Raw genomic sequence first — 119,589 nt, 5'->3', positions numbered from 1 at the left:
CATATTAGATTCAACAAATTGACTCATTTATTTATGCATGCAGTGTTCTTTTATTTTTACGTTTTTTGTAATTTACAACATAAATGTCCACTTCATTCAAAGGAAATAATAGCTTACACCATGCACAAACTTATGGAGCCCAGCAACAGGTTTTCTACAGTGTATTCAGTACTTTGTCCAAAACAATGGTTGTTGAGCACCAAGACACCACATTCAGTCACTTGAAGACACAACAATCAGTTTTTTTTACTTTACTTATTCATAGTGTGTTTGGGATTTCGCCATTTTCAGTTGACCTGACTGAAATCTTTCTCTTGAAGCATTTTGAGTGATATGGCTTTAATACTGCAGTCAATATTTATTCCGTGATGAATGTTTCTTCATGCTTGTAAGCACACTGCAAGAAATTGTACACTGGTGCAGTGTTGCATTTGCCACGCTTAAGGCCCGTCGATACACAATAATATGTCTGCACAAATATCTATGTAAATGTCTGTGTATGCAATTAATTGCTGCTAATTTGATGTGTGAACTCACCAAATTCAATCCAGTCTACTGTTTATCCACCATCTGTCAGTGTAGAAAAGAAATTTCAACAGCAAGCTATTAAGCATTCGTAACTTCAATGTTTATTTCATTTTTTCAGAAATTCGCATCGGAGGAAATTTTTTTGTAGTTTGTGTTGGCAATAAACACACATCAAAAAATTTTTACATCACCTGGTTCCCAGAACGCCTGAAGATAGACGTTGACTGTGGATATTTTATCGCAGACACAGTCCCTTTGACTGTTCAGAGATGTCACTAAACCCACTCAAACATGTAAACAACCTTGCATGAGCAGTGCCGATTAGATGGAGAGGGTCTGACAGCCAATCAGTTCCAGTCATGCCACCAGGAAGAAGGTACACAGCTCGTGTTGGCTGTAGTTCAATCATGCCTAGACAGTCAATAAATCGGGTCCATCATGTCAACTTTGTTACTTTGTGCCAGGAAGGGCTCTCAACAAGGGAAGTGTCCAGGCATCTCGGAGTGAACCAAAGTGATGTTGTTCGGACATGGAGGAGATACAGAGAGACAGGAACGTTCGATGACATGCCACTTTCAGGCCACCGAAGGGCTACTACTGCAGTGGGTGACTGCTACATACGGATTATGGCTCGGAGGAACCCTGTCAGCAACGCCACCATGTTGAATAATGCTTTTCGTGCAGCCACAGCACGTCGTGTTATGACTCAAACTGTGCGCAATAGGCTGCATGATGTGCAACTTCACTCCCAACGTCCATGGCGAGGTCCATCTTTGCAACCACGACACCAAGCAGCGCGTTACAGATGGGCCCAACAACATGCCGGAGACGTGTTTAGAGGCAACCCAATCAGGCTCAACGCCTTAGACACACTGTCCAGCGAGTGCAGCAAAGTGGAGGTTCTCTGCTCTTTTGGGGTGTCATTATGTGGGGCCGACATAAGCCGCTGGTAGTCATGGAAGGTGCTGTAACGTCTGTACAATATGTGAATGCCATCCTCCGGCCGATAGTGCAACCATATCGGCAGCATATTGGCGAGACATTCATCTTCATGGACGACAATTCGCGCCCCCATCGTGCACATCTTGTGAATGACTTACTCCAGGATAACGACTTAGCTCAACCAGAATGGCCAGCATGTTCTCCAGACATGAACCCTATCAAGTATTAGAGGGTACTAATGTGTACAGCAATCTGGACCACCACCTCTGAAGGTCTCGCTGTGTGGTGGTGCAAAATGCAGTGTGTTTTTATGAATAATAAACAGGACGGAAACGGTGTTTATGTAGATCCCTATTCCAATTTTCTGTACAGGTTCCGGAACTCTTGGAACCGAGGTGATCCAAAACTTTTTTTGATGTGTGTATATTTTAAAAATGCAAACAAAGTGCAAGAAAGAGGAAGCCTGATCAAAATGTCGAGACAGTGGTAGCATAAGTGAAGGCAGTTTTCGCATGTAAAATTTACTCGCTAGCTGCAGAGCATACCCAACGACTAGCGTAATTATTTGCGGATGGACTTGGAAACACACAGTTATCTTTTGATGCTCATGACCCGTCGTATAACGCGAAAAAGTACTTATGTGAGGAGATTAATTTCTCCACTTGAGCGGCTGATGCTGACGTTAAGGTTCCTGGCAACAGAAAAAAGCTATAAAGAGAGAGATTTCGCTACTACACCCCCGAAACAAGCATTGAATGAAATCATATCCAATGCATGTGATGCTATGTATGCTGTCCTGAAAGAGAATTTCACAGAGAAAATAAAGTACCAGTATCTGAACTCTGTAATATATCAATCCTGAGAAGTTACAGATAGCTGTCCTGAAAGAGAATTTCACAGAGAAAATAAAGTACCAGTATCTGAACTCTGTAATATATCAATCCTGAGAAGTTACAGATAATATTTTTACAAGTTTAGACGCGCTTGAAACTTAGTACAGTCTTAGAAATCTTAGGTGTGGCCAATGAGGTGTAGTTTAGTCTGTTCCTGAGTCAGGATTTTCATTTCTGTGCCTGAAGTCTTCCAACAACCTGTGTGGACTATTGTACCAAAACATAAAACTCCAGTCTGACCGCTGGACAGGGATTCATAGCATATCTCGAAAGTTTTATTTCTATTATTGTAGTAGTGAATTCTACAGGTTGTCTCTGATTCACTCTGGTTGTGAACCACATATTATTTTTTGCAAGAAAAACAAGTTTAAGAATTCTTGTGCCCCTGAAGGCACTGCTGTAACATCTTCAATTACGAACTTCATACGGCATTATTAGTGTACTTTCCTTTAGAATAAAGAGGACATTTTTGGTACACTGTTACGTAAGATTATAGTAGAGGACAGTAGTGAGTGAAAGTATGCTAACAATTAGTTTTGCAGATCGACGTAATGATAGAGATTCTCAGTGCAAAGCACGCAGAACTGCGCATTTAGGTTTCCTCATCCACAAGCTAGAGCCATCTCAGTTTGACGAAAAGATTTCCATCAGTAGTATCTAAAAGAGGAATCGGGTAAAACTCTGTGCTAAAATCGGCAGTCACGCCCTTGGTTTCTTACTTGTGTGATTTTTGTGGAGTAGATTAGTGAATAGGGTTGAAAAAGACAATTTGTAATTAGTTCTACCTACAAGACAAATCTTAAAATGTGTTTCATATGGGCCACCTTCATAGGAATCAAACAGAAAGCGGAGGATATCAAAATACCACAAACATGGCTTTCTTATCGTCGCCCCCAGCTTCAGATCAAATACATTTCTTTACTTTGCTTAGCTATTTGCGGTGCATAGTCCGCAGCGAATGTATTATTTCTATTGCTTCTTCACTGTTTGGTGTAGGGCCAGTCGCACCTAATTTCTCTAATAAACAGTTAAAAGCTGCAGTCTTCTTGTCTCTATCGCTGATTCCTTGCTCTTAATTTTCCACAGTAGTGTGATTTCTATACATTTCAGTAAGTTCAGCGATGAACTCTCTAGATAACTCACGCATTTCTGCTACTTTAAAATTCACTTCGGGCACACAGACGAGAAATACTCGACTGATTAAACACCTGACTCAAACATGTTTCGCTCGCCAGATTTGCCGCGATCTTCCGTTCACACGCTAGGATTTGTGAGCGCAGATATGGTTGGTGCCCCATAGATTTGAGCAATTTTGCTCAAACTACCAACTTCAGCTTCCCAGTTTGCGCAAACATCCGACAGGTAGGCGTAGATGTGATGTGTACAGAAATTTGTGCAGACAGATCGTTGCATGTGCCTTCAAATGAAGTGGCGTATCTCCGACGTTATCTAGTTGAAGTGACATATCTTCCGGAGCCTCATTGAAGTAGTTTGTATTCGACGCGGAACGTGAGCTTGGTTGGGAAGAGTGAAATTAAAGCAGTGTTAAGTGTAAATCCTCAGTGAAGCGAAAATATTCGCGGAGAGGTAATTCCAAGTCTCTCATTCCGAACCACCAAAGCTGCAGAAATGGTAAAGCATGATTATTATAGTATCGTAATGAAAGAAGCACGTGTTTCTTTCCCCCTTTAAAAGACGCATTACAGTGTTTATTTACTTGAATACTTTTTTTTAGGTCGAGGAGGTTAATCCAAAGGCGTACCCTTTGGCAGATGCCACACTCACAACGAAGATCCTTAATTTAGTGCAACAAGCCATGAATTATAAACAGTTAAGAAAAGGCGCTAATGAAGGTAAGCAAATCCCAACTCTGATTGATGTTATCAAGTCGTAAGTCACTGGCAAATTTTAGTGCTCCACAAGTGTAAACACATTTGGTTCAAATAGCAACAGACTATATTAGAGTTGCACGTGTATCCTCACGCGTTACACATAGGGGGAACATGCGCTGATCACGAGAAAAGTATCTATATTCGAAGGAAACGTGTATTTATGAAGATATAAGCACAATCACAAATTACGTGGAGTCAGTCTGGCAAAAAACTAAAGGTAAAACAAAAAAAGACAAAAGGCGTTTCGGAATTCAGCGTGCTATGCTGAATAACACCTGGCGGAAATTTTTCTGGCGTAAACTTGTTGGGGAAGATCCATTCCACAATTTTATTGAGATGTTCGAAAAGTCTATCGTAATGCTGCAAATTAACTTGAGGTAACTGTTTTTATCTAATCTGTGATTCGAGCTCTTATGTATGTCTGTGCAAAATAAACAAATTTTTTGAGAAAATTTTGTTATTCCATCTTTTTTGCAAAACAAAAAGTTTTTGAAATTCCGTGCATACATATGCAATACAGTATTTTTTATAAAAAAATTTTTTGACAGTTAATTGATCTTTTTTGTCATCCATATGAAAATAAGTACTTTTTTGGTGACAAACGCATCAGATATGACTGTAACACTCAATTTTTGAAATAATTTTTTTTTTTTTTTTTTTTTTTTATTCCGTGCATATAAATGCTTATACCTTCAGAAATAAGCGTTTCCTTCAAAAATCTGTACTTTTCTAGTGATCAGCACGTAGACCCCCTAAACTGCAATAAGTGCCGTCCGTAAAGAGTCTCTAATTTGAAATTAAACATAGACACAAAGAATGTGTCTACCTAATGCAAATCAGCATTTGCAGAATGTCATTGTGCTTTTTTTTTAATATCGAATTTTCTGGTGTTAGGTTTTGGTTGATGTACTTTTATAATAAAATTTAAGGTCAAAAGCTACAATTATGTAGTGTCCATACGCCCCAGAAAGAACAATGTTCTTTCACACTATAATACATGTCTAGCACAAAACCATGCTCATTTTAACTGTTACACAATTATTTTTGTCGTTTGTGTCTTCTTAAGATACGTGCATAAGTTGTTTCATGGTTGTGACTGCTAATAAACTGGTACGTAAAATATATGAAGGAAAAGATCCTACATCTATCATCTTTATACCTATAGAAAACTGGAGGAGATATAGGACTGGGGTGTAAAAATAATACATGAAAAAAGCCTCCACATTATTCTCATTTGTTCGTGAAGTTTCTGCGAACATTGGTTTCTGAATATTATTGTGTGATGCTCATATATTCAGGAACAGTGCTGTAAATATTCATGCAGGTTGATATTTTATTTGCGGAAATAATGAAACTGTTATTCGTTGTTTCATCTTGCACAATTAAGAATAATCTGTAAATGTGAAATTGCTGAGTCCCTTGGTTAAGAGAAGAGCCTCACTGCAGAAGTAACACACTTAAAAATGGAGTTCTGGAGGAATGGGTGCTGAGAACATCTGGGAAAGAGGTAAAAAAAGAAACCAAGAATTGCTTATCTATCCACTACTTTCCAATATGTGGATGGATCGGCAGACTTCCATGAAAACATGCATCCAGTGCACTTGGGGTCCAGCACAAAATTTATTGAGATTTTGCTGGCCATCTCATTCAAGAGAGATAGGTGGTACTGAGAGAATGTGTGTTTCAGGTATGGGTGCAGGACCTGAGAAACAAAAGCATCAAGACATAGTGGGCATCAGGAGTTGAACTCTCATTTAGATATAAACAGCAGTGTGGGACCAACAATAGTTTAGTCCAATTGAAGTCCAGGCATTAAGTACATATAACAGGAAAACTCTAGCATGTGTGGAAGACTGGGTTGATCAAAATATTGTGCAAAAAATGGAAGTAACTCGACTGCATACCCAGGAGCACACCAGTAATGAGAGGTGTGGCTGGAGTGTAAGAAAGAAACGAAAGACTGAATAATAAACTCGGGGCTTATATATGCTTGTGAAGCTATGCCCAGACAGCTGGTTTGGTATTCACAACATCCATTTTGAAGCCCTGCAGTGCTTTGCTCTGTGATTCAGATCTCTCTTCCTCTAGAGACAAAAGAGAGAATAGATTTCCACTATTTGTTTCACAAATTTCAATATGGTGAGTGCAACCAGACAGCAGTCACATTCCATGTGGTTAAGGAAACATGGTGATTAGCTATGTCACAAGGCAGCACGGGTTCTACAGGTGAAGATGGAGCCTACACATATTACTACCTGCAGTCTATGTATATTCACTTGGCTCTTGCAAGCCACGCAGGCAGCTGTGTCACTAGGCAAGGTAGTCTCAGGACTCTTCGGCAACTTATGCCAAGAATATTTCCCCTCTCTCTTCGCACACTGCAACCAAATGGTCAAAAAGGGCATGTGCTCACTGTGCATTACTCAGCACCGATTGGCTCAGTGTCATTTGGATACAGTGTAAGGGTAATGGGGTCAGTGTACCACACATCCAGCCATTGTCCATTTCCCAGACCTTGGAACCACTAATTGCCATTCAAGTAACTCCTCAGTTGGCATCATGAAGCTGAGTGGCCCTGAGGTGGACATCTAGTCCAAGAGCTCTACCAAAGTCAGTTCTATCAAGAAAAATGTTGCGACTTTTAACTCTAGGAATACCACCAGAGGGAGGAGCAGGGAGTGTACTTTGTGTCCATCTCCTTTTACCTTTTGTAAATACTGTAGCTGTCAATTACTTTATATTTTAAAATTTTGAAAAGTTTTTAATTAATTCCGTAGGGTTAAGTTTTTCAGTTAAACCTAATCCAAAAATTTCAGCTTAATTGACCCCATTTGGTAGTAGGTACAAAATATATTTTCAGGTTCTGGACCCTACTCACACATCTGTATCTCCTTAAAAAGTATTTTGTTAACAAAAGTCAACAAGAAATTAGAGTATTTTTTATGGTCATAAAGTACCTCCCCATTGGTAATACACAGTATTGAAAATTTGTTGTGTTGCTAGGGTTACTAATGACGAAAGTGATCTTAGCACTGAAGCAGATTTCTTAATTATTCTTGTACCTCAAACCATATTGAATATTCCCCATGCAAACCCAGTCTTGTTTATGGAGTGATTCCAAGAACAACACAAAGAACCTAATTTAAGGTCTGTCGACTTAAGTTCACGAGCATCATGCAGGTGATAGGTATTAGTGTGGCTTTCACCTTGATGCAGACACAATGTTGAGCCATTTTATAAAAAAAAATTTTCTTTGTGGAGCTAGAACATTAGCTCTTCTTGTAAATCAAGTGGCAAGTATTTCATAAGAGAAGAGCTCGTGGTGTAAATATTGAAAAATATGTTTCATAGGAAGAAGTAAGGTTGATGGTGGGAGAATTTCCATACACTGACTGAGCATTCTAATGGGAAGAGCGTTAACCCATCACAGTACTACCACAGTTTCTGGGGCTGGATAGACCTTTGAGGCTAAAGTCCAGTTATAGTGTACAGGTGCTTGTTTCATGTTGCTGTTGACAATTTATTGTTGTGCATAGCCAGTCAGGTGATAATATACCGTAACCAATGAGAAACGCTTAATCTTATAATCCTGGTTGTCACAAGTAATTTACTGAATATCAATATTTCCTAGATTGTGATTAGATTGGGACTTAATAGTTTAGCAAATTAAATTAAATACCACTACCTTCATTTATGTAGCATAAGAAATGAATGAGCAGTGTGACTGGCAGCATACATCAGGCTCAGGATGTCGCGTTTGCTTCACATCATTCATCACGCAAACTATTTAAAACAGCAGTGTGCAACAGAAAAGCCAGTGTACATCATAATTACTTTTACTAGCCTTTCAAGTAGCTAATAATTGTAAAACCAAATCTTCTCCTCAATAGTGGTCTGAGCTTGTCAAAGCTGATATGGCTTCAGAGTGTAACCTCAATAGGCAAAGAAGCATTGCTGCATATGTGGTGATAAAGCAAAGCACTCGGTGGACAAGTAAACCAAATTGCTTGCAAGTCCTTAACGTCAAATTGCAGTGTGTGCGAAGCAGAAATATTCCATGAGAGATCCCAAAAAGAACTAAAATTGAAATGTTTCTATTTAGAAAGTGTAAAAATAACACACAACCGCACATGCACTCAAATGCAAACATTCATGGTAAGACTGCCTATTGATGATAGTTTGTTGAGTAGTTGTTTGGACAGGTAGAGGGAGGACAGTGAGTCTCACAAGACAAGGAGAGGGTGTAGCAGGGTACTGTGAGGCTACTTTTTTGGCAGATGACTCAATGGCTGCACAACAATATGAAAGGAATTCGGAGGATAGGGAGAGGGGAGGAAAGGAGGGGAAGCTGGTGATGAAGATTGGGGGGGGGGGGGGGGGGCAAGAAGGAAAGGGAGTAACAGGGGTAAATGGAAAGGGGGGAGGGGCAGAGAGGGAGAATGTAAATGTAGGGAGGTGGAAGAAGCCAGTACACAAGCTGGGTGGGGAAGGTGTGTTGTGTATAAAAGAGGGAAAGGAGAAGTAAGGTGAGGCAGTGGAAAACTGGTTAGCAGAGGATTAGGCCAGGGTGTTTCTGAGAGCAGGGGATATGCTGGAGAGAGAACTCCCACCTGCAAAGTCTAGAAAAACTAATGCTGGAATGGAGTATCCAAATTAGTCACACAATGTAGCTGTTCAGTCATTTGTGGTGTTGTGCACGGGATGTTCACTAATTGGATGGTAAAGTCTGCAGTTTGGCAGTGGTCATTCATGTGAGTAGATAGTTGGTTACACACACCTTCATAGAGAAGGCTGCACAGTAATTGCAGCATAGCTGGTATATAGGGTGTTCCAGAAGGAATGGTAAATATGCGGGGATATTACAGAAATGTTCACCAAAGCAAAATTGTCTCGTAAACAGGGACTCTAAAATGCATATCTTAAAAGCTATGAACATTTCGTCAGTAGAAGAGGTCTTTTTCACAGTAGCAAAGATATACAATTGCACATAGCTTTTAAGGTTTGCATTTTAGAGCCAATTTTTATTAGACTTTTTGCTTCACTGTAACTTCGTATGATATACCTTAATACAAATTGACCATTCTTCCAGGGATACACTGTGTAACATCTTGCTTTCACACATGGCCCTGCCTTCCATTGGGTAGGAAATACCTGTGACTGGATTGCAGTAGGAGGTGATGTGTAGATGTAATGGACAGGCCCATGGTGCAGAGATGGAATAGGGATGGGCAAGGATATTATGTATGTTGGGAGGGCAGCGGAACATTCCTTAGGGTGACATATGTAATATTGGGTGGGATATCCCTGATATCTGGGAATGTCGAGAGTTAGATCCATAGTATAGGATGGGGTTGAGCTTTCCAAGGCCAGGCTGAAATTGGGTGATCAGTGTGTTGTTAGATGGCTGGTTAATAGGTTTACTGGTATCGAAGGATGGGGCAAGGTAAATCTGTTTATGGATGACCTGGATAGGATATTGTCAGTCGGTAAAGGCTCTGGTAAAGTTATTGGTATATATCGACAACTCCTGCTTTCTATAGCAGGTACAGTGTCCACATGTGGTGAGGCAGTAAAGACTGCTTTATGACTGGGAACTGGTGACAGCTGTCAAAGTGGAGGTAATGTTGTTGCACTTGATGTGAACAGATGTATTTATGTAGCCATCTAATAGGTGGAGATAGACATCTAAGAAAACGGACCATGAAGCAGATACGGGAGTAGATGTAGAGGTTATGAAGGAAAGAGCAAAGATTGTCGCTGCTTTGAGTCCAGATCATGAAAATATCATAAATGAATTTGAACAAGGTGAGGCATTTTAGGAAAATATTCTCCAGGTGGCCCATATATAGGTTGGCATGGTATGCTGTTATGTGAGTCCCATAGCAGTATCACGGATTTGTTTAAAGATTTGGCATTTGAAAGTGAAATCATTGTGGACCAGGATGTGGTTGGCTAGGAACATTAGGAAAGAGGTGGTAGTTTTAGTGTCAGGTGACATTAGGGAAGGTAGTTTTCATGGCCACAAGGCCATGTACCAGGATGTCACTTCCACAGCGAACAGGGAGTGTGGTGGTAGTGGACAGGAACAATGAGGTTATGGAAAATAGTTTGGAAGTTTAGGTCAACAAAGCCATAGGTTACCCCCTGCGGGTCCGGGGTAAGAATAGACCCGAGGTATTCCTGCCTGTCGTAAGAGGCGACTAAAAGGAGTTTCAACCGTTTCGGCCTTCCATGTGATGGTCCCCTTTGGGGTTTGACCTCCATTTTTCAAAATTCTACAGGAGTATGAGCCTTTTGGGGAAGGACACCTTACGTGGTGTACCACTGGTCGTAAGTGCACTAAGACCTTGAAACTCAGCATTGCACCGGCGTTGTAACCATACCCACTATTCCTCAAATTGGGCCTAAACGCCTGATGGGTTGTCAAAGTTACGCACATAGTGTGTCTCCATCTGCACCAGCGATCATGATGGACTTTCCACGGCACCAGAAATCCAGCACGGTAGCCAGCCCGTTGTGGTGGGGTCGTCATGTACCCTCTAGGTTGTAGCCCCCTGACAACACAGGGATCGTACTGCCGATACCTGAGCTGCACCCTCCCCACGTCGGCCAAGGAGTAGATGCCCGTCTCCTTGGGGCATCGGGACTCCCGGCAATGGTCATCCTGCCAGGTGGCCCTTGCTGCGGCTGGGTGGCGCCCGTGGGGAGAGCCCCTGGTCGGAGTGGGTGGTATCGGGGCGGACGTTTCGCAGATGAAACGTCAACACGTATCAGGTCGCTCTGCGGCAGAGTCTTTCAAAAGAAAAGGTACCGTTTCTAGTTGTGGTTCTCCTGCCCTTTCCCCCTTGGCCACTCCCTGGGAGGAGGGACAGGCCCGCCGGCTTGGGGCGAAGTACTTCCCCCGCTATTTGGTCTGTTCTCGAACCGATGGGGGGGACGTTCGCCACCTCCAAGCCCATGTTCTTTGTTCAGCACATTGAGGACATCTTCGGGGAAATCGAGGCTCTCAGCAAGATGCGTTCAGGGTCCGTTCTTATCAAGACCACCTCCGCCACACAGTCGGCGGCGGTCCAGGCGTGCGACCGCCTAGGGGACATCCCAGTATCCATTGTCCCATATCTGGCACTAAATAGGGCGCAGGGGGTTATTTTTCATCGTGACCTCCTGCTACAATCTGATGAGGAGCTCAGGGCCAACCTGGAGCGCCGAGGCGTGCATTTCGTCCAGCGAGTCCAGCGCGGCCCCAAAGACCGTCGCATCGACACCGGGGCCTTTATCCTCGCCTTCGAGGGGGACGTTCTCCCAGAGAAGGTAAAGGTGATCTGCTACCGGTGCGACGTGCGACCTTACGTCCCGCCTCCTATGCGCTGTTTTCGGTGTTTGCGCTTTGGGCACATGTCGTCACGGTGTGAGGCTGAGCCGCTTTGTGGCGATTGTGGACGTCCTCTTCGTGAGGAACATACATGCACCCCACCACCTCCGTGCATTAATTGTCCTGGTGTCCACTCGCCTAGATCCTCAGACTGCCTCGCATATCAGAAGGAGAAGAAGATACAAGAACTCAAAACTTTGGATCGGCTCTCTTATTCTGAGGCCCGGAAGAAGTATGACCGCCTCCATCCCGTGCCATTGACCACTTCGTTTGCCTCAGTTGTGTCCACTCCTTCCGCAGTATCCTCACCCCTATCCTGTCCCCCCTCCGCCTCCTCCGCCCATCAGGGGGCTCTGCCTCCGCCTCCCAATTCCCTCCCTTCCAAATCCTCCTCCCCCGTGGCCCCCACCCCCTCTGCCCCAGGGGCCACCCTTCCTCCTCCTCTCCCCCCCCCCCCCCCCCCCCACCACCTGAGAAGCGATCCTCTCCTCAGGCGTCCATCGGGGAAACGTTCCGGACCCCAGCTTCCGAGGTCCGGCGTTCCAAAACGGACCCCGTGCGTGATGACCTTCTTCGGGTCCAGCCCACCATCCCTGTGCCTCCTCGGCCTTCCAAGAAGGCCTCCAAGAAGAAGTCTCTATCCCCCTCTCCACCCCGGCGCGTTTCGTCTGACGCTCCATCCGTGAGTCGCTGCTCCCGGCCGTCCTCAGTTTCGCCGGGACGCTCTGCTGCCAGGCACTCAGCTGGCCTCTCGTCGGCAAATGATGCTGCCCCTCCTACACAACCAGGGACAGCAGCCGCAGCTGGCGACGACTCGATGGAATCGGATCCGCCTCCCGCCGGTTGTAGCGTTGTTCCCTCGCAACCTGGCCCTCCGCGGCCGTCGGGGTGACCAGCTCTTCCCCCGTCTCGTTCCCCCAACTTTTCGACTAGCAATGGCCTTGTTACATTGGAACATAAGAGGTATTCAATCTAATCGGGAGGAATTACAACTGCTCCTCCGCCTGCACTGTCCGCTCGTCCTTGGTCTCCAGGAAACCAAGTTGCGCCCGACTGACCGTATTGCCTTTACCCACTATACCTCGGAGCGGTATGACCTCACCCCTGTGGACGGTATCCCAGCTCATGGTGGGATCATGTTGCTCGTTCGGGACGATGTCTATTAGCATCCCATCCCATTGACCACCCCACTCCAAGCAATAGCTGTCCGTATTACTCTTTCTGCTTTTACTTTTTCAGTTTGTACCATCTACACTCCACCGTCATCTGCTGTTAGTCGGGCTGACATGATGCACCTGATCGTTCAGCTTCCCCCACCGTTTTTATTGTTTGGCGACTTCAACGCCCATCATCCCCTTCGGGGCTCTCCTGCATCCTGTCAAAGAGGCTCACTCTTGGCGGATGTCTTCAACCATCTCAATATTGTCTGCCTCAATACCGGCGCCCCGACTTTCCTCTCGGACTCTACTCATACCTACTCCCACTTGGACCTCTCGATCTGTTCTACCACTCTTGCCCGTCGGTTCGAGTGGTATGTCCTTTCTGACACCTATCCGAGCGACCATTTCCCCTGTGTCGTTCGTCTCCTGCACCACACCCCACCCCCACGTCCTTCGCGCTGGAACATACTGAAAGCTGACTGGGGACTTTACTCCTCCCTGGCGACCTTTCTGGACCACGATTTCCTCAGTTGTGACAGTCAGGTCGAATACCTCACAGCTGTTATCATCAATGCTGCTGAACGTTCCATTCCTCGTACTACCTCTTCTTCACGTCGCGTTTCCGTCCCCTGGTGGAACGAGGCTTGTAGGAATGCTATCCGTGCTCGACGACGTGCTTTACGCACCTTTCGCAGCCATCCTACGTTGGCGAATTGTATTGAATACAAACGACTCCGAGCGCAATGTCGTAGAGTCATCAAAGACAGCAAAAAAGCTTGTTGGGCCTCTTTCACCAGCTCCTTTAACAGTTTTACTCCCTCTTCCGTCATTTGGGGTGGCCTGTGCCGGCTGTCGGGCATTAAGGCCCACTCCTCGGTACCTGGCCTGACCTCAGGTAATGAGGTCCTTGTTGATCCTGTGGCTGTCTCCAACGCCTTTGGCTGCTTTTTCGCGGAGGTTCCAAGCTCCCCCCATTACCACCCTGCCTTCCTTCCCAGGAAAGAGGCAGAAGAGGCTCGGCGACCTTCCTTCCACTCGCTGAATCTGGAAACTTATAATGCCCCCTTTACTATGCGGGAACTCGAAGGTGCGCTTGCACTGTCCCGATCCTCTGCTCCGGGGCCAGATGCCATTCACGTTCAGATGTTGGCACACCTTTCTCCGGCGGGCAAAAGCTTCCTTCTTCGTACCTACAATCACGTCTGGACCGAAGGTCAGGTCCCCATGTGTTGGCGTGACGCCGTCGTTGTTCCTGTACCCAAACCCGGGAAGGATAGACACCTTCCTTCTAGTTACCGCCCCATTTCTCTTACAAGCTGTCTCTGTAAGGTGATGGAGCGCATGGTTAATGCTTGGTTAGTCTGGATTCTTGAATCTCGACGACTACTTACTAATGTCCAATGCGGCTTTCGTCGCCGCCGCTCCACTGTTGACCACCTTGTGACCTTGTCGACATTCATCATGAATAACTTTTTGCGAAGGTGCCAAACGGTAGCCGTGTTCTTCGACTTGGAGAAGGCTTATGATACCTGTTGGAGAGGAGGTATCCTCCGCACTATGCACAGGTGGGGCCTACGCGGTCGCCTGCCCCTTTTTATTGATTCCTTTTTAACGGATCGAAAGTTTAGGGTACGTGTGGGTTCCGTATTGTCCGACGTCTTCCTCCAGGAGAACGGAGTGCCTCAGGGCTCCGTCTTGACCGTAGCCCTTTTTGCCATCGCGATCAATCCAATTATGGATTGTATTTCACCTAATGTCTCAGGCTCTCTCTTTGTCGATGACTTCGCGATCTACTGCAGTGCCCAGAGAACATGCCTCCTGGAGCGCTGCCTTCAGCGTTGTCTAGACAGCCTCTACTCATGGAGCGTGGCAAATGGCTTCCGGTTCTCTGAAGAGAAGACGGTTTGTATCAACTTTTGGCTATATAAAGCGTTCCTTCCGCCATCCTTACATCTCGGTCCCGTTGTTCTCCCATTCGTGGAAACAACTAAGTTTCTAGGGCTCACGTTGGACAGGAAACTGTGTTGGTCTCCACATGTCTCTTATTTGGCGGCCCGTTGTACACGTTCCCTTAATGTCCTCAGAGTTCTTAGCAGTTCATCTTGGGGAGCGGATCGCACTGTCCTGCTTCGATTATATCGGTCCATTGTCCGATCGAAGCTGGATTATGGGAGCTTCGTCTATTCGTCCGCTCGGCCATCCCTCTTACGCCGGCTCAACTCCATCCACCATCGGGGGATACGTCTTGCGACCGGAGCCTTCTACACTAGTCCTGTGGAGAGTCTTTATGCTGAAGCTGCCGAATTACCATTGACCTACCGGCGCGACGTACTGCTGTGTCGGTATGCCTGCCGGCTGTTGTCTATGCCCGACCACCCCTCTTACCAGTCCTTCTTCGCCGATTCTCTCGACCGTCAGTACGGGTTGTATGTGCCTGCCCTGTAAGGGGATCATTGTCATTTTTGTATGCAGAGGTGTCCAGATAGTTGTCAGACCTCCAGCCACATGTTACTAAGGTTAATGATCACTGTAGTGGAGCCTTTGTCTGTGGAAAGTATAAGGTTTGGACTTGTTTCCAGGTCACCCATAGCAATGTGTTTCATAGGGATGATGTTGGATTCACTGAGGAGGTACAAAAGGAAGCTGAGGCCAGGTTAGAGGTGAGGAATTCCTGAAAGAGTACTGAGATGACTTACGTGGAGGGGAAGGAGATGGGAACTTTCCTAAACCAGGTTCTGTGTGGGGTTTTGGTTGGCTGTTATCATTGGGGTGTGTGGCGAAGAAATGTATTTACTGTAGACTGCAGGTAAAGGACAGACCACCTTCACAATCCAGCAAGGTTGAACTTTGGTTTTCCTCTAAAGGTCAGACCTTTAGAAAGTACTGTGACTTGTGCATGGGTTAAAGTGGAGCACATCGGCTGCAGGTAATCTCAGCCAGACAACGAACAGGAGTAACTGGGACACCTATTTCAGATGGTGCTGGGAAATCTGGTGCAATTGTTGAAAGGCAAGAGTCTCTTTCACAGTAATAGAATGAAGGACTCTGTGGTCAGAGTAACAGGATTTTGTGAAAGGAGTAGAGGCCATAAAGTGTGGTTTGATCTTAGACTGTATGATTATGAAGCAACAGATAGGTAAGTGTGAGGGACTGAAGGAATTGGAAGAAGTGAAGGTCCTTGTGGTAGGATGGGTGACAGCCAGGGATGCCAATTTTAATGTTGGGATATCATGTGCCAGACAGTATTTCAGAAAGAGGATGTGTGATTGGAGTTTCACCCAGGCAGAGTGGAGTTTTTGAAATTAGCAGGGATTTGTGGTTGGATGTCTGGGAGACCAAAAGGTTGACTGAAAAATTAGCTAAACACATAATAAAAATAAGTCTGCTTGATAGTCACTGACATTTTTATGATCTGGACTCATGAGAGGGGCAACATTTGTTCTTTTCTCCATAACCTCAACCTCTGCTCTCAAATATGTTTCACCTAGTCTTTCTTGTTCCAACAGACAACCTTACTACATTTCAATCTCCACGTCTCAGATGGCTTGATAGATATGTATGTTCATAATAGTGTACCAAGCACCAGCAGTATCTCCATTTTGACAGATGTCACCCATTTCATGTGAAAGTCTCTTCTTCACAGTCTCGCCACTTCTAGAAAGCAGTAGTAGACGGAGTACACCAATAACCTTACTAGAGTCTTTGACAGATAATACCCTGTCCAGGTCATCCATTAACATATTTCCCTTACCACCACCTCTGACAACAGTAAACCAGTTAACAAGCCATTGTTCAGTACTCCTCTGATCACTCAGCCTCACCCTGGCTTTCCCCCAGGGGCTCAAGGTTCTTTCTTGAGTGCACATGGGGCCCCGAGCTGTTGTAGCCCATTTGTCCATCCCTGGCTGTATTTCCTTCACCGTGCTCCTCCCTCCCCATCCTTGCTGCTTCCCTGCTGCCACCTTCTTCCCTTCTCTCAGTGTTCTGATTTATGTCAACCTGGCTGTCCACCTGACTCTCTGTATTCCTTGCAAGTTTGTTTCTCTTGCCTGTTCTTTCATCCTTTTTGGCGTTTTGGCCCCCCCTTGGGATTTGACCTCTACTTATAAATTTTCTGTCTTTAGTATGAACTATTTGAGAAAGAACTCCCTCCCTAGCATCTACAGTGTGGACTCCTCCTGCCTTCCCCCTTCCTTCCGCACCATAGGCACCCCCTCCACCCCATTGGGTCACCAGTACGTGCAGCCAGTCCATCTGGTGGACTGTTAAGTAACCATCTGGCTGATCCCCCTGACAACAGTGATTACACTACTGACACCTGCGCAGTTGCCTCGCCTTGTATGCCAAGGAGTGGCTGCTTGTCATCCTTGAGCATCAGAACTCCCGGCAATGACCGCCGTGATAGGCAGCCCTTACTGTGGCTGGTATGCCCATGGGGAGAGAGCATGATCAGAATGGGTGGTATCAGGGTGGATGCTTGGCGCATGAAGCATATCAAGCTGCAGAAAAATCTGTCTGTTTGCAAACAGCCATCTGTGAGTGGTAAACATTCATTGACTGCTGCTTTGTATGACCCTGCAGGCTTCCCTTGCCTGGCTACACCGTGGGAGGAGGACCAGTCTTGCCATCTCAGAATGAAACACTTCCCCTGTACTCGGTCTGCACTAGGGCTGACAGGAACACATTCACTGCCAAAAAGCCATTTTCTGTGGAGAATATTCAAGATAAGTTTGGCGAAGTGGAGTCCCAGTAAGCTGCTGTTGGACTCGCTGCTGATCAAAGCTTCTTATGCTGTCCAGTCTGCAGCTCTTCATCCTTGTGATTGCCTCAGTGACGTCCTGGTGTCTCTTACCTCTCACCAGCCATTGAATGTAGTCTAGGGAGTGATTTTTCATTGGGACCTCGTGCTGCAAACTGATGAGGAACTCTAATATAATCTGGGACAACGTGGTGTTCACTTTGTTCGACATGTGCAGAAGAGTCATATAAAGACAATCACACCAGTAATGGTGCCCTTTTGCGTCTTCAGAGGGATATACTCTCCCATAGAAGGTCAAGGTTGTGTGTTATCGATATGGCATAAAGCTGTATGTCTCGTCATCCATGAGGTGTTTTCGGTGCTCGCATTTTGGGTGTTTGTCTTCCCGCTGAATGGTGGACCCTGTGGATACCCACTCCATGAGGAAAGCCCCTGTGTTCCACCACCCATGTCTGAATAGTCATGACCGCCACTCTCCACACTCGCCAGATTGCCCAGCTTAAAAGAGAGAGAAGAAGATGCAAGAGTAAAAGTCCCTGCGTCACCTTTCTTACGCTAAGGCTCATCAAAAATGGCAGACTCCACCCAGTGTCAATTTCTTCAACTTTTGCTGCTGCCTTCCTACTTAGGCACCCACCGGTGCTGGAAGCCTGCCACCACAACTCGGCCATGAGACACACCATCTATGCGCTTCAAGGTCGCTTGCTCTCTTTTGGTCCCGGTTCTTGCAGAAGCCTGCTGCCCCTCTGCACCCTGCCCCCCTCATCCTCCAAAAGAGATGATGATGAAAGATATGTCCCAGAAGAAGACCATCTCCCCCTCATGACCTTAGTCCGACATCTTATTATGGAAGTGACCCCATCTTCCTCAGTGACACACACTGCCAGAGTGACATGACCGTCCCTCGGCTTCTTTGTGTCTAACATGGATTCTCACCACATGAAAATCCAGTCATGTACTGAAATCACGAAATCTTATTTCCTTTTATTTTGCATTTTGTCTTGCTCCTAAAGAAAAGTACTTCTGTGGTGATCACCCTCAAACATCTTGTGGTTATCAAGTGTTCTGTTGGAACTGTGCCGGCCCTGGGATAGCATCTGGAGGGGTCTACACTTTAATGGGTCACACCAATGTCATTAGTAACTGCATCCCCCGTGTACCAACCTGGTAGCGATAGTGGTATGAGTGCGAACAACTCAAGCAATCACAGTTTTAAATATCTACCTCCCTTCGGGTAGGCCACTTCCGTACATTGCACCGCATGCCTTAGTACAGTAATTAAAACACACCGAACAGACCGTGAAGGCCCAACGGTGCTGACTGGTTGTTGTCATCCTCAGCCCATAGGCGTCACTGGATGCGGATATGGAGGGACATGTGGTCACCACACTGCTCTCCCAGCCATATGTCAATTTCAGAGACCAGAGCAGCTATTTCTCAGTTGAGTAGCTCTTCAGAGTGCACCCCACTTGCCAACAGCGTTCGGCAGACTGGATGGTCACCCATCCAAGTGCTAGCTCAACCTGGCAGCGCTTAACTTCGATGATGTGACGAGAACTGATGTTCCCACTGCAGCAAGGCTGTTGGCGTAATACAGTAACTCATGCCCCTATATCTCCTCCTCAGGGTTTTCAGTGCACACCACCTCGTAGGCGAGGAGGGCTTCTAGTTGACCAACTTATTACGGACTTTAATTTATGTCTCCTCAGTGACTGCTCCCTACCCACTTCAGTGCCACACATGGCACCTTTTCTGTTATCAGTCTCAAGATCTTTTCCGCTGCTCTCATGGTTTCTCTGCATTGGTCATCCCATGATGGTCTTTGTGACGGTGACCACTTTCCGGTGATTCTACCATTACCCTGCCACTGCCAGGCAGACAGGCCCCCACTTTGGGCATTCTGCAGAGCCAGTTGGTCTCTATTCATCTTCCGTGCACTTTGACACCTCTCTTTTGGATTGCATTGATGTGATAGTGCAAGGCATATCTGACGTTATCTTTCATGCTGCTGGCACTGTTATCCCCCTATCCACAGGTTGCCCTCATTGTCGACCAGTACCTTGGGGTCCAAGGAGGTAGCAGTCACTATCCAGAGCCGCCGACAGGTGCTGCGGTGATTTAAATGACACCCTTCACAGACCCTCTTCAACACCTCTGTGTTAAGGCTCATTACTTTATTAAGCAGAGTAAAAAGGAATGCTGGGATTGCTGTTTCGTCACTGGGGATGCCTCTTCATCACAGGTTTGGTCCGAGCTCTGTAGCCTTCTGGGCTGCCAGTGACAATTAGCTTTCCAGGGTGCTCTGTGTACTGATCCATCGGTCCTTGCAGAACATCTCGTGACACACTTTGCTTCAGCATCAGCATCTTCTTCATATCCTATTACCTTTCCCAATAAAAAACAAGAAGTTGAAGAAACTTTTCTCTGTTTCAACGTCCATTTTTGTCCTTGTATCAGTGTGGCTTCCAGGAAGGATGATCTACAGCTGACCACTTACTCAGATTGGCAATCCAACTGGCTTTTACTAACTGCCGGCAGCTTGTCACAATCTTCTTTGACTTACATAAGGCTTACGACATGGCTTGACACCATCACATTTTAGTTACCCTCGATGGCCATGGCTTTTGTGGCACCCTTCAGATTTTTATGCAAAAGTTTTTATCCTATCAGCTCTTCTGGGTTCACGTTAGCACCTCACTCAGCACCTCTAAGATCCTGGAGAACGGTATCCCAAACAGTTCTGTGTTAAGTGTTACGCTCATCACCACCATCAATGAGCTTGTGCCTTCTGTTGGGCCTCTGGTTACCTCGGTGTTGTCTGTTGACAATTCTTGCATCTGGTGCAGCTTCCACTCTGTAGCATCCGCTAGATGCCACATCCCAGGCACCATCTGATGGGCCCTTTCCCATGGATGGGCCCTTTTCCATTGCTTCCAGTTTTCTCCCTCCAAAACATGGGTTATGCATTTTTGCCTTAGACCTACAGTACACACCGATCCCGAACTTTATTTAGGTGACCAGTGCCTAGATGTTGTTGCACAGTCCCATTTCTTGGGCCTTCTTTTTGATAAAAAGTTGACATGGCTGCCCCATATTTGCCACTGGAAGACTACATGCTTGTGGAATCTTAATGCTCTCTGTGTCTAGGCCCACAAGTGTTGGGGTGCAGACTGTGCAGCTCTTCTCCATCTTACTGTGCTCTGGTTTTGTCCAGACTAGATCATGGCTGTCAGGATTATGGCTCAGTGGCTCTTTCCACTCTGAAACTACCTGACCTTGTTCATTATTATGCAGTGCATCTGGCTATCGGTGCCTTTCACACTAGTCCTGCAACAGCCTCCTCGCAGAAGTAGGGATTCCCCTTAACAAATACGAAAGAGTCAACAGGTTTCTTGCGCAATCACCAATCAATAATTACCTGACCACACCGTGTTTGCAAATGAGGGAGGTCTCCCTCCTGATACCCACCCTCGAGTGGATTTGCTGGTTGGAATATCTCTCACTTTCATCTGTCAGTATCTCCACTCTCTGGGAAGTGTCCTATGGTACCTCGACCATAGATTAGGACTTATCTATTCCAGGGTCATAAGGTCTGTTGTCACTAAGTTATTCCAATGTCCTGTACATTCCATCCTTGAACAGTTAAAAGGTGCTACCATCTTCTGCACTGATGGTTTTTTTGACAGATAGGTGGGGTATGCTTCTGTATCTTCTATTGGCATGCAACACCATTTACTGCTGGGATTGTGGAGTGTCCACAGCAGAACTGGTAGCCATTCACAGGGCCCTCCATAGTGTTTTAATATTTACCAACTCAATGAGCAGCTTGCAGGCTATTGACTGATGCTAATCTCGTCACACTTTGGTCACTGCTATCCATGACCTTCTCCCCTCCCCCTTGGCTGTGCCGCCTACCTACAGAGTTGTCTTTCTCTGGGTCCCAAGTCATGTGAGCATCCCAGGGAATTAACTGGCTGGCTGTTTGGCTAGGTGGGCAGATACTTAGCCCTATTGTCTTTCATGATTCCAGGTCCAGGTATGCGGATTCACATAAGGCCTCTTTTTGTTCAAAAGTGGAATAATATCTGGTGTGCTGCTGCTCTCAATAATAAATTCAACACAATCAAGGAGACTACTGAAGTTTGGCACTCTTCCTTCCGCTCCTCTCAGGAGGAGTCCACTGTCTCATGCCATCTACGCAATGGTGATATTAGGCTCTCCACTGTTTTCTCTTGCATAACAAGCCACCCCCTCAATTTGGTTCTGGAGCCAGATTGACAGTATGGCATATATTGGTAGACTGTCCCTCTCCTTTTGGGCCTTCGTACTAAATATAGCCTTCCAAATTCCTTGTCTTTAATATGAGCTGACGATTCAGATTGTCGAACTGATACTCAGATTCCTTAGTGAAAGTGGTTTTTATTTTCAGTTATAAGGTTTTGCTTTCCTTCTGGAGCAAGGGCTGGGTTGTTGTGGTTGGAGCCTCTTTGTGTTTTTTGAGTCTGGGATCCATGGCCGCTCCCCCGTGCACAGACAGCTCCTTCTTCCCCCATGTTTTTCCAGCTTTTAGATTTGACCTATCCTTTTATGCCTTCTGCTGTGTGTGTGTGTGTGTGTGTGTGTGTGTGTGTGTGTGTGTGTGTGTGTGTGTGTGTGTTAGCTTTGTAGTTTGACTCCTCAATCAATCACTCTGGTCTTGAAAAGCTTAAACACATCATTCACTAAGGCTTAGACTTCTTGTCATGACGTGAGATTAGGGATAGCCTACCCGACATCCTATCAGTATCGGCCAAAATAGTGTTCTGCTGCCCACCCAAATTTCAAAGTAGTCTTCATCCATCATGCACCCTGTGGATCCATTTCCTTGTTTTGCCCCCCCCCCCTTCCCCCTAGCTGCCCTCTCTCCATTTCCCTGTTCTTTCTGCTCACTCAAGTGGTTATGTTAATATACACAACTGTAGAATTTGGGGCAGTGAAAATCCACGAAAATCCCTGGAACATGAATGTGACAGCAGAAAATTGAATGTGTTTTGTGCATTGAGCAACAGCAAAGTTAATGGAACTTTCTTTTTCCAAGAAAAACAATCAGTGGAATAGTAGTGTGCATAGATATGTTGAAAACTTCTGAATCCCTCAGATGGAGGTTGATAACAAAGAATGCAGAACAATGTCCAGGACTTTCTAAATATCCACTATGTCTAACTCTTGATAACTGGCTTAGTTTGATGAAGAAGGTATGCTGGAGCCAGTTGAAGCCACTTCTTGATTACATCCCACAGAACTACTAAATTTTTGGGACATTGACTGCTAAGTTTCACCCATTCCAAATAGTACCAGGCATTTTTTGTGGGATTAAGGTTCGGCGATGTAGCCAGCTAGTTGGCGTGCCATAGGTTGTTAAGATGTTAATCAAACCAAGCGTTGCAGCCCTTTGAACACGGCTGTTACCTCATAAGACAGAAGTGTCCACAGCATACTCACCACGAAGATATAGAAGAAGACACAACACGATAAGTGTTGAAGTAAACACCCTGTTTCCTGTTCTTGGTACCTTGAATGAGTTGAATGACTTGGTCCAGGTTTTAATATGAAAACACCCCTCAAAGCATCACAGAACTACCTCTGACCTGAACTACATCAACACTCTGCGAGTTAAGTAGACCAACAGAGCACTCTATGCCTTGCATCATTTACAAAATTAATCAGGTCCTACTTCTTGGAACAGAATTCAAGCACTTTTCTTCATAATTAAATCTCACAATTTTTATGATGATGTTACTTTGTACTTTTTAAACTCAGTGGGCAATGATAATTGTATTCATTTGTCTAAACATAGGTTTAACCATGATATAGAGTTGTTCGCTCAAAGTTTCATGGAAGCATATAATAATATCAATTGAAGTATAAAAAGTGACACACTACAAAGCAATTATACCTGCGGTTTCTTTTCACATTTCTCACGCTTACCAAACAGTCTCTGTAAAAAATGGCGAGTGGCCAGCCACATAAGACTGGTCTAGTGCAGATGCCCCTCTTATGTTTGACAATGCCGTAGTATGCCTAACAGACAGTGTGTTGCAGCTGCTACCCATTGTCTTTGACTAAGCCTTAAATAAGTATGGTGCAACATTCCACCAAAAGGTTTAGCTGATTTGAAGTATTTAGTGCCCAGGGAATGTTAAATGTCAGCTTATTGTGTAACATTTAAGTTTCATTAAAATTAAACACAATAATTCAGAAAAATAGTTTGTGATGTAATTCTGACTCAAGGTAATTATTCCTTAAAAGTAAATTGCAAAGAGGAAGAAAATAGCATTTATACAGTTTGGAAGTGATGGCAGAACAAATGGATATATTCCACTTAGCTATGTTTCAAAATCTAAGTTGGCTTGAAGGTCTGTTAGACTTGGGTGATTCAAGGAAATGTACGCCAAAACTGCAGCAGAGTTTAACTTGCATTCATGCTTATTTTTAACATAAGACACCCTTATCACAATACATACATTCAATCTTTGTAGGTGTAACATCTGTTTTTATTCCTATATGTTGTCTTAATTTAATTTTAATGTTCCAGCTACAAAAACTCTGAATCGTGGACTGTCAGAATTTATAGTAATGGCTGCAGATGCAGAACCATTAGAAATTCTGCTTCATCTACCTCTTTTATGTGAAGACAAAAATGTTCCTTACGTGTTTGTGCGCTCGAAGCAAGGTAAAGTTAATTTCTTACTCGTATCAACTAAATTTGCAATAAATTCATATACCTTTAAAATATATTGACTTCACTTTGTGTGAGGAATTCTATTTACTTAGGGTGTTTCACAATCCAAATTACAGGCTTCTAGAGGTTGTAGAGTGGACTTTGTGCTAATCACTTTCCAATCTGGTGTGTGTGTATGTGTGTGTGTAATTCAGAGACATCCAGTAAAACCCAGGATTTTTTTAGGATTCTGGGAATTTTTCATTGTTTTCGTTTTCAGTTAGATTTTTGTAATTCAGACTGGTAAGAACTGATACTCTAACAAAGAATTTTACTGTGTCCCACTACTGCAGAATAATACTGCAGCAATAAAACAACAGAAAGAAAAAATAAATAAAACTTAAGTTGCAAAGGAAATGTGCCATTTACAACAACAAAACATAGTGCACACACAAGTGTCTGCCAACAGCAAAATGTGTCGAAGGCTTTAGGATGAAGACTACACAATACTTCACAAGAACGAACTGCTCCTTATGAGCATGAAATCACAACTGCTTACATTAAGTTTGTTTGATCGGATGCCAGCGGGCTCATGCACATGCACAGTTGAGTTGCACATGAGCAGTGCCACTTCCCACTTCTGGCTACTTAAAAAAAATTTGAAGTGCCGAATCTGTGCAGAACAGTCTGAGTTGGAGTAGGGAGGGCCTGTTTCCCATGTTTATGTTTAGTTATTTTGCTGTTTCTTCTTTGTTCACAGCTCTCACATCAAATGAAAACAAAACTAATTTGTGGCTGGAAGCTATGTAGTGAATTACAATACATTCACATAATCATGCCCACCCCTCCCCCCTCGAGGCTCACCTCTCTTTGGTGGGTTCATGCCTGGCTACCACAAGGCCCCATCCTTTGCAGCATCTTTTTCTTTCCGTGCTGCATGTCTATCCGCTTGCTGTTCTTTTTCCACTCCTTTGGGGAATATATCTGAGCTGTTTCTGGAAATGTGTTCTGCATTCTCAGTAGTCAGTATCGGAATACTCTCCACCATTTTCCGTTCCTTTACTCGTTCTTCATTCCATCTTCTCCTATTGTTCCTCCACTTCGGCGTTTGTGGTTCCTCTTTTTCTTCTTCCCCTCTGTGCACTCCTGAAGGCCGGCCCAAGCATCTGACTTATTAACACGTGACTGGGTAACGCGTAATTCCCAGCCCCAGGTTGACAGGTAGGGTTCGTGATACTTGTGGTACAGGCCAGGCCCAGGGAGGGTTGTTTGCCTGAGCTGCTACCTTCCCAAACTGTCGATTGTTTCAGGTGTTCGGCAGGTGTGACCTGAGGTGTGAACAATCACCTAAGGTGGGTGCACTCCTTGTGAAGGAGGCCCCCAGTTGGAAGGAGCGTGATATCAGAGATGCTGGCAATTGCGGGAGTTTTCTCACAGTGAGCCAATCATCTTTACAATCAGCGGCACCTACGAAATGTAAACAGAATGAGGCTAACGATTCAAAGAGCCTCCTAGCAGCACCATAGTTCCTCATTGTTGCATGTACTGAAGAGTCAGTCCTTCACGACAGTAAATCCGTTTATTATTCAGAAAAAATGCTGATGCAGTTGCTGGCCCTGTGAACTGCTCTCGTTCACGCAATGGCACTTTGCTTTCGGAGACTACTTTTGATTCTGAAGCGCAACTACTGCTTGGAACTACACTTCCCTTGGCTATCATGTTCGTGTTGAGGCCCATTGAAAACTGCATTCCTCGTGTGGTATTATGTACACCAGATTGCTCGATGGGCTGACCAAGGCAGAGATCTAAATATATCTCTCTTATCAGGATGTCATTGCTATCCATATGTGATGCCTCCTTAGTGGCCACAAGCACCCTTTCTCACTTTTGATAGTGGTTCTTCCAAAAAGATCAAAGCAGGTTATAAAGTCATCACAGTCATACTGTATATTCCAAACCTGATGCCGCTGCTACCAGTGTCATTGTTACAACCACATTCGTGAGTCCTGTCTGCATACAGTTAAATGTGTAACCTATAGTAGGGATGCTCAATGCTCCACCTCCATCTCCCCGCTGCATAAACTGCAATGGTGACCATGCCGCCTCCTCCCATGATTGTCCTATACATCTTGATGAGCAGGCTGTCCAGGAGATCTGGGTGAAGGAAAAAGTACCTTACCCGGTCACTCGCAAGTTGTTGGCTAGTCGGAAACCCTGTGTTCTACCATCTGGCACGTACAGTACTGTTCTTGCTACATCTCACTCCACGCAGACATGTGACCTAAAATTCTGGAATTGTTTGCTAAATTTCAAATGCACGTTTTATCTTCTGGCGTGTTTGGCATTATACAATAATAAAGAGCCAAACGTGAGGTAATACGATGTTAGTGCACCAAGAAAATCTGTGTCTCGAAAACTGCACTGAAGAGCTTAATATTCGGTGTATTGTTAACTGGGAAATCGGAGACTCCCCCCCCCCCCCCCTTGTCCTCATATGGAAATGAAATACTATGCTTCTTGACAGAGCATAGGGAACGGTGTGGGAAACTTGCACCGCCGTACTAGGCAAGGTCCTAATGGATTTGGTTTGCCATTGCCTTTCTCCATCCATAATGGGAATGAAGATGACACACCACCACCCAGTCATCTCAGGGCTGGCGAAAATCCCTGAAACCCCCCCCCCCCCACCCCCCCCTGGGGAATCGAACCCGGGACCCCATGCTCAGGAAGTGAGAATGCTACGGCAATATCACGAGCAGCGGACTTGTTCCATACGTGTGTGTGTGTGTGTGTGTGTGTGTGTGTGTGTGTGTGTGTGTGTGTGTGTGTGTGTGTGTGTGTGTGTGTACACTATGAAATAATCCTTTGTTACATCCAAACAGTAAATTGCCAGACATGCGTTCATTATCAAAACTTCATACAACCTCTAGCAGCCTGCATTTTTCATGAACACCCTTTACCCAACTGCCAGTAAGTTTGTTTGTTCTGAATCAGACTGTCAGTGAAATGCAGTTAATATTCATAATTACTCAATAACTTCAAGTGTGTTACCCGTTTGTGCAGTTTGGTGCATTTCTAGCATATTCTGTCAGTGTAATCTTCTCAAAAACACCTAAAAAGTGTTCTTTGTGTTGCAGCTCTGGGGAGAGCGTGTGGTGTGTCACGTCCTGTCGTTGCATGCTCTGTAACTGTTAATGAAGGCTCACAGCTGAAACCACAAATCCAGGCTATCCAACAGGAGATAGAAAGGCTCCTTGTGTGAACAGATGTTTATGTAATTTTGTTACAAAACATTCATTTTATATCTAGTTTCATAAATAAAGTTTAAAAAAATATGAAAGTTATTTATTTAATTTGTAAAAATGGGCATAACATTAAACTTCCAATTTTCGTGCCAACGCAGTTGCTGAAATTTCCTCAATTCATAGCGAAAGGATTCAGCAATTCTTTGTTGTGTCTCATTCTCTGGAAAACGATAAAACCAAGTCTGCAATTGTTCAGAGAGCTCAGAACTGTTTGTAAATTCATAGCCATTAATTTTGTGCTTTACCAGTTCATGTAAGCTGAAAGGAATAAAAAATTTAATTAGTATCACATTACTTCCATGAAATGAAAATTAATCGTCTGCAGTTGGTTCCAGTTAGACTTAATATGGCATATTATCTTAATCAAATTGTTTTTACTTCCACAGATTTAGAATTGAGTACAATATAATACATTTTTAATAAATATAAAAAGGCTTACCAGCCATAACTGTAGGCACAAACAGGAAGCCCGCAACCAAACATATCAACTACTTTCATTGGCAAATCCAAGCCACTGGATGATGTGTGAAGACATACACCAAGGTCAGCACTTGCTGAAAGAGAAAATGTATTATGGCAATCTAACCAGAATTGTAAATTCAGTAACATACGAGAGGGGGGGGGACCCAAAAGAAACCAGACTTCGAGGACGCTGCCACTCGTAGATGTAGTGCAGGGTTCTCATGCTAGATGGTGTTAGTAGAGACCTTCCTGAAACAGCTGCGCAGAGCTGAACGTGCAAGTGTGGTATTGTGTTTCTCTGACTGTTGGCGGGTTACCTTTGCGAAGTCGTTATGGCAACTTTAAAAGAACAGAGAGAGCGTGTGAAATTTTGTTTCCTGCTTAAAAAAACTGCAATGGAGACACCAAACGCTTCAGGATGCTTTCCAGGACGACGCTATGAGCTGCACACAGGTTTTCGAGTGGTTTGGGCGCTTTAAATGTGGTGAGATGTGTGCTAAAGAGCAAGCTCGTTCTGGACACCCTTCAACATCGCAAAATGAGAACACTGAAAAGGTCCGCCAAAATATCAACGAGGATAGTCACCAAACGATCGACCAAATTTCAGCAGAGACAGGAATCAGTTGGAGCTCGTGCCAGCGGATTTTGAGTGGGGATTTGCAGGAGACGTGTTGCTGCTAAATTTGTGCCTTCTCACACAGGAGCAAAGAACCATCCGCATAAATGTGTGTCGGGACTTTAAACAGAGATTGCACGTGATCCAAACTTCTTGGACAGAGTCATTACAGGGGATGAGAGTTGGTGTTACGGGTATGACCCAGAAACTAAGCAAGTGTCAAGCCAGTGGAGGACTCCCAACTCTCCCAGACCAAAAAATGCAAGGCAAGTGAGGTCAAATGTGAAGACGATGATCATTGTCTTTTTTGATGTTCGTGGAATTGTGCATCGGGAATTCGTACCCCCTGGCCAGACTGTTAACCAGTACTTTTACTTGGATGTTTTAAGGCGTCTGCAAGAAGAGAGAACGCCCAGAACTTCGGCGATCAGGTGACTGGTTTCTGCATCACGGCAACGCTCCAGCACACACAGCCTGACGAGTGACCCACTATTTGGCATCTCAGATGGTCTGTCATTCCCCACACTCCATATTCGCTGGACCTAGCCCTTTGCGACCTTTTCCTATTTCCACAAATGAAAAAAACGCTAAAAGGGGAGTGTTATGACGATGTGGAGGCGGTAAAAACAGTTTCGCAAAGGGCACTGGACAATATCAAACTTGAAGAGTTCCAAACATGCTTCCAACAGTGGGAAAAGATACTTGACAAGTGCACTGCATGTAATGGAGAGTATTTTGAAGGTAACTTAAGTAATTTTGTAAAAAGGGTCATCAATGAATTTTTTATGACAAGAAGCCGGTTTCTTTTGAGTCCCCCCCTCGTACAGATCATCTCAGGCATTTAAGATCCATAATGATTTTGATATTTCTGTAATACATACGAACACAAGATAAATTATTGTATTTACCGGATAAGAAATTTTTTCCCAAATTTGTCAAAAAAAACAGGGTTGTCATACTCCCAGATTAAACCACTGCTGCCAAGGTCAACATTTTTATGTCGTTTAGTTGTGTGTATGGTATTTGTAGGGGTCATCTTATATTTAGAGAAGAAGCTTTGGGTACTGAGTTCAGGTGCACATTTATTTTGAATAATTTGGAAGGGTAGAGCTCAACAAATGATGATCACATTCCAACAGGATCAACACATGCCAGAAACTACACTGTTGTCCAAAATTAAAGCAACAAACTGCAATTTCCCCGTCTTGTGTCTAATTCATGGTATAATCATATAACATGTCAACTGATGTCTGTACAATCGTGTTTCTACATGGAATATGGCATTCCAGTCAGTGGATAACCACGTTAACGATAATGTCAGGGCACCTATCAAACGCTATAGTGTGTGCCACATCCACAATAGCTGTGTATACAGTCACAGGCTGGTCAGTATGGCACAAAGAAGGTCCCTACCAGACACTCTGCAGTGGAGAGCCATAAGAAGAATTGTAGCAGGACAGTCACAAACTGATGAGGCCCGAAGATTAATGTGAATCATTCTGTTGTTTCTCAGATGGGGCGAAAATGTAGAGAGACTGAAACAGTACCCCAAAGACCAGGGCAGGACCATCTACATGTGATATCAAAAAGAGAGGACAATTAATTGGCCATAAAGGCACAACGGTACTGCCCTAGTAGTGCACTGCAACTTGCTCTAAACTCTCAGCATTCACTGGACATGTCGTATTGTGATAACGATGTACAGAAGGCTTTGTTGGAGATCTTCTGTACATGTACCTCTGATGCATCTTCACAGAAGGGAACGTCTAGAGTGAAGTCATCAATGTGCCATCTGGACGGTCGAACGGTGAACCAATGTTCTCTTTGCAGATGAGTCCCGATTTGGTCTGGAGAGCGATTCTCAAAGCATTTGCATCTGGAGGAACATGATTTTGGGACCCAAACATTGTGGAAAAGAGACAGATATCGAGGAAAATCCTTAATGGTGTGAGCAAGGATTATGTTGACCATCAAACCCCTATTCGTGAAATTGTACAGGTGAATCGGCAAGGCTTATCTGTTGCTGGGTATCGTGACAAGATCTTGGGACCTTATGTGCGGTTGTTCCAAGGTGGTGTGGGCTCAGACTTTGTATTCATGGACAATAACACTCGACCCCTTAGAGAATGGGTGGTTGTTGTTTTCCTGGAAACAGAAGATGGCGTGACCTGCTCGTTCTCCCGATTTGAACGCCATAGATCATATGCGGGTCCACTAGGGAAACAGCATCACGTCGGCATCCACCAAACCCTCTCGAAGATCTGCGAGCCAGCTCTGCAGGGAGAATGGGTGTTATTGTCTCAACATAAAACTGATGACATCACTTACAGCATGCCCTGTCGTCGTCAGGCCTGTATTGGTGCTGGAAGTGGTCACATCAACCAGTTTCAGGAGTGTTTGTGCAAATCCATTACATTGGAAAAATTGACATTTTTGTCTACCATTATGCAAGTTGCAGTTGTTCATATTGTTTTTCTACTTTACTATCAAATGTTTACACTGTTTTGTGACAAAATAAATGTAGCCTTGCAAAATTTTCGTTTATTGCTTTAATTTTGGACACCAGTGTATGAACTAGCCACTACAACAGTCTGCTGCTGTGATTAAAATTTGACAGTTTTGTAAAACACACGAGGAAATTGCGTTAATTATCATCGTCTTAACTTCTGTTGTATTTGAACAGGTTTGCAATAAACCTTCTCATACCTCTATGGATACCATATTCTATGTTTGTTGCTCTTTAAGAAAAGGTAACATTCAAGAACGGAGATGTCCTTCAAAAAACGTTAGTTGATTCAGAACCCAGACCAGTATTTTATTTAGTTATAAGATACTCTTCTAATTTACTAAGTAGTGGATTGCAAATGAGAAATTTGGTCACTATTCACATATCGGAATACCACCAGGTAAAAATATTACCAGCTTTAGAACATAGTGACATTCAGTTGAAACAAGATGGAAAATTAATAGAAAATGAAATGTCTGATGAAGGAAACAAATCATATTAAACAGGCTGCAATTATTATCACGAGACTGTGCAAAAAGATGTCACTAAATTGTGGGACAAGCGAAAGTTCGAGAATGGTACTGCATTCTAATTGTGATCTTCATTTATCTATTAGTTGTTGCTGTTGTTACACATGATTTGCACATTTACTGCAGTCTGTTTTTTCACAGTTCCTCAAGCTCAGCACTACAGAATGATTGAAAGAACAGTGACATCAGTTTGGCCAAGAGCCAGGGTGATTTCAGAGTGGGGAGCAAGTGGCAAATTTTGTCATGTTGCCAACCAACTTTGGCTTTTTTCTTTTCTCCTGGGACATGTACCATACTCAACAATAGTACTAATTTCTGCAGGAGACAGTAAAAGTCTAGATAGTGGCCAGTGGCATACTTACGTATTTCTTGGTGCAATGTCGTCAACACTAACCATAACGTATGAAGACAATGAAATGGGGTGCATCAGGTGGTTCTACGAAACCAATAAGAGAGCAACGGGCATGTTTGGAAGCAAGAGACAATGTAACATTCTCGCATCATTATAGAAGCAAAATTCGATACATATTCGGGGAAAAAACAGTTGTGGTCTTAGGTCACACCCTAATGAGAGCCTCAGAAATAGAAACACATTCTGAAAAGAAATTTTAAAAAAAGCGAAATACTTTGGACAACAAAAACATAAATTTAACAGCTGTTCCATTAGGAGGAGGAGGGGGGGGGGGGTGATAGTGGCAGCACCAGTGGCAGCAATGATTAAAAATGATACTACATGCTGCAGTGTTAGAAAGCAAAAAAGGTACAAAAGAAAATATTCCAAAAATTAATGTAAACCATTTCTTTTTATTCGTTTTATTTCTTGTAGTATCATCAAAATGTAGACAATAAAATTGCGCAAGTCTAAAACAGGTATAATGTTAACTTTATGGCAGATACTTTGCCAATAAAACAGTTCGTAATCTGACTAATCAGAACATGTCAAAAATAAATTTTTTTCTCAATAAGTGCCTTGAATGGGGGGGTCGGGTCGTCTTATATTCAGAGTCATCCTACACTCGGGTAAACGTGGGATGTATTTTTAAAAGTTGCACCCAGCTAATAATCACATTAATATTATGATATTTATATTCACATCAACCACATCGTTTTTACCTCCTAAAATAAAACATACAGTATTTCAGTCCAGAGAGAGTTACAAAACATTTGCACAGCTAAACCACCCTCCCATACAAAGGCTAAACACACATGCCTCTATCAGCACAAATGAAAACACTTATGGAATGTATATAGATGTATACAGGGTGGTCCATTGATAGTAACCAGGCCAAATATCTCACAAAATAAGCATCAAATGAAAAAACTACAAAGAACGAAACTCGTTTAGCGTGAAGAGTGAAATCAGATGGCGCTATGGTTGGCCCGCTCAATGACACTGCCATATGTCAAATGGATATCAAGAGCGTTTTTTGTTTTTAAATAGAAACCCCCATTTTTATTACATATTCGTGTAGTACGTAAAGAAATATGAATGTTTTAGTTGGACCACTTTTTTCGCTTTGTGATAGATGGCGCTGTAATAGTCAAAAAACGTATAAGTACGTGGTATCACGTAACATTCTGCCAGTGCGGACGGTATTTGCTTCGTGATACATTACCTGTGCTAAAATGGACCATTTACCAATTGCGAAAAAGGTCGATATCGTGTTGATGTATGGCTACTGTGATCAAAATGCCCTATGGGCATGTGCTATGTATGCTGCTCGGTATCCTGGATGACATCATCCAAGTGTCCGGACGAATTGCCGGATAGTTAAGTTATTTAAGGAAACGGGAAGTATTCAGCCACATGAGAAACATCAACCACAACCTGCAACAAATGATGATGATGCCCAAGTAGGTGTTTTAGCTGCTGTCGAGGCAAATGCGCACATCAGTAGCAGACAAATTGCGCGAAAATCAGGAATCTCAAAAACATCGGTGTTAAGAATGCTACATCAACATCGATTACACCTGTACCATATTTCTATGCACCAGGAACCGCATGGCGATGACTTTAAACATCGTGTACAGTTCTGCCACTGGGCACAGGAGAAATTACGCGATGATGACAGATTTTTTGCACGCGTTCTATTTAGCGACGAAGCGTCATTCACCAACAGCGGTAACATAAACTGGCATAATATGCACTATTGGGCAATGGAAAATCCACAATGGCTGCGACAAGTGGAACATCAACCTTGGCGGGTTAATGTATGGTGCGGTGTTATGGGAGGAAGGATAATTGGCCCCCATTTTATCGATGGCAATCTGAATGGTGCAATGTATGCTGATTTCCTACCTAATGTTCTACCGATGTTACTACAAGATGTTTCACTGCATGACAGAATGGCGATGTACTTCCAACATGATGGATATCCAGCACATAGCTCGCATGCGGTTGAAGCGGATTGAATAGCATATTTCATGACAGGTGGATTGGTCGACGAAGCACCATACCATGGCGCGCACGTTCACCGGATCTGATGTCCCCAGATTTCTTTCTGTGGGGAAAGTTGAAGGATATTTGCTGTCGTGATCCTCCGACAACGCCTGACACCATGCGTCAGCGCATGTGCGAACATTACGAAAGGTGGACTACTCGCTGTTGAGAGGAATGTCGTTACACGTATTTCCAAATGCATTGAGGTTGACGGACATCATTTTGAGCATTTATTGCATCATTAATGTGATATTTACAGGTAATCACGCTGTAACAGCATGCGTTCCCAGAAATGATAAGTTCACAAAGGTACATGTATCACATTGGAACAACCGAAATAAAATGTTCAAACGTACCTCCGTACCCATATAACATTACAAGCAATTTTTTTTTTTTTTTCAGGAACTGGTTGTTGCAGCTCCACTAAAGACTTTTCCAGTAAATCAGGGTTACAGTGACAAGTTATTTTATCAGCAGCTGGAAAGACAAGAATTTACTTCAGCAGCTTGGCTCTGGATCCAAGTCCCCAACATCACTACCTTTCAGTTTTGGCTCTTGAGGAGTAATGTACTGCTATTCCTGCACACCTCACTGAATGCAGAATGATTTAAGTGTCAGGAAGTCGTTTCTGAAAGTATTTGTATGGAGTGTAGCCATGTATGGAAGTGAAACGTGGACGATAAATAGTTTAGACAAGAAGAGAATAGAAGCTTTCAAAATGTGGTGCTACAGAAGAATGCTGAAGATTAGCTGGGTAGATCACATAACTAATGAGGAGGTACTGAATAGAATTGGGGAGAAGAGGAGCTTGTGGCACAACTTGACTAGAAGAAGGGATCGGTTGGTAGGGCATATTCTGAGGCATCAAGGGATCACCAGTTTAGTATTGGAGGGCAGCGTGGAGGGTAAAAATCATAGAGGGAGACCAAGAGATGAATACACTAAGCAGATTCAGAAGGATGTAGGCTGCAGTAGGTACTGGGAGATGAAGAAGCTTGCACAGGATAGAGTAACATGGAGAGCTGCATCAAACCAGTCTCAGGACTGAGGACCACAACAACAACAGTTAATTTGTTGTTTATAGTGCATAGGTACATCATCAGATGATAGGTGAAAGCCATACACACATGCCAAGGCGCCTAAGTTTAAAAAATGTCAATCAACCTTTAACAAGCTGACCGCCGCACACTCAGCCCTTCCGTGACGGGTGTTTCACTGTGATGCCAGGCACATGGCGTCTGGCATGAGGCTCTGATGTGGCCAAACGGCATTGGACTTGTGGTTGTGTTGCGTCATTAAAGATGGCAATAGCAACACAGTGTAGCTTAGGAATGAACGAGCTTGTCTCGTGTAACTTCAACTTCTCAGTGCTTATCTTGTAAAGTGTGTCTCATGAGAATCTCAGTAATGTAAGCATGCTTTTAGTGTCACTATTCTCCTGAACTGAGTCACAGGACAGTAGGCTCAGATGACTTGTGGAATGGACAAATAGGCAGTCATAAATGGGTGCGGCCTCCTACTGACAGTGAAATCATACATGCAATCTAGTAGAACAACACAGAAGAAAAATTCATTAATTTCATGTGAGCTCTGTCTGTTCAGCACAAGTAGGCAAAATCTGCATGCATCAAACTCAGTGCAATATATAGTGATGGCAACAAAGAAAGCACGAGTCTGGGAATATTGTCCATATGTCTAAAAATAATGTGTGATTTTGTATTTGTTCCTTGTATATTATTTTCATAAAATTAATGCAGTGGGTACAATTCAAGGCAGTAAGAAAACAACTGGTAGAGCTTCCTCTTTGCATCTTATAATTTAGTGCAGTTATGACTAATAATGTCTATTGGTAACTCGTTTTCTGGCAGAAAGAGATTTTAGTGTGTGTAAGGAGGTGAGGGGTTAAAGCACATCATTGTGTTGTCATAAATATTTCAATAAATATGTATTAAATTGGCTTTCTTTGTAGTAAACACATGTAACAGCTTTCTCTGCTCTATTTTTATGTATGCTACATGTAAATTGCATTCAGACAGTTAGTTCTGCTTTAGAAGTTGTTTAGGACATGAAGCACTATTAAGATGAGTCATATGTTGAAGATGTACATTTTAGACATACATCTTAAATAATTAAAATTAACACACTGTGCTTAATAAATAAAACTTTTGAAGTAGTCATCCATTTTGTAAGGGTAACAAATATTAGCAATTACTGAAGTTTTCAAATTCTTCAAGCTAACATAGATTGAATGTATCTGGAAACTTAAAGCTGTTGCAGCACAAAGGCAATTTGAAGTTGAAGGTTGTACTGGTACGACTTATTGCCATCATATAAAAACTGAAAATTTGAAGTTGTATAAAACAAAAAATAGGCATAGGAAACTTGTGCATATAGTGTCATACTGAACACCATCATTAACAGATGTTTCTTCTACATAAATACTCTTTAGAAAAAATGTGATTATGTTACCATTGCCAATATTTTCTCAGGTTTCTGCAAGTGGTTTCATTACAGGTGCCCCAAAACAATGAATACATTCTTTGAAATTGTGTATCTCCTGAATTAATAAAATTGAAAATTTCTTGTTATTGTTTATATAAGGTGGTAAATGCTCAAAATCACTACCTTCCACCGCTATGCATCATCAACGATGGCTTGGAACTAAGCAGCATCACAAACCTGTTGAATTTGCTTTTGTAAATCATCCATTCTTTGTGGTTTTGCTCTGTACACTGTGGTCTTCACAACATTCCAAAGATAGAAGTCTAGAGAGCTTAAAGTTGAAAGTGGGGTGGCACTCCATCCTATTAGAGCAATAGTCTTCATTGACAAAAATGTCATTAAGACATGGAGTTCTCATGTGCAACTTTCCTACGTAATAGTCACTTGTGAAAGTCATTTCAAAGAAATACAGCCAGATTAACCCTCTCGATGGCACACTCCTAGTAGATTAGCATTCCTTTCTTTGACTATGAATGGGTTTTTGGTAGGGTATAATGCGCAATTGTGGCAATTGATTATTCCATTAAGTTTAAAGGTTCCTTCATTTGACCAAACAAATCATATACATTCATTCTCTTCATACGTGTTTCAACAAAATTCAATTCGGCTATCAGGATCATTCTCATTCGGAGCAAGGAGAAATGTCAGAATGTAAAGCTTCCACCTCAAGAGTCCACAAAATTCTGGGAACAGTTGTTATACTGACTGTTGAACATCTTTCTTCCACTACATTCCTTCGCAACATACACCATTCCAGCAACTTCAAACTTGTCTCAGATTCTATCAGCTGTGGACTATGAAAGTAGTTATGTTCCAGATTCAATTCTCCAACGTTGCTGATCCTCACAGTCTCCGTTTTCCAGTAATACTTTAGCACCCACTTCCATTCTTCAAACAATAATGCTGTTTATTTCCAGTCCTGCTACAAATGAAAGCATCTCTCTGTTTCTCACTGTCTTAGTTTCAAAGAGTGTATGTGTCATTTTTGAACACACTGTAATGCGATTGCTTTTACTGCAGGAGTTTATGATGTTCCACAAAATTCAACAAATATTAATCAAGAGACTGGAGTGTACAGTACGTTTAGTACACTGTCCTGATGGATGATTAACAGTGCGAGACATGTGGTAGAAGGTTCTTAATGTCAGTTTCCAAAGTAAACCCAATTTTTTCATACATGCGTGTGTCTGCTTCAGTTTATCAGTAGTTCATTTTGTCAATTATTCCTTCAGTGAAACATAAGTTTCTCGATTTCACCCCAACTTATTATGCACACCCAAACAAGGACTGACTTGTCTTTGTAATTTTGACTGGAATTACTGTACATCTATGGACTGCAGATGTATGTTTGATGTAAAGTTACTGAACTTCATTTTCAAATTGTGTTCCAAAAACAACTATTTTTTAATGAAAAACATCCTATAATGAATAGTATTACATACAGACATATTATTTTTAGCCTTAAAAGCTGTCTTTATAAGTTAGAAAATTTTGAAAAGCACCAACAATAAAATCCCAAGTATACTCCTGCATTGGACTGACTAAAATATCCTGAAACCTGAAGTCAATTTTTAGCTTCTGTGTATCTCTGAAGTCTAACCATGTATTTCACAACAGTTCGTGGAGGAGCTAGCTAGAACACAGTGGATTTATTTATCTTGTAGCAATGGCGAGCAGTTGTCGCTCAGCTCACAAACTATCGTCACCTTTAGTGTCTAATGAAGTAACATTACATTCTTCTTCACTATCTGAGCTGCTAAATTCAATGTCAGACTCAAGATGACTATAGTAATCCATTTTCAAAGCACTGCCTGGACATCAATATACACTATATGATCAAAAGTATCTGGACACCCGGCGGAAAGTGACTTACTAGTTCGTGGCGCCCTCCATTGGTAAATGCTGGAATTCAATATGGTGTTGGCCTCCTCTTAACATTGATGACTGCTTCCACTCTCAAAGGCATATGTTCAGTCAGGTGCTGGAAAGTTTCTTGAGGAATGGCAGCCCATTCTTCGCGGAGTGCTGCACTGAGGAGAGGTATTGATGTCAGTCAGTGAGGCCTGGCACGAAGTCGGTATTCTAAACATCCCAAAGGTGTTCTATAGGATGCAGGTCAGGACTCAGTGCACGCCAGTCCATTACAGGGATGTGATTGTCCTGTAACCACTCCGGCACAGGCTGTGCATTATGAACAGGTGCTAGATCGTGTTGAAGGATGCAGTCGCCATCCCTGAATTGCTCTTCAACAGTGGGAAGCAAGAGGGTGCTTATAACATCAATGTAGGGCTGTGCTGTGATAGTGCCATGCAAAACAACAAGGGGTGCTGGCCCCCTCCATGAAAAACACAACCACACCATAACACCACCACCTCCGAATTTTACTGTTGGTGCTACACACACTGGCAGATGACGTTCACCGGGCATTCGCCATAACCACATCCTGCCATCAGATCGCCACATTGTGTATCGTGATTCATCACTCCACACAGTGTTTTTCCATTGTTCAATCGTCCAATGTCTACGCTCCTTGCACCAACCAAGGTGTCGTTTGGCATTTACCAGCGTGATGTGTGGCTTATGAGCAGCCACTTGACCATGAAATCCAAGTTTTCTAACCTCCTGCGCAACTTACATAGTGCTTGCAGTGGATCCTGATGCAGTTTTGGAATTCCTGTGTGATGGTCTGGATAGATGTCTGCCTATTACACATTACAACCCTCTTCAAGTGCTGACAGTCTCTGCTAGTCAACAGACAAGGTCGGCCAGTACGCTTTTGTGCTGTACGTGTCCCTTCAAGTTTCCACTTGACTATCACATCAGAAACAGTGGTCCAAGGGATGTTAGGAGTGTGGAAATCTCACGTGCAGACATATGACACAAATGACACCCAATCACCTGACCACATTTGAAGTCTGTGAGTTCCGCGGAGCACCCCATTCTGCTCTCTCACGATGTCTACCTGGCAATAGGTGGCAGCACAGTGCACCTAATATGGAAAATGTATGTTTTTGGGAGTGTCCAGATACTTTTGATCACACAGTGTAGTAGAGAGACTGAAAGTGCACATTTTGTTGTCCAGTATCTCAAGCTGCACACAGTAAATATAATATCTAGTGGCAAACACGATAGCCACGCTACAAATGTAGTACCAGTGCTATCCAGCAGCCGAACATTTAACAATCAGTGCTGAAATGAATATAAGTGGGGTCCCCCCCCCCCCCCCCCCCCCACCTCTCCGTGAAGGTCCCTTCTCGAGGCACTTGGATATACTCACAATTTTAAGTTTCTGTCAAAATAATAAAAACAAGATAACTAGGGAGTTCTATGTAAGGGGTTAAAAACACACTATTTGATCAAAAATAACTGGACCCCTACTAGTGGACATTAATATGCGGCGTGTCCACACTGTCTCTTTATAACAGCTTGAACTCTGCATTCAGTGAGGTGTGCAGGAATAGCAGTACATTACTCCTCAAGAGCCAAAACTGAAAGGTAGTGATGTTGGGGACTTGGATCCAGAGCCAAGCTGATGTTCTAACTCCACTCAAAGGTCCACTGGGTTCAAGTGGGGAATCTGGGCAGGCCAGACCATTTCCGGAATGTTACCGTACACAAACTATTGTCTTACAGATGTCGCATTATGACAGGGCGCATTGTCATGCTGCTACAATAATCTCCAAACTGTTCCTCTATTGTACACACTATTGTAAAATATGTTCATATCCTTCTACATGTTGTGATCTCAAAATGGCTCTGAGCACTATGGGACTTAACTTTTGAGGTCATCACTCCTGTTATGTTCTCTTAACTGGAATAAAGGGACAACACCCACACCATCTCCCTCATATTTCACAGATGGCAGGTAACATTTCCAGGAATTTGCTAAGCCCAAACCCTTCCATTAGACTGCCACAATGCACACTGTGCTTCATCACTCTAAATCACTAATGTCCAGCCATCCACAATGTCCACAGTGGCATCACTCTTGACAGCACCTCAAGCTTTGCTTAGCATTGTCTACGGAAATGAGTGGCTTATGACAAACTGCTTAACCATTGTACCCCATTCTTTTTAACTCCTTGTGCACAGCATTGTGCTAGCTGGACTCGGGTAGCATTTTGGAAGTTGAGAAATTCCTTCCACTAACTCCATCCAATTTTTTACAACCACTCTCCTCAGTGCTCAAGGGTCCTGCCCATCAGTATGTCAGGGCTAGCTCTGATTGTTCCTTCATGTTTCCACTTCACAACTACATTTTAACATGTCATTTTGGTGGCTTTGGAAGGATTTAAATGTCCACAATGGATTTCTTACTCAGATGACTTCCAGTGACTAGTCCATGTTCAAATTCACCATGCTCTCCCATTCTGCTGTTACCATTATCCTACTGCCACGACACTAGTCCCTGCCTCCTCTTGTACTGATGGGTCTGCCTCTTATTACATCGAGTGATCAATTCCACATTACACAGGGGTATCTGGATACTTTTGATAAGATACTGTAAGAGACATCTAATAAAAAAAATTATTAAACTTCGTTAACAGCTGCATAAATTATTTGTGTGTTATTTATTTGATTTGGTCTTACTGAGCAAAACCTGTTCCGTTCATCTTTGTAATCAAAACAAAAACAAATCAGTGTAAAAGGAAAATAAAATGTATTTGTTTTCTTTATTTTCTGGAACATAGGACATGGCATGAATATGCAGGCTAGGGCATCATTACAGAATTATTTTTGGCCAAAAATTCACCAACACACAACACAATGTGGTAAGTGTTTTATCGTGGTACAAAAACTGTCAATTGTTATGCCACAAATTCACACGTAACTGCTTCACACAAACAGCATTGAAATTTTAGCTAGTACTCTTTATTGATTGTGTCAGCTTGTGGCAAGAGAACACGGTGCACTATACTGTTAAAATCAAAGAACACAGTGCACATAACCTTCACATTTGACCGCACTTGTCAATCGTTTTTAGGTCTTGATAATCCAGAATGCTTCCACTGGGATGATTGAGTCTTTTAGTTTCAACATCATATGGTTGTTTTAAGAAGTTTGGCATTGTTTCTGGGTTTATGTAGCGACTTCTGACCGGTTTGCATTTGCTGATACTTTTGTTCGAAATCAAACCTGTGAAACAAATTTACCCAGAACGTCTGCCCGTGGCATGATCCAACTGTTATCCCAGCATCAAAAGCAGCTTCGATTGTGATTCAGCGCTCGCTCACACCTGTATTCATTTCTTTCACCTTTTCTGCAATTTCATCAATTGATGTGCTGGGGCATCCAGGTTGCTCATCACCTTCAGAATACTTATATCACTCGTACACCCTTTTTTTTACTAATAGCAGACTCACCAAAAGCAATATTTAAGATTTCTCTGCTCTTACACAGGGTTTATATGCAGACAAGGAAAAAATATTCCCGGTTAAAAATACACTTTCGCCCGGGTGAAAACACACTTTTTCCGTGTTAAGTGACAGTATATTTTCCCTCAGAACTGCAAACTTATCAATCCTTGGAATGGTTATGGTTTTATACACAGGCGTAGAATTTCCCAGCACTTTAGAAAACAAAACTCAGGGAAAAAGATACATTTTGGAAATATCTTTGATGTACAGCAACATGTACGCTGCTTATTTTCGTATTACGAAAGTATACATTGGAATTCCACCACACACTGCATGTTGCTCTCTGAATCATTGAAATGGAGAGTGCGATGTGCTTTTGTAAGCCAGTCATAGCTCATGTCACGTGATCTCGCCAGCCGATGACAGCGGATAGTCAGAGCATAGGACACGTGATGTAGTCAGGCAACAGCAACATCACTGTTAAGTAGCACGAACACACAAACAGGGAAAGTTAAGAGTTTGAATTAATATACATAGTATTGCTACAAGAAAAGAAAAGCTTTCACATATAATATTGGTCTCTAAGGTTAATAAGCTGCAAGGGAAGCTAAGCTTTCGCATATAATGTTGATCTTTTTTGCACGTGTTACACTTTAAGATATGTCACACAAATGTGCCAGTAAAATTTTTAATAATGATAGAAATGTGTGATCTTCAGGGTTCGAAATTCTTCTAAATGGCTCGTCATCAAAGAGTCCATTTTTACATCAGAGTCAAACGCTCTGTGATTAAGAAATTCATGGTACATTCTCGCAAATAGTTCAACTTATAGTAAAAGGATATTTACTTTGAAAGTAACGCTTTTCAAACCACCATTCGCAATATTTTCCCGCAACCTGTTAGAAATAGGTTTGTTTCAGCAGTTGCCAGAGAGCACAGATAACAGGTGACACCGCTCTTGCGCAGCTACCATGACATAGGAAGTCCATAAGTACGTACGTGTAAAACATTGAAAGATCATACTTTATGTCATACAAGAAACAAGACATCAGAGGATACTCCAAGAGCATCGGAATTTTGTGAACCATACTAAGATGTGCACATTTAAATTCCATACTGCATTTCCAGTGCACATTCGTATGTCCAGATTCCCAATGAAGTAGACCTCCCCCTGATATTCAGCTTTTCAGTGTGGTTTTCGGGATGTAAATTTTCTTGGAGCACCGGTACTGTATTATATCATGTTTGGTTCTTTATTATGGCATAATGCCATACGTGCTAGAAGACGAAAATGTGCACTGGAAATGCAGCGAACAGTTGAAACTAGCCAGTACTGTGGAATTAAACATTTCATTTCAAATACATTGACAGGCTCTGCGGAAAAGGTTAATAAAAGTTAAATTTGTTTAGCAAACAGACAAAAATAACTTCATTGTTCTGCAAGGCGATTAATGCTTAACTGTCAGAAAGGTGGAAATAAAATAAAATCTGAAACTAATAACATATTTTAGCCTTCCATAGTTATGTGAATGTATTTTAATTCACTTGATAGCTCCCAGCCACAGATATCCGTTTTGTTTTCATTTTACGTGAGAGTAAACGAAAGGGAGACAGCAAAATTACTAAATGTAAAAACGGGTCACGTGGAGACTATCCACTATAACTCAGACTGCTCTGCAAATCAGCCCTGGATCTGCGATATTTGGTAACCAGGTCAATACTAAAAAAATCGAATTTTCAAAAATATGTTCATCTTGTAGCGTACATCTTTCTGAAAAGTCTGAAACATAAAACATATGGGTTTGAGGAAATATAACATGTTATTTGGTCTTAATTGTGCCAAAGTGCAGTGCCACGCCTCTTCATACAGCATTCTTCTATCGCACGTCACTGTATTTCATTCTGTGGAATTGAAACGTGTATATTTTGTACTGGATGCCATCAAACTATATTCAGGACAGTGGAAATTAAAATATCCTGTGGTGCCTCTCGTGCTCCCAGTCACCAGGTTTGACATCCTGCCCCTTGCTGTTTTGTGCAACAAAATTAAATATAGGATACATAAAACCAATAAAGACAAAAGACAAGCAAGAAAGTACACATTTCTTCAGTCCTTAGATCCTAGCATTTTTTCTCTCTAATCTTGCTACAGCTTTACATGGCATGCTTTCCTTTCTGCGAAAGAATCTATTACGGTACCTCATCAAAGTTCATCAAATGTTTTGCTACATGAAAAATCGAAATGTCGTTATCTAATACTGAAAAAGCTGTTAATATAAATATTACCCATGACTGGTGTGGTTTCTCGATCTCATTACGTCTATTTTGTCACTGTCTGCTAGATAAAACAAAATAGGCCTTTCTAATATTGCAGAAATTTTGTAACACACACCAAATAAACGAGACCGTTTTGGCGCAAATGGTCATTTTTATAACACAAAAGAATATAATTCACTAAGTACCAATATCCAATGACTATTATGCCTACTACAAGCAAAAAGCTTTATGTTAGGAAATAGTTTCACATTTCATTCATGCGCACCAGTTTCTCAAGCATAAGATCAAAAAGCAATCGTCACCAATTCTGTAGCTATTCCTGCCATTGTCAAAATTTGTTCACCGATTAACTTCACTAACCTTGCCGGAATCACAGGTTTAGCTATCCTGCTATTATTCTCCGGTTAGGCGTTATTACGTGTTCGTACAAGACGTTTTCCGTGGTACTTCCAGAATAGAACTTAAGCAGCTGCTAGCTGGAGTCTGTACAACTGGTCCTTACTAGTGTAGCGATCTGGCCAAATATTTTCTGTCAAAATTTCATTTTCTTGGGTACACTGAAAAGATAAAACGTAATCTTTCTCACCTGTTATTCCTATGTTAGTCGTTTATTTCCATTCTAGTAGTCTGAATCTATGGATTTCGCTAGTAACTATAACAAGGTTGATCATTCACAAACCCAATCAACCACATAATCAGATTGGCATTCATCCGTTCGGCTTTATTCCGCTCAGCTCGTATAGCCTCGTCCCCTTCTGTCTGCAGAAAGTTTATTTCTAGATGCGACGAGTATTCTCCTGACAGACACATCATGTACACTATGCGCGCATTCAAAAATAACTTATGATCCATTCAGAAATCAACTTAAAATGTGTTCAAAAACCAACAGGGATGCGTTTCAAAATCATATGAATAATCGAGAGACCAACGTGCGCCGGATGCTAGGCGCTTTGTGAAACAAGTTTTTTTTTCCTCAAGAATAAGAATTTGTCACCCCCTTTTCCCAGTAGCAACTAGCTGCTTGCTGCAACTGCTTGCACAGCCAACAGACACATGCCTATAGCCAGAAGCAGGAGAATCTACTATTCAAACACGACTCAACTGTACATGTGCATGAGCCCGCTCATAACTGCTAAAACGAATTTAACCCTTAACTACTAGGAACACAATTACTATGGAGAGGTCTCACAGACTCCATTTTTCTATTTTGTATATCAAACCAGAATTTTGCAGAAGATATATAGTTTCTTGAGTTCCTGTCATTCATTACACTTCTTAGAGGTGGCCTTTGTAGAAATTTGATTTTTTTTTTTAAACAATGCAGTATTTTAAACATTTCGACAATTAAAACAAAGCAAAATCTGGAGTATATTTTTATTTTAGGAGTTACGAAAATAACAGCAAATAGTTAGCTCTCTACTCACACACAGATTTTCATCAGAGGGATTATATTACAAATTGGCAATATAACTAGGTGGAAAAATCCAACATAACTTACGATAAATTGTGTGTGAAGTCAGCTTTCAGTTTATGACTCATCTTTGCAATGTAGAGCGAATACTTCAGTCCATAAGTCTACGAATGGAGAAACTTTGCCACATTTTACTTCTAATATTACAAGTAAAAACTAAATACTTGTTCTCATGAGTCACTGAATCATACTTTAGTCAATTTCCACCTGTGAACACTTCACGCAGACCTTCCTGGAACACTCCAAACAAATAGGAACACCACACTGTTGACATCGATGAGGAGGGCAAAAAGCACACGTTTTTCTATTTTCGAATCCTTCTTTCAGTGTCTGAGGCTCATCTTGTAAGTGAAGTATACTTCTGATGGTGTCACTTAACTCTTGTGGCAAGCGCCCAATAGAAATTCTACGCTTCATATGAGGTTCAACTAGGTCTCTTGCTAGAGTCTTCATGAAGCTCAATTTTGTCATTACCTCTGCCTTTGGATAAGCTTGATGTACCACATAACAATTTACATGGCAAGCAACAACTACTAATTTTGTCTGGCGGCTTGACGAATAAACTGCACACCACTGGTCGAGACAGTCCACACCACCTTTTGTTGTGTTATAAAACAGGATGATCTCAGGTTTTCCTGATTCAGGATCATTTTTTACTGAATGATGCATAGAAGAAATCAGTATTGCAGCTTTGGACTTCTTGGGCATGAAGGAAACCAGAGTCGTGTCTTCTGTAAAACCGTAAACAGATGTCTTCACACCACGTTTCTTATTAGGTGAGAAGTTCTGTGGGCTCTCCTTTTTGTTCTTTCTCAGCGTACCAATGTATGTGAGACCTTTTTTTGAAAGTTCATTGACTAGTTCTACTGATGAGTACAGGTTGTCGCCTGTAACATTTCTCCTTGTGTTTTCAATGGGTTTCACCAATCGAAGAACAGCCTGTGTGGGAACACTGTGACCTTTCTCATGGCTATGAAGGGTGTGACCGTCGCTGCCTTTTCCAGAATATATGTATGCATTGTACAAGTAATTTGACAAGCGTCAGTCAAACACTGAACTTTCAGGCCATACTTTGCCGGTTTGTTTGGCATGTACATTCTAAACCCACACCTTCCACGAAAAGGAACAAGCATTTCATCGACAAACTGTTGCACCTACAGAGTAGCAAAGTTGACTGTTTTCGATGAAACGCAAAAAGATTTGTGAAATTGCTGCTGCTTTGTCTATTTTCTTTCTTTCCACCTGATCATCAGGATTGTCAAATCGTAATGCAGACAATAAAAACAGAAATCTTTCTTTGCTAACAGTGCATCTGTAAACATATCTGCCTGTTCTATCGGCTGCAAACAAGCTGTAAACAGACAGGTTCCCCGACTTGAAAATGGCTGAAAACACTAATAGACAAATTAGATCCCTCAATTCAATGACATCAACATCTTGTAAATAGGATAAGCAATCGTTAGAATACTGTGCTCTAAGCTTAGATATTTTCAGATTTGTCCATCGAATGATTTCGTCTAGAATGTCAGGTGTAAAGAACAGTTTCCATACCTCCAAAACAGCAGGGTTTTCTCCAAGACTTTTCGCCATCTGTCACAGTCCAGGAAGCTGCAAGACGATGTTGTGTTGCTTGGTTCTTACGTTAGCAGGTGGCTGCTTTTTTCTCCATCTATTCTTACCGAATAAGTAAGCTCCATCGTCATCAGCTGTCACATCTTCATCACTTTCAGTTTCCTGCTCTGAATTAGCGTCATGATCACGAAATATCTCAAAATCAGGGTCATTATCACTGTCATCAAAGTCTTAATCTGAAGATTCAATGGGGTGATCCTGAACATCCACATCTGTCTCACATAACACACATTGCATAGAAGGCCCAGCTTTCCCCGCCATGGAGAAACAGTAGCATGCAACAAAAACGCGGCACGCAAACACTATGGTACATCTGCGAGACCTCTCAAGGCTAGTAATTACGAAACAACGAGCAGCAACAATGCAAGAATGCTGGCACGTGTAGCTTGACAGCCAATAGGAAGGTACACGGCAGAGTCCATTTGGCTTTACAGGAATGTGAGAAATATCTAGACACAAAAATTAGTAGCGGTCTGAGAGACGGTCGATAGTAGTTCAGGGTTAATGTAAACGGTTGTGACTTCACGCTCATCAGAGGCAATTTGTTGTTATGAAGCACTCCATAGTCTTCCTAAAACCTCTGACACATTTTGCTGTTGGCAGACGCTTGCATGAGCACTGTGTGTCGTTGCTGTATATGGCACATTTCCTTTGCAATTTAAGTTATTTTCGTTTTTTCTCCCGTTTATATTTTATTATTGAAGTATTATTCTGCAGTAGCAGGATACAGTAAATATCCTTTATTGGAGTATCGGTTCTTACCAGTCAAAATTACAAAAATTTATAAGAAAACTAAAACAATGAAAAATTCCCGGGTTTTTCCCAGTTTTCTCCCGGATGAAAAAAATCCCGGATCTCCCGGTGTCCCAAGTCGTATACACCCTGTTACAGCAAAATTTAATACAAATTTTCTGATCCATTTCTATGACAAATAATCAACGGTGCTACCAAAACACATGTAACCTTTTTGACAGCTGACAACAGACTAGATAGTTGATATGGATAACATTCTACACATAATTTTCTGATATATTTATCAACACAATGCCAAACATGCCATGCAAGATGGACTAAATGCAACATGAGAAATTACTAATTCTTTCTTCATTACATTTTGAACACTCCTCATATAATAATAACTATTGCCTTTCAATGCAGCCCATCAAAGAAAGCTTCTACCTCTTGATGGGAACACAATGTAAGAATAGGACTTGAATTGTGTAGAATAATTGCACTACAAGGCACTGAAAATAACATTGGAATACACACATCAGTTTAAGAGCAGTTATTAGATGAACATTCATTTTGTTCTACATTTGTAGTAGATAAATGACTCCCAACTTATGACTTCCATTCCTATGTTAATATAATTTACTTGATAACATTGTATTTCAGAAGAAAACAATCAGCTTTTATATTCTGTGCACAGTTAACTTATCCATCTAAAAATAAATACTGCATGGATGTATCTGCATATTGTATCGCCACTGATTTAAAGCAGTGCCGCAGAATGGCTGGTACAAGGTTGTGAAACAACCTGTAGAAGCATCTTGTGACATAGCTAGGTAGGCAGAGTGGGACTCACTACCTCGCTCAAAAGTTTACCAGCAGGTACAGCCACGGCCATTGACGACATCAAGTTCCTGCTGAGTAAGCATTCTTGACTCTTCACTCACTGCAGTACTGAGGAACTCATACCACAGCTTCATGCGCAAAAAACTCTATAGCAGGAATCAGCCAGCCCTTAATTTTTTTTTTTTTATCTGGACATTGGAACAGCACTGGTGAAGTTAAAAATATTTATTTATGTTGCTATTTGATGATTACATCTCTTCAGTTTTGACACAAATAGGAAATCAATTGTATGTAATAGAGAACATGTCCAAACGTCCAGCTCTGCCCAAAAATACCACCACATACAAAAATTATTAATTGCTTTATGCGGTTCCTTAGCTAAGATTTCATTATCATTCAACAACTTAGAAAACATAGGAATCTGCCCAGAAATGGTCATCTGAATAATGATGTGATGTAATATATAAAAACATCACAAAGAAATGAACGAAAAGAAATTAAAGCTTTGACACATTAGATTACCTTCGTAACTTTCCATTTATCACATTCAGCAGCTTAAAGTTTTCTTTTGTGTTGTGTGTTTTGAAGTGGGGCTCAGTTGCTTTTGTCCTCCTTTAAAATTGAAGATCGTAACTTAGAAAGTGACAATGAGATGGTGCGTACACCATTCTCCCTCTCCCCTTTGTCATTAGACAGTATTTCTGTTATTTTTGACTTTGAGCTTTCACATCATACTAGTAAAAATTTGCAAAAAAGCTTCTTGTACAATGTAATGGTTTTCACAATTTTATTCCAAATCTACATCTTTTGGAAGGAATTTATTGCTTATGGAATAATTTGTTTTTAAGCACAAGGAGACTTTCAGCTACACTTCATTAACAATGGTATTTACTTTGTAAATACAATGTGTTGTCTGCAGAGAATCACCTAGTGACTTCTTTATAAGAGACTTGAAGAGACATAATGTAAGAAAACAGTCATCATAGATCCAAAGTAGTGATCATGAGAAGATTTCAACTGACTTTTCAAAAAATGGATTTCTCTTTTCTATAATAAAGTTTACAAAATGATGGGGGCATGAATACATTAAATACTCCAAGATTTGAGACCTAGTATTTTCATTAGTAGTAACTCCTGCCTTCTCCCTGTTGAAAAGATCCACTCCATCAGCTCTGTAGGTTGGTACATATAAAGATGCACTGTCCTTCCACTGAACCAATAACACTGACTAACAAATGCTTGTTATCACTTTTGATATGTTCAACAACTCCTGGTTGCACTTTAGTCTGTGCCGCAAAAACAACACGTGACATTGGCTCATTACATGGCAAGTATTGTCCATCCTGAGTTGCATAAAATTATGCAATTGAATGCAACCGTATATGTGTAATGACACTATGTGGCTGTGTATGATGTACAATGCTGGCAGTGTAAAGCAGCATCCAGTCACTTTTAGTTGGTTTACTGTATTAAGAAAAGCACTGTTGCAGGTTTCGAAATTATTTACTCATTATCAAATGGCTTACATGCCTTTATCGGAATGTGGGTGATGGTTCAAAGATGAATTGCGGGGAAATAACCACAAGGAACACTTGTCTTTCTCTAATGAATAACACTTATGTTGTTCTTTTTTGTTTTTCACACTTACACACACACTCATGGTAGTCTTCGTTATTACTGAATAAAGTGAATTGGTTACCTGGCCAGGGTGGCAGCACTGTCATGTTTATGCCCTAGAAGCAGGGAGGGGAGGCAGTAAAGGTGCCTTTTTTTCTGCTCAGTTTTGCACATGCACTTAAGATTTCCACCAGCACAACTACGCATGCAGAACTTCCTCGTAATGGAAGCCATGCATAACTGCACAATGCTTGCTGGGTTAGGTGGTAATCTCTTGCGCTGTTTAGCAGATGACAGGTAATTGGGTTCCATGTATGTTTCACTGTGTAGTATATTGAAGTTACGCCTTAAGATGATTTAAATGCCTGTTGAAATTTATAGGGGATTACAGACAATGAAGTCATGTGGAATACCACTTCTGAGTATTATTTGAATAAAAATTTGAGATGTGACATGTGAGTGTCAGATATTAGGAAAAACGTGTCAATCATATTATTGTAAAGAATTTGATACTTTTCAAAGTAGAAAAGCAGAGAAGCAGCAGCCTACAAATTTGTGAAAAGTGTTTGTGAAGACTGCGGACAAATATTCATGCTATGGCAGCTTAATAACACAACAATTGAGGAACCTGACATCTGTAAAAAAGAAAAGGTGGGGTATGCACACTTCATCAACAAACTACAAGAAATTAAAATGGAGACTTACGGTGCAAAAAATTTAGAACTTAGAAAATGCAACTTCCATTTTAGTGGATTCTGGAGTCTGTGACATTTCTGAATTTATCGAGTCTGATGATGTTTATCTAAAGTAATCTTTTATTATTAAAGTTGTGTTAAGAGCTTTGTTACATAATAAAATACAAATCATGTATCAAAAGGGAATTAACTTTCACTTAACAACTAAGAACCTTCGTTGAGTATTTCTCAGTTTCATAAATAATCACTGAAATGCTTTGTTTTTAATTGCAAAATTATTAGTATATAAGTTGCTGGTTACCAGCAAAAGACATTTTATTGCCAGCCTTACCACTGTAGTTTCTCAAGCAGAAAATCTAAAATCTCATTGTGAACTGAAATTTGTGAACAAAGCGTCGTCGTTGCTTTGTATTTTCCGTACCTCAGTTATTTAGACACTTCTTCCCCCCAAGTGTCTTTGGGTTCTCTTTTTTGGTCATCTTTTCATCTCAATAAATGCAGCACAAACTCCCGAGCGAAGAAGAGGATGCATAGCAGACTGCTCTTGCAATGAAGCAATGAGAGGACACGATAAAGCATGCATTCATGTGATGCTTTCGCTAATTTTTGTGCATGTGTTTTCACTGCCATGCATCTGTGAATGTGCATTAGGAAAGAGGCATCAGGACACACCTTTACAGCATACCCTCTGGTACTCTTACAAATGGAGCACTGTCACAAGAAACACGTCTGCAAGTGGCACTGACTGAAGTGACTATTAGTAGCAAGAACACTGACACAGTGTACAGTATATCTCGTCTTGTCTCCTAACAATGTTTCACTGTCAGTATCTGTAAAATTACATTCTCCAGCGATATTGTTGTGTTACACAACTGTGTCTATTGAGTCATTATCTGCTGTTTCAGCCACAAATGACAATGCCGAATTCTTGTTCAGATCTATGTCGACTGATTTCATTATATTTTCAGTGTCTTCATCCATCACAGTCTCTCTCACCACACATTTTTTGTGTGATACACAGTTTACAAAGTCTTCTAATGTCCCAACATCACAGCAGCAAAAGCAAACTGACCACTTAGTCTTGTGGTTACTGTTTTTGGCTAGTAACGAAGAGGGCCAGTGTTCAATTGCTGGTAGCCACCTGAAATTTTACTACAGTGGAAAGGCTGCACAAAAATTAGTGAAAACATCACATGAATGCACGCTTTATCATGTCCTCTCATAAGCCATTAATTTTTGGAATCACAAAGTGAGGAGCTTAATGTATTACGGTTATGGAGCTTGCTTTGCAAGATTCCTAACCAATTCTTGCAAGAATTTGTCAGAGCAATAAACATGAGAAGGCCGGTAATCCTCAATTAATAGTACAGGTTATGCTTTCCTTGTCACTATGTATTTTTAATTTTTTCTGTTCATTTATATATGATAGTCCAAAGTTCTCCTGTTATTGTCACAGAGGTGAACTGAATACAAAACAAAACTCTGCAATCGCTACATTTTGTGTCACTGATGTTTGAGAATACTCTTCACATACTGTCACTCAGCAATATTTATTCGCAGTGTAGTGAGTACAAGTCCATGATTCACCTAAATAAACTCCTTGCCACTGTAATTCTGAAGCTTCATTTTTCATAAAATACCTAATGTAGTATGCTCTTTTTGCTAGTATAAAGGGCAGCCAAGTGAAAACGAAAGAGATGGGGAAAAAATCTAAGTAAACTGTTTATGATTTCAAAACTAATCACCATAAGTGTTAATGCATTTATCCCACTGCCTTCATGCCTTCATGGAAAAATGTTTGCAACTGCCTAAGGAAAAAAGATTGTACTCTGTTGTGCACCTCTTTGTACAAAGTAAATCGACTGTCACTAATATCTTTCTTCAGGACTCGAAAAATATTGAAATCATATGGGGGAAAATGGGGACTCTATGGAGAATATGAAAGGCTTCCTAATAAAACTAATGCAGCATAACAAACAACTTTGGCAACATGTGGGAATTTCAAGTGAGCTGCACATGTCTCACTGGGAAGCCCTTATACATCCTCCATACAGTCCTGATCTCTCCTTATACAATTTTCATAATTTTCAGTCCTGAAGAAAGACATTCATGGCCTTTGAATTGCTTCAGACAAAGAGGTGCACACTTGTGGACAATCACTGTTCAGTAGGCAACAGACTCTCTTGTCTCACAGTGGAATAAATGTATAACAGTTAAGGCAATTACTTTTGAAATAATAAACAGTACTCTTATTTTCTTTCCATCTCACTTGTTTTTGTTGCACTGCCACATATATGTTCTCTTTTCCACACATAATGACTTGTCAATTCAGCCACCTATTAGAGTCAAACCCCCACTGAAAATGGAACAGTTTTTCTCAGAATTTCTTTGTTAGCCTGGAAGTCCTGTTCTATGTGATTAAAGCTCTGAAGTTGTTGCAAAGATAGTATTTCCTTGTATTTTCCCTAATATTGAAGAAATTGCTGTCTAATAACCCACTTGTCTATATTATCATAAAATATTTACTGTAGGCTTTTTATTTATTCTGCTTTGGGGCGGATACTTGCATCTTCCTCTGCTCAACATTGTGCCCCCCCTTCTATAATGTGCACACCACAGACTTACTTAACATTTGCTTGCACATTCCATTGCCTTCTCTGTTCACACTATCAGTAAAATTAATTACATTAACAGCAAGTTAGTGTGGCTTCAGAAAAATGTCCACAATCACTTTTCACACTCGCACTATGAGAAAACAAGATACATTACTTTGAATTGGAACATGGCTGTACCTAGTCATGTGATTAAGTTAGTTGCCACTAAAATCAGATAAACCAGCCCGCCTTGGTGAGTGATATTATTCAACATTGTTAGGCAAAAACACAAAACACCTTGAAGACCCAGTATTTTGACTGACTATTATCAGGTGAAAACAAATAAATTTGCTGTCATCTGATGCAAACTCCATTCAAAATCTTTGGATGTCTGATGAAGCGCATTTTCACTTAAGTGGTTATGTGAATAAGCAAAAATGTACTGGGCTCAAGGAATACCTGCTCAGCCTCACCAGCACCCATTACACATGGTGTGCAGTGCCATTTCCTGGACTGAGACACTGCTGTTCCTGTGAGGTCTGAGAGTTATGTCGACTTACTGGCAGTATTTCTGGCTCCAAGACTCCACACACATTTCCAAGAAACCTAGTTCCGCTCAAGACATTACACCATAAAAACCTATAGCAATTACACCGAATGTGTATAAAGAAATAAGCAGTCCCGTACAACATATTATGAACCTCAAATAAAGTTTTGCAAAGTTCTTTCATCTTTTCTAATTATTTCAAATTTTTGTGTTTTTCTGCACCACAGTGTACACGACATCTGTTGCAATTAGCAGTTTCATATTCATTCAGTCACTGCTACTATATCTATTGAGACACAGCTACTTGATCCATGAGAAAAAATTACACATAACAAGATACAATATACCTATTGCACGTTAAGTATTTCTTAGTCCAAAAATGTGTTATTTGTACATTTTTTATTATACATACCAAGCAGTGTAGGATAGTCTTCAGGCTGCAGCCATGGTGTGATAATTTTTACATTCTTCCACTGTTTATCAGCAATTATTGTTTTATAGTAATCTTTAAGTGGCCCTTTTCCTGTGACTGCACACACTAAGTAAGGATAAGATGCTGTCTCCAGATTTCGTGCATCTTCGTATTCTGCAAATAAAATTAACTCTTATTTTAAGTATTTTATTATTCACATATGAAAGCCATTATTTTAAATAATTTATTACTTACATGTGAAAGCCATAACTACGGAATCACAATTAATTTGTTTATGATCTACTAAAACAAACAACAAATCCCAATACACCTTTTCCACTTGCACAGTAAAGAAAAAGTAGATTCTCAATCGGCACAAAAGATTTCTTTACTGACTGGCATATTTTGAGAGTAAAGATTGAATCAGAAGATAGGGTTTTTCATATTTCTACATTTTCTTTCCCGTCATCTCCCAGTTTTTCTTGATGTGATTAATTAATGGCGTGCTATCTGGTGTTCAGCCGCATTTTTTATTTCATTTTATGCGCAATATTTCAGAGATCAAGACCAATCTAGTCATTTACAGGTGCTACAAGCTGTGCCGTAATGTGCACTTGCTACCTGGACTCCAACCAGCTCTGTGAAACAAACATTCCTTCAGCATTTCCCATCTGTGGTGGATGAGGTATACAGCAAGATTTTAATAAACTGAGTGCCAAACCTCAAGCTTTGTTCACATTGTATCCTTCATCCCAGTTTATTGGGCCTTCTGACATCTTCATGTCAATGGGCTTTTTAATCACACTGTCCCAAAATCTTAGCATCTGCACCACAGCATTGGTCTTGTCAAAATACATTTCGTGATTATATTTGAGATCTGACTTGCTTGGTTGTTTTTGTCAGTTGTGTTGCTAATATTCCTTGCACATCTTCCCGACTGTTCTAATCGTCTGCACCATGCAAGGCTTTCTACATTTGTATGGAAGCTACACAGCCAGGTTTTTGGAGGCATATACCCCCTTGAACATTACAAAAAAAGGTCTTTGTTGATGGGAAGAAAATACAAGGGTGGTTTGAAAGGTTCTCAGAATCACCACGAGAGGTCAGTGCAAGCGCAACGAGTTGTTCATGTGATATTCATTAGACTGTTGCCTGTAAACACGTGCCATGTCAGTGCCCTTGGAAGAGAGCTGTGGCAGTGACGTGGCTCTGTTGTTGTTCTTCCTTAGTGATTTGCAAAGATGGAAAAAATTGAGATTCGAGCAGTGATTAAGTGCTTCGTAAAGAAAGGTATGAAAGCAAATTACATTCATGCTGATTTCCAGAATACATTGGGGGACTCTGCTCCTTCATATTCAACTGTTGCCAAGTGGACAAATGAATTTAAATCTGGTCAGGAGAGCTTAGATGATGATCCATGCAGTGGTTGGCCAAGATGTGTCACTAATCCAGAAATCATTGCAAAAGTGCACAAAATGGTCATGGAGGACCACTGATGGAAAGTGCGTGCAATTGCTCACACTTGCCAGATTTCTTTTGAAAGGGTATATCACATTTTAACTGGAGAATTAGAAATGAAGAACTTATCTGCAACATGGGTGCCGTGGCTCTTGGCACTGAATCAAAAACGCTTGAAAATGGACATATCAGAACAATGTTTGGCCCGTTTTAGGAGAAACGGACAATATTATTTTACACTGGTTTGTGACCACAGATGTAACCTGGGTGCACTACTATACCCCAGAGACAAAACAACAGTCAAAGCAGTGAGAACATGCTGATTTCACCACCAAAGAAAGCAAAGACAATTCCTTCAGCAGGAAAAGTCATGGCATCAGTGTTCTGGGATGCGAAGGGGATTCTTTTTGTACATTATCTCCCCACTGGGCAAACAATTACTGGAGAATACTATGCTAACCTCCAGGACAAATTGCAACAAAAGATACGCGAAAAAAGGCCAGTTTTAACAAGGAAGAAAGTCATCTTCCATCAAGACAATGTGCACCTGCACACGTGCCGTCGCCATGGCAAAATTACAAGTACTAAAGTATGAATTGTTGCCACACCCACCTTATTTACCTGATATGACTCCATCAGACTTTCATCTCTTCCCAAAACTGAAAATTTTTCTTGGTGGACAAAGATTCACTTCAAATGGAGAATTGATAGCCAAAGTTCACAACTATTATGCAGGCTTGGAGAAAACTCATTTTCGAGATGGGATCAAGGCACAGGAACATTGTTGGACCAAGTGCATTAATCTACAAGGAGACTACATTGAAAAATAAAAAAAGTTTCACTGATGAAGTACTTTTTTTCTATTCCATTCTGACAACTTTTCAACCCACCCTTGTAACTTGACTTGAGTGCGATGTTTCTTTTTCCAGAGATTGGGCCAGTGTACGGCGATAAGCAATTCTTGGCTTCTCTTTCTTTTATCACTCCCTACCTCATCCAGAGTCATTGCCGATTCTCATATCAGACGACAGCTTCGTGACCTGAAAAACAAGGCACCTCCCTCATCTGAGTATATCCATCCCTTCACAGTTTCAGACATTGACCCTGGACTGAAGGACCTCAAACCTCTGAAGGCGTCTGGATTCAATGGTATCCATCCAGAATTCCTGATCCATATGGGAGGAAAAGCTAGGAAATGGCTGGCAGAATTCTTCACTGACATCCTGCTGACTGGTCAACTTCCATTGGAGTTTAAAAAGGCGAAGATAATATCTATTCTGAAACCTGGCAAACCCATCAACAAGGTAGAAAACTATCGCCCCATTGCCCTACTTTGCTGCTGCTACAAGCTTTTTGAAAGGCTCATATATAACAGAATAAGTAGCGCTAGAGAACATTCCAGTTGATCAGGCAGGCTTCAGACCAGGGCGCAGCTGCTGCGACCAAGTATTCTCTCTCACATCCTTCATAGAGTCAGGATACCAAATGAAGCAGAAAACATCTGTGGCATTTGTCGATCTAACTGCCGCCTTCGACACTGTGTGGAGGGAAGGCCTTATCTACAAATTTCTCCGCATCATACCCTGCAGAACAATGGCTCGACTGATTAACAGCATGCTAAGTGATCGGAAGTTCCAGGTAATCACTGGAAGCAACATAAGTAAGGAGAGGAAGTTGAACAACGGATTGCCTCAAGGATCAGTTCTCTCACCCTTATTGTTCAACCTTTATCTATCTGATCTACCTGACACTTCGTCCAGAAAATACTGCTATGCCGATGACCTGGCTCTAGCCATAAAACACCAGGAAATGAAGACAACAGAAAAGATTCTAGCCAATGACCTGTCTGCATTAGATAATTATTTCAGAATCTGGAGACTCCAACCCAGTGTGAGTAAAACAGAAGTGTGTTGCTTCCAACTAAATAACCGGTTGGCGAACGTAAAACTGGGAGTAGGTTTCAGAGACAGAATTCTTCGTCATAATTGGAACCCAAAATATCTTGGTGTCATCCTGGATCGTACACTATGCTTCAAACACCACCTTCTTAACTTAGCTCAAAAGTTGAGGACTCGAAACAACATCCTCCATAAGCTATGTGGAACTGCCTGGAGATCTTCAGCTCTGGGCTTGGTGTACTCAAGTGCTGAGTAGTGTGCACCTGTTTGGATGAACAGTCATCATACAAGGCTTGTTGATAACCAGCTAAATATGACAATGCGCATAATATCTGGCGCAATCAGATCTACTCCAGTTTATTGGCTTCCACTGTTAACCGGTATAATGCCTCCTGATCTACGCAGATGTACTGCCCTTATGAGAGAATTCCACAAGATCTCCAGGAATGCTAACCTACCCGTGCATAGCAACCTGCCACTTTTAAATCGCAAGAGACTGAAATCATGCCATCCAACTCTGTGCGATGCTGCTGACATGGTTGCTAAGGATTTCATACCTCTTGAAGAAGGGAAAGGTCGGTGGGAAGGAGTGACAGATGTGCACCTGCATAACATCTTCTCAGGTGCTAAACTTCCAATTAGATTCGACCTACTACGCAAGACCTGGACTACTCTCAACAGAATCCGTACCGGCCATGGCCGATGCAGGGATGCTCTCTTTAAGTGGAAGAAGCTGCCTGATCCAGGCTGTGACTGCGGGGCTCCATACCAGACTGTTCACCACATTGCCAGTGAATGCAGGATTCGAGCCTTTCATGGCGCCAACGAGGACTTCCTGCTAGCAACTCCAGATGCAGTGCGCTGGATTGAAGGACTGGATATTCAGTTGTAAAGACAAACTTAAGTTTCTTGTGTGTCAATATGTGTATATGTATATGTAATTTAATTTCATGGTATGTCTGTGTTAGCCATACGCTAAATAATAATAAATTGTCGATTCTGTCTGCAATGGCCACTCAATTTGTCGATCTGTGTGCCCATTACTTTAGAACACTATTTGTAGGTGTAACTACTGCTGCAAAGGAATCGAAATAAGACTGGCAGACAACATTATAAACAGAGACAAGAGTTACCCTTTAAATAAGGTTTGGAGCATTGTTTTAGCTACATTAAAAAACTATGGTAGCCGGCTCAGATGGTACAATTTAATGACAGTAGTACTCAAAAGTGATTCATATTTCTGTCAGCCTTCACTTTTGAGATGTTGTACTTTCGCATGTGTAAGGGGGGAGCAGCGATGGTTACTACAACACGTGCTGCTTGTCTTCCACAGCATAAAAAAGGGCCGCCATAGTTTGTATGAATCAGTTCTGGGAAAATCCAATTATCAAACAGCATTCTCACCTGAAGGTGGCACCAAGATGGACTGTGAAAATATTGTGTCTGCACAACTGTATGATCTGGCAGCAGACTTGACAAGAATATGAGCACTTAATATGCCGGGAAAATCTACGTAGTCACACAATGGCTTGAACCTTGTGGATTCTAGAGACTTTGCTTTTAAAGTCTCCCACGCACTGGTTAGCCTCAAAAGGTGATAATAGACAACCCAGTGCCATGGGACCAGTTTGTTCATTATGTTTTCCAGCAAACAGGAAATAAGTTTTTATGAGAGCGCTTAAAGAATTCAGCGACAGTGAAACAATTGTCGAACTTTTCCATGATTAATTCCAAGTATTCAGAAATAGGGACTCTCATAATGCAGGAAAGAGGGAAATCACATTGAAACTGACCACAACGTTCACTGCCCAGTGCCACAACTGACTAAGGCAGTGTACAAAGTGCGTGGAGTTACAAATGTGATGTTTTCAGTTCCCCACATATTCACTGAAAATGTGTTTCAGATATTTTGTTAACTGGCATGTAGGTGTGACAGTATTTTGAGTCTTAGAGGAATGCCTTCCTTGTATATCCCAGCATGGCCACATAGTTGTGGTGGCACACCTGTTCATGTTATAAAACTCTAAATGACCTTACCTGGCAAGAGTCACTAAATGAGAAGAGTCATCATCTTTCTCTCAGTCTCAGTTACAGGAATCGCATCAATCTGTCTGCATGCAACATCATTCAAAAGTCTTCTTGTACCAGATGTCTGACACGAGGGCCATAGTGTTGTCCTCGCTGGCTGCAGAAAATTACAGTTTCCTTCTCTTCCCAAAGATTTTACCCACTATTATAATTGGCTATGGCAGTCTCAAACCCTGACTGCTGTTCAAGAACACATCTATGCCACCTCAATAAGATTTATATGGGTTATTGCATTTATTTTCAACAAGAACATCCTTAGACATCGTTTTAGCTTGCTTCTATCACTACCTTGTCTCCTACCTCCCAAACTTCACGTAAGTTCTCCTGTTCACGTTCTGTGCAGCATGGAAAGTAGGAGACAAGATACTGATGGAAGTAAGGCTGTGAGGGTGGTTGATGAGCCATGCTTGGGTAAGACAGCAAAGTTGGTAGACCACTTGCCTGCAAAAGGCAAAGGACCCAGATTCAAGTCCCTGTCGGGCATACAATTTTAATCTCAGGAAGTTTCAAATCAGTAGACTCTCTGCTATGCAGTGAAAATTCATTATGTGACAGTGTCTTCACAATTACAACTAATACTCACAATAATACTGATAGTACACAAACTCTGCGTAATTCATTTATATATTTTCTCTGACAATTAAATATGAGCTCTTAGCTGCTCTTTAAAGATACTATTCACAGAAAGCTTTCCATATACCTTGCACACGATCAGAAATAACGAAGACAAGTGAACAAAAAAACACCATATGTGCATGATGCGTGAGATCCAAAAGTCAGCCATAGTAGTATTAAATAATGCACTAAGACAAAAAGAGAAAATGTAAGACTTTCAGTTATGTTCACTATATTACAAAACAAACAAAACTGTATATTTCATTTTGATGCAGATTTTAAATTTGTAAACAACCTGAATATTTCCACATAATTCCATCTTACCTGTATACAATTAACAGTTCACTATAACTGCATGGTATATGCACATTTATTTACCTTGTAGTGCAGACAACAATATAGAAAAGTCTTCGTCTTCTGTCCAGCTGGTGCTTGAGACTAATAATGCAGGGCGATCATGTCTGAGAAGTACTTTTCCGTCTTCAGTCATCTTCGTAAATGCTGTTGCAGCATTGACACAATCATCATTACTGCCAAAGACTGGATATATCTGAGCCAACTTTTGAAAGAGATTGTGTTTTTCAATATCAGTGATGGGACGAAAGTAGTGAGGAGGCCTATCATAGTGTGTTGTTGCCCTAAGAAAAGAATAAGATCTGTTACTTTAATTACACAATTCTGTACTTGCTACATTAATATACAAACGAAAGCATTTACTACTAACATAGCAAAAAATAGGTGTCATTTACAGTTGAGTGTTTAGTTAATCTCGAAGTAACATTTAGTCATTTTATTTCACTGCTTGAGTGACCGAGGTGAGAAACAACAACAAGCAGGAACTATGCTTTTCCCTGATTGTGCTCATGTGAAAATCACCTTAAATATTATATGAATTGTGATACCTCTAAAGGACCTTTGGGGGCGGGGGGGGGGGGGGGGGGGGGGACATGTACAGAATGAAATCAATGAAAAATATGACATTAAACAATATTACTTAGTAATTACCATGTAATCCTTCATCATGCAAAGAAAAAAACCGAACCATACAAGAAAGAAAGCACAATTTAAATGCAAGCAAGATACAAGATTTGAAAGTCTAGAAGTGGCAGAGACAACAATTGGTAATTTAGACATAATGAAGATGCAATAGGGATTACAAGCATTGATGAAATGAAGAGACACATGGCAAAGAAAAGGAAGGATGGAGCTAATTGTGTAACAAAAGAAAAGTACAAAGAAGGTGAGACATAAATAAATGTTATGAATGGGGAAAACACAGCATATAAGATGCTGCAGATTATGATGAGCTGATGATCTGGTGGAAAAGTATTTAGAGGTTGTTTTTTTACATTCACCTCATAGTAGCTCTCCCTTTGATTAAGTTGATCATGACAGTAACTGGGTTGGCATCGGTAATAATACGAGAGTTCATTTGACAAGTTTTACAGCAAAGGCAGTTAGAAAGACATGAATGATCTTGCAAGTAAACTCTGTGAAGAGGAGATGCAATCTGACCAGAGTGTCGTGGAGATTTGGAGGGTTACAGAAATTTGCATTTCATGGAGAATGCCTTCTGAAAATCACTGTCAGGAAAGTGGTTGATGCATTCCAGCACAGTATAACATTGTCATAAAATGCACACTTCTTTGTTGCTGTTGGAATAAATATATAATTCTTGTGATGGCCAAAATAAAGAAAAACATTTTCTCATAAAATAGGCTGTTGTCAAAAAAAAAAAACACCATGCCTGTATATCTCAGGGTATTCAATAAGAACAATGACTATGAAATAAAGGGGTCCATATTTGGATCCAATCCGAATATAGTTTTAATCTGTCAAAAAGTTTCCATACGAAGTGCTATATGATACAAAGTGAAATATTCATCCTCGAATGCTGTTATTTGGTGGAAGTAATAAGTACTGGAATATAGAGTTGGCCATCAGTAAGACACCAATCAACACCAAAGATGATATGAATGTCTGTATCGGACTCAGAAAGAAGGAGTTGCCATATATGTCAAAAGTTATCATTGTGCAAAAAGTATAGAAACAAAAAAGTTTTGTGTAGAGAAACATATAGAAGCATGTGCCTGTGAGCTTAAATTAAATAAAGGCACATTTATAATTGTAACTGTATATAGGTCCCCATCAGGAAATTTTCATCTATTTCTGAAAAACTTGGACTCCTTGTTGTGCTATCTGTCAGACAGGGGGAAGCAAATTATTATTTGTGGGGACTTCAATGTAGATTCTCTGAAAGAGGGTAATAGGAAAAATGACCTTGAAGTATTACTCGGTTCTTTCAATTTGACACCCGTTATTGATTTTCCTACTCGGGTGGTAAAGGATAGCAGCTCACTGATAGATAACTTCTTTATAGACCAAGATAAGTTTAACCAGATAAATGCTCAGCCTGTTGAGAATGGTCTTTCTGATCATGGTGCACAGCTAGTTACAATATATGACATAGCTCCATTCAGCAATACTAAACAGTCCTCCAAAGTAGTACGTTCAGTCAACGATTTAACAATTGCAAATTTCAGGGAAAGCCTACAGCAGTTACACTGGGATGAGGTGTACCGTGAACCTAATGACAATTTAAAATATAATTTATTTCATGACATTTTTGTAAATGCATTTGAAAACTGCTTCCCCAAGAAAATAGTTAAATATACTCGTAAGAAACCTTGTAACAAAACCATGGCTTACTAAGGGTATAAAAATATCTTGTAACTGGAAAAGGGAAATGTATCTGACAGCAAGAAAGAGTAGTGACCCAGAAACTATCAAAAATTATAAAAACTACTGTGTTATATTAACAAAAGTTATTAAAAAATCCAGGAGTATGTGTATCATGTCTGAAATCAGCAACTCTGATAATAAAATTAAAACAATTTGGAATATTATTAAAAGAGAAACAGGTCAACCAAGAGCAGAGGAAGACAGTATTACCACCAAATTGAATGAAAACTTTACGAACAAAAAGTCAGAAGTTGAAAATATTTTTAATAATCATTTTCTAAATGTTGTGGATATCGTAGGATCCAGGTGTTCATTAGAAGATGCTAGGCTGTTAATGGAAGAGGCCATACCTATGCAATTTGATACAATTGAAATCTCACCCACTTCTCCCTCTGAAATTAGGAAAATAATAAACTTGCTTAAAAGCAAAAACTCACATGGAATTGATGGCATTTCCAGCAAAATACTAAAAGCTTGTTCTCAACAGATAAGTAAGATTCTCAGCCACCTGTGTAATAGCTCTCTGGAACAGGGCATTTTCCCTGATAGACTGAAATATGCTATTGTTATACCTTTGCATAAAAAGGGGGATAGATCTGATGTCAACAATTACCGTCCAATCTCCCTTCTAACAGCTTTATCCAAAATTTTTGAGAAAGTAATGTATTCAAGAGTAGCTTCACATATCTGTAAAAATGAAGTACTAACAAAATGTCAGTTTGGTTTCCAGAAAGGTTTTTCAACAGAAAATGCCATATATGCTTTCACCAGTCAAATTTTGAATGATCTGAATAACCGAACACCACCCATTGGGATTTTTTGTGATCTCTCAAAGGCTTTTGATTGTGTAAATCATGAAATTCTGCTAGACAAGCTCAAGTATTGTGGCACGAGTGGGACAGTGCACAAATGGTTTAATTCGTACCTAACTGGAAGAGTGCAGAAAGTTGAAATAAGTAGTTCTCGTAACATGCAAAGATCAGCACATTCCTCAAACTGGGGAACTATCAAGAATGGGGTTCCACAAGGGTCAGTCTTGGGTCCTTTGTTGTTCTTATTATATATTAATGACTTGCCATTCTATATTCATGAAGAGGCAAAGTTAGTTCTCTTTGCTGATGATACAAGTATAGTAATCACACCTGACAAACAAGAATTAACTGATGAAATTGTCAATACTGTCTTTCAGAAAATTACTAAGTGGTTCCTTGTAAATGGACTCTCACTGAATTTTGATAAGACACAGTACATACAGTTCCGTACAGGGAATGGTATGACGTCATTAATAAATATAGACCTTAATCAGAAGCATATAGCTAAGGTAGAATATTCCAAATTTTTAGGTGTGTCCATTGATGAGAGATTAAATTGGAAGAAACACATTGATGATCTGCTGCAACGTTTGAGTTCAGCTACTTATGCAATAAGGGTCATTGCAAATTTTGGTGATAAACATCTTAGTAAATTAGCTTACTACGCCTATTTTCACTCATTGCTTTCATATGGCATCATATTTTGGGGGAATTCATCACTGAGGAATAAAGTATTTATTGCACAAAAGCGTGTAATCAGAATAATAGCTGGAGTCCACCCAAGATCATCCTGCAGACATTTATTTAAGGATCTAGGGATATTCACAGTAGCTTCTCAGTATATATACTCTCTTATGAAATTTGTTATTAACAACCAAACCAAATTCAAAAGCAATAGCAGTGTGCATAACTACAATACTAGGAGAAAGGATGATCTTCACTATTCAAGATTAAAACTAACTTTGGCACAGAAAGGGGTGAATTATACTGGCACTAAAGTCTTTGGTCACTTACCAAATAGTATCAAAAGTCTGACAGATAACCAACAAGTATTTAAGAAGAAATTAAAAGAATTTCTGAATGACAACTCCTTCTACTGCATAGAGGAATTTTTAGATATAAATTAAGAAAAAAAAATTATAAAAAAGTAAAAAATAAAAAATATAAAAAAAACACAAAAAATAAAAAAGTTGTTATATTAACTTAAGTATGTTGTTAAATTAAACTAATTATGTCATGTATTAGAAAATTCGACTCGTTCCACATCATTACGAAATATCGTATTCATGATCCATGGAACTAGTATTAATCCAATCTAATCTAATCTAAACCTACTTCCCAAAACTTGCAAAAATCCTTCTCTGATCAAATCATAAAAAGAATGGCATAAGAAGGGATTCAGCATGCCTCTTGTGTTTGTATATGTGGCCTCTTTGTATGCCTATTCCTCAAAGGTGACACAGTTACTGACAAATAATAGTCCTTAATTGGTTTCTTGCTCACTAATAACCACCCTCCCTTCAAGTATCAGGGGCATGGCATGTATCCTGGATGGATTGCCAAGTACTTTAATAGTCGATTCCACCAACCATTTTTTGCATTTTGCCACAAGAAAGAAACCCTGCTTATGCAAACTAGTACTTTAGTAACTTTTCTGATAGTCCTGCTTTCCACATAGACATAAAAATCCATATCAAGTCTACCAGACTGTGTCTCATTGGCCAGTGCTTTGCATTAAAGGTTTTTAGTCCACCTCCTGGGCATCCAGGGAACATATGCAATGCAACTGTCTTGCTACTTCAGTCCTAGTAATGAGGTTTTTTACGTAGTCATCCTGAGAATCAGTTGAAATGGGAACATTGTATCCACTGTTGTTTCAGCCTCTCACCAGAAAGAATTGTAAGAAGCCTGTAGAGTCTTGCTTCAGTATGTTATATGCGAATGTCATATTAGGCAGTATTGTATCACAATCTTTCAGTTCGATACCAGCATTTATTGAGAGTATATCTGTCAACATCTCATTAAAGCATTACGTGAGGCCACTGATCCGTGGATGTCACACAATCGTCACCATGATGTGAAGTTGCCTCTGGTACTAGTCTTAGCTGGAAAATTTTTCCACAATCGCAGATCATCATACGGGGTACTCTGTGCTTCAAAATAATGTCTGTTACAGGGAACCTTGCAATTTCCAGAGCTTCAGCAGTTGACACAACTTTAGTTCCAGGGTAGCATGTTAGGTAGGCTGTGCAGATTGATGTCTATTGATTCAGGATTTTGTTGACTTTAAGGACTTCCCAAAGAAATCCATTCCAATCTTGTGGAAAGTTGGTGGTGCTGCTGCTGATGGAAATGGTATCAGATTCCCTGAAGGTAATTGCAGCACATGCTTCTGTCACTGGCATTCCTTACAGTGACTCACATAGTGTCCAACAAATCAACAGAGACTTGGTCATGAATACCAGGTTATCATATGTTGGATTGTTGTGGAAATACTTCAGGATAGCTGGCTGTATATGACATGGAAAGATTAGCAACCATTTGCACCCCATAAGATCATAGTACCTCTAATCCTGTTTATTAATTGGAATTCCCCTTTGGTCCACTCTTCCTCCAAAGGTTTTATAGTTTTCAGTAATACTGGATCTTCCATCTCTTCAGCAGCAATGACATTTAATGCAGTAATGGCTAATATTTCGTCCATGTTACTGTATGTCACAAAAAGGGTTCCCTGAAAGGTAGCTGGCATCATTGTACATGCAGCTGCTTTGTATGCCACTGTGACAACTTATGCCTGAAGTCACAGAACCCTTCTTAACAGTCAACTTGATAGATCCTTCAACTAGTCTGCTAGCACAGAGAATTGTGGTTCATCATAATAGGGAATGGTTTACAAAATAAATATGGCCAGAACATGTTGATGGGCCACACAAATGCAAGGCACACTTTCTCAGTTGTAGAGTTGTTCATCTCAGACTTGGAGAGTACCCTGCAAGCACAAATTACGACCTTTTCAGCACCTACCTGAATTTGTACTAGAACTGCACCTATCGAAAAACAATCAAAGAGAAGTTCTGTCTCAGCATTCTCATCATACAATGCTAAGACTGGTGAAGATGCTAGCACCTCCTTAGAAACAAGCAAATATATTTTTTTAACACCGTTCCAAGAAAACTGGCCATCTCCCTGTAGTTCTTGTAAGGGACATGCCTTGGTATACAGGTCTTTTATCAGTAGCCCATAGCACAAGCATACTCCAAGAAAACTTCTCACATTATGAATCTGTCAAGGATTCAGACAGTCCAAACAACATAACTTAGAACTCACAGAGGCCATCATGCATTACAGGGGCAATCTTTCCTCAGTCAGCTCTGTCAACCTTGATTTGCCAGCAGTCCATCTCTGCATAGCCATACTCAAGAAATACTTCAGTTCTTTCAACCACTCTTGGGTGCCATCAACGTGTGGCACAAATAGAGATCTTTTCTTGTGATTTGTGATTTTGTTCAGCCATCAGTAGTCAATGCAAAAACACCATTTTCCACAAGGACCACTGGAGAGAACCAAGGACTCTCTGAAGGTTCGTCATCCTTTAGCAACTTCTCCACTTCATCTTGAATTACGTGTTGTTCAGCTGGCGACACACTATATGAGTGCTGGTTGGTTAGTTAGTTAGTAACATGTTCCATGGATCATTTTGCATGATGGATCGTAATGATGCGGAACAAGTCATTAAACATTCACAACACACATTAACTTGTACATACGATTACAAGAGAAAAAAAAGATATACAGATGTGAGTTAGTAGTTCCTGCCTACCACCTTTTACACATTACAATGATAGAAGTTCTTCTAAAGAACAGGAGTTGTCAACAAGACACTTTATCTGTATGTTATCAAATTTTATTTTGTCGTCCGTCAGACATTTTATATCTCTGGGTAAATGATCAAAAATTTTTGTTGCAGCGTTAGGTACCCCTTTTTGTGCTAAAGTCGACCTTAACATGGAGTAATAAATTTCATTCTTCTTTTTAGTATTGTAATTATGTACCTCATTGTTTCTCCTGAACTGTAGTGGATTATTTACAACAAACTTCACAAGGAAATAAATATATGTGGATGCCCAACTCCTTAAACAGATCTATACAAGATGATCATGCGTGAGCACCACATACTATTCTCACAGCACATTTTTGTGCAATGAAGATTTCTTTCTTAAAGATGAGTTACCCCAGAACATTATTCCATATGACATTATTGAATGAAAATACGCAAAATATGTTGGCTTACTGATTTGTCACTCCCAAGATCTGCAATGATTCTAAGCACAAATGTGGCTGAACTAAGTTGTTTTTGGAGTTTCAAAACACGAGGGTTGTACCAAAAGTAAGGTTCGCATATTTTTTACAAATAGAAAACACTGTTTATTGTTATTAATTTATACACCATTGAAAAGCTTACACTTTTGTCTACTTTTCAACATAGTCTCCATTTTTTTCGACACACTTTTGAAGATGGTGCTCCAGCTTTTGTATTCCTAAGTCAAAGAAGTCTCCTGCCAACAACCCACTGAGGAAGTGTGTGACCTCTGCTCGAACTTCATCATCGCTCTTGAAGCGTTTGCCACTAAGTGTTCCTTTAGCTTGGGGAAGAGGTAATAATTGCTGGGGGCTAAGTCCGGGCTGTACGGGGGATGGGACATAACGGTCCACCCAAATTTCTTCAAAAGCTCCTGTGTTCAATGAGTGACGTGTGGTCAAGCATTGTCATGAAGAAGCATTACTCCCTCCTTCAGTCGTCCTCTCCAGCGATTCTGGATTGCTCGCCGGAGTTTGGTCAATGTTTCACAATATCTGTCAGAGGTTATTGTCGTCCCAGGTTGCATGAAATCGATGAGGAGTGCCCCCTTCCAATCCCTAAACACAGTAGCCATAACCTTTCCTGCCAATTGCGTTTGTTTGGATTTCTTTGGTGGCAGTGAACTGGAGTGATGCCACTGACAAGATTGTTGTATTGTTTCGGGAGTGTAATGAAACACCCACGTTTCATCTCCTATGACGATGGGGTCCAACAACTTCTCCTTGTTTCCCTCCCCCATGCATTGTTGAAGAAACTTCTGAGCACAGTTGAGGTGTTGCTCCTAGTGCCCGTCAGTCAGCTTCTGGGGGATCCAGCGAGCACACACATTGCGATAATCCAGCGTGTCTGTTAAAGTTCTTTCAGTTGTGCCATGGGAAGCTTCAGGAATGCATTCAACAAGTTCATGGACAGTGACCCTCTGATCTTTGAGCAGCTCAGTGTTGATCTTCTGGACAATCGCATACAAAACTGGGGGTCTTCCACTCCGTTCTTCATCGTGAACTTCCGTGCGAGCCTCAGCAAAAGCCCTGCATCATTTGCAGACGTGCTGAATGGACATGCACTCTTCACCATAAACCTCAGTCAGTTGCTGATGAATCTCCGTGGGCGGTAACTTCCTCGCGTGGAGAAACTGGATTACTGCTCGGACCTCACGCTTGGCGGAAGTGGCGATCAACACTTCCATCTCTGACGGCTGCCAAGTCAACACTGAGCGAATTGCGGATGGGCGGGCTCGAGAGTGAGGGATTCACTGTGCGCGGCACTGTTGTCGGATTTAACCTAGCACCTTCCGTCAAGGCTGTAGCTAATTGGGAACCTTACTTTTGGTACAACCTTTATAATTTTTTTCCCCAGTTTAAATTCTCATCAGTATGGACCGCTAAGAATTTTTGAAGTTTCCACCCTATTTATTATTTCCTCACCATGTGTTACACATAGTACTGGTGTAGTACCTCTAGATGCGCAGAGCTGAATATGTTGCATCTTTTTAAAACTGAGGGTGAGACCATTCGCAGAAAACCAGTCAATGATACTTTTAATAACTTTGTTTATCATTTCTTCTGTTTCTATATGTATGCTTGGATCGATTACAATACTAGTGTCATCTGAAAAAAGAACTAATGCTGCTTCTATACTAGATGGAAGATCGTTTACATATTTGGTGGATGATCCCCTGTGCTGATATGGTGTTTTACCATAGGCCACTTGGTATGCCTTTTCTTCACTCTGGATTTGAAAGAATCCACAAATTGGTGCAGAGTGGCTACACCCTATGTTGACATAGTTCCTCAGTAAGGTCAGACAGTAGCTACCAGTTCAATAGTAATTTACTCCATTGCATTGCCTGTAGTGGTAGTGAAGATTGCACTGGTTCGACAGCTCCTCTGTGCATATATTTAGGGGTGAGTTGTGGTTGCTCTTGATAATTGGAAACCCAAATTTCCCCTTGGGCAGCTGCACTGCTTATGATCATTGGCAGTGTGTACATTGTGTTTGTGAACCTGAGTAGCATTTCGCAATCGACAAAAGCTTCATAGTTTAACTGAGTGTCTAAACTGATGACTGGAACTTATCTTGTTGATGAAGGTAGGATAGCAATGTCTGCAATAGCAAACAACCACCTAGAGCAACATTTCTTATGTATGCTTGTTGGAATGGTTTCATCAATCTCGAGCTCTGACCTTTCACAGTCTATGCCTGCTTGTGACTCCTGCAAGAAGTCCCAACATTATGACCACATTCTGTTAAACTGACAAATAACAAGGGCTGATGATGTCAAAGAGACTTACCACATGGATTTACATCTGTGGCAATCTCACTTCCATAGATAATCACCTCACTTATTTTCCTATAGTTAGTAGCAAGGTGAGATGCTGGTACCCCAGTACGGCGATGGAAACAGCTACAGCACACTGGAAAGTGTCCTCGTCCAGGGTATGGCAATGGGCTTCATCTCACAGGTCGACAATAATCATGTGGAGTCGGTGTGAACAGAGCTGCTATGATGGTAGATATCTCACACCACAACAGTTGCTGAACACTCATCATCTCTCTCTGCAACAAAGTACAGAGTGTCCAGTGTGTTCATAGTTGAAATATAATGTAGTGTTATGCTCCATCCTACAAACGTCTGTCCAAATGTGTGTTGTTCTGTGTGCATTTCAGATGCTGGGTTGTCATTTAACAGCTGCAGAATGAGTCCAAGTTTGCCATGACCATTATTCGCAACATGTTCAACTGGTGGTTGAGACTGGTACCAAAGGTTGATACCATTTTTCTTTACCACCATCTATTATCTCCCAACATATGAGGTCAACACTCATTGTCGCTATCTGTTATGTGCTCAGTCTGACATTCTAGCTGCCACACATCGCTGTATCTCTTCTCTTAGTACATGGCATATGAGAGACGAGGTCATGGTGGTCTTCTTCAACTGCCACAGAGACCACATTCAGGAGTCTGTGTAGCCCTTTCATCCAACTCTTTTTGTGTTGCATTTCCTCAATGTGGTGGTACCACTTGATAAATTCCTCTGTTCTTGTGACATCTCCCAGAAGAGATTGGTACAAGTCCTCAGTGGCTTATTTCATCAAGTGTGAGATTTTGTTAGCTTCTGTCATATTTGGATTCAAAATGAGGCACAGGACCAAAACTTTATGTACGTAAGATTGTGTTGTTTCCCTACGGCACTGGGCCCTGTTCTTCTGTATTTCACTAAAAGGATTCCTTGAAAGGCAGTTGGTGTCCCTGTGTATGCATCCACTTTTGTACGTCACTGTGACTTTGTATTCCTGAAGCATATTGCAGCTGCTGATTGTCAGCAAATGTCTTCTTCAGTTTAGTCTGGAAATTGTCCAGATATTGAGGATGCTCTTCAAAGTTCTCAAACCACTGCTGGGCTCTGCTATCCAAATAAAAGTACACATCTGCCAAACACACCAGGTCATGCCACTCACTGTACTTGGTAACTCAGGTGAATCCTTTCCTCCATTTCTTCAAGTCCTGGCCAGTGTCTACAGAAAACAATGATAGATGCCTGATGTGCAGCTGGCTTACTGCTGTTTAGGAATCCATTGGTCTCCTGAGTATATGGACCTGTGGAATGATGTACTGCTTGTAATGTAGGTGGTGCAGATGATTTTTATCACTGAAAGCACATTTATTACGGCCACCAATGTACACACACAGAAAACAACTGCCTCCCAGGTGGTGTACGCTACTATTTACATAAACATTCCAAAATATGCAAACAATTCAAAAATAAGAAATTTTGAGAACCTCCTAGAAATAATACATACTAAATAACAAATATTTTCTGGTGATCAGATTTGAACTGACATCCTGCAGCACACTGGCCAACAATGCCAGCCATTCCTAGACACTGCATGCAGCACAGCTCATGACAATATAAAGTACGACCCCCTTGATGTACCATTAAATAATTGGTGAAGACAGAAGATAAAGTAACCACTGATCTGTTCATTGTACTTTATTAGGTAGTCACACCGAAAAAGATTGCATTTCAAATAAGCAGTAACATGAATAAGATATAATTCAGTATTATGCTAGATTGTCCACAGCTCGTGTCTCATGGTAGTGTTCTCACTTCCCGAGCATGGGGTCCCAGGTTCGATTCCCAGTGTGGTCAGGGATTTTCACCTGCCCCAAGATGACTGGGTGTTGTTGTGTTGTCTTCATCGATGTCTTCATCATCATCATCATCATCATCATCATTGTCATCATTCATCACCATTACAGTTGGAAGGAGGCAACGGTAAACCATCTCCATTAGGACCTTGCCTAGTACGGCAGTGCGGGTCTCCCGCATCGTTCCCCTACGCTCTGTCAAGAAGCTTGGGACTTCATCTCCATTTCCATTGGGTTAAATCTGGCCAATATTTTTTACAGTATATAAGTAACAGTTGTTGCATACTACATAAAAAAGGTCATTCAGAAAGCATTGAAAATTTATACAAAGATGTGGCTGATCATTTGTTTCCTACACACACCACATACACTGTTTAAGGATAACACAGTGGCCAAAATGTAACAAAATTCTTTTATCGTATATTTCAACACCGAGTTACAAAAATGGTATCATGACCAGTTTTAACTTCTTAGCAAGAAATCAATAAATATTCTGAATACATTACACAGTAATTCCTTGACTGAACAAGCCAAAAGGGCACCTCTCCTGGTCTGTTCAGATGACAAGTTACATAGCAATGGATTCAAAACAACTGATAATGATTTACTAAGGAGTTTAAACCAGTCATGATCTATTCATATGATGCAATGCCCAGAAATGCAATAAAATAATTTCATTTGTTTCCTGTTTCCTGTAAGATGTGAGTGTGATTGTAACATACATGACAGTGAATTTTCGGACAGACGTATAAATTGTTAAGTTCACAGTAAATTTCACTGTTTATGGTGAGAAATATTTTACCTGTGCTATTCAGAACAGACTTTTTGCCCTCCATGGCACATGTATTTCTAAGGAAGCCAGTTTCTTGACCTGAACATTTAATGTTTATTGATGGGCACACATATGTTCTTGAGCATCTACTATCAGCAATGCACTGAAAGAAATGGTGAACCACAATTAAACAGAGCTAGCATGTCATAGATCTATGAAAACAGAAGCCGCAGCTACATGAGTGTGACGGTGGCAAAATCTCCATGGGGCGGGTGGGGGGCGGGAGAGGGGGGGGGGGGGCAGGATATTACACAATAGGCTGAAATTAAAAGAGCTCAGAGTGACTAACCATCCTCATTTTCCAATAAAATAATGGAAATTCAAATGAACTTACTCATTTGCAACTAATGGGCTCTGATTTTAGGAGTCATCAAGAAGTTCCACTCACAACACAATCACAGATATCAACAGCTTCAAAGCTACATTTCCTCATCTTCCTTGCTCTATAGAGAAGTGCTCGTGCCACTATTCCAATCTAGAACAACGGGCACTGGCATTCTGCCATGCCTTTTCATGTTATAAAACCCAACGTAACCTGTAGAGTTCATACCTAGTTCTACACCTATATTCTGCAAATCACTCAAAAGTGCATGGCAAAGAGTACATCCTACTATACCAATTAATAAGGTTTCTTCCCATTCCATTCACATACTGAGTACAAGATGAAAGATTGTTTAAATTCCTCTGTGTGTGCTGTAATTAATCCAATCTTGTCCTCAAGATCCCTATGTGAACGATAAGTACGCGGTTGTATATATTCCTAGAATCATCATTTAAAGCCAGTTTTTGAAATATTGTAAGTAGGTTTTTTTGGGATGGTTTACATCTATCTTCAAGAGCCTGCCAGTTCAGTTTCTTCAGCATCTCTGTGACACTCTCCTGGGGTCACACAAATGCATGACGAGTCATGCTGCCCTTCGCTGTACATGTTCAATATCCCCAGTTAGTTTTATTTGGCATGGGTCCCACACACATGAACAATATCCCAGAATGGGATGCATGAGTGATTTGAAAGTAATCTCTTCTGCAAACTGATTGTATTTTGCCAGTATTCTACCAATTAACTGACGTCTACCATCTGCTTTACCAACGACTAATCCTAAGTGACCCTTCCATTTCACATCCCCACAATGTGTTACACCCAAGTGTTTATAGAAGTTGGCCAATTTCAACTGTGACTCACTGATACTGTAGTCATAGGATTTTTTTTTTTTCTCCCATTTTGTGAAGTGGACAATTTTATACCTAACATTTAAAGCAAGTTGCCAATCTTTGCGCCACTTTGAAATCTTGACAAGATCTGTCTGAATATTTATGCAGCTTCTTTAACACAGTAGTTCACTATAGATGACTGTGTCACCTGCAAAATGCCTGACATTACTATTAATATCGCCTGCAACATTATTAATAAACAACATGAATAGAAATTGTCCAAACACACTTCCCCTGAGCACACTCAAAGTTATTTCTGCATCTGATGGATGAGTCTCCATCCAAGATAACATGCTGCATCCATCCTACCAAAGATTCCTCAGTCCAGTCATGAATTTCACTTGCTACCCCATATGAGCGACCTTGTGACAGTAAGCGTAATTGTGGTAGTAAGTCAAATGCTTTTCAGAAATCCAAGAAATACTGCATCCATTTGACTGCCTTGATCCGTAGCTTTCAGTATGTCTTGTGAGAAAAGTGTAAGTTGGGTTTTACATGATCGATGTTTCCAGAATTCATGCTGGCAGGCATGGAGGAGGTCATTCTGTTTGAGGTACCTCATAATGAGCTCAGAATCTGTTTTAAGAATCTACAACAAATTGATGTCAAGGATATTCATCAGTAGTTTCATAGATCAGTCCTACTAGCCTTCTTGTAAACTGGTGTGACCTGTGCTTTCTTCCAACTAGTGGGCACAGTGTTTATGTACAAGGGACGTATAACAGATTACAGTTAGAAGAGGGGTTAACTCAGTTGCAAATTCAGCATAGAAACTGGAATCTGTCCAATTTTAATGATTTCAGCTGTTTTCAACACTACCCTTTGACATTCCACCTTCTTTGCAAGAAGATTATGGTTCAATACTCTGTCAACAAGGAAGTCATTACAGATGACACAGACTTGTGTCCCCTTTGTCTTTGCTGTATTTTATTTATTTACTATTATTTCAGCCAACAACATCACACAATTATCCTCGTCTTAAAAAAAAAAGGTGAGGGGGGCGGGGGGGGGGGGGGGGGGGGTGCCTACTGAAACATGACAAAGGAGGAGCTGAGTACCCTACTCTTAAATTAACGCAGAGAGTGCCAGAAATTAATTTCACATTTTGAATGCAATAGAAAGCAATCAAGCCTCATTCATTTTTAAATAGTATATAAGCTGTTTGAAACACTTTTAAAGATCCTATCATTCATAGCCTGCTGTTACTGATAGCAAATAACTGAAACCCATAGCAGAAATCATCTACAGTGTTGTGGTTCACTGGGAGTGGAATGGCAGCATGTTTCTTGTGTTGCTTCCTTTAGTTGCCCAAGAGTTCCACAGTATTGTGCAAAAATGATGCTTTAGGTACTTCATGAGACAAAAATGTTACATTATCAAAGTGGATGACTAGATAAACCAAACCACAGCTGTCACCATGTCAATACCTAGATGAATAGTGAACATTAATCGCAAATTTTAAAGTGAAGAATGCAGTCAGCTGTGACACTATTCCACTGAAATCACACACTGTCTCATTGTCTATCTGACCTGGACCACAGGAGATTCAAGCCTCATCTTGTTGAGCTACAGATTATTTCTCACACTATGATCTCAAACTCAAAGATTAGGTTCATTGTGGAATGCTGTGAGGGCAGTTTTCACCGAATGATAATTTTCATGGATCAAGCTGTCAAAGATTGTTTTGATGGTGACCTAGTAACTGTCATGTTCAACAGCCACAATAGAACTCTCTTTTCATCACAATTGGTGCCAGTTAATGAAATCTAAAATATCTGAGGAGTGCACCATGTGTTGCCATCACAGATTCATTTTTCTCAAAAGACATTTTGACATGGATACCTACTCTTGGCATCCAGCTGGAAACAACATAATTCTAAATGTTTGTGTTAATTCTGCCTTAGCCTGGTCAAACAATCAAAAAGTCAAATACACCATACTGTATTTGTGTGGCCATAGTGTCTGTAGTTGCTTTATAATTCATGAGGGTATTTTTGATCTGTCGTTGCAACTACAAAATGCGTGATTTTTTCCAGATCGAAAAAACAGTTCATTAAGAACATGTTGTTTTGTACTTACGGTGATTTTTCGGCTGCTTTCTCGCTTACATCGGGAAGTGCCGTCTACTAGTACATTGTTGTTTTTCTGTGTTAGACACTGATAATTTTCATCTACTTCTTAGATGTTCTGCAGCACTATGCATTTCTCACAACAAACTTTTATGCTCACCACAGTATTCTGTTTGTTTTCGTACTTCAAGTATGTGTTGTTGTTTGTCTTTTGTGGTGTTGTCAACATAACCTGTCCACTACCTTGTCTCTGATCTACAAATATTCTTTTTTAAATTAGATTATTGTATATTTGTAATTCTATTTAAAAGTATGTTTCTGTGTATTTATATACAGAGGAGAAGGTGAGGAGCAAGAGGTGAAATGAAACTGTGAGTGGAGAGTGGGGGGGGGGGGGGGGGGAGGGGAATGGGAGGGGTGAAGGATGAAAAAGGCTCTTTTATTTTGCATGTGATTTCATCAATTGTTCTATATATAGAGTCTGGTTTCCAATATTTATCTGATCATTGAGCAACTGTTTATTTTGTGTTAATGCTTTTTGTATGTGGAAATTTTCTTGGAAAGGAAGGAGGTGTCTGTCTTTACTGATTTTTACGATATTCATATCGTTTCCAATATTGCTTGGTCTATGGTGGTCTATCCATCCTTCACCCCTCCTCCCACTCTCCCACAACCCACCCCCCACTCCACCCACAAACCCCCCCCCCCCCACCCCCATTCACAGTTTCATTTCACTTCTCGCTCCTCACTTTCTCCTCTAACACACACTCCATCACACTGCTATATACTTATGTCCACTCATCATGGTTTCTCCTTAAAAAATAAAATCTCCATCGCTATTCCTTCTCTACTCTTACACAGTATATAAATACACAGAAACATACTTAAATAGAATAACAAACATACAATAATCTAATTTAAAAAAGAATATTTGTAGGTCACAGACAAAGTAGTGGAAATGTTATGTTGGCAACACTACAGAAAACAAACTTCAATACATACTTTAAGTACAAAAACAAACAGAATACAGTGGTGTGCATAAAAGTGTGTTGTGAGAAATGCATAGTGCTGCAGAACATCTAAAAAGTAGAAGAAAATTATCAGTGTCTCACACAGAAAAACAACAATATGCTAGTAGACGGCATTTCCCAATGTAAGCGAGAAAGCAGCCAAAAAATCACCATAAGTACAAACCAACCCATTCATAATGAACTGTTTTCCAATTTAAAAAGCAAATCAAAATATATATAAACTTAATTACAGACCACTGATGATGCTTTACCTCAATAAAGCGAAACACGTCTGGTGAAAAAAATCAGATCAAAAATGAACACGACACTGTTTCTGTGTACTGCATATGATATGACAACAAGTTCACTCCAGTAAATATAAACTGCAATTATTCATTATTCCTTTACTGTTTAAGGTACGACTGCCTACAAACAGCAATTCTTCACTTTAAGTGTGGTTTCTATGAACAAAAAAAAAAGTTTAGTAAGTTCTTCTGGTTGATGTCCTGTATTATTTATTTCATAAATTCGATTTCAGATTACAATGACATAAATCATCTGATGATAGCCTTGAAAGCTGAAAATCAGTCCACAAAATAAATAAATATTGTGGAACATTACCAAATCTGTGTCTTCACTGTTAATCTACAAAACTTTTATTATTAATTGCCTTACAGACAGATAAAGTAATTTGTACAACAACTAAACTGGAAAGATGGTAACAGATACGGGAATGAATAACATGGGGACACAGATTTATTTGAAAAGTAAGACCTCATCTAAACATAGAAGACCTGCAGCAATATTCACTCTGTATCAACATCATCAGTATGATCCAAGCAGAAAGCAGGACTTACATTATTCCCCAGTTTTCTTTGAGATCTGTCTTCATGGCAGCAGTGACACATATATTTCCATCTGATAATTTTCCATATGTTCTCTCAAATAATTCAGATACACGGACAAGCTTGTGGCTTTTTCCCAGGGTTAAGGCCATGATTGAATAACCATAGTTGTGCCAATCTATGACATAATTTGCCCTTACACACAGTGAATAAAACCAACAGACAGCTAGTGTTGGGACAGCAGGAGGATTCTGCACTAGGACATGATTGGAACGTTTCTTGAATAACAAAGCAAACAAAAGTGTCAGGCTCTGCCATATTACTTTCAAGGCATATAACACCATACGGGGACAATCTGAAAGTAAGGAAATAAGAATGAGCAAGAAAAGAATATTAGGTTAAAGAAAATGAAATTATCTAGTCACTGCAGAATTAAAAGCATACAAACACTAGTAATACTGTGAACATTATAACTTAGTGTAAAAGGAGGCTGTCAACTGGTATAGTGGTACAGAAATATTTTACTGTCCTGTTATCCAATGAAAATGTACAATACTTGTTAAAGATGTCTCCCAAAATGTAAAACAGCCGAGTTATTCCTCCCAAATTTTATATGAGTAATGACAATTACACTTTAGTGCAAACAGTCATGTAAAATTAGTTCACTATCAACTGCATTCTCTCTTTTCCTCACGATAAAGCAATAAAATGAATTCCCTATTGCATCACTGATACCAAACCACTCTCATTCTTTAAAATGACATAATATATCAAATACTAAGTAATTCAAATTATCGTCATCATTTGCATAACTTGTCAATGGAATAGCATATGCGAATGCTATGTGAGAAAATGGACCTCACAATTCAGCCATAACAGCTCTTTCTTTAAGGCACAATATTCCTTACTTTTGAGTGAATGTTAACCCTTTTGGACCAGTGAAAAAATTGCCCATTTGTAAATGATAATTCTTTTTCAGGTGTTAAAAGTCTGTCCACTTGAAGATGTTTGATGGTTCTAGTCAACTATGACCTACACACAAAACACACGCATACACAAAAAAACTAGAAGCAAGAAAAACAAAATTAATTATAAACACACAAAAATAACACTGTGAACAAAGGGCAAAATAAATCATAAGTCACATAAAGAAAACGGTAAAGTGTGGTAATTAAAAGTATGGTAATTATCAGCATTATGGCACTTTCACCTGTGCCATTGTGAAAATTTGGTGTAGTAATGTTTCTTATTCAAAACATATCTCTTTACCCTACCTCCATTTATAAAAAAAAAGAAAGAAAGAGAGAGAGAGAGAGAAGAAGAAGAAGAAGAAGAAGAAGAATTACACACAACATTTCTGTTCAGTCATGTACATAATGTTAAGTGCCCAGTATCTATACACAAAACAATTGCAGTGAAATCAGTGTTGCAACACTGGCAAATGAAGTGACATTCCTGTCTTCCTATATGAATTAGTAATAAAAAGAGCTGCAGGATCCTAGACTAAGCACACTGCACAGCATTATGCACTGCAACACAGATGTACTTGCACAAAAAAAGATCATTAAAAATTTCCTTCAACTATTTGCATATATAATGATTCAATCAACAGTCCAAAATCTAGTTAATTCCATAAAGAATGTTAGTATCTCACTTACCACAGCTATCTCAAATGATCTTGCCAAAATTGAAAGTATAATAAAATAAGGGCAGAAAAATACATATTTACCTTCTGCTATCAACAAATATATAAATACTATCAAAAGAAGGATCTCTTTCTATCCAGCTTAAAAGGAAAGTATTTGTATAAAAATAAAACTCAGATGTCAGACGCACAGATATTTTTATTTCACAAAATAGCATGGATGCCATGACCACCATACTGTCACATTTTTAAATGTCACCCATGAGAAGTAGCAGAAATCTTTGTTCTATCTGTAAGAAAAGCAGTAGTTTCAAATATGCTAATATTTTACAGTAATACTTTCCACAATGCTATTAATCAGTAAGACAATTTAACACATGTAGACAAGAAAACATTGAACAAACATTTAGTTACAGAACGACTGATGTTTAGAAAATGAATTATTTAACTCAGTAAACCTAAATTAGGTGTTCTCTAAGTAACATGAGACACTGACTTCTTAAGTAATAGAACCCAGTACGTTGTCCTCGATGGTGAGTGTTCATTGGAGGTGAAGGTATCATCTGGAGTGCACCAAGGAAGTGTGGTAGGTCCGCTGTTGTTTTCTGGCTACATAAATGATCTTTTGGATAGGGTGGATAGCAATGTGCGGCTGTTCGCTGATGATGTTGTGTACGGGAAGGTGTCGTCGTTGAGTGACTGTAGGAGGATACAAGATGACTCGGACAGGATTTGTGATTGGTGTAAAGAATGGCAGCTAACTCCAAATATAGATAAATGTAAATTAATGCAGATGAATAGGAAAAAGAATCCTGTAATGTTTGAATACTCCATTAGTAGTGTAGCACTTGACACAGTCACGTCGATTAAATATTTGGGCGTAGCATTGCAGAGCGATATGAAGTGGGACAAGCATGTAATGGCAGTTGTGGGGAAGGCAGATAGTCGTCTTTGGTTCATTGGTAGAATTTTGGGAAGATGTGGTTCATCTGTAAAGGAGACCGCTTATAAAACACTAATAAGACCTATTCTTGAGTACTGCTAGAGCATTTGAGATCCCTATCAGGTCAGACTGAGGGAGGACATAGAAGCAATTCAGAGGCAGGCTGCTAGATTGGTTACTGGTAGGTTTGATCATCACACGAGTGTTACGGAAATGCTTCAGGAACTCGGGTGGGAGTCTCTAGAGGAAAGGAGGTGTCCTTTTCATGAATCACTACTGAGGAAATTTAGAGAACCAGCATTTAAGGCTGACTGCAGTACAATTTTACTGTCGCCAACTTACATTTTGCAGAAAGACCACAAAGATAAGAGAGATTAGGGCTCATACAGAGGCATATAGGCACTCATTTTTCCCTCGTTCTGTTTGGGAGTGGAACAGGGAGAGAAGATGCTAGTTGTGGTACGAGGTACCCTCCGCCACGCACCGTATGGTGGATTGTGGAGTACGTATGTAGATGTAGACACACAAAATTTTACTTGCTATTGCAGGAACTGAAATAGCTGATCAAAAGTTATGCTATACAGCCAGTTCAATCAGGTACATGTCATCACATCTCATTGAAAAATAATTATTGATCTAAAATTTAGTTAATGGAATACACTTACAGCCAGTCACAAAAACTGACAACAGCTGACCACATGCCCCTCTGTATCTGTGTCCAGTGATGCCCTAGGGCTGAGGATGTACAGCAGCCAGTCGCTACTGTTGAGCCTTTAAGGCCTGTTCAGACAGTGTTTTTCTAAGTAATATTCATATATTATGTACACCTTTCTTCCATTCAGTGTGTATCATAAGTCAGCCATTTTTGATTAAATAACAAGTAAAAAGTTAAATATATTTTTTGTTGAACAGTTATCATTAAATAATCTGCCGGGTCTCAAGAAACATCATCAAAATGGATAAGTGAGGAACTTTGTTCTTTGAAGAAGATGTGGCTAACCTCTGGTGCTTTAGTAGTTGTGTTTGTCACTACATAATTAAGAAGAAAGAGCACTTGACCTTAAAATGAAAAGCTGATTTGGAAGGAACACAAGCAAAATTAGAACAGTTGAGAGCTGCAGTTCGTAGCAGTAAATTTAAGAATAGGAAACGATAGATGACTGGACTTTGGTCAAATCTGGCAAGGGGTTCAGGAGATTCTGCAAGTCCCCTAGTTTTAACAGGAGATATTGAATGTATGCATAGGAGGACAGCATGAATGGACACAAGCTTGTCTGACCTGTGGAAGAGAATCACAAAGATGCCGAAGAAACTGAACTGGCAGACACTTGAAGATAGATAAAAGCTATCCTGAGAAAGTGTACTTACACAGTTTTAAGAAGCTTAAAATGGTGACTCTAGGAATATGCTACAACCACCTACAAACTGCTGCCATAAATATTGTGAGAACAAGATTAGATTAATTATACTGAGCACAGATGTACTTAAACTGCCCTTCTTCCTGCCCTCCGTACATGAATGCAACAGAAAACCCTAAAAACAGGTACAATGGGAAGTACCCTCTGCCACGCATTTCAGTCTGTGTGTGTGTGTGTGTGTGTGTGTGTGTGTGTGTGTGTGTGTGTGTGTGTGTGTGTGTAGACTGTAGACAAAAGGGTGCAGACAACCCAAGGAGTTCAGATACACTGGCAAGAAAGTGAAAAAAAAGTTCAGGGCCAGCAGTAATCTGAGGGTTAAAAAGACTAAGAAGCTCCTTCTGCTATGGAATGATCATGGGAGGATAATGTCTGAATTGGAACAGAATTCCCTAGGTAGCAAACATTTTGGACCATAACTTTAATTTCTCAATCAAGGATAACATCAGGCACATCAGTGAGAATCTCCTCATGCTAATGTGAAGAGTATCACTATTTGCATGATATGACAAGACCTGGACAAATTGTTCTATGGGATGTGTGTAAATGCAGAATTTCACGAGTCACTTAACAGAGTGTGAGGACACACGAGTGTGGACTAATGCATTGCCACTCGTGTGGCCACACGACATGTGGCAAGGTCTGCATTTGAATGTTCCCAATAAGAAGTTACTTGTGTAACTCCAACATTATTTTCATTACTTTTTTTTCTTTTGGGAGGGGGGAGCGTAAATGTTTCTCAAAGACAGAGCTGCTGAATAACTACTGACCAACACTAGAACACTCAGCGGTAAAAAAAGCAATTGTATTGAACATGTCCTTATCACTGATTTTTTACCACTAATAACAGGGGTCCACTTTTTGTTAGAACTTTTTTTTACTGGTATATGTTTTGGTCATTCAAGAAATTCCACTTTCATCAAGTATGTAGTTGTGCAATACCTAATAGCCTTGCAGTGAACTTTTCTTCATGCTTTAGTTACTTCATGACAATTGCGATGTTTGTTGCAGATATTCTGATGATGGGCTGTGAACAGAATGAATAAGTAAAAACGTTTTAACAACTTGATTCCTGTCATTAGCAGCCAAATAGACGTGATAAGGCCATGCTCAGCAGTCATAAAATAGCTACAAATGATGTTTGTACCTTCATGATGCAAGTAAAACTGAAAAACATCTTGAACAGCCCAAAAACGTGAAAAGTGTAACAGATTTGGACTTTTCCATCAAAAACTAAGATGATTGTTAAATAAGAAAGATTAAATTATCACAACAGGAAACTGAAAACTCTTAAAGGATTTCTACAGATGCAACACGCATAACAAAAAATCATTTGGAAATCAGAGAATTTGAACAGACACACCTATATGCAAGCAACATACTATTACTTTATTGTTGTTGTAGTTATCTTCAGTTGAAAAACTGGTTTGATGCAGCTCTCTACAATAACCTATCTTGAGTTTATCTCTTAATTTCTCCATCCAGCCTCTTAATACCTGGATAACAACTGCAGTCTATGCTCATTTGAAGCTGTTTACTACAGTCACACTCTGGTCGCACACTACAAATTTTGCCCACCATGCTTCCCGTCATTACCAAACTTACTATTCTTTGATGTCTCAGATTGTGTTCTCTAACCTATACCTTACTTTTTTCCATTTGTTGCACAAATTTCTTTTTGCTCAACTTCAATTCAATACTTGTTGCTTAGTTACCTGATCTATCCATCTAGTTTTCAACACTCTTATGAAACATTGCATTTCAAAAGCTTCTGTAAGGGCCAAGGTTGAGACCCCTACTTTGTCGGCAAGATGGAGCATGGGGTGTGGTAGGGTGCTAACGATACGACATTAGCAAAATAAGAATTTATTACATTAAGGCTACAATCATGTGTTATTCTCTTTGTTAGAGACCAGGCCAACAGCAGTGCAGCACACAGCCTTACAGCTTGCTGACGCTATCTCAGCAATCTCTGGAAGACATCGCCCTTCAGCGTCTAGCTCACTTAACCACATTGTAGAGTGGGCGGCAGGCTGCATTGGCAATCAGCGTAGCCCTTATGACAAGCTTTTGCTGCCAAGAATGCAGATAGCATTTTTACCAGAGAGCTCTCATAGACATCAAAGGGATGTGCTCGGGTAATTTCTCAGCAATTCTGCATGGTTTAGATGAGTAACAGCATAGCTATTCCACAAGGCCAGGGATGTCGATGATGGCTTACACGCACCTTCTTAATGCTGCGACAAGCAGGAAGGGCGCCAAATGCCATCAGTTTAGCTCAGCAAGCCAGAGGTAGAAGTCTCCATGTCTTCTCGTCAGTGGATGAGAGGTTCGCAGCTCACAGCGACTTAGTGCAGCAGACCAGACAGGTAGCAGTCCCAAAGACAGAAGTCATCTTGGCAAACAGTAACAACACGTCACTGGTTCGGTCTCGTAGCTGGTTTGCAGCAATGTAAAGTTGGAGACAAGGGTTCAGAAGTGTGAGTATTAACTACTGCAAGCCTGACACAGTGATGTTACGTCTGCCCAGAGATGACCAAATTCACCTTCTTTTCCGGACTCATCAGCAGTCTTCATCACCCTTCTGTCAGCCCCTGGTAGCTAAATGGTCAGCACAACAGAATGTCAATCATAAGGGCCCAGGTTCGATTCCTGGCTGGGTTGGAGATTTTCTCCACTTAGGGACTGGGTGTTGTGTTGTCCTAATCATCATTATTTCATCCCCATTGACGTGCAAGTTACCGAAGTGGCATCAAATTGAAAGACTTGCACCCAGCGAACGGTCTACCCGATAGGAGGCCCTAGTCACATGACATTTTTATCACCCTTCTATTTCACAAGAATGGCTTTCAGGGCTTCAGCTTGTTGCTCTTCTGCCATGTCAGATGGCACTTCTACATAATGCTACACTTCACACAAATACTTTTAAATAACACAACCGAACACTTAAATTTAAATTAGATCTTAATTTATTTCTATTTTTCAGAAAATCTTTTCTTGTTATAATCATTTTGTACTTTTAGTCTCTTTACTTCTGCCACTGTCGGTTATTTTGCTGCCCAAGCAGCAAAGCTATCTATTATTTTTAATGTTTAATTTTCTCATGTACGAAGGACGTTCAATAAGGAATAGAACTTTTATTTCTGAAAGCTGGTTGGTTTTATTCAGGATTCTAATAAAAAATAGGATATATTTCATCATTTGGAAGTTGCACATGGTTCAATTTGCACAGTGTAGAGATTTTTAGTGTGTTTAGGTTTGTCATCGGGGATATGTGATGTGCATTCAATGCTGTATTTTACAGATTATAAGACGCTACTGACTACAAGACATACTTTAATTTTTAAGCATTTTTTTTAAATAACAATTTTTCCCATTTTTATTATTAGACTGCAACATCATACTAAAAAAATTGTTAGTTTATAAAACCAAATTGACCTTTAAAATGTCTGAAAATCGTCTTCTTCTTCTTCTTCTTCTTCTTCTTCTTCTTCTTCTTCCACTAAGCACTAGCTTACAAGCTTGTACTTGAATCATTTTTGTATTAATTTCGATGTCATTTTGATGGTTTCCTTGAATCCACTTCAATATGTCATCTTCCATTTTTGTCCATTTTGCATTCAGTCCTCTATTCGCACATTTAGCCTTCCTCTTTTTTTCAGTTCTTCTTTATGAGTCCACCAATCACAAATGGTTTTTTTTTTTTTTTTTTCTGTTTGTGGAGGGCCGAAATGCCACTCAGCTGCTCTATTTCCACATTCTTCTGCATGTGTTATTACTTTTAATTTACAGCCCGCATCATATGAACATCTTTTACTTTTTTCCATTACAAAACTAGCTACTAACAAAAATATTGTACTATTACTAATAGCACAAATCACTTTCATTTCAAGTTCACTGGCACCGTAGACAGTAATGATGCAGCATAGGCTAGACAGTGTTTTGGATTTGTGACGGCTTGGTGGGAGGGAGACAGTGCTAGCTTGTGAAACCCAACAACGCATGTTCGTCGCATTGGTACACTGTTGCTGCCAGTTGAATCGAATGTTGCCAGATAGAGAGAGGTTTCCTACAGTATCAAATATATGGCCATTTTTCAAACTGGTGGGAACTTTAAAACAAACACTGGACATTTTTGTACAAATTTAGAGTATAAGGCGCACTTGAATTTTGGAGGCATTTTTCGAAGAAAAAAGTGCGTCTTATGGTCCGTAAAATATGGTAAGTAATGCAACACATTTTTTGCTGAAAGCAGGTTGTCTTTATTTATGATTCCAATACTCCACATTATTCCCCACTGTTTTGGTTACAAAACCCTATTTTTCAACATAATCTCCATTCCATGCGATTGCCTCATGCCACCTTACTGGGAGGGCCCGTATGCCCTCATGGTGCCACCCTACATATCAGTGTCAGAGCCAATGTTTTGCTACCGAGTGGACGACGGTTCAATCCCGCGACCGGCCATCCCGATTTAGGTTTTCCGTGATTTCCCTAAATCGCTTCATGCAAATGCCGGGATGGTTCCTTTGAAAGGGCACGGCCGACTTCCTTCCCCATCCTACCCAAATCCGATGAGACCGATGACCTCACAGTTTGGTCTCCTCCCCCAAATCAACCCAGCCCAATGTTTTGCTGCATCAACAACCTCCGCAACATCCAAGTACTTCTTCCCATGGAGTGCATCCTTCACTGGACTGAAAAGATGGAAGTAGCAAGGTGCAAGATCCAAGTTGTAGGATGCATAAGGAAGAACATTCCAATGAAGTTTTGTGAGCTAGTCTCAGGAGAACAGACTTGTGTTGTCATAGAAAAGGAGAAGTTCATTTGCAGTTTTGTGGCGAAGAACACGCTCAAGTTGTTTCTTCAGTTATGTGAGAGTAGCACAATACACTTCAGAGTTAATTGTTGCACCATGAACGGTGGCACTGAATGCAATAATCCCTTTAGAGCCCCAGAAGACTGTCACCATGATTTTACTGAATGAGGGTGTGTCTTCGGACTTTTTCTTCAGAGGAAAGGTGGTATGGTGCCACTCCATTACTTGCAATTTGTTTCCGGTTCGAAGTAATGAACCCGCATTTCATTGCCTATGACGACAAACTAGACAAAACATTGTCATGATCGTCCTCGTAATGCACAAGCAATTCCACACAAGTGGTCCTCCATTACTCTTTATGGTCTCCTGTTAGACAGCATGGAACCCAACAGGCGCACAACTTTGAGCACCCCAATTAGTGGTCAAGTGTGTCAGCATTACCAACAGAGACATCCAGTTGTACAGTGAGGTGTTCGACTGGGATCCATCAATTACCCTAACATGTGTGTCCCCATGTTCCAAATTGCAGGTGTCAAGCTGTGTGGAGCTGGCTGGCATGCAGGAGGTCATACAGGTTTGTGCGACCTCGCTGCAATCATGACAGATGTCTCACCCAACGATTCACCGTGCTTCTGTTCACCACCAGGTCTCCATAGACATTCTGCAGGAGCCCATGAATATCTGCAATTCTTTGGTTTTCCACCAAGAGAAACTCAATTCCCTCTGCTTGAAACACACCTCCATTACAGGTGCTATTCTGAAGGCTATCTATATGGTCACCACCTATTGAAACTAAATGAAACTGCAGGGGCTGAACTGGGAATATTCAATGGTGTCCCAAAACAAATCCCGCATTTTTTCCATCGAAACTGGCCAAGAAAAAAAACTATTGCATTACTTATTCAAGATCCCTCATAATTATCTCAACATTACCTGATTTATTTTGATTTAATTCCATTATGTAACACTGTTTTACTTTTGTCAGTGTTCATATTAGAGCCTCTTCTCAAGACAGTATTCATTCTCTCAGCTGACTTTCCAAGTCCTTTGTTGTCTTTGAATTACTGATTTCTTAGGCAAACCTCAAATGTTTTGTTTCTACTCCCTGAAATCTTGATTCCTTTCCCAAACTTCTCCTTGGGCTCTTTACCATTTTTTTTTGGGGGGGGGGGGGGGGGGGGGGGGGAGAGAATAACATGGGGTATAGGCTACAGACATATCTCTCCCTTCCGCAATCTCCTTTTCATTTTTTTCATTTTCTTCAACTCTTATAAAGGAAGTATGGTTTCTTTACAAGTTGAAGATAATATATCTGACTGCATTTTATCATGGAATGCCTTGAGTTTATTTTTTCTTCTCCTTACTGTCTGTTTTCTACTTGGTGTGATGAATTCTTCTCTTGTGCCAACCTCTTTACCTCAGAGTAGCACTTGCACCGACAGCCTCAATTACAGGGTTGGGCAAATAAAAGTGCCCCAGATGAGTGGATATGATTGGGTGTAGATCTCTGCATATAACCACACTCCATGACACGCACACCATATGTACACCTGTCATGCGATCCACACTGGTTCGGAGTGTAGTGCGGGCTGTGTCAGTGTGAGTGGAGCAGTGTGAATGGAACATAGTATTCACAGTGCGACAGTGGATTTTTGTTGTTGAAAGTTACATGATGCAAGTCGTGGAAACAGTATGGTCAGCTGTTTGCTGAGAAGTTTTTGGTGGCACTTTGACACCATTACAGTGCCGTGCAATGCTTAGTCCAAAAATGGCGTCAGGCAGGATCTGTTTTGAAAAAGTCAAATAACATTCCAAAACACACCCACACACCAGAAAATGTGGTTGTAGTTCACAAGAAAATGCTTCAGAGTCCCACCAAATCATCCTGATGCCTGTTGCAAGAGACCAGCATATCATGTCGATCATGTGGACAAATACTCCATCTGAACCTGCACAAGTGTCCCCTGAGTGTCTGTTGTTCATGCATTAAAACCAGCAGATGCTCCTAAGCATCTCCAGTTTTGAGAGTGGCTGTTCATTGAGACAACAATGAATGACTTGGACATGGATTTGTTCCTTATGTCTAAAGAAGCCTGGTTTCGCCTGAGTGGTTTTGTCAACTCACAGAATCACTAGTTCTGGGCAGTGGAAAACCAATGTAACTTCCATGAAAAACCAATGGTTTAGTGTGTAGCACCAGCATGCCACATTATTTGTCTCATCTTCTATCATCAATAGTCCATAATTCACCACTATACAATGCTGCTCCAAATATACATTCTCAGAAATCTACAAATGTTATAAATGTAAACTGAATTCAATATCTTCTGTGTTATCCACGGATTTCTGCCTGTGGCAGTTTAAAGAAACAAGGAGTGAATATTTACACAAAAAGCGGAAGAAAGCACCAGGCAATAAATCTAAATAAGTACTACAGGGTGGTCCATTGATAGTGACCAGGCCAAATATCTCACAAAATAAGCATCAAACAAAAAAACTACAAAGAACGAAACTCGTCTAGCTTGAAGGGGGAAACCAGATGGCGCTATGCTTGGCCCGCTAGATGGCACTGCCGTAGGTCAAACGGATATCAATTGCGTTTTTTTAAATAGTAACCACCATTTTTATTACATATTCGTGTAGTATGTAAAGAAATATGAATGTTTTAATTGGACCACTTTTTTTGCTTTGTGATAAATGGCGCTGTAATAGTCATTAATGTATAAGTATGTGGTACCACATAACATTCCGCCAGTGCGGACGGTATTTGCTTCGTGATACATTACCCGTGTTAAAATTGACCGTTTACCAATTGTGGAAAAGGTCAATATCATGTTGATGTATGGCTATTGTGATCAAAATGCCCAACGGGCGTGTGCTGTGTATGCTGCTTGCTATCCTGGACGACATCATCCAAGTGTCCGGACCAATCACCGGATAGTTACGTTATTTAAGGAAACAGGAAGTGTTTAGCCACATGTGAAACGTCAACCACGACCTGCAACAAATGATGATGGCCAAGTAGGTGTTTTAGCTGCTGTCACGGCTAATCCGCACATCAGTAGCAGACAAATTGCGTGAGAATCGGGAATCTCAAAAACATCGGTGTTGAGATAGCTACATCAACATCGATTGCACCCGTACCATATTTCTATGCACCAGGAATTGCATGGCGACTACTCTGAATGTCGTGTACAGTTCTGCCACTGGGCACAAGAGAAATTACGCGATGATGACAGATTTCTTGCACGCGTTCTATTTAGCGACGGAGCCTCATTCACCAACAGCGGTAACGTAAACCGGCATAATATGCACTATTGGACAACAGAAAATCCACAATGGCTACGACAAGTAGAACATCAGTGACCTTGGCGGGTTAGTGTATGGTGCAGCATAATGGGAGGAAGGATAATTGGCCCCTATCTTATCAATGGCAATCTAAATGGTGCAATGTGTGCTGATTTCCTACATAATGTTCTACTGATGTTACTATAAGATGTTTCACTGCATGACAGAATGGCGATGTACTTCCAACATGATGGATGTCCGGCACATTGCTCACGTGCGGATGAAGTGGTATTGAGTAGCATATTTCATGACAGGTGGATTGGTCGTTGAAGCTCCATACCATGGCCCACATGTTCACCAGATCTGACATCCCCGGATTTCTTTCTGTGGGGAAAGTTGAAGGATATTTGCAATTGTGATCCATCGACTACGCCTGACAACATGCATCAGCGCATTGTCAAAGCATGTGAGAACATTACAGAAGGCGAACTACTCGCTGTTGAGAGGAATGTCGTTACACGTATTGCCAAATGCACTGAGGTTGACGGACATCATTTTGAGCATTTATTGCATTAATGTGGTATTTACAGGTAATCTCACTGTAACAGCATGCATTCTCAGAAATGATAAGTCCACAAAGGTACATGTATCACATTGGAACAACCGAAATAAAATGTTCAAACGTACCTACGTTCTGTATTTTAATTTAAAAAACCTACCTGTTACCAAATGTTCATCTAAAATTGTGAGCCATATGTTTGTGACTATTACAGCACCATCCATCACAAAGCGAAAAAAGTGGTCCAACTATAACATATTCGTGTAGTATGTAAAGTTATATGAATGTAATAAAAAATGGGGGTTCCTATTTTAAAAAACGTAGTTGATATCCGTTTGACCTATGGCAGTGTCATCTAGTGGGCCAACCATGGCACCATCTGGTTTCCCCCTTCAAGCTAGACAAGTTTCATTCTTGGTAGTTTTTTCGTTTGACGCTTATTTTGTGAGATATTTATCCTGGTCACGATCAACTGACCACCCTGTATATTGAGCAGCTCTTTCACTGCTGTGCTTAAGCCATACACTTATAAACACAGTAGAAAAAATGGGTAATCATTGTATCTAATTTCATTTTGGATAATACTGGTGTCTAACTTTGAATTGTCCTCAAAGTAACATCCCAAACAAGAATGTAAATCTAGTTTTACCCATATTTCACAGTTGTGGACACGACTGTATTCAATACACAAGAAGTACGAATGATACTGCCTTCAGTCACAATTTTTCTGGTTTTATTGAATCTCAGGATTTGAAATGCACATTGTGATTTAATAAGATATGAACAAATTGTTAGTAAAGGCATTACCATTCATTCTTCCAGTATAAAGATATAAATGCTGAATGAGTCACATTACCTAGGAGGAATTCACTCTATTGCCAAGGTCACACAGTGGATGAGAAATTTAATGTTATTTCCTAAAAATATTCTCACAGCACTTTGAATCCAGCTTTTATTTACAATAGGCCAGGAAAAATTACAGTGGAAACTGAGAGCGAGGATAACTAACATCTGGGATCAAAGTGTCTTGTGCCAGGAAAAGTGCTTTGTTTAACATGGATCACCAACTCCAATCAAAACATAACGGCTACAACTATATAAACACTAAGATCAAAAATTCAAAATACAAAGAACAAAGCAAAGGCAGTTTGAAGTACTATTAAAAATGAAATGATGATCCCTTAGACTTACAGGGAGACAAATGCAGATGCTAGCCATGCCTGCAATTTACACTGTTATATTTAACAATGAATGGCAACTGTTGTGTCCTCAAAACGTTTTAACTGTCAGTTATGACCACAATAGCACTCTGTACAGTTGTAAGTTCATTATATCTGAACCCAGTGCCAAAGTTCTAGGTGTTTCAAAAAGGAATGTATAAAATATTTATAAAGCATGCAGGGAAAGTGGAAAAGTATCATCTGCTAAGTCATAACACTAAAAAAAGTGTCTGTTGAGAGATCATGAAGGGCAGTTATTGAAGAGGATTGTGATACAAAATGAAGCTACAGAAGTCACTGCAGCGTTCGCGAAACATGTCAGCACCAAAACAAAATGAAAGGTGCTCCAGAAGCAGGGAACTGCAATTCCAAAACCACTCATTAGAGATACAAATGCCTGTACAGGAAAAATGTGCTGCCGAAGCAATAAAACCTAGCTGGTTTAAAACAAATAGCTTACCCCTTAATCTTACAAAAAATTGCTCATACTATGCAAGTCCACACAAATAAAAAGACTAACAGGCAGGGTGCCAACTTATAAAAAATATTGGGGGGGCCCACACTGGGGGTCTTGCCCCAGGAAATTTTCTAAATTTTAGGTGAAAAATAGTGAGTTTTAAAGTTTTTTTTAGCATCTTAGAGTCATATGATCAACATTAGAACCCCAAAAACTGGACTCTCGATAACTCGACTCTCCGGGAAACTCAACAAGCCTGACACATTTTTTGGCTTTGAAAAAAGAAACAAAACATAAACACGCACAGTATTTTCACAAAAAGCTAATTTAATTTATAGTAATAATCATGATAATAGACTATTACAGAGCAGTGAATACATAGCTCTGACAACACTGAAATTATATTTAAATAAATCTTAAACTATCATTAAAAGAATAAAACATAAAATATTGCTGTCGCACAGTAATAGCACTTTGATTAATAAGTGAAATAGCTAATTTAAGCTTACTTTGAATAAGGCTCAGGGTTCATTAAATAAAAACAATATCTCAAACTTAACACTTTAATACAGTTATAAAGTTAATACAGTATGCCTAATGCTTTCAGTCAAAAAGTATGTAAATAGCGGGTTTTAATTGGGTCTTACACCCAAAAATATTTAAGTACTTGAAAATAACTAATACAGTACTAAACTAATACTAATATTTCGAAACTGGAAATTTAACATTATGTATGTTTTAATTCTCCATTTTAGAAAGATTTTTAATATTGCTCTAAATGCCATTATTAGGGCTAGAGTGTCTTTAAATGTCTACCGTCTGACTGGATTACTGTATATGAAGTCGTTGATGACTGGTTGGATATCCAATTCATAAAAAACATCTCGGTGGGCATGAAGAAGTTTGTTCAATCACTTCTGTCCCATTGTTGATCAGAGATATGACTTCAGGTGTCTAAGAGGGCTAAATGACCATTCTGCTGTTACTGTCATGATTGGAACTACTTGGAGAAGCTTAATGCACTTGACGTAACATTTCTCCAACTGCAGGCTCTTGTGTAATGTACTTTCGAACATCACGCATGTTTTTTAAGACCAGTTGTTTTTTATTAGCGATATCGGCAAACATATTCAAGTGTGTGTGCAGTCTCTCAACGTCTAAGTCATTTTTGAGAAACTCAGTTGATTTTTCAAATTTGTTTCACCTCTGTTTACTAAAAGCAAGCACCCTTGTTCAACTGCAATGACCTGTGTGAGTCCAGTTGAAGCAAACCACTCAGTATGCAAGATTGCACCGCTTCACAAATTTCAATGTAAATAGCTTTGTAGTATTCCTTTTCGGTTTTGAAAGTGTGTGGTGAGGTGGCTTCATTGTTTTCGTACTTCTTTGGTATACTTTGATTCAGAGGAAGCAAAGGATCATCAACTTGTGAAGGTTTTTATTTTAAACACAATTCCCAAAAGTGTTAAAAACTATCACGCCTTCCATTCAACATACCAATCAAGCCCTCACATATTTTTTCCAGATCAGTAACACTTAGATGAGGGCATTGAATTTTTTCATTGACATCCTCTACTGGGTTCATTGCATGGCAATAAAGACGTAAAAAGAAATAAGTCTTGAATTGTAACATTGACTAAAGGTAGCCCACAGATTTGTAACGTGCCTCTGTTTTGTCATCTGCAGAAAATGTTTCAAAAAACTCTAGAAGAGTTCTTCCAAGTTTTTCAATATTCTCAAGATACTAGGAGCTCGCATAGTCCATCAAGTCGGGCAAAGGGTTCGTCGGCCAGCTTGGTCGTTGGCGCTCTCACAGCATATGCTTCTGAAAAGTCCCACCATTTTGTTGGATTCCTTTATGGTATTTATTAAGTCCTTGGCTAAAGCCATAATATTCCTCATAGGCGTAAGATGGCGGAGACTGTCTACAACTGCCAAGTCTAAACTGTGAGCAGTGCACTGCACATAATGTGCTTTTGGTTGTATAGCCAAAACTAACGTTTTAGTTCTTTGAACTTACCTCTCATAGTCAAGGCACCATCATAGCACTGTCCAAGTCATCCATTGACAAATCATGATGAGCAAAAAGTCTTTTAAAATACTAAACAGAGTTTGTGATTCAGTGTTGGGGATCTTCTATAAGCCAATAAAGTCTTCGCTGATGATTAAAGAATCATCGTCAGTACGAATACAAAATGACACTTGTTCATAAATCGAAGAATCACTCGTTTTGTCAACCATAATAGAAAAATGTTCACTCTTCTTGATTGAAGCCAATACCTTTCTCAACACAGACTTTCCTAGTAGATCAATGATCTCATTTTAAATATTGTAGGACATCCACTTATAGCCCAAACACCCTAACAATCTTTAAACTCAGGTATGTCATTCTTTTGGAGTTCCAAAACTGAAAAAGATTTGAGTTTACATCTTCGTGCCCTCTAATTGCTAGTCCTTGTCAGCATAGAAATTGCATGGCAGTAAAAATTATCTCAAGAGCTAAATGGCCTTTCTTCATATCATTATCTAACTGTTCATTAATTGGGAGGCCACACTTTGGTTAGTGATAGAATTTAGTTTCAGAACACCTTCTTTATGCGTAAACATATTTTCATGAAGACATAATTTTTCCAAAGCCTTTTTCCAGTTAGAAAACCCTACAGAAGTAAATGCATCTACTTTTTTTTTAATTGTAATAGATTTTTAGCATTTGCCTCTTCGCAGGTTTTGCAAAAAACTTTTTCGGTAGATGGTTCATATTCTAGCCATGTATACAGGGTGAGTCACCTAACATTACCGCTGGATATATTTCGTAAACCACATCAAATACTGACAAATCGATTCCACAGACCGAAAGTGAGGAGAGGGGCTAGTGTAATTGGTTAATACAAACCATAAAAAAATGCACGGAAGTATGTTTTTTAACACAAACCTACGTTTTTTTTTAAATGGAACCCCGTTAGTTTTGTTAGCACATATGAACATATAAACAAATACGTAATCAGTGCCGTTTGTTGCATTGTAAAATGTTAATTACATCCGGAGATATTGCAACCTAAAGTTGACGCTTGAGTACCACCACTCCTCCGCTGTTCGATCGTGTGTATCGGAGAGCACCGAATTACGTAGGGATCCAAAGGGAACAGTGATGGACCTTAGGTACAGAAGAGACTGGAACAGCACATTACGTCCACATGCTAACACCTTTTTATTGGTCTTTTTCACTGACGCACATGTACATTACCATGAGGAGTGAGGTACACGTACACACTTGGTTTCCGTTTTCAATTACGGAGTGGAATAGTGTGTGTCCCGACATGTCAGGCCAATAGATGTACAATGTGGTGGCCATCATTTGCTGCACACAACTGCAATCTCTGGCGTAATGAATGTCGTATACGTCGCAGTACATCTGGTGTAATGTCACCTCAGGCTGCCACAATATGTTGTTTCATATCCTCCGGGGTTTTAGGCACATCACGGTACACATTCTCCTTTAACGTATCCCACAGAAAGGCGTCCAGAGGTGTGAGATCAGGAGAACGGGCTGGCCAATTTATGTGTCCTCCACGTCCTATGAAACGCCGTCGAACATCCTGTCAAGGCTCAGCCTAGTGCTAATTGCGGAATGTGCAGGTGCACCACCATGCTGATATCACATAACTTGACGCGTTTCTAGTGGGACATTTTCGAGCAATGTTGGCAGATCATTCTGTAGATACGCGATGTATGTTGCAGCTGTTTGGGCCCCTGCAATGAAGTGAGGACCAATGAGGTGGTCGCCAATGATTCCGCACCATACATTTACAGTCCACGGTCGCTGTCGCTCTACCTGTCTGAGCCAGCGAGGATTGTCCACGGACCAGTAATGCATGTTCCGTAGATTCACTGCCCCGTGGTTTGTGAAACCCGCTTCATTGGTAAACAGGTAGAACTGCAACGCATTCTCTGTTAATCCCCATTGACAGAATTGCACTCGATGATTAAAGTCATTACCATGTAATTGCCGATGTAGCGACACATGAAACGGGTGAAAGCGGTGACAATGCAGTATGCACATGACACTACTTTGACTCAGTCCACCGGCTCTCACAATGTCCCGTGTACTCGTGTGGGTTCATGGCAACAGCAGCTAACACACCAACTGCACCCGCTTCTCCTGTGACGGGCCTGTTACGGACCCGTTTGCGTGCTACGACCATACCTGTTGCATACAGTTGGCGGTAGATGTTTTGCAATGTGCGGCACGTTGGATGCTCTCTGTCCGGGTACCGTTCTGCATACACCCTGCAGGCTTCAGCTGCATTTAATCGACACTCGCCATAGATGAGTATCAACTCCGCCTTTTCAGAGTTCAAATACACCATGGTCACAGTTCCTACAACACTACACTATCACAGACGTCTGGTAACACGGTGTACTACAGTCGGTCTGCATGCGGAGACGAATGCAGAATAACAATAGCAGCAAGCGCTACATGCGGACACTGCGACAGCTAGACCAAACCACAACAGTGCACTACAGCCACACTCGTAAACACGGTCGTCATCGTAAACATGTCCCTGCAGATGCTGCTCGCCGACCGTGGCCCATGTTTGTTACAACACGCAACTGAACGTCGGAGGTTTCAAGCGTCAACTTTAGGTTACAATATCTCCGGATGTAATTAACATTTTACAATGCAACAAACGGCACTGATTACGTATTTGTTTATATGTTCAGATGTGCTAACAAAACTAACGTGGTTCCATTTAAAAAAACGCAGGTTTTTGTTAAAAAACATACTTCCGTGCATTTTTGTATGGTATGTATTAAACAATTACACTAGCCCCTCTCCTCACATTCGGTCTGTGGAATCGGTTTGAAAGTATTTGACGTGGTTTACGAAATATATCCAGCAGTAATGTTAGGTGACTCACCCTGTATTTTATCAACCAATACTTCTGAAATGATCTTTCCCTATCGGATTGTCCAGGTTTTGGCTGTGAACGGTTCTCGCCTGACGCCAACGATGCAACTGATGACAATAATTGTTGAAGGTTGACTTGCAGATTCATCAACTTCCAAGCGCACCTTTTTGGTAACAAATTTATCCATTGAAAACTTAATTCACAATACACTAAGAGATTACAGGAAATGAATAAAATATAGTCATATAAAATAGTCCAATAGACACTAAAGTCGGAACACTAAACACTGAATGAAACTATCCACACTGAATGACTGCGACAGCAGAGTGGGCTTTATATAGTCGTGGCGTCATAATGTCTCAACGCGCCAAGGCAATGTGAGGCGGACAGTTCCAGGCACTTCTGCTACAGTCCTTTTGATGCCACAGCGGCTGCAGTGCTGGCCCACCAGTGCCAGACTTTACCTGAAAGTTCACGCACCAGGACAAATTCAAAGTGTGCCTGCAACACTATACCACTATCATGATTCACACCACTCGTTTTCAGTTAACCTGCTTACTACCATAATAATTATTTGTTTTAACTCATTACTGAATGTATTTTAAAAGGTAGCTATCGTCAAACAAAGAAAATAAAAAATTTCAACATAATTTTGTGATTTTACGAAGCATAATATACCTAATAATTTTCTTAAATTATTGGGGTGGGGGAGGGAGGGCTCTGTAACCCCCCCCCCCCCAAAAAAACAAATTTTTGAGGGGGTTTGGAGCCCCTCAGGCCCCATAGAGTCAGTGCCTGTGCCAACGGGTACCAGTAATAGAAATCAAATCGCATACACTTGATGAGACTCCATGTGCAAATTTCCTTGAGATTTAGATGGATAATAAGCTGAGATGGCACCAGCATGTGGATAAGTTAACCAATAAACACAGTCACACCTGCTTAGCACTTAGAAATCTTTTCATTGTGCTGGCCTGCAGGCAGGTTTGCTAGGATACTTCTACTGAATACTCACCTATGACATAATGCTTGAGACAATAAATTTAAGATCAGAAAGTTTTTATTCAATATAAGTGTGGTGTAAGAATGTGTGTTAGGTTGGAAACAAAATATCTTGCTGAAATCTCATCTGGGAGCTTCACTTACTGTATAATGGCATTTATGCTTAATAATAAGAGTGAATTTAGGATGAACCATAAAATTTACAATCACAACACTAGATGTAAAAATAATTTTCACTTTACAGAAGTAGCCTACAGGAACTGCTCTTGCACACATTAACTTGACTTGTTCCACATCCCTAAAGGTTCTCCTTCATGATGGACTTTTTGTAACATGATGCACGAATGAATGAATATGTTATACCATAGTCACAATATTTCTGAAATGGTACAGATTCCCCATTTTCGTTTAGAAGCATTTTTTTTATATTTATACATAAAAACACAAAAGTCCAGATTGAGTGCAGGGAGGACACAAAATCTCCTTGAAAGACATTGTAAATTGCATAATGAACCTCACAACCATCATGGTTATGGCACTAGTTACAGCACTTTCTGTTAATGAAACAAAGTAGTCTCATCAAATGTAAATGAAAAAGTGTAACTGTGGTGATCAGAAATGTAAGGGCCTAAAGCACATCATCAGCAACTGGGAGACTGTAGTATTTATAGTATTTAGTGATGTTTCTGACATCTGTTGATTTTATGGTGAATCATGTTTATCTGTGCAGTGAGATCACATAACATATATGAACATTCGTGAAAATCTGTCTCACCGGTTTCTCTGAAACTCACTTAAATGTCGACTTGCTGATGATATGATTTAGGGCATAATGGTTCTCAGTGTCTCAAAGAGACTGCTAAACCAGTAAGCTTTCAGCCAAAAAGCCTTCTTCTGAATTAGACAAAGCACACACACACACACACGCACCCACCCACCCACACCCACATACACGCACACAAAATTACTGAGAGAGGGTCGTCATGATGATGCGAGTTGCATTTGCGTGTGTGTGTGTGTGTGTGTGTGTGTGTGTGTGTGTGTTTACTACCTAATTCAGAAGAAAGGATATTCCACGTAAAGTAGGACACACTTATGACATTTAAAAGTTTAAAATTTGGTACATTTTATATATTGTTTGGAAAGGCTGAATTTTTATTGTATGGCAACAATGGTTTGTTGCCAATTATTGCTTTTCCTCCACAATTTGTAGGCAATTTTGTAAGGCCATACGTTTTTCATGTGATGAGAGTGTGAATTATTGGAGATTTTGGACCTTCGTTTCAACTAATTGGCAGGTAATAATTAGCATTTACATTAAAGTTACATAACCCAATGTACTGCATAAACAGTATAAAATCGAAGTATGTAAATTATAGATTAGGATAAATAATATAATACAACAGCATGAACTTTAATATAACAGCTCACTTCATCTTGTTAAGTAATTTACTTCTTTGTGTGAATGTGTAACTAATATCACTATTAAAAATTTCCTAGTTTCATCCAATATTGTAAAAACAGAAAATTAAATTTTTAATGTGAGTCACATAATCTGAGTCACAGTTATATTTTTTTTAAGGTTAAAAAAAACGAGATGCCTTCAACAGCACAAGAAAGACAACAGAAAAGGAGAAGGGAAAAGTTAAAGAGTGAAGGAAAATACGAAGAATTTAAGAAGCTGCATCTGGAAGACAATAGTAAAAGTCAACAGATGCACAAAAAAGTTCCTACAGTTGAGTCAATGTAATCAACATCTGTTATTAGAAGAAGCCTTGTAAGGCTGGTTTGTCACCGAATAAGTCACATAGTGCTCATGGTAAAGCAACAGCTCGAGCAAATCATTCCTTGCCATCTTCACCATGGCATAAAGTCGTAGTTGTTCGTAAGCTGTTCAGTGACTTATGTGGAAATTCATCAGATGGAAAGTTAGAAACATGCAGTCATGGCAGCAGTCCACAAAATAGAGACCTTAGTTGTGAAACTAGACAACTGGTAACTGGTTTCTACTGTCGTGATGACGTTAGTTGCCAGTCACCATGCAGGAAGGACATAATAGAGGTTAGAGATAATAATGAGAAGAAGACAGTTCATATTCATCACTTAGTCATGTCCATCATGGGAACATATGAGGCATTCAAACAGGAACACCCTGAAGTTCAAATTGGGAAATCTAAGTTTGCAGAAATACAGCCACCACACGTTCAGTTAAGCAGCAAGCTGCCTCATAACATGTCTGCGTAAATAATGTGAAAATTTCATAAATGTTATCAGCAGCCTTCATAAGAAACATGGTAATATTCCAACTTACAGCAACACATTTGTATCAATTATCATATGCCAGCCACCCAGTGAGTTTTGTTGGTAGAATGAATGAAACACATGTCAGAATGGTAGAGGTTTCAACAAAGCCCATTAAAATCGACACTCTGGAAATTGTGAATTTATCATGGTATGTTTGGAAGATGGAAGAAAAGGTTCTAAAATTATTAAAATTAAAGAAAAGGCTCTACAGCTGATACACTATGTGGTCAAAAGTATCCGGACACCTGGCTGAAAATGACTTACAAGTTCATGGCACCCTCCACCAGTAATGCTGAATTCAATATGGTGTTGGCCCACCCTTACCCTTGATGACGGCTTCCACTCCCACAGGCATATGTTCAGTCAGGTACTGGAAGGTTTCTTGGGGAATGGTAGCCCATTCTTCATGTAGTGCTGTGCTGAGGAAAGGTGTCAATGTTGGTTAGTGAGGCCTGGCACAAAGTTGTCATTCCAAAACATCCCAGAGGTGTTCTATAGGATTCAGGTCAGGACTCTGTGCAGGCCAGTCCATTACAGGGATATTATTGTCATGCAACCATTCCGCCACAGGCCGGGCATTATGAACAGGAACTCAAGAAGATCGTCAACCATGAATTGCACTTCAACAGTGGGAAGCAACAAGGTGCTTAAAACATCAATGTAGGACTGTGCTTTGATAGTGTCACACAAAACAACAAGGAGTGCAAGCTCCCTCCATGAAAAACACAATCACACTATAACCCCATCGCCTCTGAATTTTACTGTTGGCACTACACCCGCTGCCAGATGACAATCACAGGGCATTTGCCATACACACAACCTGTCATTGGATCACGACATTGTGTACCACAATTCGTCACTCCACACAACGTTCTTCAACTTTTCAGTTTTACAATGTTGATGCTCCTTACACCAGGCAAGGCGTTGTTTGGCATTTATCGGCATGATATGTGGTTTATGAGCAGCCGCTCGACCATGAAATCCAAGTTTTCTCACCTCCTGCCTAACTGTCATAATATTTGCAGTGGATCCTGATGCAGTTTGGAATTCCTGTGTGATGATCTGGATAGATGTCTGCCTATTACACATTACATCCCACTTCAACTGTCGGTGGTCTCTGTTAGTCAACAGACAAGGTTGACACGTACGCTTTTGTGCTGTACATGTCCCTTCAAGTTTCCACTTCACTATCACATTGGAAACAGTGGACCTAGGGATATTTAGGAGTGTGGAAATCTCGTGTACAGACATTTGACACAAGTGACACTCAATCACCTGATCACTTTCGAAGTCCGTGACTTCCGCACAACACCCAAATTCTGCTCTCTCACGGTGTCTAATGGCTACTGAGGTCACTGATATGAAGTATCTGACAGTAGGTGGCAGCACAATGCACCTAATATGAAAAACGTATGTTTTTGTGGGTGTCCAGATACTTCTGATCACATAGTGTACAGTGAAATACATAATTTCCATAATTCCTAAGTTTCTTCTTCAATGCTACAGAGAGAGAGCTCAGTCTGCATCTTATTGTCAGCAAAATGAAATGGTTCCAAGCCAAGATACTGAGCAGTTTGTATTGCTGCATATTGACTTTGCTGAAAATTACACTTGTGTTTATCAATATGAGGTGCAAAGTGCACCCTGGGCACAAGCACAAGTTAGTATTTTCATTGTGTCATTGTGGCATTCATGTTCTCATCACCTAATTGTTGTTGTTTAACCCATTCCAAGGTTACTGTGATCGTGTCCATTAGCAAGGTACTGTCAACTATACCTGAAAACGTGAAGGTAATTTCAATCGGGTCACATGGATCTGCCTCACAATTCAAAAATAAATATATTACTGCTGCTGTACCTCAACTTCAATCGTGCCACAATGTAGGAATCTATTGCAACTTTTTTTGCTACATCCCACAGTAAAGGAGCTGTAGATGGCATTGGTGCAGTTGTGAAATGGCAAGTGTGGAATGCAGTAAAAAGGCAAAAATTCATAGTAGGTGATGCATCAACTTTTGCTCAGGCACCTGCAAGTACCACAACTATGCAGGTTTTTTTCATGTGTCTACTGATGAAATTGAAGGAATCAATGTGAAACTCAATCTGGCTCAAATATTTTCTTTAGCACCATCAGTACCAATCATAAAAAGCATTCACTGTTTTCACTATGAGAAAGGAGCACTACAAAAATATATGCTGTCTCCATAGAATTTCCCTGTTGCTGATCATCATACTGAAGAGACTACAGAAAGTGTAAAAATTGGAAACTGGTACAAAGCAGAGTATGATGGTAAATTCTATGCTGGAGAGGTACGTGCAATTTTTGGAAAGTCTTATCTAATCAGTACAAAGGAGCATGCTGGTCACTACTGGAAATGGCCTGCAAAATGTGATGAAATACTGTACACAAAGGACAAAATTATAAAGAAATTGAATCCCCCTGACGTTGTCAATGCAAAAGGATATTCTCAATTCTTTGAATTTTAATTGAATTTACAGTTTATTTTCCCAGAAGTCATGCTCTTATAATTTTTCATAGTGTTTAAAAAGTGAAATGTTAATGCTAAGTTTATCTTATTTGGTAAATAATGTCATATTTTTATTTCTCTGCTCGCAGTAAAAACTTTTTCCAACAATAAGTAGCAAGTAACATGAGTCACATAACATTGAGTCACACACTTTTTTTCAATATATTACAATATTTTACATGGTATAAATATTTTTAGAAATCTGTAACTGTGTTGCATTTTCTGTGATAAAAACCAGATCCATACTCCTAATAGTTTGAAGACACTTTTGACCTAAATTGTACATTAGCAATAGGATGTCCCAAATTTGTAACATGAGTCACAATATAAATTACTTTCTTGTTCTTTAATTTCAATGCTCTTCATTGCTTAAATAATAATTCAAGATCTTTGCCTGAATAACACAATGCATGATGATGATGATGATATATGTTTATAGATTGATAAAAAAGTCAACATAATTAACCACTGATTTCAAAACGTACAAGAGTCTCCATGGAATCTCCCAGAAGGCATTTTGGCCAGTTTAGCATTCTTTTTGTTGTGCCTGTCTGCAATTCATCACTTCCACTGTATGGCAAGTAGATATTTATCCTTTTTCATAATACTGCCATTATTCCATCCTGGATATGCCACTGTTCAGACTTTCACAGAGGTGGAAAAAGTATAAGTTTCACTAACAAAGTGGAAATAGGTGGAACCTAGCAATATCAGATGCTGCCCTTTACCCACTGTAAATGATGTGGCATGTTATGTCACACATCCGTAAAAAGAGCAGGAACAGAAAGATCACAAATTTATTTTGCTCTGGAATGCAGGCTGTGCAGACAAACTCATCTGTAGAATAGCCCAGTGTCTAGCTTAGTTTCTAAGGTGGCAGGCATGTTGGGAGTTGGTAAACCCAATGGACTGTACTACAAGATCTCAACTGTGATAATGTACTGATCTGAAGCATAACTCCAGGCCTTGTTTTGTTGAAAAGTGAGTGTCTGGTTATCTGATGACGATGCCCACAAATGTGATGCCATAAGAATACTGGGTCAAGTGAACAGCATGAGCCATCGGTATTTACTTTGAAGAGTGACATCATATGTTATGTGGATGGTATCTGTCTGAAAATTTTAGTTGCAGACGTCGCTCACATGTTTTGTTCTTGTGGGTGATGGTTTTCACTACTTTGTTTACTAGTCCTATGTAAGTCTAGTTGAGATGGCAATCCAATGAAGGGAACAATGTTCTATTGTGTTGTTCATTACACCTACATATTTTTATGAGGGAGTGGTGACAGACTGATCGACTGATGACGTCCGAAGTTAAGTCGCATAGTGCTCAGAGCCATTTTGACAGATTGAACTGTAGTGTAGACCAGAGCTCTAGTTTAGACTGGCAGGTGACAGTTCAGTTGTGAGTAGGTGAAGATAATCGATGTGTTATGACAAAAGATCATTCTCGTAAACAAAGTTTGTGGTGACAAACTAATCTGTAATGTTGCCCAGTGCTTAGGGCAGGTTAAAAGTGACAGGTTGACTGAGAGTTGGCAATGCAAATGCGTATGTAATGACAATCTTTTTTTCAGGTCCAGTGAACATACCAGCACCAAACATTAGGTTTCTGTCCACAAACAGAAATAGAACAAAACACTGCAAATGTTTTTTTGAGGTGGAGGTCAACATCTAAGAAGGTGGCTTGTTGGGTTGAGTAGGACCAGTGAAGCAAATAGGGGAGAAGTTGAGGTTCTGGAGGAATGTGGATAGCATGTCATCACCTTTGATCCAGTTGTGCATATATGCACTCAGTATCTCCGCTATATCGTTAGTAGCAACGTTCTTTCTCATAATATTGTTACATTCCATCCTGGATTTTCCATTGTTCAAGTTTTTAATTAGTTTAGAGGCATTAATCAAAAGAACACTCCTGGTCTAAAACTGGGAAGTCCCATTAGTTTATCAAATTTTATTTTACCAATGATTTCAAATAATTTTTGATGTCAGCCACTGATTGTTTTTTATCCTCTTATCTCACATATGTTAATGACTAGAGTGCTGCAACGCTCCATGTTTGACCGGTCACGGCTCGCCTGTTGACGGGGGGACTGAGCCGCTCGTGTCCGGCCCCACACGACTCGGCTCAGTCACGTACTCGCCCCCTGTCTGTTGTCCAGATTCCGGACACGCAGATAACCGAGCGTGACCAGTCACCGCTGACGTCTCACCTCCCCTCGCCCCGGCTCGCTTTACTGTGCTGTACAAATCCAACGCCTCTCTCTCTCTCTCTCTAACACACACACACACACACACACACACACACACACACACACACACACACACACACACACACAAAATGTATTTATCTCTGTCTCTCTCTCTTAATACAAAAGTAACGTTTCCAAGAACGGGTACGTAACACAGCTAAATTCATAGAGCACTTTCTTTTATAATATTTACTCCTGTCTTCCTAACGTCCGGGAATTTTGTTGTAAATAAAACACTGATCACAAGAGACCAATCTGTGTTAATGTAATGTGTTGTAAGCATCAAATAGTGCACCTGATTATGCGGATCAGTCCACATATCAATTGTCGCAGCACATGTTTTATTAATAACTTCCGCAATAACAGAAGGCATTATGCTGTTTCGTATTGCATCAGCTTGTTCTTTGACATGTCTGCTTATAGTAGAGGGATGTGGCATGACATCTGCCACGTTAACTTCTCCATAATGCGCACCTTGACGTATTAATTCTTGGCCTAGTTCTCTGAAACATTCACCGCAAACAGCATTAAAAGGTCTCATATCTTTAGCACACATTGCAACACACTTTGCTGTAATACTATTTTTTACTACTGCCGGTGTTCCTGAAGGAGCTGTATCTTTGTGAGGTTTCATGCAACTGTATTTCTTTAAATGAGTGGTTCCCGATTGGAAACACAATAATGTGGAGCAGTTTATGCACGATACGTACCCAGTAGACGCACTGTTTTCGTCTACAACCAACAAAAATATGCTCCATACTTGGCTTTTTAGACCTTCCCATTTCTTCAATGTGTAAACATTGGTTTCAATCTCACGTCTTACAGCACTGGCTTCCTCGCACTGCATGATTACAGAGCGAGAGAGACATCACAAATGAGAAGCCCGTACTGGCTGCAGTCGTACACAGATAATGAATGATACGTGTAATCGTGTAATGCCTTTGAAGTTACGTGCTATGTATTCGGTCATGGCTTCTATGCTCAGTCACTAGAACTAGTCCAGTTAGGGTGTGCTTGCCCCATCTTGTATTTTGTGCTCGCTTACTCGGTCATGCAGGACTCTATTAATGACGTCACTGTCTATCAGTGTCATATCATGCTGTTAACAAACTGCAGAAAACTATAGGCCTTGTACTGGTGCATATGTTACACATATTGTATTTCAGTGAGTGGCTCACGTCCATCATTTTGATGAGGTCAGTGTCAAAGTAGCCAGAGGGTATTAAAAGGTTCAACATTTCCACAAAGTGAAGCACCTGTTAGAAACTGTATTAATAAACCAAATCTATTAAACAATTATGAAATATTTGCGTTTACTAAATCTAAAACTGAAACGGTAAAATTAACAGAATTTCTGCTGTTTCTACCGATATATTAAGGAGTTGTTGCCTGCTTCCTACTGAAAGCTGAATTAATCCTGCCTATATTACTTCAGTTATATGTATTATAAAACAAGGGTTGACACTGTGCCATACACACCTAGGCCTATTTACGATCAACATTACATGTTTTTCAAACAGCTACTGGAATGTGAAAAGTAGAACTTGGAATAGAATGGTTTGTAAGAACAAATGCTTTAAAACTGTTATTGTACAAACACTCAGCTGAAGAGGAGGTGGAGGATACTGGTGTTTAATGTCCCATTGACAACAAGGTCATTAGAGACAGAGCACAAGCTCAGTTTAGGGAAGGAAATCGGCCATGCCCTTTCAAAGGAGCCATCCCAACATTTGCCTGAAGTGATTTAGGGAAATCACAGAAAACCTAAATCAAGATGGCTGGATGCCGGTTTGAGCCGTCATCCTCCCAAATGTGAGCCCAGTGTGCTAACAACTGCGCCAACTTGCTCTAATAATGCTTAGGACTTTTTTCCAATTGTATCTTTTGGAATGTCACTTTTTATTGTACACTGTTTGCAAGTTATTAATATTTAGGTGAAAAACAGACTTTTTCTTGTTCTTTGTTTCAGTACCTACACATAAAATACTTTTAGACCATGGAAAATCCAGTATGGCATGACAGTACAATGAAAATGATAAATTGCTGCTCACCATATAGAAGACACGTTGAATCACAGACAGGTTGGTTTGCTGATCTGGGAAAGAGGACCAAACAGCAAGGTCATTGGTCCGATCAGATTAGGGAAGGATGGGGAAGGAAGTCAGCTGCGCCCTTTCAAAGGAACCATCCCAGCATTTGCCTGAAGCGATTTAGGGAAATCACAGAAAACATAAATCAGGATGGAAAGACGGGGGTTTGAACCATCGTCCTCCCAAATGCAAGTCCAGTCACAGATAGGCACAACAGAAAGACTGCTATACATTTGAGCTTTCAGCCAAAAGGCCTTCTTTGAACACAGAAAACTCACACAAGCTACACAAGCACAATCTGCAAATACACAAGATCATTGTGTCTGCCTGCTGAGACCGGACAGCACACAGAAACTGCGCTTGGTGGTTAAAGCAATCTGTGGGTGATGGAGTTAAGGAGAAGGCCGTTGGGGGGGGGGGGGGGGGGGTGGAATGGTGGCGTTGATAGCAGAAGGGCAGGAGGGCAACATGTCACCGCCCACAAGCAGCACTAAATCTCCCCCCACTCCTAACCTGCTATCCCTCCCCCTCCTCACACCAGCCTCCTCCTTACCCCCTCCACTTACATATTGCTTCTCCCAACACAGCTGCTGTGCACAGTCCAGCCTCAGTGGCCACACACAGTGGTCATGTGTGTGCAAGTTGTGCTTGTGTGAATTTGTGTGTACCTCAGAAGGCCTTCCAGCCGAAAGTTCAAATGTATAGCAGTCTTTTTGTTGTGCCTCTCTGTTAATCAACATCTCCTTTATTTGGCAAGTAACAATCAATCCTTTTCACAATACAGCTGTACAATACTATTAGGACCTACATGGTTTAGTGTCTGTGGGTGACAGACAAGAAATTCAAAGATTCAGAGTTAAAGCCTTAGTTTCTTCTAAAATTATATGCTTCACTTTATATAACTTACCCTCTGGAAACGTTATGTGTGTATGAAAATTGTGCTGCACTTTGGATTTCACAATCAACCACAGATGCTTGTTCTCCTGTCTGAGCAATGACTACAAAAGCATTATGTACGATTACCTTGGGGTTTATGATACTTGCAGCATAGGGCTACCTCTGATGTGGATGTGATTTCAGCTGTGTTCAGAACATAAAAATAAAATAACTACGAACCACGATTGCTTAGAAAAGAAAGAATCCACTGTTTGTGATATGCAGTGGCAGCCACTCGACAGTGTTTCCCTTTACTGATAAGAATTTCCTTGTTGTTGTTGTTGTGGTCTTCAGTCCTGAGACTGGTTTGATGCAGCTCTCCATGCTACTCCATCCTGTGCAAGCTTCTTCATCTCCCAGTACCTACTGCAACCTACATCCTTCTGAGTCTGCTTAGTGTATTCATCTCTTGGTCTCCCCCTATGATTTTTACCCTCCACGCTGCCCTCCAATACTAAATTGGTGATCCCTTGATGCCTCAGAACATGTCCTACCAACCGATCCCTTCTTCTGGTCAAGTTGTGCCACAAACTTCTCTTCTCCCCAATCCTATTCAATACTTCCTCATTAGTTATGTGATCTACCCATCTAATCTTCAGCATTCTTCTGTAGCACCACATTTCGAAAGCTTCTATTCTCTTCTTGTCCAAACTATTTATCGTCCATGTTTCACTTCCATACATGGCTACACTCCATACAAATACTTTCAGAAATAACTTCCTGACACTTAAATCTATACTCGATGTTAACAAATTTCTCTTCTTCAGAAACGCTTTCCTTGCCATTGCCAGTCTACATTTTATATCCTCTCTACTTCGTCCATCATCAGTTATTTTGCTCCCCAAATAGCAAAACTCCTTTACTACTTTAAGTGTCTCATTTCCTAATCTAATACCCTAAGCATCACCCGACTTAAGTCGACTACATTCCATTATCCTCGTTTTGCTTTTGTTGATGTTCATCTTATATCCTCCCTTCAAGACACCATCCATTCCATTCAACTGCTCTTCCAAGTCCTTTGCTGTCTCTGCCAGAATTACAATGTCATCGGCGAACCTCAAAGTTTTTATTTCTTCTCCATGGATTTTAATACCTACTCCAAATTTTTCTTTTGTTTCCTTTACTGCTTGCTCAATATAGAGATTGAATAACATCGGGGAGAGGCTACAACCCTGTCTCACTTCCTTCCCAACCACTGCTTCCCTTTCATGCCCCTCGACTCTTATAACTGCCATCTGGTTTCTGTACAAGTTGTAAATAGCCTTTCGCTCCCTGTATTTTACCCCTGCCACCTTTAGAATTTGAAAGAGAGTATTCCAGTCAACATTGTCAAAAGCTTTCTCTAAGTCTACAAATGCTAGAAACGTAGGTTTGCCTTTCCTTAATCTTTCTTCTAAGATAAGTCGTAAGGTCAGTATTGCCTCACGTGTTCCAGTATTTCTACGGAATCCAAACTGATCTTCCCCGAGGTCGGCTTCTACTAGTTTTTCCATTTGTAAGCATAACAAAAATTTTGAAAGTGGATAGTACAGCAGTATCACTTACCTATTTTCAGAATCAACTACGATGTACTTGTCAGCCAAAGTCGATTATTTTAAGACACTCCTCAAAGACATGAACTAGAGTGATGTATGCAGTGTTCACGGCATGAATAAAAAACACAACATTGTTATTAATTAAGTCCTCACTTGCTTTAATATTGTTTTCCCCTAAAACTAACCCAGATTAGACCAAAGTCTGCAAAGAATCATGAATTACTCAAGGAATAAAGGTATCACGTAAAACAAAAAGGAAACTGTATCTTAATCTGAATCAGATTTGATGATGATTCTATAGCTCATCACAACACATATTGTAAAACTCTCGACAGTAATAAAGACATCAAAGCAATTGCATTATGAGAAAATGATCGTATCAGATAACAAAATAAAGACAATATGGAATATACTGAAGGAGGAGAATGTTAGAACCAGACATGAAGAAGAGCAAATAGCATTAAAAGTAAATGATACAATGGTAACATGTGTGCAAGATTCAGTAGACGCTGCCACAAAATGTTTCACATAAGAGTTTAAAAACAACTTAAATAATACAAATACGACACACTCTACACCAACAGAACTAATGTGCATCATAAAATCAAAATATTCAATTAGTTATGATAAAATATCAATGAAGTTAATTTGAGAGTGTGCATCCGAGATTAGTAACATATTTAAGTTATTTATCAATGGAACATTTCCTAGTGGCTGAAATAAGCTGAAGGTAAACTTTTGTTTAAGAAAGGAAACAAAGAAATACAATCAAATTTCCATAAATCTCTAAAGCTCACTTTTGCCAGCATTTCCAAAAATTTTAGAAAACTTAACACAATCAGGCATCTTACCCATATGACAACAAACAATACAAGGCATTGTCAAAGTCACTGTTTGGATTCCTAAGAAGTTCAGATATCGAGAAGAATACCTATATACTGCAAGAATGTACTTAATTCATTCGACAAAAAATTACAGGCTACCGATGTATTTTGTGATCTGTAAATGGACTGCGTAGATCATACAATCCTTTTTAAGTAAATTACAATAGTAGGGCATAACAGAAAGTGCTGCAAAATGATTCAAATACTATATCCTTGATAGGAAATAAAGGGTGTTAACAGGAAAGAGACGAGTATTATGCTATCCAGTTCATCCAAATGGGGACTAATTACATGTGGCATCCCACAAGGTTCCATCTTAAGGTCCTTACTTTCTCTTATGTACATCAATGACCTTTCACCAGTAACATCTGCAGATGCCAAGATTATTTCGTTTCCAGATTACACAAACATTGCAATAAATACCAAATCAAGTAAAACATTTGAAAGATTGGTTAATGAAATTTTCATGGACATTAATAAATGGTTACTGGCTAATTTTTATCACTAAACTTATAAAAAACACACTAGGCCATAAGCATTCTAGAACTTACAAGAGGTTCCCCACCTGTAGACTATTTGCCTAAAATATAACTACAAACAGATAAATTAGACAGTGTTAACAAGCTTGGGATTAAAGCTTGATAATAAGTTCAACTTGCAGGAGCATGTCACAGAATTGCTGAAGTGCCTAAACAAATCCAGGCTAAAGTGACGTATTGGACCACCATCCCCCCCTCTCCCCCCAGAAATCTTGGTTATGGTGACAGCCTGATCTGTAGCGCAGCCCGAGGTCTATGTTAGGTTGGAAGATGACAATTTGGTTGTGAGTCGGTGTGGCCAACAAACGCAAAAACAGAAAATCTGATTGTCGTAAGAAATTGACCAGTAGTGACGTATAATGTTTACGTCCACGCCATACTGAAAAAAAGCAAGGTGTGGTCCACAAGTCACTCAAATTTCTACTTGCAACGTGAATTCTTACATACATATGAGGTATAAAAGAACCAGCACACTGCGCAAACTTTCATTCCATAATGTCACACAGGTAGGGCCTATATTTTTTACGATAATTCATCAAGCCATGCTACAGATCCTTGGGTCCAAAAGCATGTAGTACAAATTATTTGTGGTGTAAACTCAAGACCAGCCTGCAGAAGCTTGTTTAGGATACTAGAGATACTAGCTGCTGATTACCAATATAATTTTTCCATGGTGAAATTTGTCATTAAAAACCAAACAGCTCACCCCATGGAATCAATACGGGAAATAAGCCCAAGTTCCACAAAAATCTAATGTCACTTACTTCGGACCACAGAGAGTGCACTGTTTAGGAGCATACATTTTCAATAACTTGCCAGCAGATATGAAAAATTTAAGTATTATTAAAGGTCAGTTTGAATCTCGGATTTATTTCTTAGCAGAACCATCTGATGTGTATAAGTTACTTGTGTTGTAAAATTATTTCTCTGTTTGATGATGGCTAAACTAGCCTAAGAATTACCGAATGTCCTTCAGTTTACTGAAGATTTAAATGTTTCTATCAAGTTTTTTATCAGTTTTTACATAAAAGTACGCTTAAGACTTTTATGCCTTATTCCACATCCATGACATCGTTTAATTTGGGATCTGTTGAAGGTATATTAGCATATTCGTTTTTCTTTGTAAATATTCATCATGTATGATTGTTTTTCTTACATGTTCTGCACCCTGCAGGATCTTCTCATTATGGATCTACTGGAACGAAAAGTAAATCTAATCTAAAGTGCAGTAGCGTTGCGAAAAATTCGTAGAGAATGCGACGTCTTCATTGGCCTGTAGCTTACAATGTAAAATATTTTTCTGGTTTATTCGTTAGATTAATCGCTTAATTACGATCTTCCTTTAAAGTGCTTTAAATTCAACGAATCAATATAGGCTTTGTACATAGAAAAAGACATTAACAGCTGGAAGACACGACATGCAGCCAATGAAATGCACTATATACGTACGCCTGAGGAACTCCGGGCAAGGTCTCATGTAGTGAAAATTAACATGTGAATTCTCTACCAACTCCTTGATCGGTTCTGAACCATCATAACCAATAAGATCAACTTCAAATCCTTCTTTGGCAAACGACAGCGCATGATACTGCATCCTTGGGCTTCTTCCAATATCGCCCAAAACTACAACCGCAACATTTTTCCGCACCATTTTAGAACTTCTGCTACGACATGCCCTACAGCAAAATAAATTGTTCTTTTCTGCTAGAGTTCTGTCTATCAACACGCGTCACCACAGTCCACGAGCACATCAGCGTCCTGTCAACGTAAACAACTTTGATGCCACCAGAGAACTTCGAAGTTACGATAGTCATACGCACAGCTAAAGTGGCGCCACTACTCGTAAATACAGTGACAGCACAGTCTAACATAACGGTCACGACACTTCGGCCCGATTTTTTTGCCTACCGCGCCAGCAGCACCCCAAGCGGCCAGTAAGTTAAACTGTGAGTTCGGTGCGATCGTAAAGCGAATAGTGGTTGTTTATTTTGATTTCTACAATGGTTTTTACAAGCGGGAGCGTTTGTAGCACAATAAATTGCAGCAACAACAGGAAGAACACACCACAGCTGTCTCTTTTTAGGTATCCTAAGGATCCTGAGCGGTATATACCGGTACCATCATGTTACTGAACTGTATCGTCAGGATTCATTTGCAAACTACATGTGTATTAATGATGAATGTTTCGTTTTAGGAGCAGCAAATGGCTAGTTAATAGCAGACGAAAAAGCACCCAGTTTACCTGTATACTAATATTAGGTTTCGTTCGCTACATTTCGAACAAAACCAGGCAATGAATACAGATAATAATAAACTCGCGTGGAATGCAGTACCCACACTGTTTGACATCCCAAATAAGCCACCTAAACTGACGATGAAGAGGAAACTGCCACAGAGTTTCGACAATCCATCTAAAGCTGTAAAACAGTCCTATGACACAGAAGCAGCCAGTTCAACTCTCCATGTATCAGTGCCAGATTCGTGTGGATCGTCAACGCACACCTTCTTTGACGATGAAGTGGTTAGATACTCATTGAACTAAATCTGTTCCTAAATATGGAATTGCTGATAATAAATTAGTAATTACTGTTGCACAGTGCGTGTTAAGTGTCAGAATGTGCAAATCGATAGACTTCGAGCAAAACTATTACAGTAAAAGGAAAGTGTCTACAGACAGTGACAGAAAATGTATCAGAAGGATCAAGTGAACAAGGACAAACGAATGTTGAAGTCTGTATTTCATTCACTTCTGTTGTTAGTCACTTAATTTCCTTTTCTCCCTTCATGTGATGACATTTTGTTAGCACCTTGTTCACTGACAGATTGTTTGAAAATTATTCATATATTTGGTTTTGCGTGAAATGTAATGTAATCAGCTCATTATAAAGTTTTCAACATATTTCTCCCATTATTTGGCAGTTGCTTGTCCCACTTAGAATAATATAAAGATGAAGGTCATACTTATGGCAACAGGCGACAATGCCAAACACAGTAGGCCTACAGAACGATAAATGAGCTGTCGTTCGCTTTCGCATGTAGAGGTACATGTCTGTGCTTCTTACGTGTGAATCTGTGTGTTTATATTCTTTTGATATCAACGTGGTAAGTTGCATTTCTATCCAACGTCACAAGTGTTTTTTCACGAATGTGTTGGAGCTTGCAACTCGGTTCATGGTTTTAGTCCATATTTGTGCTAATTTTAGAATCATTTAAGAAACATATATGCCTTTTGATACTACACAAACCCTTGTAGGCAAGAAAATAACTCATATGTTTCGTAAATTACGTAGGAAATGAATGCAAAACAAACATTATGCTTACGACGCGTCTGACGTTCATCTTACTCTCCGTTTGGAGCGCTAGTGTCCCTCCAGCTGTCAAACGGTAACAACTTTTAAGCCCGGTCCACACGCAACGATCTGTCTGCGCAGACATCGGTGCAGATGTCTGTACATGCAAAAGATCGCTGCAAATGTGGTGTGTTCACACGACACAAACCCCAATCTACTACTCGCCCGCCATCTGTCGGTGTAGAAAAGAAATATCAATGGCAAGCGACTACGCTCCCCGCAAACGTCAAACATTTAATTCAGTTATTTTGAAATATAGAAATGGAGGAAGTTCTGTTGTGGTCTGTGTTCGCAACTTGTGTTGCAAAAAACATTCAGACCAAGCGCAGGAAACAGAGAAAGCGGGCAAAATGGTGTAGACAGTGGCTGCTAAAGGGAAAGCAGTTTTCTCACGTAAATTTACTGAGAGAGTTGCAGGACGAACCCAACGACTGGCGAAATTATTTGCGGATGGATGTCGAAACTTATAATTATCTCTTAAAGCTTGTAACCCTTCATATTATGAGAAAAAAATACTTGTATGAGAAGGGCAATTTCTCCTCATGAACGGCTGGCGGTAACATTGACACTCCAATTTCATCTTCAATTGTACTCCTGCTTGGTCCTGGCGTTTCTTGATCACTAAGAAAGCCAAGCAGATCAAAATACCATAACGTTGGCTGGTATACTTTATCTACTCCTACACCAGATCTAGATTTCTGAACTTTGGATAACTCAATTAGAGCATTGTATGCTGCAGTCTTTTTGTCTCGGTCACTATATTCTTTACTTTTAATCTTCCACAAACATGGGTGGTTTCTACATATTTCAATGAATTCACTTACAAACTCTTGAGAACACTGACGAGTATCAGACAATTTAATGCCCTGTCCACGCAAACACTAGACTGAGCAAATAGCTGTTTCGCGCCAGATTTGCGGCGATCTCCTGTCCACACGCTCCAACTTGTCTGCGCAGATGTGGTTTGAACCCACAGATTTGAGAGGTTTCGCTCAAACCTCCAACTCCAACTTCCAGGTTTGCACACACCTCAGGTTGGTGCAAATCTTCTGTCCACACGCAACGATATGTCTGCGCAGATGTGATGTGCGCAGACATTTGCGCAGACAGATCGTAACGTGTGGACGGGCCTTTACAGCAATGAGTGTCGCGACTGTTACGTTAGACTGTGGTGGCAGGGAGTTGTATGAACCAAAACTCAAAACATCATTTTCTGACCAGGGACTAAACTTGAATATAAATTGCCAAAAGAGACGAAAAAATTACTAAAATAGATCTATTTAGAACGACAGATAAAAGCAATCCTTACTGCACAATTAAAAATTACTTGTGGGCTCAGAGTAGTGATTGATAACGAAAAGAAAGAGCTGTCACATTATATTTCATGAGCCAAGTGTATTGCTTTTAGAAAAGTACCATGCACAAGGAGAGTACCGTGCATGATAGAAATCTCTTTTCATTCTCCTGAGCTCGTGAAGCATCGCCTACTCCACATAAGCCAGAGCCATCAATATAACAATATTGTGCACTGTCAAATAGATGCCCAGATGTGCAGATCGGACATCCCGTTGCACATTAAACACGAAACCATTTTAGTCCCTAATACATGCTGTTGTACATTTAATACGTGAATACAATAAAGACTTATTGATATCTTCCCATTTTTGATAAAAACCTGTTTTTAGTGAGCATTGAAAATTATGAGAGACGAAAACGGAAAAATGTGCAGAAATCAAGTACCAAGAGGGACATATCGTATGCTCAGACATAAACACAATGCTACGATTGATACATCTACATCTGTACTCTATGAACTATTGTGAAGTGGATGGTAGGGGATATGTCCCACTGTATCAGTTATTAGGGCCCTTTGCATTCACGTATCGAGTGTGGGAAAAATGACTGTTTAGATGCCTCTGATCGTGCTGTAATTAATCTATCGTATCCTCACGATCACTATGGGAGCGATATGTAGGGGGTTGTAGTATATTCCTTGAATCATCATCTAAAGTTGGTTCTTGAAATTTTGTTAGACTCTCTCGGGATAATTTCTGTGTATCTTCAAGAAACTGCAAGTTCAGTTCCTTCAACATCTCACTGACACTCTCCCTAGGGTCAAACCAACATGTGATCATTCATGCTGCCCTTCTTTGTACACGTTTGATATCACCTGCCAGTCCTATTTGGGAACAGTCCCAAACACTATTAGATGGGTTGCATGAATGATTTGTAATCAATCTCCTTTGTAGACTGATTGCATTTCCCTAGTAATCTACCAACAAACCGAAAACGAGTACCTCCTTTATCCACAACTGAGCCCATGTGGTTATTCCACATCATGTCCCTGCTCAGTGTTATACCAAAGCATTTGTATGAGTTTACAGATTCCAAATGTGACTCAGTAATATTATATTCATAGGATACTATGTTGTTTTTTTTTTAGTTTCATGAAGTGCACAACTTTACATTTTTGTACATTTATAGCTAACACCCAATCATTGTATCACTTTGAAATTTTATCAAGGTCCGATGGAATATTTGCACAGCTTCATTTAGACCGTATTTCGTTGTAGATAATTGCATCATTTGCAAAAAGCCTGAGGTTACTATTAATACTGTCTGCAAGGTCATTAATATACAATAATAATAGCAAGAGACCCAATATATAATAGGTGCAGAGAGTTGAATCAGTATCACTATTCCCATTTCAATGGACAAGAAAGGACTTTTAAAAAATGATGACAATTATGAAGCAAGAAAAAAAACGTTATGCAGCTGTCAAGTATATGACAGCATGAATGGTACACATATACATAACACACCAAGAAACCTTTTTTCCACGGCAACAGATGTAAAAGATGATGACAAATTGTCTTCACATATTAAAATACTAAAAAGGTATGTAGTTCCATGTTGTATAGGGGCAATATAATAGCGACATTGCATGGTGTAGTGATATAACAACATCTTATTTTGCATTGTTAATACACAATGGTAAGACACGTTTGCATTACAAGAAGGCATAGAACATAGACTGTACTGTCTCCCCACGCAATGGGATCAAAGAAAGTACATGCTTTGGAGAGAAATCACTTGTCAGTGGTGTTACTTTGCGTGTAATTCCCACAAGCCGCTCTGCTCCCTCTTACCCATCCTGCAGAACAATGGAAGGAAGGAACTGAGGTTATCGGCGCACTGCATGGAGTTGAAGATACTGCAGCTATGTGGGTGGGTAGAGCATGCAGCCGAGGCAGAATTGTTTCACAGCGATCAGTGTTATGGGCGATCTGTTGAGGTCACGTTGTATCAATCATCCTTATTTAGTATCGTTGCTGTCTTGGTGGTTAGTGCAAATCGAGAGGTGGTAACCTTGAGGAAGCCATCGGAAGAGAGGTATGATGAGACGCCAGCTGTGTCAGCGTCCGCAGGTAGTATGTAAGAACAGGTGAACTGACAACTCATGGACCCATTCTCAGTATGATGTTTGGGATAGTTGCCTTTGAAGACGAGAAGGTCGTCTATTAATTTGATACTGACATCTTCAAGTAGAAACTCGTTGGTGTCCATCGTGATTATGAAGTTGGCGATGGGCAAAGTGTGTGTGTGACCACATTGTCGAGGAGATCGGTGAGGGTCAATGCATCAGCAGTGATCAGATCATCAGGAAGATTCCATGCTGGCTTCAAGCGATTTATTGAAACCTTGGAAGGTTTTTAGGATTGCAAGCTTGTGTGCACTGCATTTTAACTGCTTTTGTGGGCCCATATAAGGGGGCTACACCGTGAGGCTGTGGGAGCGTGATTTTTAGGCGAGCAGTGTGTTCTTTAAATCTCATGACAAGATCAGGATGTTCAGTGGTATCCACTGGCAGTACCTAATGCACGAAATCGGTGGGAAGGGCGAGTGATTTGCCATATAAGAGTTCTGCGAAGGTTGCGTTTTGTTCTTTCTTGTGAGTGGTATGTATGCCTAGCAGCGCCCACGGCAGTACTTCTGTCCAGTAACCACCATGGCACATTAAAGCAGCCTTTAGTGTGCAG

General features: G+C 40.5%; 2 protein-coding genes across 2 annotated transcripts; one reads left to right on the top strand and one right to left on the bottom strand.

Moving 5' to 3' along the window:
• The first annotated feature begins 3,840 nt into the window (after window positions 1–3,840).
• On the top strand, window positions 3,841–27,586 carry LOC124789321 (NHP2-like protein 1). The gene is made up of 4 exons (XM_047256636.1): window positions 3,841–3,995; window positions 4,099–4,216; window positions 24,121–24,258; window positions 27,384–27,586. Exons 1-4 carry the CDS (start codon window positions 3,993–3,995, stop codon window positions 27,506–27,508), a joined length of 384 nt encoding a protein of 127 aa, XP_047112592.1. The 5' UTR covers window positions 3,841–3,992; the 3' UTR covers window positions 27,509–27,586.
• LOC124789320 (chitobiosyldiphosphodolichol beta-mannosyltransferase) lies at window positions 27,570–113,997 on the bottom strand. The gene is made up of 6 exons (XM_047256635.1): window positions 113,649–113,997; window positions 78,887–79,229; window positions 61,222–61,481; window positions 54,785–54,958; window positions 27,991–28,105; window positions 27,570–27,809 (listed from the first exon to the last, which is right to left on the bottom strand). The coding sequence occupies exons 1-6, from the start codon at window positions 113,848–113,850 to the stop codon at window positions 27,596–27,598; spliced, it is 1,308 nt and encodes a 435-aa protein (XP_047112591.1). The 5' UTR covers window positions 113,851–113,997; the 3' UTR covers window positions 27,570–27,595.
• Window positions 113,998–119,589: the final 5,592 nt, after the last annotated feature.

The sequence above is a fragment of the Schistocerca piceifrons genome, chromosome 3 (assembly GCF_021461385.2).
Source record: "Schistocerca piceifrons isolate TAMUIC-IGC-003096 chromosome 3, iqSchPice1.1, whole genome shotgun sequence".
Lineage (NCBI taxonomy): Eukaryota > Metazoa > Arthropoda > Insecta > Orthoptera > Acrididae > Schistocerca > Schistocerca piceifrons.
Note: the sequence above shows the minus strand (reverse complement) of the source record. Positions and strands in the feature narration are given on the sequence as shown.

What these genes read in the sequence shown, in the direction of transcription:
- LOC124789321 (XM_047256636.1), top strand. An exon ending in AAGAAAAGGCGCTAATGAAG is followed by an intron (nt 4,217 to 24,120) that starts GTAAGCAAATCC and finishes TTAATGTTCCAG; the next exon opens with CTACAAAAACTCTGAATCGT. An exon ending in GTTTGTGCGCTCGAAGCAAG is followed by an intron (nt 24,259 to 27,383) that starts GTAAAGTTAATT and finishes TTTGTGTTGCAG; the next exon opens with CTCTGGGGAGAGCGTGTGGT.
- LOC124789320 (XM_047256635.1), bottom strand. Translation starts at nt 113,850, where the DNA reads ATGGTGCGGAAAAATGTTGCGGTTGTAGTTTTGGGCGATATTGGAAGA. An exon ending in TTGCCCGGAGTTCCTCAGGC is followed by an intron (nt 79,230 to 113,648) that starts GTACGTATATAG and finishes CCTTACTTTCAG; the next exon opens with ATTGTCCCCGTATGGTGTTA. An exon ending in TGTGCCTACAGTTATGGCTG is followed by an intron (nt 27,810 to 27,990) that starts GTAAGCCTTTTT and finishes TATTCCTTTCAG; the next exon opens with CTTACATGAACTGGTAAAGC.